Genomic DNA, 144,179 nt, shown 5'->3' on the forward strand with positions numbered 1-144,179 from the left:
TTTCTATTCCTACATTCCCTTTTGTCTTTTTTTTTCTTCCCTTTTGTCTTTATTTTAACAATAATGCACAATGTCGGCAACAATGCAACAAGACAGACACTATAGTGTAAATTTGCACACTCTCTAGAAGTCAAGTTTGCAATATGTGTCAACCATTTTATACCAATACGTTTATTTCTATGTATCTGACTTAAGAAATTAATCTGATATATGGTTAAAGATTGATTTAGAAAGATATTCGTCAAAATGTTATTGATAATAGTGACCAATTGAAACTAACACAAGGTCAATATTAGGAGAATGGTTAAGATAATTATGCTCAAATATAAAAGAGAATAATATACAACCGTTCAGTTTCAATTCACAAAGCCTTTTTTACTGTCATGGGGAAATGCTTATTTTTTATAAAAAGCAGAGTAGAAATCAGATCTCTGGTCCAGAAAGTTGGTTACAGAGTCTAGGAGGTGCGGTGAATGGATTCTAAGTGATAGTGCTCGGAGATCCTGATTAGGGACATGATGTGGGGACCAAAGATTAGAGTGAAGACTCAAATTAGGGGCACAAGTCCAGAACTCAAGCTTCAGTGGGAGAAGGGTGAGGACAAAATACAAGAAAAAAGGAAAAAGGGAGAGTCATCAGTGAGGACCAGGCAGAACAGAGGGAAGACAAACGATTACATTCCTTTAATATGGAAAGCAAAATGCTCTCTTTCTGTAAGTCCATCCATCCTCAGCACCATAGTAAAACCCTGAACTCCAGAGCAGGCTGTATTTGCAGAGGGAAAAAAAAAAAAAAAGGACGGGAAGGAAACATGCCAAACTGTTAACAGTGATTTTTGTCTGAGTGGCAGATTATGGGCGAATCTAATCTCCATCTTTATGCCTTTGTATGTTTTCAAATGTTTATAATGGCAGAGGAGTGCTTTTAAGGATTCGGGACTGTAGAAAAGCAGCGCTTTCATTCCATGTGCCAAGTTCAGAAACATACCATAATAGAACAAGATAACTCAAACATGGAAAAGACTTCAAGATCTATCCTTTTAATCTCTAGGCCAATTCCCAGTTGCTTTATAAATGAACTCCCCCTGCCCCAACCCCAATCCCAAGTGTTCTTTCTCAAGGCATTGAAATCACTTCCACGGAGTTGACAATGTCTCAAATATATGTTTTCTTAAACAGTTGATTCAGGTTTGGCAATTGGTGAGTGATTTTCTTTCTTTCTCTTTTTTTTGATAACTGCTCTTAACATATTCATTCATTCATTCATTCATTCATTCATTCATTCATTCATTCATTCATTGTGTTCCCATTAGGTGTTGAAAGTACTATCTCCACACGTCTTACGTTCACATTCTTTATCTGGTATATACTCTAGGAGCAGTGCAAATGAGGCAAAGCAGTAGTTTTAAGGATTAAGAGAATATCTCTGCCTGAAGAGATCAGGACAGACTTCACAGAGGAGAAATGATGTTTGGATTTGAAGCACATGGGGTCCTAACAGGTATAGAAGGGAGGATGCCAGAATCTCCCTGAGGGCAGGAGCCATGTTTACCTCATTCACTACCAATTCCCTAGCGATTAGCTAGGCTGAAATCAAGGTAGTGACAGGGCTGCATTCCTTCCTGGAGACTCTAGGCAGAGAGTCATTTCCCGGCCTTTTCCAGCTCCGAGAGGCCACCCACACTCCCTGGCTGTGGCCCCCTCCTCCATCTGCAAAGCCAGCATTGCAGCATTTCTCTGACCATGCTTTCATCCCATTTTGCGTCTTCCCTTCTGACAGAATGCTTGTTTGGCCAGGGTGGCTGGCCCTCATCCCTCAGACAGCCTCATGCCGCAGGGGAGCTGACCCCCAGCCCCAGCTCCAGCAGTGAGCCTGCCTTGCCAAGGGAAATCCCATATGTGGGGACAGAGCCCCAGAAAGTAGTTTACAGGCTCTCGGCCTCACGTGGAGGGGTGCTGGCTCGGGTGGTGGATGGCTGTTGGCTGTGGCTGATTGGCCGTCGGCTGTGGCCGGTTAGCCGATTGGCCGCTGGTATAACTGCTGCGGCTACGGAGGAGAGCCAAGGATTGCCGAGGAGCCGAGCAGAGCCGAGCAGAGCGGAAGAGAGGAGAGGAACAGAGTCGAGAGAGTGGAGGAGAGTCATTGGTCGGTCGGTTGGTGGAAAGGCGGACGGCAGGTCGCGCGTCCAGTGGGCCCAGCCTCCAGTGAGACCATAGTGGTATGACTCCCCTATCTATGGCTCCGTGGGTGTTCCTTTTTGGCTTCACCATATCCTGCGTTCTTATGTGGGGAGCAGGAGCAGAGACCCCGCAGGCTGCCCAGCCTGAAAAATGGCGCGGCAAGCAGGCCTCCGCGCACGATAAATGGCGCAGTGAGCAGGGTCTCCCACACTACACCATACCTATACTTTCACCAGTGATTTGTTCAGAAATTCACTTGTGTATGTTTTCTCCACTTAAATGTAAACTCCATCAGAATGTGGATGATCATCTGTTTGCCAAGAGCCTAAAACAGTGCCTGGCACATAGTTCTTACTTAGTAGATATTGAATGAATTCTGTTTTTCATTCCTCTTTAGCAAACTTTAATTGAACACCTACTACATGTGAGGGATGAAGATGCAAGAAGACACAAGAAGTCTGGCAGGGAAGACAGACATGTCAATAATTTCCTAACAATACACCGTGGTAAACACTGTCCTGGAGCTACACATAAAAGGTGCAGGGGGCACTGGCGGAGCCACCGATTTCCCCTGCAGGACTGGGGTCGGGCTCCCCAGCACTGACACTGAGCAGTTCGTGGAAGATGAGCAGATTGGCCAGGTACAGCCTTAGGGCAAATCTGATGTGACCACAGCTCATTGCTCAAACCAGGACACTCTGGAGAGTGAAAGGGAGGTTGTTAATACTCACACCGAACAACAGGTGTAAACAGAGACTGTTTGGGCAAAGCAGGCCACATGGTCACTCTTGTCAAAAGGAGCAGTGTGGGCGAGGGCAGAGGATGGTGGCAGCACCTGGGCAAAGGCCAGGACCTGTGTGTGTGGGAGTAAGGCGTGAGGCACAGCTGGAGGAGCTGCTGGGGTGGAGTGCGTGGGGGTCAGAGTGTGAGCAAGCAAAGAACTTCAACTTGGTCCCCCAGCATCGGGCACCTGTGGAGCTTTCTCAGCAGGCTTTGCATTGGGGGCAATAGCTTTGGCCTGGCACGTAGAGAAAGGACTGAAGGGGCAGAGACTAGAGGAGAGAGACCAGACAGGAGGCTGGTGCCGCAGCTCCTTAGGGGATGATGGGCCTTAAACAGTATGGAAGGGCGGGTTCAGAAGGCAATACATACACCAGGTAGCTTGATGTGGAATTTACTGGGCTGCAGAGGGGGGCAGGCAATGAGGGAAAACGAGAAATGGATGATGCTAAAGATTCCAGAAAATGGATGATGGTGGCTTCTGCTCTCTTTTCCCATACGGTGGCGACAAGCAGAGAATGACCTCAGCTGCTTGGCAGACTCTGAGAGCTGACAGGGAGCAGATACAAGAAGCTGACTCTTGTCAAGTGCCGAGCCAAGGGGCCAGTCCAAAAGCTGAGTCATTAAATCCAAAGGGGCTGAGGAAGATGGTAAAGAAGGAGTCGGGGTGTCTCTTGGGGATCAGGGACACCCATGAAGCAAAAGTATCGAAGCAGGGACCTGAAGCCTGGGTTTGGTTGTGCCACAGGCGTGCCCCATGCGTGTGTATCCTCTGCCCCTCCTGGTCACGGTTAGACTGCAGCAGGGACCCCTGGGCCGACCCATGGGAGCCCAAGTAGGACACGTACCCTAAGGATGGAGTAGACTGGATGACAGAAGAGGTGACTCTGTAGGAGTCAATGTAACGGAAGTGATTGGGGCTCTGGGACCCCAGAGGACGGAGAAGCTCAGCATCAATGAATAAACTGGCAGTCCGTTTTGCCTACAAGTCCATGGTAAGTTTTTTAAAACATTTTTTTCATTGTGGTAACATAGACATAACAAAATTGACCATTTGCACCACGTTTAAAGGTACAGTTCAATGGCATTAAGTACATTCACATTGTTGTACAACCATCATCTCCATGTGTACCCCAGACTTTTTGATGACCCTCAACAGAAACTCTGTCCCCGTTAAACTAACTCCCCCTTCCTCTCCCCCCAGCCCCTGGCAATCACTATTCTAGTTCATGTCTCTATGAATTTCACTGCTCTAAGTACCTCATATAAATGAAATCATACAGTATTTGCCCCTTTGTGACTATCTTGTGTCACTGAGCGTAATGTGTTCAAGGTTCATCCATGCTGTGGCCCGTGTCAGAATTTCCTTCCTTTTTCAGGCTGAATAATATTCCACGGTGTGTGTTTACCTTATTTTGTCTGTCCATTCATCTGTTGATGGACACTTGGGTTGCTTCCACATTTGACTACTGTGAACTCATTACTTTTTGAATCAGGCAAGCACACACTGTTTGGACTGGATTATCCTGTTGAGATGAAAGATTCCAGGTGAAAAACCCTGCATCCCTCTTTCTCATTCATCCTGTGGGCCCGCTGAGGTTCTGAGTACTTACGCACAGTCTCTTCTCATTTCATCCTCCCCACAACAGCCCGGGTGTTTGCCTTTGTATAATGAAGAAACTGAACCTTAGAGGGTTAAGAGCTGTTCAGGATCACACACTGGACATCTGGGGGGGGGGGGGGGGGTGTAGGAGGGGACATTCAACCAAGCTGTGGGGACAGAGTCCCAGAAAGCAGTTTCCAGGCTCCTGGCCTCCTGTGAAAAGGTGCTGACTAGGGTAATAGATGGCCATCAGCTGTGGCTAGTTGGCCATCAGCTGTCACCAGTGAGCCATTAGCCATAACTGTCATGGCTGAGCTAGCAAGCGCGGATTGCAGTTAGCAAGTAAGGTTGGTTGGCAGGCAGAAAAGTGGACGGCGGATTGCGGATCGTGTGGATCCTACTTTGTGCGTCTCGCCCGGCCACCAGAGAGACTGGGGTGCAGGAAGACCCCTTGTTGGGGTACTGGTGGATATTTGCTTCCTGTGTCCCCAACCCAGCCGCCAGTGAGAATATAGTGGTATGACTCCCCTATCTATGGCTCTGTGGGTGTTCCTTTTTGGCCTCACCATGTCGTGCATTCTTATGTGGAGAGCGGGACCAGAGACCCTGCATGACACCCTGCATGACACAAACCTTCTGATGCCCTAATTCTTCACTTGAGACCCTCAAATATTTCAGGGGCCAAACACTACTATAGAGCTTTATAAAATTTGACTTTCCCATATTAATTATTTTTGTTGTCTATTTTCTATTTGCCGTGTAATGATTAACAACTCCTTAAAATAAAATAAAACAACTCTGCTGCTTACAGGCAGTGAAGGAGAGGGGAAAGGGGCTTCGGGGACGTTGTGTGCCAGCTTGTCAGGGGAAGCAGCCCAGGGCTTGAGCTATGGAGAGACAGGTGTGCATTTCCCTGTTATTTGGAAGACCTTTAAAAGAAATTCTGGTATAATCTGTCATTTGTGTATCCTCAAGGTTTGTGCCAGAAAGCAGACATATCCACTCCTGTGCATAATTGTTAAAAAAAAAAAAAAAAAAAGTAAATTTCATTGCACACCATGCCTGGTAGAATTGACTAGAGGGAATTGGGACAGGCAAAGCAAAGACAAAAAACAAAAACCCCGTAAAACAAAACACAAACTCCACCAAAAACCCCAGAAAGGTTAAGATGCAGAAATGCCTAGGAAGATGAGGGCTCTTCTATGCTGGGGAAAAGCCAGCGACAGGGCAGCTCTGTGAACAGGTGTTGAGCATCTGATCATGTGATCATCTGACCACGTGACGGACTGTGAGCACCGCACCTCTTTTGTTTGGGCCTTGTGGATGGAGTGCCAGGGACAAGCCAGGAAGGTGAGGACAGACAGGAATTTCTTGTTCTTATTTCCCTTCTTATTTCTCACTTCCTCCACAGCTTCTTCCTTTTGACTAAGCAGGTAAAACAACCCATGGAGAGCCCTCTTGAAGCAGGCAAATAAAAGCTTGCCCTTTAATTCATGTGTAAAGAGACTGTTGGCTTTCTTTACCAGGAGAGCCTGAGCCAATGAAGGCAGAAGATAAGAGCTCTAATAGAGTCCTCAGGAAGTGTCAGAGTTCAAGTGCATGTTCTACTTAGGGAGAGAGACCAGAATTAAACTAGGCTCACACTGAGAAGTTACTTTTAAAAAGAAAACACTTTAGAATGTGCCTAGGAATTTAAAAGTATTGTCACATAAATGATTTTTACTTCAGGTTTAAAAATATTCAATTTACTTAATTTTTCAAATAGTTAAACATTTGCATGGTTCAAAACTCAAAAAGTATACAGTAAAAATTTCTCTTTCATCTTTTCCCCAATTTACTCATTCCCATTTCCTTAACCCCAGGAAATCACCATTCACACTTGTATATCTGACAGGAGTATATGCGAAATATAGTTTGGAATTTTTGCTTTTGTTTAACATCACTGTGCTTGGCTATTTTAATAGAGTATTGTTTTAAATGAAGAAGTGGAAGCCATGCCCTTTCCCCTTAACTGAAGACACACTTGAATGTTTCAGGAAAGCCCCAGGTGGTACGCTGCCCATCACTGTGTACCCAAGGTAGGCAAATTAAGGTCAAGTGGCCGGGAAGCCTGGTGGGTGCTAAGATGCAAATTTGACAGTAAAATCACAGGTGAGAGTCAAATTTAACACAAACATATGGTTCAATTCTTGTGACACATATAGAAAACCCATCCTGAAACATTTTAGGAGTAGGTAATAGGGAGAGGGAAGGATGAAGGAAGAAGTTATCTCTACAGGGGAAAAAACCTAAAAACACAATAAAGAAAATCGGAGTTATCTTTGGGGAAGTTAGGCATAGGTGCTGGAGACTTTCTGGACTCCAGAGGATGTTGTAATACTTTTTTTTTTTTTCCCCTGATGAACTTTCTCAAGAGCTGATCAAACGCTGAGGTGAAAATGGTCTGAGAAGCAACAGAGTATCTGTTAGTGCTTTAGGGACCTTCAAATGTATTGTGTTGATGTAGTCAAGGTAAAACACTTCTATGTATCAGAACTCTTTTTATTTGCTCTGGAGTTGGACATACTTAAAGTGTTGATGTTTATCAGTTTGACTTTATTCAGTAACAAGTATTTATTGAGCACTTACTATTCTCTCCCAGGTGTTGGGGATGGAGCTCTACAAACAGACAGGGTTCCAGTTCTCACAGAGCTTACACTGAGCAGAGGGGCTCGGAAGTCAGGGCAGGCCTCCCTGGGGCGGTGACGTGTACCCGAGGCTTACCATTTGTTCCAGGGAGAAGGAATGGCCAGTGCAAACGCTCAGAGGGGGTATGGAGCTTGTTGGTGTTTAAGAAACAAAGTGGAGGCAAGTGTGATAGGAACATAGTCGATGAAGGGGGAAGAGGATGTGATGAAGCTAGAAAGACAGGAAGGAGGAAGAGGAGGGAGAGGGGACAACAACAACAACAGATATATCTGTTCTTAAAAGATATAAGTCTGTTACTCTTTAAGATTTTCCAGCTTTCCCTTTGGGTCAGGTGACCTGATTCCATTATGTGGTAGCATATTTGAAACCCAACGAAGAAACAATCACTCTTTCCTCTGAACCCTTATAATAGTGTAAATCACACAATGGGCACTTGTCTAATTTAAAGTTGTCTGTGTACCCATCTTCTCAATCAGAGGGCAGACTTTCTGAAGGTGGGACTCTTGCTCCTTACACGTCTACCATAATCCTTCACAAGTAGGAGGTACTCAACAGGTATGTACTGACTCAAAACATGCAAGCCACATACACATTTCTGAATGACTGCGTGACCAGAATGGATCACGTTTGTATGCGAGGTTGTCAGCGTGTGTTCTACACTTTGTGGCTCTATCTCTCTGTCCTCTCTTCACAGAAAAAAGTGGTGGATCATGAAAGCATTGGGAACGGTGTCTCCTCGAATTAAGCTCAGCAACTTCTGAACTTTCTTTAAACAGCTGGAATGCTTGCATCATCCTTCCCAGCATCTGGTCTGCGTAGTCCTCCTCCCCCCCCCCCCCCCCCCCCAGTCAGGCCCTGCTTAATGAGGAGCTAAGTACACAAAGAAGATACTCTGGTTTACTTCTGTACTCACCAGAAGTCAAGGTTTTCTCCCCAGTTACAGACCTGTTAGTTTGATGTCTTCTTGAAATTCTCTGCCATGTTTAGTTGCAACAAATTTCAGGACTGGGAATCCAAACTGATATTATGAACCAGGAAGAGGTTTTAAAGTAGGCTGGTTCTACCAGTTATTGTCGATGGATATGACAGTACAGATCCCAGAGACCATGAGCTTTGCTGGTGGCACTGTGGGTTAGCTCGTCCCCTTAACATTCCACCCATGTCTACAAACCCCCTGCAACACGCCCCATACCGCAGCCTGAGACACATCCCACACTTTTTCAAGGTCCCTGCACACAACTTGTCCTCTGCTTGGAAGACCACTGCCTACCCCCCCCCCCCAGCCCTCACCCAACCCCCACGCACTGTTCATCCCATTCTTCTTGATTTGAAGTTGTCCTCAGTTTATCCCTCCTGTAGGCAGAGCTAATCCCACCCCCCTGGGAGCGGACAGCACTTGGTTCATTTTCTCAGTTCCTTTTCCATAAAAATCAACTGTTCACCCCAATGGACTGTGTGCTTCTTGAGGGTGAAAATTTCTCTTATTCATCAGTAGATGATCAACAGGTATTTGTTTTAATGAATGAATTCACATTTCAGTTTTAAATAGAGTTTAACAGGGCTGTGCCTTTGGCCCTCTTCTTTTAAACCTAGATTTCAGTAATGACAGTTCGGGGGTATATCCGCTATATGCCATCCTGCCCAGCAAATCGGTCACATATCCATTATGCAGATGACTCAGCTTTGCTCATCTGAATTAGAAGTCAGCTTTGAAAAGTAAGTGGCTGGTTTGTTGATTCAAACCAACAAAAGAACATCACTGTTTTGATTAATATCTACCTTTGGACAGCTGGATGATGTTCATTTATGTCACCAAGAAAGTTGATTCATTCAACTGTGAATGGAGGGTAGAACAGGGGGAGAGATCAGGGTTTTTCCAGAGTGTCTGGGTGTGGACCCCCATTCTGCCCTGGCTGGGCTGCACCGTGGTGACTGTGCTATAAGGAGCACGAAGTGATTGAGCTCAAGGGCATTGGAAGGGTTACATTAGAAAATGCATCTAAAGTACTAATTAGGTGCCTGGCACATAGCAGAGGCTCATTACATCTGAGGGAGTAAACTGGCAGCCTGAGGGGCTGTATTTGCCCCCCTTGACTTTTAAAATGTTGCCTCTGAATGGCTATTCAGAGCTCTCCAGTTTGTGCTGCAGGCCAGGCCCTATTCTAAACATGCTCCGTGTTTTATCCTGAGGTGGCCATAATCGTTACACTTATTTTCTAGATGAGGAAAGCAAGACAAAGAAATACCTATTTGAGTATATTTTGTAGCTAAAACCTTCAGGGTCCCAAAGGAGTCAGTATCTCTCACGTTCCTCCTACTAGAATCACATGAGCTGGTGCAGCAGAGTTGATACAAGTGTGGCCTCTGGAGCCAGGTTCAGATCCCAGTTCCCTCACTTACGAGTTGTGTAATCTTGTGCAGGAGAAGAAAACTTTTCCCTTCTTCCCTTCTAGGTTCTTTGGCTGGTCTAATAAATTGACATAAGCCAGATTAACAGGAGGAAAAACAATTTAATTTGTACGTACAGGAGCTCATAGAAATATGAGACTCAAAGAAGTGACCAAAGCAGGCAGTTTATACACCTTTTTTAGACAAAGAAAAATACGTGTGAAGAATTGACCAAAAAAAAAAAAAAGAATTGACAAAAACGGGTTTGGGCTTGGGGGACCTGTTGAGTGGAGAAGTAACAAGTTTTGTTTATCTAGCATTCTGTCCTTTAGTTCCCATGTCTGCTGATAAGGATGTCTCTCTACGTCCTGGTATGGGGAGACCTTGCACATGGGAGATTTATCTCCTGCTTTCAGGGAGGACTCAGGGGGCTCAGAGTATCTTTCTTGGAATGGCTGTAAGTAACTTTAATTCAAAATAATCAATATGCCAAAGTGGTATATTTGGGGATGGCATATTGTGCTCCCACTCACTTGGGAAAGGTATCTCTGTGCCTGTTTCCTTATCTAGAAAATGGGGATGATAATAATAGCATCTACTTCCCTGTGTTATGATTTGATAAAACGGTAGGTGTAAAGATAAGCACTACCTGTCATTATGGGTGCCTTACACACACTCTCTACCCTCTCCCACCACTTCCTTCCCCACTCCATCACAGGCAGCATTTCACTCATTTATGTTAGCTGGTGCAAACCCAAATGCCTTCAGGCAGAAGAGAGGTGGCAGAAATATATGAAGCGACATGTGGTTAGCGGGGAGACAGGATGAGTAACAGAAGTATTTGGTGGCTTGCAAGGAACTGGACAGCAGAGGATTGTGTAAAAGTATTCAAATGAAACAATTTTTAAAAATATGCTGACCAAATGGATTAAGCTTGTCTCTAGTTCTTTTACTTGCTTGATCCCTGAGGTTATCTGGGTCTATTTTGTAGCTTACACTCTCAGGAAGGACCAAAAGAAGTCATTTGTATACAAGCTCCTCTTTCTCTAGACACAATGAAGCTCTCTGTAAAACTTATATAGCTGCAGGTAAAACCTGTATGCTAAGCCCAGATGACCGTCTCTAAGCTCTGGGTGCCAAAGTGTGGCGTTTCAGCCAAATCTTACCTTCAGCTGCATTACATATGGTAATGTAATGGTAAGAACACCCAAGGAAAGCCCAGCACACAAAAGACTCTCTCTGTTTGTGCCTCTCCCATTAACATTAGGCTGGAGAGACAAGGCACTGTGAGGTCCTGCAGTTAGGTGTTATGGTATCTCCTGCAAATATAGACGGCTATAACATCAACTAAGCACCACTCCAGATAATTCTATCAGAAGTTCATTTTAAAAAGGCCTTGTTCTTATAGAAGCTTATGTATAAAGCTGGTGGCCTCTGTTCCTGTGACATTTCAGGATTCACGAACATGGAGGCATGGTGGTGGGCAGCGTAGAGGGAGGCTGGGGCTCAAATTCTGGCACTTTAGACCTGTTTGCTGGAACAAGTAGGGAGGACAGGATGACAATAGACATTTATCCAAATAGGTGAGACAGGGTCCCGGGGCATGGTGACACTGGGGGGAAGCCCAGGCAGGTCCTGGAGGTCTAAGCAGGATGGAACACAACAAGATAGACTTCCAAGTCTAGGCAGGAAACAGCTGCATACCTGAATGCCTGGAGTGACAAACAAGGTCCTCGCCCCTGGCTTTGGGTATCAGGCAAAGCGGGAGTGCCCCAGCTTCCATGGAGGCAGGTGCCTGGAGAACCAGGCCAGCTACTATGGGACTGAGCTATGTTCTATTTGCATTTTCCCCCCAAGCAAGCTTATAATGGAAATCACTATGGAAACACTATTCATGCATCAGAAATCTATTTTTCACCTAGATTTTTTTGTTCGAATGTTTTGTTTTGTTTTTTGAATGCTTTTTTGAATGAGGTAAAGCATATCTGATTTTAGAAGTTTGTCTTAATTCAGGTCCTCAGCTCCACTGAAATGGGGGAACCCAGAAAAGCACCCCATCACTGTATTTCACCAATCGAAAAATATCACAAGCTTTCTAATTTATAAAGTTATTCTACAAACTTGAACTACTTTCTCAAATAGGAAGAAATAAAGCTGAGTTGCTTAACACGAAGAAAAGGGTGCAATGATCAATTTTATAAAAGTAGAAAAGAGGAACTATACCACTAGCTAACGCTACTTAAATATTTCTCACCGGGCATTTTTCTCACTTGCGAGACTTCTTGTCATTATCACTGCTGGGTTGAGATCTTCCCTATTTTGCAACTCAATTTTCTGAACGAATATATTTAGAAACTGTATTTATAAACATACTCTAAATTTATGGCCAACAGGCAGGCAGGAAGGCAGCTTTGCCCTCCACCCCCCACCCCCGCTCCCATTACTTACCTTTCTTCTTCATTCAAAGAGCTAAACATAGTTTCTTCTTTGTTTGCCTCTTTCATTTTTTATTTAGTCTTTCGCTAAGTTAGGGAGTTTTGACCCAGGTGATTCACCTGCTATGTATTAATATAGAAAGAAACAAACCACTGGTAAGTGCTTGGGACGTTGGGTTACCTGGGTTATTGTAACTGTACAGAAGCAAGTTTCCTCCCATCCCACTCAGAATTACCAGATCACCGCCCCCGTTATGTGTTTCAGCAGTGCGGAATACTTGTCCGGTCGCCCTTGCTGCGGGTCCGCCCCTTCCAGGATTTACACAGGTTGCCTCCGAGGCGACCCGCACCTCCCCGGGTAGCAACTCGCAGCTAGGGTTAGGGCTGACGCGCAGGCTCTAGGACCGCGACGGACGCGGGCAGGAGGAGGGGCCTGGCCGAGAGCCGGGCGGGGCCGGCGCCAGAGTTCTCCCGCAGGCGCACCTCAGGCGGGAGAGTCGTGCGCGGAGAGTGGGCGGGGCCGCGCGCAGGGCGGTCCTGGCGCGCAGAGTGGGCGGGGCTCCGCGTGGGGCGGGCCCGGTACGCGGCGGGTGGGCGGGGCGCGCCGCTGGGCAGCGCAGCTGTGGGGCAGATCGGGCATTAGGGCCTCAGCGGAGCCCGCTCCTCAGAGCGCTGGGCGGGGTGTGCGGCGGGTGGCTTCGCTGGCAGGCGCGGGCCCGGAGGCAGCGGCTGCGCCCTGCGCCGGGGAGGAGCCGGGGGCGGGCGGCCGGCAGGCGGGGGCTGGGGCCCGAGGCGGGGAGTGCCGGAGCGCCCGCGGCGACGACGGCAGCGGCGGCAGAGCAGGCTCCGTGCGTGGGTCCGCGGCGGCTCGGGGTCCGCCCGCGGGCCGTAGTGTGAGCGGGCGGCCGGGCTCCCTTCCTCCCCCGCCCGCTGCCGCCGCCGCCGCTGTGATTGGGTGGAAGATGGCGCTGGGCGGATGGAAATCCTAATGACAGTCTCCAAATTCGCCTCCATCTGTACCATGGTAGGTGCGGCGGGAGGGCAGCCGGAGCGACCCGGGATCCCTGGGGCGGGCGGGCGGTGCGGCCCTGGTTCCCGCCACTCACCCCGGTGGTCCGCGGAGCCGGGTCGTGGGGCGGCAGGCGGGCGGGGGCGGTTGGACTCCGGCGGGCAGGGAGCGCGGGTATTAGCGGCCCCCCGGGAGGGGGAGGCGGCGGGCGAGCCTGGGCGGCTCGAGGGTGACCAGCGAGGGGACACCGGTGCTGGACGTGGCGGGTTGCGGGCACTGGTCTCCAGCGCCCCGGCGCTCAACTGCTGAAGTCTTCCCGCGGCGCCGGGGCCGAGAGGCGGGGAGCACCCGGGCTGTGGGCGCGCGAGCTGGAGCGCGGTCCCGGCCGGGGTCGGAGGTGGAAGGACGCGGAGCGGCGCGCGCGGTTTCCGTCTGGCGGTGCGCGGAGCGGGGAGGTGGCCCTGGGCGCGGGTGGGGGTCCGCCGGCAGGAAGGCAGGGTCTCGTTCCTGCGGGAGAGAGGACGGAAGTCAAGTGCAGATTTCCTTCCCGCGGCGCGGGCGAGGCCGAGTCCCCCACCCGGTGCTCTGGAGAAGGGGGTGTGTATGAAGGTGGAAACTTTAAATAAGTGCTGTGGAAAATTTCCCCATTTCTACTCTGAGAGCAACGAGCTCTCCTTTTTCCAACCGTGTGTCCAGGTGGCAGTCTTGTCTTTGGGAATCCACGTTAATACTGAAAACAGCTTAAGCTTTCCTGTCATTTGTTTACTTGATACACCAGGCACATCTGTGTGTGGCTTGAAGTAGTTCTGTGCAGGGACTGACTGCGAGCGTTATTGTATGTGTTTTATCGGAGTGTTTAAATAGACTCTGATGGCAAAGTGCTAATGCCAGTGGAAAAGTCCCAATGAAGCAAAACGTGGGTACGTGTAAATCTTGGTGTTTTTGTGCTTAGGCAGAACCACAATTTTCCACACGATGGGGCAAATTCGTTTCATTAGTTCTATGAGTCTACATCTAGGGATCATAATTAGGAGCCATCGCAGAAAAAGTTATTCTTTGCAACGTGGGCCTAGTGATCATGTTACTGAAGTCTTCTGAAATCTTTCCTTCTGTCTATAGGGGGTCCCCAAACTTCCATTTAAGGGGGAGGCATTTTTATGTATCTTTTTTTAAAGGAGTGGTGAGTCAGATCCAAAAGGTACTCTAGAAGCAGATTCTACACTGCTTCTGGATGTGATGAACAGTGTGAAAAATCGCCAAAATCAGGTGGGATTAAAATCTGCAGGATTAAAGAAATCACATTGAATGAATCATTGGAGAATGCGTTTTCTGAAATAGATTGTTTTCCCCCTCACAATTTATATTTTAGGAAGCATTGACATTAAAGGAACTGTAGTGAAAGCATTTCTGAGGGTCATTTGGATTATTTTTAGATATGCTGGTTATTATCTTATCCTATTTCAAAAGGAATGTGATAATTAAGTCTCTAAAAGTGATAATCTTGCCAGATTGCTGAGCTACAGGGATTGTCAGGTCATAGTTCATTGTCAAAGTCTAGTACTTCTGGAATGATGTGTTACTACTCTTTACTAACCATTCATTCACACAGTATATCAGGTACACATTTGGCACCTACTAAGTGATAGAGACTAAGTGCTGAGTGCTGGGGATGCAGCAGTGATCAAGACAGCCCCTGCTTTCATGGTGTTTACATTCCAGTTGAGGTGGACAGTATTCAAATGAACATAGTAATAATACGTGCTATAATCAGATTAGGAAAATGAGGCACAGAGATTTGTCAAGTCAAACATGAATAAGTGGGATTCTGATCTCAATGTCAGACTCCAAAGCTCTTTTTAGCGCTTCCGCTCTGGGGCATTGCATGTGGTGGGTGTGTATGGTTGCCAAATACAGAAACGCCAACCAGTGCCTGGCCAAATGAGATTGTTCCAAAAGTAGTGTTAAAATTGCACCTATATTTATATTTGAATAAATTCTGATGTGTTTCTAAAGTAATGCAAATATCTGAAAGTAACCTGCAATGTTATTCTTTAAAGAAAACTGTAACCCACCTCCTGAGAATTACAAAATTGACAATCAAGAAAAGCAAAGATTTTTGGCTCTCTGCCTTTGTAGATGCTATTTTGCTAGTCTTTGAACACTTCCCCCTTCACTTTGTCAGTGAGTTCATACCTGTCTGTCAAGCAGTTGACTTTACTTGAATAATCCTTCCCCTGGCAATCCCTGTCCTCTGTCTTCCTTCTGTAATTTCACTGCTTTTTGTAATCGCAGTAGCCTCATCTGTACTGTGTTGTAAATTTTTCTCTCGTTTGCTTTTTGGATTGTGAAAGCCTCAAGGGGAAGGACTACCATTTATTTCTGCTCTTCGGTGGAGCACTAACTTCTGTATACAATAAAACAGTTCCCCCGAGTCCCTCATTTCCTACCAGTATCTGGGGGAAGTGAGTTTGGTTAAGCGAGGATGAAATTGGGATGTGTGTGGAGTGGTGGAGGGGCTGCACCTAAAGATAGTTCTCAGAATCCGTAGCTGTGAAAACATTTATGAGGAATTGAGATTTTATTCCGTAAATAATAAAGTGTACATAATTTTTTCATTAGGCAACGTAAGGTACCTGGACAAATTGGCAACACCTGGGTTAGGTAACTTTTCCTGTTAACAGCAAATCTTCAGATATGTGGTATCCTAGATCACTTTTGTTCTGCTACATGTGAATATTAGTAAAGTTTGTTTTTCCTAAATTAGCCTGACCGAAATGAGTGATTGTTTAGATTGCAATGAATACATTTGCAAAGGTATCTCTAGAAATGCCTCTTATTTGTCTGTGAAAAAATACATTGTCAGTATTGCACAGTGTTTGTTTTGCCTCTGAAGTGGCTTCGGACTTCAGGGCCTAGCACAGAGTAGTTACCTAATATTTAATATTATGCTTAATAATTGTGAAATAATGGGAAAAGTGGCCGAAACCATACTTGTATAGCAAGGCCTATGTTTTGAAACTGAGGTGGAAGTTATGGAGCAGTTTTTGGTGGTCTGGGACTGGACAGTGACATGGGTCATGGCTGTTGCTTGGAGGCCGGTACTCCGGCAGGAGGGCTCCATAATTGTCAGCTAGCTCCCGCTGTGATGATTACACTCTCTTACTGTGTGGCTTGGGGAGGGGATAGGACAGAGGAGAGGTTGTTGCAGGGATAGGTGGCACTGGCCTGGCTGCTACTTGCCCATCCCCAGTCACAGGGTGAGATAGAACAAGGTGTCAGTGCGGCCAAGGCCACAAGTTAGCTGCCAGGGGGTCTGACAGGTTTGCCTGAACAAGCCTGTACCTAGCACAGCACCCTGCGCCTGGTAAACTTTCATCTACTTATGGGAGGAAAGTCACAGGCGAAGCTGGCTATTTGTCTTCTTTTTCACTGGCATCAATCACTCACTACCAGTTAGATGTGGGTCTGTTAAAGCACTCCAGAAAGATAAGGGAGCAAACACCTCAAAGCCCTGGCCTTGTTGAGGGGGGTGGTTTGATAGCCTCCTCTTCAAGTAGTCAGAATATTGTATTAAGTAATAAAATTCCTGGTTCTATCAAGAAATAGGGGGGATGAAATTTTTGTATAAGTAAAATATGTAATTGATTCTTACTGATATTTTATTAGTCAAATAGTGTCTCTGTGATAGGTGCATTCAAAGTGAGTTGCCATTGTTTTATTAATTTTTGCTGTTTTTACTGAGAGTGTTAATTTAAGAGGGATGAAAACTTCAGAAATGAGGAGTCTTCTCTCAGGGATAAATGTTGGCTAAATGCTGACAAGGAATGTGTAGCATGTATTTGAGGAGCTTAGTAGAGAACGTTCAGCGTAAGTGTTACAAAGTTTTGTTTAAGTCTGCTGATCTTTGGAATTTGGTTAGAATACGTTTTGGACATTAAAAATGACACGTTCTTATTGTAGAAAATTTGGAAAATACTGTATAAAACAGAGTTTGGAACCTCTTAAGAAAGCAAAAAGAAAATATTTTGACCTTCCAGAGCATATTTTGTCTTTTTAAAAAAAACTTAATTGAGCTTATACCCTAGATAAAATTTTACATTTAATTTGCCCCATGAATGATGGATTGTTTTGTTAGGTTTAAAATTTGTACAATTTCAGAGAAGCATGGAGAGTTGAATGCTTTAAAATGATGATAATAGCAAGACTTTAACCCAGCAAGGCACAGTGATAAGCTACTGCGTCCTTGACAGGTTATAATGATTATTAGAGGATAAAGGTAAACAGTTATAAGGGACGATGGATTTATTCTAATCGTAGGAACTTATTAGTTATTGCAAATAAAGGTAAAACCATTGGGATTTGAAACTTAAATGTGCTTAAAAAGCTTAGTTTTAAATACCATATTCACTTATGTGCTGCAATGTGTATAAGTACTCTGGTCTTATTTTATATCATATGGCTTTGCTTACCTTCTGGTGGTTTTCTCCTTCTACCTCTGGCTAATCGTTTTATAATAGATCTCAAAATAGGTTAATTATCTACCCTACCATGAACCGCCATGCGAGGCGGCCAGTGTCAGCCAGACTTGATCACGTTGTCTTGTCTTGTTCGATTCTAGGCTTTTGACCAAGCCCCACAGGCATTGAGTCCACCCCCTTTTTGTCACAAGTTCTTTCTTCCATAAAAGTCATATTTATTGTGGCTCTCCTGAAACTTTTACTATCTCAGACTATTTAAGCATTTGTTTACTTAGCATTAATTCCTTTCCAGAAACCTTCATTTTTCAGATTTAAATAATCCAATTTTGTTTTGGTTTCTCTTTCAGTAGCTCAATTTCAGAAATTTTATATAGTATGCTGTTATGTATTCTCCAGCATGATACACTAAAAAGGACAGTTGGATCAGAAAGTAAATTCTAGTGCAGATTTTGACATTTAGATCTATATGAGGAAGTTTCGTAACACTTTGAGTTGATTTTTTTCATATGTAAAAAAATAAAGAGATTGGATAATTATTCCTTATGTGTTTCCATCTAGATCTAAAACTCAATACTCTCTGATCCTCTGAGAGTTTATAAATGATTATTGATATCATTTTGGGAGCGCTAATCATGTTTTAGATAATATGAAGAGCACAGAATTAGACATAGTTAAATACGAATCATGCTCAATTTCCCAGTTTTTCTTTTTAGTGTTACTGAATTTATGGAAAGTTACAGTCCAAAGTGAATATATGTTTTTTCCTTTAAAAGCATTTAGTGAAGGTTAGTGATAGCACCGTTTTATTCATTAATAAGCTAATTCACATAGCTGTTGACTTATTGTTGACATTTTTTTTTGCTTTTCCAATGCCATTTAAAAAAGATTTGAATTTCTCTAGCTGTGAGTGTGCCCTTGGACAACTTCTCTGTGCCACGATTTCTTATCTGTAAAATGGGGATAAAATAATATCTCGTTCGTAGGGTTGTAGAGTGATCCCTGCCTGGCGCGTGGGAATCACTGTGTAACAGGGGCTGTTATGGTTATTATTACCCTTCTGAAGTGATTTGCTACCCGCGGTGTAAGAAGGACTCACCTGTTCTAATTAATGTTAGCTCAACAACCACTGTAGCAAAACTGAAGTTTGTTTTATGAAATGCAGTTATTTCAGTTCATTTTCATCATAAGAAACATTGGTTTTATTAGTATATGCCTCAGAGGAAACACACATTGATTTTGAAGTTAAGCGAATTAGATTGATATTACCAACTAAGAATGTAGATTGTCTTCTCTCTCTGTTTTGAATAGTTTGTAGGAAGAGATGTCATTCCTTTTGTCTAGGAATAAAAATGGTCTAATTTGTGACATTCTCAAACATGTTTTACAAGTTTAGATAACTTGGGAGTGCTACTTTTAGAAGAAAATCTTACCGTATTTTTTATACTAAGCAAAAAAACGCATGACAACTTTTTGTCGTTAGGACGAGGTGTGTGTGTTAAAGTGAGCTTTAAGCTTATTTCCTTTCAGAATTTCCTGTTGTTTATTGGGGCCCTATTAATGCACTTCATTGCCTTTTGCCTCTGTCCTGTTACTCTTGTTGGCCTGCAGGGCGGTTCCCTAACCGAGACATCATGTCTAAAACCTGTGCTCTCCCCATCTGAAGTACTTCAAGGTGTTGGAAGAAAAGGGTAAATGCTAGATATTATGAAGAGTTATGGATTGCTGAGTTGAAAACTCAGTTAGACCCAGTATTGTTGGAAATACCTATATATAATCTTGATCATTTAAAATCTTATGCACAAAATTTGTATCAGAAGGAGATGAGAGACAATTTGTATACATCATTTATTTATTTTGGAAAAAAAAACGATTGAGTCTTTGACTGCTTTCACAGAAGTACTCAATGAAGAATTCTGTGATAGTGTGAAGTACAAGATATTTAATGTAGAACGTGATTGAGTGAGTTCTGTGACGCTTCATAATCCTATGTGTTCACTGCTTATGCTTTTCTGTTGCTTCTCTGTAAGAAAGACCATTAGCTTTTTCTAAAAGTTGTGTAATGTCTACAGAGTGATGTATAAGCTTGCTTGGGATCTCCATCTGTAGTAACCACATGTCTAAAGCTTCATGGTGATAAAAATTTATTTCCAGCTTAAAACAAGAAGTTATGTTTATTTCAGTGATAACTGACAGACGTTCTTACAGAAATGTTTCATAGGTGCAGGAACCATCCATGCATTTCCTACCTGTGAATAGTGGTTTAAGTTACAGTGTTTTTTAGTGAAGTCTGTCTGAGTATTGTAGCCTTTGATTTTATTTTTTGTGCTTTTTATTTTAGTGACCTAGTGAACCTTCTGCCTGATAGTGAATAAGTGTTTTTTGTTGGAGGAGGGGAGGATTTTTTCTTGAGCTAATACTGATGCTTTTGGGGGTGGGGGGATGGGGACAGTAAAGAATGCCTTTTCTTCAGTTAAGTACTTTCAGGAAGTGTTAATGGAGCCCTGCTTTATATTAGGGTGTGTGTGGGTTCTGAGAATACAGAGGCCACTATGGTCAGCTCTGGTCTTATAGAGCTTCCTATGTAGTGTGTCCCCCGTGGGTTACAGTTGTGCTGAGAATGCAGCCTTTTGGCCCCTGGGCAGCCAGGAGCTGTCTGGATTGACCAGACACCCTTGACCGGTCACATCTAGGTGAGAAGAATCTTATCTGTATATTTTTGTGGGCTCTACACATACTGTTTTCTGTGTGTGCCATGATGAGAAAAAAGGTGGGGAAAGGATAGACATATAAAACAAGTGAGTATGATGAGATGCTTTTCCTATTAGTGTACGTAGTAAGTGTACGTGGAACAGAAAGTGGTTATTTCTCTCTGGGAGAGCGAAGAGGGCTTCCAGGGAAGAAACTTCGTAGATGAGATTTAAACTTTGTGAAATGAAGTCATCTATTGTATAGATAGGCAGAGGTGGAATTCCAGATGTGAGCGAAGGTGTAGTCATGGGAGAAGGTGCTACTTTTAGGTTCTGTAGGTTTGGCATGGAAGGGGGCTTGGGAGAAATAAGGCTGGAGAGGAAGAAGGGGCCAGATCAAGAAGTACCAAAAAAATTTACCAACTATTAACTGTCATAAAAATATCAATAAAATATGTATTTAGCTGTAGGAAATTTAAGTTCAGAGGAAAGTTGTGGGATAAAGAAATAATGGACTTGGTAAAAATATGTTGGTAAATTTCATTATATTGATTGTCAGAGTTACTTGTATTTGGTTTTTGAAGCTAAAATGATGACAATATGAGATGGGCTGGGGTAGGGGACTATTCATAGAGTGTTTGAAACCTGTTAAAGGTCTTGTTCCCAAGAAACCCCAGTTGAGAAAATTTAAAGTTATACATGCATGTTAAAAACTGAGGCTAAGTACACAACCACACAAGAAATGAATTTCCTTGCTGGCAAACCCGCAGAAACTTAAACGTTATCATTCAAACTCTGAGGGCAGGAAAATAGGAGAAACAAGATAAAAAAAAGAATGATAAATAGAAAACCAAAATAAAATGGAAGAAATAAACTCTGTTTCATTAATTGCAATAAATCTAAATAGATCAAACTTATCTGTGTTATATTTGTGGAACTATGAGATTGCATTAAAAAAATATTCCTTCATGAGACACCTGCCAAAAACAGAAGGACACAGTATGTAACAACAGCACAATACTGTTTTCACACCAAGAAAACGAACAGTACTGTACACATAGAGATTTTTGAGGTGTTTCAAACTCATGCAGTCCTGTTTTTGTTAGTCTCATACTCTTTTTTCTCCTTTCTGTTATCTTGAAGATCCATTTAGAGCTAGGAGAACTCAGGTGATGTTAGCCCCACTTCCACAGATCGGAAAAACAAACTCCAAGTCACCCCACATCCATTAGGGATGAGGTACAGATTGCCTGGCTCCCCAATCCATGACCGTATCTACAAGCCAATATGTAGCAGATTTTATGGTTGAGACAGAATTGTTTTCCCTTTGTTTTTAAACAAGAATTTTGGATGTTTTGTCCCTAACTTCTAAGCTTTCTCTCTGTGTGTGGCCTTGAGTCCCACTTTACTTACTGAATTATTTGTGCTTCGATAGGTCATGTCCCTGATTTCTACTGTGAAATGGAATAATAATTTCCCCATTCGATAAAATGAGAGGATACATGTGACGTCCTTTGTACTGTAAATATAAATTGTAATCATTCTTACATGGTCACTATTGGTAGGACTCCTGTCCTCATTGGGAAGGACAGACAGCGCCTTGAGACACCCCAGACTGTGGGGACTACAAACAGGGCTCACAAATCACTTTTGACAGAGTGGAATCATTTCAAAGTTTGAAAAGGAGTATTTTAATGATCCTGGTCTTAGGATGCTCAGGAAATTGACGAAGCCAAGGTTTGGCTTACTCGAATGTGTTAGGAATTTATGGTTCATCGAACTTGTTTCTTTTTTTCTAATGTATCTGTGGGTTTGGTTCTCTTACTGACATACAATTCTTGGCCAAATTATTTGGCCATGAGGCAGCAGTTGACTTCTGATGTCAGCAAACTTCCTGTAATTCCCTTTCAGTAATGTGTTTTTTAACGGTTTAAAATTATAGTGAATAAATTGTGTTCATTTCTACAGTATTGGTCTATCTGGTTTTCCAGGGATCCCTGAAAAGAGAACCTTTGCAATCTTTCAAAACAGGATCATAGAAAGAGCTCATCTGGCCACAAGTTCTCATTGAGTCAGTCCTAGGGGCAAGGAGAGAATAAATAAAAGGCATCTGTTCTTTGGAATGCAAAATATGTTTATAATGTGAAATCCTGTAGACAAAAACATTTATTCTGCTTTGTGATTATTTGTGTCTAAAAAATCTAGTCATTATATCTTTGAAGAAATTTTTTTTTCTCTAGAATTTTGTTCCATTTTTTTCCCCCTGATGTCAGAAAGATTTCCCTGGTGTTTAATTTGCTTTATAAAGATACTCATATACTGGATGATTAAGGTGGTACCTTGGGGGTAGCAATTGGTCCTTTGAAGATTGTGTGAGGAAGATGTGTTTTGAAATAACAGAGGAAGGGCGTTCTTTATACAAAACAGGATATAATGTTTAGAAGGTTTCAGACTTTGAATGAGGGAGCGTTGGTTCATCTAGGAATAGATGAGGAACGGAAATCAAGTGTTTTCATCATTCATTATTTATGGACTTAAGGGTGTAACACTGATGGTTTCCTCAGGCTGATGGGAATCAGAGTTACTTATTTAAAAGTGAACCAAAGTTGGAACAATTTTGAAATGTCTGAGCCTCAGAACTAGATATAATTGATCAAAAACAAACCCCCAAATATGCTGTGCTTTGATTCTGCTTGGCAGGTTTGTTAGTTACTTTTGTTGTCATTATTTGCATGTTTCTTTAAAAAGACAGTTCACTTTTTTTTATTAGTTTCTTTGGCAACTTGTTTCATTTGTTCATATTTTTAATTTGAGGAGGTTTACGTCTGCCTCCTAGTGAACCCAGCTTAACAAAGACCTGATGTGTTCCCGCGCCTGACTCAAGCAGGTGCTTTGACTTTGACAATCGGCTTTGTAAATAGAAAGCTGAGAGGAACTAACTTTCAACTTCTGATTGTTTTTTTTTTCTATGAAAATCAAGCCTTAGCCGATAACCACACTTGCATGTTTGCACCATTGTTTTCTTATTTGAAGACATCATGGATTGCTCTTTTTAATTAAAATGACACGAGTGTGATCTGTCACCTTTTTTGTTGGCTGTAGTTTATTGCTTTGCTTCTTTGAAGACTGCTGGTTGCCTTTGCTCAGGTTACGCTCCTTCCAAGCTCTGCGTGGCCCTGCCGTCTGAGTGCTGTTCACTTCCTTGCGTCCTTAAAGTCTTCTTGTGTTGTAGTTTTTCACCCCTGACGTTAGTTGCTTGAATTCCCCACCACTCCTGGAACTAGCTGGGTGGTAGGTTGTACCATTTCAGGGCTAAGAGCCTGGCTTTCTTGTCATGTTCTTGCCCTTTTCTGTTAAGGATGACTCCGGCCGTCTTAGCAGACTTTGCACAGTTGAATATGACTTCTGTAACTTTTCACCTTTCCCGAGGAACTTAGAGATCTGATGTTTATTGAGTGGCTGCTTTGTGGTGCTGTTGCTAGTAGGTATTTCACACATTGAAATCTCAAAGGTGGAGAAGGGTTTGGATTTAGGTAAATTTATAGGTGCTAAATCTGAAGTGGATTTTTAAAAAGAGTTAGGATATTCGAGTATATTTTTGGTTGACGTGGATGCTAACAAGGTGTTCTGTAGTGCGTTACATGGTTCTGTAACGGGGGAGGCGGGACTGAATAGGCGTGGCCCAGTGGAGAAATGGAATTTGATGATAGAACATTTGTAAAACCTCCAGACGTAGATGCCTGCTAGACATGAAATAGTCAGGAGTAAATGTTATCTTCTCTTCCTTCTGTCATTTTTGCAAACAATCTATGTTTAATACTGCCTCTGAAATATAATGACTTGGTCACTGTTAGAAATGGAGTGGTAGATATGCCTTTGTAGTCCAATTATTAATGAATTGTTTTGACCTATCAAAATGAGAAATTTAAAAGTGAATTGAATTACTCAAGTTTAACTGCATGGTTAAAGAACAATATGACCTTTTAGAAACAGTAGTTTCTTTTCTACATTGTAAAAAAGTTAAAAAAAAACATTTATTACTTTGAAAAGTACAAAATTGTGTGAAGTTTAAAAAAAAAATCCTCCTACAAAGAATTTTCAAGAATGAATTGCATGTAAGGTTTGTGTGTGTGCATTTGTGTGATTAGCCATCTTCTGTGCATATACAAACATGATATTGTGTTTTTGTGTCATTTCCCTCCCGCCAAACAAATCTGGAGATTTATTTGCAACTTACTCTTTTCGCCTAATGTGTAATGGACATTTTCCTTTGCCCTTATGTTTCTTCATTCTCGGTCAAAACTATGCTTGTTTTAATTCTCCATTATCTTCAATGTCCTGTTGTATTAGAAAGGTTTGGTTATATAATACTGTTTGCATGTTTTCATTTTCTTAAACATCAATTGTATTAGTTTTCTAGGGCTGCCAAAACAAAGCACCAAAAACTGTGGTTTAAAATAACAGAAGTTTATTGTCTCACAGTTTGAGAGGCTGAAAGTCCAAAATCAAGGAGTCCGCAGAGTTCGTCCCTTTGGAGGGTTGTGAGGAGAGTCTGTTCTCTGCCTTTCTCCTGGCTTCTGGCGGTTTGCTGGCCATCTGAGGCGTTTAGCTGTGTCACTCCAGCCTTTGCTTCTGTTCACACTGTCTTCCTCTGTGCATGTCTGTCTCCGTGCCCAATTTTCCCCTTATTATAGGGGCACCAGTCACATTGGTTTAGGGCCAACCATGGCCTTTTAACCTCTGCAATTATCTCTGTAAAGACTTTCCACATAGGTCACATTCTGAGGTTCTGGGGTTTAGGACTTCAGATGTCTTCATTAGGGGCCACAATTCATCCCATAACACCATTGGAGCAATCAAATCAGGTCCATGTTTACAATCAATCTCAATGGATGCTCAGTAAGTAGAGTTATGTACTAGGCACAAGGTACGCAAACGGTTTCAGTGTTTGTGCTCCAAGGACTTGGAGCCTCTGTAGTTGGGAAGGCCCGACACAGGGTGACTGACTAGTGGCCCGGACTTGATAGCCAAGTGGTAGTGATGCTTCAGTGGAAGGCCGCCTGGGCCCCTGGGGGAGGTTTGGGGAGCGGGGAGCGCTGGAGAGGGGAGCGCGTGAGATCTGAATGGGAATTTGAAGAAAAATGAGGAAGGGGAAAGGGCTTAGAGAGAAGATGAGAGTGTGAATGAAACAGCTAACAGAGTTTAGTGGTTAAAATTGCTTAAGTAGTTTAATGTTTCGGTAATCTTGTCCTCAAACTTGTTAAAGGGATTGTGGTTTGTACTGGGTTAGGCGAACATCTGTAAAGGTGGTCTGGTAGTTTGAAAAAAGGAGTGTGTGTTCATGATCACATTGTAGCCTATCGATCTCATTTGTGAGCTCCAGTTAATGAAAAGAAGTGCTTTGGATCCAGTAGGTGAAGGGGGTGAGGCAGATCAGAAATAGAACGCACTTCTTTTGTTCCCAGAGTAGTGACAGAGAAAAAGTCTGTAAAATCTTAGGCCCATTTCAACTGTGGCACTCTTACTGTTTTTTGGCTTATTGTGTGTGAAGTTATCAAATGACAAGGGATCAGAGGAAGAGGTTTCATAGACAATTTCTTGGAAAAAAGTCAACAAAACATGATTACTGTGGGTCAGTAGTAAAAATAAGTTATGCAGAACACATTTTTGTGGCAATTCCTGCTGTAAAGAAACCTCACCAATATTATTTACATTTCAGACCACTTTATTATTGATTTTTTCCTGAACAGCTGTAAAATCTATGAAATGGGCCACCAGGCAGTAGTATTGTTTCACAGATTAGGAAATGGACAAATGGATAGATTGCTTCCGTCTACAGTTGTGTAGTCAGTGATTTGAGGTGAGGATTCTGCCTAAGATCTCACTGTATTCCATCTAGCGCTTTGCCACCGGCTGGTACTGCCGCTGTATGTGTAGTGTCCTCGTCTCCCCAAAACCCCACCGCCTGCCATACAAGCACAATAGCCTTTACTCTGTGCACCACCCCCTACCCCCCGTTTCTTAATACCCTCAATCTAATCATTGTTGAGTTGCTCAATTGTCTCATGGTTTTATACAGTTGGGTTTATACAGTGCGTTTGGTTGTTCTGTCTTTGAAGTAAGGGTCTCGTACCCTGTGCGTGTCTTGTTGAAGTCATGTTACCCCTTAGCTTTTCCCTTTTTCTGCGTTTGCTGATTGCGCGCCTTCGTGGTGTTAGCACATATCCCTCCTGTGCACTTGTGCGCTGGTAATGCAGAGGCTCGATCCACATTCCTTCTTTTCTTTTGTTTTTGCAGGCCCAGAACGGTGGGCAGTGGGTGGTGGGGAAGGAAAGGTGCCCTAGGTGATGCGTGTTTCCTGTCTCCACACGTGAGGAGGCCCCGGGCCTTGTCTCTGTGACATAAGGTGCTGGTACCCAGTTGTCAGTGAGTCTTCCATGCTGCAGTTCCCCTGAAGCTTTTCACCTAATGATTTTGAGCAACTGTTGATAATCATTGCCTAGATCCAACATTGGGTTAGGGTTGCAGAATAGTTGTAACTGCTTCTATAAGTTTTTTATTTTATTTTAAAGAAATACTCCAAAAAACATTTAGAATGTAGATCTAGTCTTTAGAGCGTATTTAAGGCTATATAGATGGAATATGCAGAATATTTTCATAAGCGTACTCCAAAAATAAGAAATTTAGTCAGGCTAAGCTTTAACATAAAGTTTAACTTTTTCTGCCTACACGTAGTTCTGTGGCGTTACAAGTGAGGAAGCACGGGGCCCCAGGGAGCTCTCTGGCCTCTGCGGAGTGAGGCTTGGCTGGCGGTGAGTGCGCTGAGGCGCCACAAGGCAGCTGCGCTTTCCTTTTCCGCTTTGAAGTTACGTACTTACTACTCTTACCATTAAAGCGACTTCCAATTCTTAAGCATATGATTCGGAAAACGACATGAAGTTGTCAGAGTGACTTTAACTTGCAAAGTTTAGGACTGTTAGAGTGCATTTATTTCTATTTGTAGTGTTTAAAATCACCTGAAAATTTATGTGTGTGTATTAATTTCCTGTGGATGTTAATAACAAGTTACCACAAATGCAGTGGCTTTAAGCGACCTAAGTTTATTATCCTGGAGGTGAGAAGTTTGAAGTGGGCCAAGATCAAGGTGTCTGTAGAGCTGCGTTCCTTTCTGGAAGCTCTAGGAGCGAGTCTGTTTCCGAGCTGGTTCCTGCTCCTGGACGCTGCCGGTGGCCCCGCCTCTGTTTTACACCATGGGAGGGAGGGGAAGGGGGCTGTCAGTCTTCCTCCCGTCGATCCCTCTGACACTGCTTGTCCTGCCTCGTCTTTCACTTACAAACACCCTGTGATTACACCTTGCCCCTCCTGACAATCCAGGACAAGCTCCCTGCTCAAGGGCCGTTGATGAACAACCTTAACTCCCTGTCCGTCGTGGAACCTAACATTTTCTCAGGTTCCCAGGATTAGGATGTAGACATTTTTGGGTGAAAGGCTAGTAGTAGTCTGCTACCACAGTATGTAGACATTTTTAACAAAAAATCAGCCAGCATTCTATTAAATGCAGAAAATTGGTTCCTAATAGGCTTGTAATGAATTTTGGGCTGGGTGAAGTATTGGAAAGAAGTTTGAGTGGATTGGTAAGCACGCCTTTTGTGCTAAGTGGATGTTAAGAGGTGGTTATTGTCTTTTTTAAGCGTAGGAGTAGCAAAATGTGCTTTTTTTTTTTTTTCAAAGATTTTATTGGGAAAGGGGAACAGGACTTTATTGGGGAACAGTGTGTACTTCCAGGACTTTTTTCCAAGTCAAGTTGTTGTCCTTTCAGTCTTAGTTGTGGAGGGCGCTGCTCAGCTCCAGGGCCAGTTGCCGTTGCTAGTTGCCGGAGCGCAGCCCACCGTCCCTTGCAGGAGTCGAACCGGCAACCTTGTAGTTGAGAGGATGCACTCCAACCAACTGAGCCATCCGGGAGCTCAGCGGCAGCTCAGCTCAAGGTGCCGTGTTCAATCTCAGTTGCAGGGGGGCGCTGCCCACCATCCCTTGCGGGACTCTAGGAGTTGAACTGGCAACCTTGTGGTTGAGAGCCCACTGGCCCATGTGGGAATCGAACCGGCAGCCTTCGGAGTTAGGAACACGGAGCTCTAACCGCCCGAGCCACTGGGCTGGCCCAAAACGTGCTTTTTTTACTTCAAGAGCTGTTAGCACAGCACACCAGCAGTCTCTGCAGGAGACACTTAAAGACACAACAGGGCATCAAGGAAAATTAACTAGCAATACTTTTACAACTTTTGATGTTAGTAAATACAGCCTTGTAGCATGAGAGATCACGAAAATGGATACAGTGGATGAAACCTATGTACTGTGTGGCATTGCTCAACACGGGGTGTGTAGACTTTAAAAACAGATCAAAACCTTTTATATTTATAATAATTCAAATGATGGTCAGGTTTGATTAAAAGATAATCTTTGGGGTTTAGAGAGAAGACTTTTAGAACAGGCTGTGTGCCTCCTCAGGAAGAAAGGATGGGAAAGGGTATTTGGGAATTTTTCTCATGTAAACTGGAAAAATATGGAGATTCTTGTGATATGTGAGATAGATTTTTCACACTTAAAAATAACATTAGAATAAACTCTTAAGTTGAAAATTGCCAGATCTCAAAAGATTTTTGTTTTGCAGTTATTAAACAACTGTCATGATTAGATTCGATATCTCAGTAAACTTAAGAGAAATAGATTGAAACAGAAAACCTGAACATTTAGGGACTTTACTTTTCACGTTTTGCTCATGAGTCTAGAGGAAAATCAAGAGAGCGGGAAAGATTAAGAAGAGACGTGTTAAAGATGAGAAAAAAACGAAGAACCAGTAAATACGTCCAGTGCTGTGCTAGGTGAATGGGTGGGGACACGAGTAGTTTCTTGAGAGAGATATGGTCTTCTTGGGGAGATGAGACTTAAATTCACATAGTAGAGAAAAATACCAGAAAAGCGAGCATATGAAATCTACGAGTGGTCTGGAAGGGGATGTGTTGAACTTTGGATTCTCAAACATTAAGAAAATCTGTAAGTCTCATGTACCAATGAAAAGATTGTAGCACCCCTTTTTGTTGTTACAGAAGTGAGATATTCATTCTTGCCCTTTCCATTTTTGGAGTAGTTTATTGTTACTAGATTTTATAGAACTTACTATTTGAAACGAGAAGATATTTATATTTTATCACTTTATACATATTTACATGCATATATATCCATTTTAGCTAAACAACTGTACATTTATATTGGAGACTGTATAAGTGAATATGAGTTTCGAATGCTATAAGCGTTTTCTCCTTTTTGTGGCATTTTATACACATTACATCTGTTCATGTTATAAACTCAGCAATACATTATTATAATTAGTACTTGACCATCTGTTTTTTATAATAAGCCCCTTACAGCTTTGCTCCCACCCACCTCTTTTGTCCTGTTACTGGTAAATATATTACATGTATGTTACATTTGTATATAAAGCAATACTTTATATATACATCCCTATTATGTTATACAGTTGCCTTTTAAATCGGTTAAGAAAGGAGGGGAAAAAAAGTATTGATAGTGTTCTTTGTAGTGAAATAATAAGGTCCTCTTTTTGGTTCCTGTGGACTTGAATTACTGTCTGAGGTCACTTGCTTGCAGCCTGAACAACCTCCTTTAGTATTTCTTGTAAGGTATGTCTGCTAGCAAAAAATTGTGGGTTTTTTTTTCCTTTGCGGGGGTGGTGGTGGGGAGGGAGATTGGTGTGGAAAAGTGTTTCATACAGTTTGAAAGCTTTGACAGATTTAGGATTCTTGGTTGACAGTTTTTTCTTTGAGCACTTTGAATATGTTACTCCACTGCCTCTCACTGCCGTTGTCTCTGCTGAGAAGTCAATTGTCTTACTGTAAGTAAGTGTGACTCGTCCCTTTTCTCCTGTTACTTTCAAGGTTTTATCTATGTTTTTGACTTTCAACGTTTTTATTATCATGTGTCTCTTTGTGGGTCTCTTTGTTTTTCACATATACTTAAATTCTGGTTTATGTTAAATGCCTATACCTTTCAGTTGGAAGTACTGTTTATTTTATTTTATTTTGATACTGCAGTTATAGTATAATATATCAACTTTGTTAGAATGATTACATGAATTCAGATTTGTTTCAACTGAGAATATATTACTATAGTTAAATATTACAAACATTCTCATAGAAGACATTCCTAAGAAAATTGGAAGCAAACTAAAATGAAATAACAGCCTGAATTCCTTTCCTGAGTTGTGTACTATTGTGCCCGTAGATGAGTGTCACTGTACACGTCACCCTGAACAACGGGTTTGTGGTCCGACTGAGATGCAGATTTTTTTCAGTAAATAAACCGGCAACCCTCTGTATCCCTGGGTTTGGCATCTGCAAATTCAACCAACTGCGGATCAAAAACAGTCTTCTCAGTTCGTGATTGGGAATCTGCAGATGTGGACGGCCAACTGTATGCTTTCTGTATTTTATAGGGGACTTGAGTAGCCGTGTATGTTGGTATCCGAGGCGTATCCTGGAATCGATGCCCCGCAGACATTGAGCGATGACTGTAGGTTAAGTTTTTGGGGACTCAGAAGATATAGTGGATTTTTGACTGTGTGAGGGGGACATTCAGTGCCCCTAACCCCCACGTTATTCAGGGGTCAACTGTATATTTATTCTACAAACAGAATTGTTCACTGCTAGGTAGCTCTTGAAAACAGCAGTGGATGAGGGTGTTTAGCTGCATGGAGGTTATAGGCTAGTGTATTCATTTCCTAAGGCACCTGGAAGAAGTACTACAAACTATGTGGCTTCGAACAAGGGAAATTTATTGTCCTGCAGTTCTGGAGGCCAGAAGTCCTAATTCAAGGTGTTGGTAGGGTTATGCCTCCTCGGAAGGTGCTAGAGAAAGATCTGCCCCAGGCCTCTCCTAGCTCTGATAGCCTCAGGCATTCCTGGCTTGTAGATGGCTGGCTGTGTCTGTCTGTTCACATTTCCCTCTGGGTCTAAATAACCATGTTTCCCTGAAAATAAGACCTCGCCCGAACATCAGCTCTAATGTGTCTTTTGGAGCAGAAATTAATATAAGACCCGGTCTTACTTTACTAGGGACTTAAGGTACTACTGTACTTTTGGAGGGTTTTTTGGAAGGGAAGCACTGGTCCCCTCATAGGCGTGGATGCAGGGTCAGTCTGTTCTTGGGGGCACGCAGTGATACTTTCCTACTAAAACATACGGATTGCTATGTCTGTGTGACTCGTGGGTACTGTATTTTTTTAAGAGGAGTAGCAATTGGTTAGTTTAGGTATGTTTTAAACTAATGAGTTTAAATACCTCTAACCTCACTTATAGGCCAGCATTGGGGCTCCACAGTTGTGGAATTTATGCTTAATTTTGCATTGGTCTGCAAATGGCTGACATTTTCTGGAAGCTGATGTAGTTAACTAATTGCTCTTCCCCCCCACCCCCCACCCCGCCCCTTGTAACTGCTCTGTCCCCTCCTTTCCATCCTCCAGCCTTTCACAGCTGTGCAAAATTTTTCTTAGTACATGAATGCTTAAGAAATTTTGTTGGTTTACTGATTATAAAAGGAATAAATGTGATGGACAGAAATGTATACAGAAGAAGCTAAAAGTCACTTATAATGCAGCAATCAATTACATTATGCGTGTGTTATCCTGGTCTTTAAAATACATGCAAGCTTGATTTTTAAAACAAAATTTGGATTATTAAATATCTTTTTAACTGTCCTGTGAGTAATAGAAATAATTATTAGTGTTAGGGCTCTCATATCAGATTTTTTTCCCCTCTTATCTGCTATTCTGTAACCTCTTAGAGGCCAAGACATTTATTTTCATTGTTTCTCATTTTCTCTGTTGGCAACCACAGTGTGGTGTTACAGATGTACCGTTAGGGAGTTACAAGGGACCTTAAGATAACTGCCCTTTATAGTGACTCATGCCACAGGGGAACTCATCTGAAATTGTGATATTTCACAGTGATGGGCGGATTCTAAATGAACTCCTTCAACATAGTAATTTAGATTGAAGTTATGTGGGAGCTAGTTTACGTTATTATTAATTTGTCTTTCCTTCTGAAAACCTACCAAACTGGAATAACAAGCATTGGAAGAAAATGGTTGTGCAGGAAGACATCAACTGACAGATTAATTTCCAAAGATTTTTTTTTTTTAAGCCAGTTGATTGGAGCTCGTTGTTCATTTTCCCATAAATTCGTTCCTTAGCCAAGTGGACAAGGTGTATTTTAGCACTGATTGTAATTCAGCAACATTATGGCAAATAGTTCATTTAAAGGGGCTCCTGTTGCTACATGGAGAAAAGCAAGGCTCGGAATTTCATTCTTCAAGAAGGAAACTCACTGGGAATATCTTACCCTTTTACAGTTATTTGAGGAGAACTTGACATTTGGGGAGGAAGGGAGAAGTGAAGAGGGGAAGTTCTGCATGTGACACAGACCTGTGTTCAGGTTTCCCCACTTCCATTTATTAGTTACAACTGTAGGCAAATTACTTTAAACTCTTGAGTTCCTTCTGTCTATAATACAGGCCAAAAATAATACGTGTCACAATCGGTAATACTTAGCTGTGTGCCTGACATTGTAAGCTCTATACACTATTAACTCGATGACTTAGTTTCTGTAACAACTCTGTGAGGTTGGAGCTGTTGTTATCTTTTATGGATAAGAAAATTGAGGCACAAATATTAATAGCTGAAGGAATTTTCCTCATGTCTCATGGTAATTATATGGGTAGAGCTGGGATTCAGGTCCCTGAAATCTGGATTCTGAGTGTTTGTTCAGAGTGTGTCATACTCAACTGCTTGTCCAAAAATACTGCTTTAAGGGTTATTGGGAGGTGTAAAGAAAAGAGTCAGGTGTCCAGTTCAGTAAATGTTAGTTCCCCTCTTCAGCTCTTTAAGTGTCTGCTAGGAGCCCTGTGTTTTCCTGGAGTGGACTCATAATCACAAAGTGTGAATTCCCTGTGTCAGCAAAGTAAGTTTCAGTAACCTGGCTCCTCTCTGCCTTGTCTACTCCTTCCCTCCTTACTGCAGGTGAAAATCCCCAGTCACACTTGAGGGCTGTTTCAGGGTGAGTGGAGGGGGGGGGGGGAACACTCACTGGGAAAGGTCTGGGCAGCACAGTGGTGAGGTCACTCGGTGTCCGGGTAATCGGACGGGAAACCCCCACACGTCGGAGCGCTTCTCCCCCTGGGGACCGAGAGTCTTGTCTTTGTCCTGAATTATACTTATCTCTTTCTCGATTTAGGTTCTAATGAAAATTTAACCTTTAGGTTAAAAGTTGTAGACATACTTGAGGAAGGAATTGAATTTCAAGGAATGATTAAGTAGGCAGACCCTGATGGATCATTGAAAAATAAGGGCGTACTTCTACCTAACAACTCCATTTTCTCACCTGAGAAAAGTGTTGGTAATTTTCTAATATTTTCTAATGTTTAGACCATATTCCAGTTCCCCAGTTGTTTTAAAAACGTCTTCTCTGGTCTTTTGTTTTTTTTGAACAACAGTCCAATCAAGGTTCATGCTTTACGTTGATGTTATGTCTGTATAGTCTCTTAAAATCTAGAACAGTCTCCCAGGTTCTTTTTTTGTCTCTATGACACTGACGTTTTGAACAGACAAGACAGGTTGTCTCATATAATGACCCTTTCTGGATTTGCCTGACCATTTCTTTGTGGTATCTCTTAATTTGCTTCTCTATCCCTTGTGTTTCCTAAAAAGCAGAAATTAGGTCTTAAGGCTTGATTAGAGCGAGGTTCCACATTTTTTGACAAGAGTACTCATAAGTGATGTCATGTATTTCATACTGCAGTGTGTCCGTGAAACATGGTGGCAGTTGTGCCACTGTTGGTAACACTGAATTTGATGACCCAATAAAGTGGAGGCCACTTTATTTTAAGTGAAACGTTTTCCTGTGCAGTCACCAGGCAATCTGAGGTAAGGGTGCCTTGCCATATCCTCTTCCCCAGTCCACCCATCGGTGATGAGGGCGGTTTGAATTACTGCTTGGGGTTTTACAAAATAGTATTTTTCTAATTCTGTTATTCCTTCCATGTTTATTTATTAGCAGGCATTCCTCTATGAAGAGTTTCTCTCAGTAGGTGAAGAAAAGGGCAGAGTAAATACTAAAGTCTCCCATAATCCGTTTTTTGAATAGGGATTCAGCCTGACACGCTCCACCAATGCTGTGAATGAGTTTTCCCTCCTTTATCATTCCTTTCCTCTTTTTTGAATATCACGGTGGATTTTTATTTATTGAGTATTTTATAATCCGTTACAGTTGGCTTGATAATTATAGTCATTCTTTTTCCACTTGATCTTAGCCAAAAGGCCGAGAAGCGATAGTCATTCTTTTTAATGCTCAAATTATTCTAGATTTTGCCAGTGAGAGCCCCTCACTGGCTTCTATTATGACTCCTTGATATAATTTTGAATTTACAGAAAAGTTGCAAGGGTAGTACAAAGAACTCCCGAATATCCTTTACTCAAGTTCACTGATTATTTACATGTTGTTAAATTTGCTAGGAAAATGTTCAGTGTGTGTGTGTATGTACACACACACACACACACACACACACACACGATTTCATCTGAACCATCTGAGGATAAGTCAGAGAATTGGGCCACTTTACTCTGGAATACTTCAACTTTACTCTGGAATACTTCAACATGCATTTTCCAAGAACAACGATATTTTCTTTTATAAACACAGCATAATTTTAAAAAATCAGTGCTATTTCTAATCCATAGTCCATTTTTAAAATTTAGTCAACTGTCCCAATAATGTCCAAAATAAAATTAAAATTATCATGTGGTGTATTTGTCATTTTTCATTGTTTAATAATGGTTCCTCAGCCTTTCTTTGTCTTTATTGAAGTTGATATTTTTGAGGAGTACTAGCCAATTATTTTGTATACTGTCCCTCAGTTTGGGTTTGGCTGATATTTCTTCATGATTGGATTTAAGTTACACATTTTTTAGCAGGAATATCACAGAAGTGATGTGTCCTATTCAGGAGGCATATGATAATATTGCTTGTTCAGTCAAATATTGGTGATGTTAGCTTTGATTATTTGGTTATGGTTTTCCACCAAGTTTCTCCACTGTCAGCTTACTGTGCTTTACTTTGTAATTAATTTTGGGGAGGTACTTTTCGTACTGAGTAAATACAGTGCTCCGCACGAAATTGTATTAGTTTTAGGACTGTCGATCCTAGTATATGTATTTGATGGCATTCTGCTGCAACAAAGAGGTTTCCCTCCCTTCTGTTTGTTTATAGCAGTATGGACTTTAAGATTATGACCCATTATCATTGATTTTGATGCTCAAATTGTCCCTTACTTGGCCAGTGGATTTCAAGCTGGCTCCGCTTTCCCTTGTCATGGCTTCATCATTCTTTGAACACTTTCTAACTTTTTGGCATAAGATATTCTCGATTCATGTTGTACTTTCCTTTCCACAACCCTGCAACCAGCCATTTCTCTAAAGTGTTTTGGTTGCTTTTATTGAAGAATGGTATTTAAAAACCACCATCCGGGCTCTAGGTGTGCTCATTGCTACTGGGGTGTCAGGGTTGGAGGCCGTTCTAGTGAACATAGCAAGGAAATTGTTAAAAAATGGCTTCACATTGGTATTTTCAAATCAAATGTAACAGTTTTCTTTTCTTCTTTGAACCTTAAGTTCTTTTTTAATTCAAATAGCTATAGAAGGCTTTAGAGAAAATCTTGTGTGGTGTTTCTGAAGTTCTGTAGTAATCTGCAGTTTTAGTGCATTGTTTTGGCTGAATATTCACCATCAGCTGACTTGGAAATGATTGTGACATCTACTGGTACCTTGTTAGAACAAATGAACATTGTGCAATTAAAAAAATTTTAATTTCAAGTTAAGATCTTTTAAAATGACTTTATTAGATATAGATATTGCTTTATTTACATGTGAAGAAAGAATAGCATTAATCAAATTTCCAGTCTTTTAAGGATTCAAAGTGCTAATTTTGTTATCTGTAAAAGTAGGATAATATCTAAAAGGGTTGTTCTGAAGATAAAATAGATCATGTATGTAAAGTACCTAGTCTTGTCCTGGGCCTGTATTGGTACTGAATGTATCTATTCTAAATGGTACCTATTTATAAAATGGTATCTATTCTAAATGATACTAAGTGGTACCTATTATTATGATATCAATGTTATTGTGCCCTGTTTTACCTATAGGGACATAATAAGCATTAAAAATTATTTGATTAATAGTGCTTGTTTATGTAGATCTAAGATTTCATACTACAAAACTTTTTACTTTCTGTGTGTTTTTACAACTATACTGTCTTGCTGAACACGTAAGTGTAAACGTCAGTAAATTTTCAGACTAAATACGCCTACAAAACCAGCTTCAATTGAGAAACAAGACTGTCAGCGCTTCTGAAGCCACCATCGTGTTCCTTCTCAGTCACAACCCATCATCTTCTCTTAAGGGGCAGTTCGTGAATTTTGCTCTTTTTTCTTTGTTCTGCCCCACCCAAAACAATGTATGTATTAAAAGAACTCAGTTTTTGAGATTAGAATTGTATTAAATGAGAAACTTTAAGCGGGCTTTGTAAATAGCATTTTATATTGCATATTGCAATTTTTAATGCATGCACACTAGTAATTTGCAAGTAGGAAGTAAGCTTTTAATTTTTTTTTTACCTTATTACAGGGTAAGCAGTAGAACTTTTTTGAGGGACAGGAATGTTAGAATGTGTTTCTCACTATCACTTGTTTATTGATAGCCTGTGAACAACAAAGGGGGAGCCTCAGTTTCCTTTTCTGGAGAGGTAAGCTGACTTTGTACCCTCTATCCTAGCATGGTACCTAGTACACATAAGCCGCAGAAGAAAATGTCTTTAAAATAAACATATGAATTAATATAGGTTAGAACTTACATATGGCTTCCCCTATGTTTATTTGTATTCTGCCTACATAAAATACTTAAGGTGGGATTTACATGTATGAGATTGCTGTAGGAGAGCTCTCTTTCTAGAGAAATTTCAGGTATTGCCAGTTTATGTGAGTGACTTTTTGAAGTAATTTTATACACGGATGTAGCATAAGCTGTAGGAAAGTTACCATAGTTGTAGGAATATAGGGTATGTCTACATTGTAGGAACTACTAACGCTCCCTTCAGGTGTAGGGTGAAGCAAGCTCTAGGAAGTGTCTGCATCTTAAGTATTGTATTTTGATCTGTTTGCTGAATGTCTTTGCCATAGAAACCATCAATCCAGGAAAAGTCCAACAAAAATGTTCATTGTAATGATTAGAGATGAAATATATACAGTTGGAGCAAATTGAAAAGAATAAGCTATCTTGCCTGGAAACATAATGATTAATATATAGAAGGTGATTATAAGCTGAATGGTCGCTTATTGTCTAAAGTGGGGCACGTTGGACGTGAAAAGGTGTGCCGCTGTTAATTGTGTCATGACAGCTGGCACACTTACTAGGCAAATTGGGGCATTGGGTCTCCTGTTACAGGGTGAACATGGATTCTCTGTCGTACCCTACAGTTCTAGAATTAATATTTCTTTAAACTCAAAAAGAAGTAATAGCATAACTAAAGGGGCAAACACTATACAAAACGTGGCAAATGTGAAGCTTTCGAATTTTGAAAATGGGAGGGAAAAGTAGTAGTATTTTCTATGCCATACAGCAGATTGTCACATATTGAGCAGCTTAAGCCAACACACTTATTACATAATAACGTCTGTGTGTTAGCTGTGCCCTCTGCAAGCTGTAGCCCATGTGTTAGCCAGAGCTCAGCTCTCATCTGGAGGTTTGACTAGCCATGGAGCTGTTTCCAAGCTCCTTCAGCGCGTTGTAGAACTTGTCAGACTGAGTGAGGGTTGGAGGCCCCGCCCTCAGCTCGGAGGGACTGCTGCTTGTGGCCATGTGGCCCTCTCCATAAGCTGTATCTTCTATTTTAGGACCATAAAATAAATAAGTAGTTTATTATAAATTATTAGGAAATTATTATTATCTACTGCACAGAGGCCTGCCATGGTATTTATTCACACAGCAGTGTTTTGAATCTCCCCAGTGTTGAAAGCAGGCTCTTCACAGCACGGCAGTTTGCTTCCTCAAAGCCAGTCAGTCAGAGCCGCCTTGGAGCAGGACGGAGTCTTCTGTAATGTCACAATCACAGAAGTGAAGGCCCATCCCCTCTGTCATTTCCATTGGTTAGAAGCACGTCTCAGGTCCCTCCCACATGCAAGGAGAGCACTTTCATTTCCACCCCACTGATGTGTTCACAGTAGCTTGTCAGTGAGAAGTCCCAGTCTGACTGAGGTTTAATTCCCACCTTGGGTGGTAAATACCATACTTGTGATTATTTTATGTGAGGGAATGTCTTTCCGAACTCATGCAGGTACTCTCTGTGTCACTTATTAATCATGTATTGCATTTCACTTTAACCAAGCCTAATCTTTTTTATTATAGAAAAATGTAAATGCTTATTAAGATAGACAAAGTAGTATTATGTACCACCACTTACCTGTCCACCAGCTACAGCAAAAGCATCTCCTGACCAGCCTGCCTTGTGTCTTTTTTGTTCCCACCTACTTTAAACCTTCCCGAATTGTTTTGAAGCAAATCCCATTTTATTACGTAAATATTGTGTGATACAAGTTTTTATATGTTTGATCTAGGTTCTCCTTTTTTATATTTATGTTCCCTGAGGATATGGACCATATATTCCATATATTTTTGTCGTAGTAGTGCATAGTGGGTAGTCAGTACATATTTGAAAAGCTACGCATACACACACACACACACACACAGAGAGAGAGAGAGAGAGAGAGAGAGAGAGAGAGAGAGAGAGAAATCAGAAAGTTCTGTGTTCTCTAATTCATTTAAATATACTATGAAGTAACCTAGGATAAGTTACCTACTTTATTCTCTTCCTTGAAGAAGAATTTCACCTTATAAAACTACCCAAAGGGTCTTTATTAAGTCTGTTTTGTTCCAATTATTCCTAAGACTTGGACTTTGGAGCCTTGAACTTTTTGATGCTTCTCAAACAAATCATAGTTTCTTCAAATGAAGGCAGTAGGTCAGCTAGAACATGGAAAACAATTTGTTTTATTATAGCCACCCTAACTCTCCCACCCTCGGCAGTACAACAGAAAATTAAGGTTCTGCATGAATAATATTCTCATCTCAGGGCAGGAGTCATTTCAGAACCCTGCAGCAGTGGGGGCTTGACCCCTCTTCCTAGTTGCTTTTCACAGTTGACCTGTGTTGGGGAAGCAGTCCTTGGATAACCTAACTTGGCAGTAACTCAGGTGCTAGCGGGAAGAGTGGGCGGTGAAAGGGGCTGTTGCTGCCTAAATTCTAGACTAAATGAGCCTTACGAAAGCAAAGTTCATATGTGTTCAAATGGGATATTCTTACCCAGCTTGGGAAGTAGAGCAAAGCATGTTTTCCTTTGTCACACCCCATCCCTTCTCATGTTTGCTTCTGGCAGGAAATGTTTACATATGGTTATATGCCTGTATATAAAACAGCAGTATCTAATGATTTATATATTTCATAGACCTTAATATTTAAGTGTTTGAATTCTAAATGTTTAGGGATTCACATGATACAGAGATTGGAAATTTAAAAATTGAAAATGTTTTCATTCATTTTATGATACTATTTTATTCATATTCTGATTGTTTATAGATTTCATTAACATCAGCGTTCATCTCGAGTTGTTTTTTGTGACATCTGGCTAGTTTGTCAGAGCATACCATCTTTTATTTTCATGTATACAGCACGTGTACATTCAGTTTTGATGGCATCAGTGGATATTGTGGCTTGGAATAATAGCAGTTCTATTTATATAATATTGACAGTTGGATTTTTGTTCACTTGCTTGCTGATATCCCCACATAATATATCACTAATTGCTGACCTATTCTGTCCTTTGTAAAAGTGGTTTAAAAGGCCTTTTATTTCACATTCATAGTGTACAGATAATGAGATCATATCTCCAGGCAGAATTAATAAACGCGCTGAAGTTCTTTTCTACAGGCACCTACAACTACCATTATTGAGGTTGTTTCAGGTCTAGATACTTCCTCAGATAACCCTTTGTTGTGCAAAATGAGGTAATGGGGAGAGTATGTTTTTGTAATCTGAGAGCCTTTGGGGGACCTAGATAGAAAGTAACTCCCTCTTTTCTGAGAGCTGTGGAAGAGATTTCGCCCTATTTGTGCGTTATATGTATTCTCACCTTGAACTCATCGAACTCTTACTCCCCCCCCCCATTGACTGGGCGGGACTTAGCCTCCCCCCTTGTTTTTGTCAGTTTTCAGAATAGAACCGGATGAGCCTAGATGGCAAGCCAGATGTGATGCATTTTAGAAATGGATTTGCTTTTGCTGGAAGCACTTCCCTGAGTGCTGCTCTCCGCCGTGTCCCGTGGCCGTTAGTAATCCTGAAGAGAGTGCAGTGACACCTTTCAGTCTTAACGTATGACTAATACATGATTTTTATAATTAGAATAAAATTTGAAAAAGATATCTATTTTCCGAAATAGGTAATTGATCTATAAATTGTGTTCACATTTCTACATGTACTGTTGAAGAAAACATGGTTGGAGATTATTGCTGACCCTGTTTCCCCGAAAATAAGACCTAGCCAGACCATCAGCTCTAATGCGTCTTTTGGAGCAAAAATTAATGTAAGACCCGGTATTGTATTGTATTGTATTATATTATATTGTATTGTATTATATTATACCCAGTCAAGACTGGGTATTATATTAATTTTTGCTCCAAAAGACGCATTAGAGCTGATTGTCTGGCTAGGTCTTATTTTGGGGGAAACACGGTAGGACAATGGTCTGAATGAAGCCGGCTTTGGTTTGGGCTGAGAGTTGCTGATGAGAATGATTTAGCATCAGAGATAGTCCTTCCAATATTGTAGATGTTTATTAGCAAAGTTTTTTTGTGTGATTTAGACTTATATTCTGGGGAGAATAGACTACTTGGAAGCAATATACTTGTTAAAATAAAAACTCTTATTTTATAAGAAATATGTTGTAAAGGAACCTCAGGCCAGTCTGAATGCATGCCCATCTACTTCTAAAGTTTCTATGGAAATAATAGAAAGATGTGTCTGCGTGAGTGTGGTGAGTGTGTGGTGTTCAGTGTACATGGTGCTACCAACGGACCAGGTTGTTTTGAGGAATTCCTAGGGATTGGAAGGAGGTAGGATTAACGAGACAGCAGCGAGTAGGAAAAGTTGCCGCAGGAAGAAGAACCACTAAACAGAACAACTGGCCATGGAAGCTTGCGTTTGGATTCTGCCCTTGGTAGCTGGAGTGTGGCTGTGCGAGTTACCATGGTAATTAATTAGAGAAGTTCCTTTGGAGTAGCTGGCTCAGTGGAGCCTTCTTTCTTGTCCTGTTTAAACAGAGCCGCAGGCCTGCCTGGGTTTTACCTTCTGGAGAAAGCCAGAGACGGGTCTTTGCGGAAAGTGAATGAGCTTTTGCCCAAGGAAGGCTGGCAGGCCATTAGGGCTGGAGCGTTGAGCGGGCTGTGGTAGCTGGTTTCCCGCAGAGCTGGCACGGGCTGCAGCCCCACCCTGCAGCACTGCTCCCCTGATTGACCTGCCTGCCTGTTCCTCACACGCCCCTTCTGTGGAACTTGGGACCCTTTCGGGACAAACCAGGGGAAGCCCATGCTCATGGTCTTGCATCACAAATCTGAACAAGCAACCAGGAGTTTCCAGTCATGTGAGGAAAACCAAGAGCGGGAATGAGAACCAGAAACTTGGAAGTTTCTCCTTTGAGTGGCAGTAGTTTACTAGTGATGAAAGCCCCCATTTCTGTTCCTTTGCTTCTTTCTTTTTCTGCTTTCCTGTATTACTTTTTGTTGGAGTGATTTTTAAATTTTTTTATTTTTTACTAGTTGCCTATAAACTTTGTAGCAAATATAGCTAAAATTTTCTTACATCTGAGGTTACCATTTTCTCTGTCCTCCCCTCTCTCCTGCATAAGTCAAGCTCCTTCGGAATTAGCTACCCTTGATAACCTTTCCTTCCAGTTATTTTTTGACTAAAGCCTGGCAGATTTAGAAGCAAAAGTAAGTGTATGATTCCTAAATATATAAAGGAGGAATTGGGAGGTGGAGGAGAGGTGGAAGGAAAGGAAAATGCTGGTTTCCTTTTGTTTCATAGCAGATAATTTATTAAAGAGTAAACCTAGCGAGAGATTGAAGTGTAGAACCGTTAGAAGCCCTGAAACAATATTATATCCAACAATACATGATGAAAGCTAGGAGGTGACCTGGGGAAGGAGACTTGGGGGGTAGTGTGTGTGCCAGTTTCTCATCTTGCATAGCACAGATTTAAAAGCTGTTGACTGAGGCTTATAGTATTTAAAGGTATGATAATAATGACCCAAACCAAGCTGTTAGCAGTGGTTGCCTCCAGGGAAAGGCACCTAAAGGAAGGGAGTGCTAAATACTTTTACTGTTTGCATTATTTTTAGATTATGGATATTCGATATTAAAGTTTTATACAGAGGCATACAAAAGGATTTGATGCTTTCTCTAGTATTTCCAACAGCTGTACGTAAGGAGGTAACTTCAGACTTTTGAATAGATTAAAGATTGACATATTTTTCTTCTGCCTACACAGTATCTTTCAAAACAAAGTACACTTAAAGTACTTTGTCTTCTGGAATTTTCCATTGTCACTCAGTTTGGTAAAATGGTCACTTAGATATATTTAAGTGACTGATGCTTCTAATAGTGTTTTCAAGATTTATCAGTGTTGTAGCATGGATAAGCACTTCATTCCTTTTTATGGATGAATGTTACTCCACATTTTGCTTATCCATTCATCTCTTGATAGAAATTTGGACTTGTTTCCACCTTTTGGCTCTGATGAATAATGCTGCTATGAACATTGACATACAAGTATCTGATGGACTTCCTGTTCTTAAGTCTTTTGGATATATTCCTAGGAGTGAAATTGTTGAGCTATATGGTAACTCCATGTTTAACTTTTTGAGGAACCACTAAATTTCTTCGCGTCCTTACCAGCACTTGTTATCCTTACCCCCCTTTTTTTTGATTCAAGCCATCCTGATGGTTGTGAAGTGTTACCTTGCAATTTTGATCTGTATTTCCCTAATGAGTAAAGATACTGATTATTTTTTCATGTAATTTTCCATATGTATATCTTCTTTGGAGTAATGTCTATTCAAGTCATTTTTCCCAGTTTTTTTTTTTTTTTTAATTGGATTGTCTTTTTGTTCTTGAGTTGTAGAAGTTCTTTATATATTCTGGATGTTCATCCAGAATATTGGTCCTGGTCAATAATCCTTTTAATATGCTTCTGAATTTGGTTTGCTAGTATTTTGTTGGGAATTTTTGCATCTATAGTCATAGGAACATCAGTCAACAGCAGGGGTATCCAAACTTTTTTCAACGTTTTTTACCAAGGGCCGTATGCAGTAAAATACACAAGCAGCCGGGCCACTCACTCGAGGTGAAGTACGGATTGCATCACCTGGTTTATTTAAGTAAACTAAATATATTTTTGGAATTTGCTGCGGGCGAATTGAAAACGGATTGTGGGCTGCAGTTGGCCCGCGGGCCACAGTTTGGACACCCCTGGTCTACAGGTTTCTTATGGAGATGTCATAATCTGGCTTCAGTGTCAGGCTAACGCTGGCCTCATAAAATGGGTTAAGAAGTATTCAGGCCTCTCCAGTTTTTTGGAAGAGTTTGAGACAGATTGGTGTTAATTCTTTAAATGTTTGATAGAATTCACCAGTGAAGTCATCTGGTCCTAGGCTTTTTCTTTGGTGGGAGGTTTTCAATTATTAATTTAATCTCCTTACTTATTTCACGTCTACAGATTTTGTTTTTCTTCGTGAGTCAGTTTGTGGTTTGTGTTTATAAGAATTTGTCCATTTTATGTAGATTTCCAGCTTGTTGACATATAGTTGTTTATAGTATTCTCTTATAATCCTTTTTACTTCTGTAAAGTTGGTAGTAATGTCACCTCCTTTTCTGATTTTATTTGAATCTTTTTTCTCTCTCTTGTTTTTCATTAATCTAGCTAAAGAGTTGTCAAATTTGTTGTCTTTCCAAAGAAACATTTTGGGTTTTTTTTTTTTAATTTCCTCTATTTCCCTAACCTCTGTTACATTTACCTCCACTTGAATCTTTATTATTTTGTTTTTTCTGCTAGCTTTGGATTAGATTGTTCTTTTTCTGATTCCTTAAGGTGTACAGTTAGATTATTGATTTGAGATCTTCATTTTTAATGTAGGTGTCTGCAGTTATAAAGTTCCCTCTGACCATCGCCTTCACTGTGTCCCATATATTTTGATATGTTACGGTTTTGTTTGCATGTATCTTAAGGTACTGTATTTTCTAATTTTCCTTGTAGTTTTATTGGTTGTTAATGTTTTCCAGTTTTCCTTTTTTTAAAAAAAATTAGTTTGTAGTTTCATTACAGTGTGATCACAAAAGATAGCTTGTTTCATCCTTTTAACATTCATTCAGACTTGTTTTGTGGTCTAACGTGATCTACCCCGGAGAATGTTCCACTTGCATTTGGGAAGAATATGTATTCTGTTGTTGGGAAGAGTGTTCTGTTGGTCTGTTACATCTGTCTGGTTTACAGTGTTGTTCAGACCTCTCTTTCCTTTTTGAGCTTCTGTCTGGTTGATTTGCCCATTATTGAAAGTGGAGATTGTAGTTCCCAACTGTCGTAGAAGTGTCCCTTTGTCTCTTCAGTTTTGTCAGTTTTTGATTGATACATTTTGAGGTTCTGTTGGTTGGTGCATGTATGTTTATAATTGTTGTGTCATCTTGATGGAGTAAACCTTTTATTAGTATAAGATATTCTTCTTTGTCTCATAACTTATTGAGGTATTATTGACATATGACATATGCAAGTTTAGGGTATACAATGTCATGATTTAATACACGTATCCGTTGCAAAATGATTTCCACCATAAGGTTGTTAATACCTCCATCTCCTCACAATATTACGTGTGTGTGTTAACATTTAAAATCTACTCTCAACAACTTTCAAGTATGTAATACTGTATTGGTACAACTTTTTTGACTTAATAATATATCTTGTCTGATAGTATAGCTCCTTACTCTCCAGCTCTCTTTTAGTCACTCTTTGCTTGGAATATCTTTTTACATCCTTTTACTTTAAACCTCTTTGTGCCTCTCTATCGAAAATGAATCTATTGTAGACATTATGTAGTTGGGTCATGTTTTTTTACCCATTCTGCCAATCTCTACCTTTTAATTGGAGCGCTGAATCCATTTACTTTCAAGTAATTTCTAAGGAAAGACTTCTGTATCTAGCTGTTTTCTGTGTGTCTTATATATTTTTTGTTTCTTAATTCCTCCATTAGTACCGTTTTTGTATTTACTTGATTTTTTGTAATGTACCACTTTGATTGTCCTTTTTCCTTTTCTGTATATTTTTTAGTTTTCTTAGTGGTTTTCTTGGGGATTACAATTACCATCTTAAATTATAACCTATTTTGAATTAATTACCAACTCAGTTCTAGTAGTATACAAACACACTGCTCCTATACATCTGAATCCTTGCACTTTGTATATTGTCACTGATTATATACAGAGGGTGCCAAAAAATATATATATACACATTTTAGGAAAGGAAAACTATTAAAATTGTAATACTCAATATACAGCGATAACAAAAGATTAATACAAGTCACGTTTGACTTCTGCAATTACAAGAGGTGCCAAAGTGGTTCCCATCAGCGTCCAGACACTTCTGATTATGGAGAACTACTGCTTGAGCAACGTTGACCACAGTGTCCGCATGTATACATTTTTTGGCACCCCTGATATATACATTGTGTACCCATTAACACAGATTTATAATTATTGTTTAATGTGTTTTCCTCTTAAATCATATATGAAGAAAGGGGTGTTATAAAGCAGAAGTACAGTTATAAGATAAATAAGTACCAGGGATGCAATGAGAAGATGGATGTTAGGTGAACCTACTATGGTCATCATTTCACAATGTATGTAAATAAGGTCTTGCTGTACACCTTAAACTTATACAGTGATACTAGCAATTATTTCTGAAGAAAATGGGGGAAAAAATCCCCAAAAGTACAACCATACTGGCTGTTATATTTACCTGTGTTATTTCTTTACGTGGCTTTTAGTTACTGCCCAGTGTCTTTTCATTTTAGCTGGAAATACTCCCTTTAGTATTTCTTGTAGGGCAGATACAGTAATGAATCCCTTTAGGTTTAGCTTAGAATATCTTAATTTCTCTTTCACTCCTGAAGGATAGTTTTGCCATTTATAGAATTGGCTGACAATTTTTTTCTCCCAGCACTTTAAATATGTCATCCTTTGCCTTCTGGCATCTGTGGTTTCTGATGAAAAATCAGCCCTTAATCTTTCTGCAGATGCCTTACATGTGATGAGTTGCTTCTTTTAAGATTTCAATTCTCTCTTTGTCTTTGACAATATGACTGTAATGTGTGGATCACATTTAGGTTTTCCTGTTTGGTTGTTATTGAACTTCTTGAATGTGTAGGTTCAGGTCTTTCATCAAATTTGGGAAGCATTTTGTCTCAAGTTATACAAATAGTTACTAGCATGGCCAGGACTAGACGCAAGTCTGAGCTTTGCTAGGTCAGTGCTGTTTTTTAGTACACTGTGGTCTGTTTACAGCTTTAAACATTTCATGTTGGCCGAAAGGTGTGCAAACTTCCAGTTATAAAAATAGTAGGCCCAGGTGATATAATGTACAGCATACTGACAATAGTTAATCATACTGTACTGTATGGTTGGAAGTTGCTAAGAGAGTATATCTTAGAAGTTCTCATCTCAAGGAAAAAATGTGTAACTGTGTGGTAATGAATATTAACCAGATTTATTGTGGTGATCATTTTGCAATATACATATATCAAATCTTCATGTTGTACAGCTGAAACTAATGTAACGTTATACATGTATGTGAATTATATCTCAATAAAATTAGAAACCCACAACGTTTCCTATTTTTAATAAAACTTCAGTTTCAATTAGTAGCATTATACTGTCAGGAATATTGGCTAAAAGATATTACCCAATATTAACCTTGTTACTTAATCACAACCATTGTGTTTCTCTGTATCCTCCCTGATTTTATTTATTTTATCAAGGCTTTTCTATTTTTAGAGCAGTTTTAAGTTCACATCAAAATTGAGAGAAGGCACAGCCTCCCCCATTATCAACATCCCGAACCAGGGTGGTACATTTACGACAGTTGACGAACCTACATTAACATCATAATTATCAAAAAGTGCGTACGGACATTTGTCATTCCCCATAGATAGATGATGAGGTTGTATTTTGGATAATAGCACCTTGCCTTCTTTTTTTGTGGGGAAGAGGTTATACTCATTTGAAAACAAAAAACAAAAACAATTTCTGTTTGAATTTTTACAGTAGGTGGTAAACATCTGGGCTTAATGATAGTTTTTAACAGAGGTGAGGAAATTTTGTGACAAGATGACTTGAGCTGGCAGGGAAGGAGAGTGGGGCTTGCAGCATTCCCACCAAGACCATTTTTGTCATTGGGCCTTGATGTTGCTGTAATAATTGAATTTGATGTTGTTATAAACAGTTAATTGATAGTCAAATTCAGAAATAAGTGGTCTAAACAAGTGATTGTGTCACAATTTTATATGAAGCCTAAAAGTAACACACACACACCCTGGATGGCTGGAAGATACTAGAGGAAGTAGTAATCTTGTTTTGGGAGAACTAACCACTGACTCAGTAGGTCCCTGTAAGTTGTCCGTACTTACTTTCACGCGTGACCCATCAGGGAGTTGAGGACGTGTGGTTTCACAAAGGCCTGGGCTCCCCAGGTTCAGGAAACGACCTGTCCGGACAGGAGTGGTGGGCTTTGCTCACTGATGTGCTGGTAACCACGTGCCTTTGTCCTTGATGAGACAGTGTGTGTGCTGTTGTGTGGATATGTGTGTATCATGGAGTTGTGTGTTAATCTCTGTTTTGATTTTCTTTAACATTATGGTTTTGAGAAGTATTGTGTTTTTGTTACGTGTTCATCTCAGTTTTGCTGTGTGTTGTTTTTTTGTTTGTTTTTTTTAAATTTTATTGGGGAAGGGGAACAGGACTTTATTGGAGAACAGTGTGTACTTCCAGGATTTTTTCCAAGTCAAGTTGTTGTCCCATCTGTGTTAGTTGTGGAGGGCGCAGCTCAGCTCCAGGTCCAGTTGCCGTTGTTAGTTGCAGGGGTCGCAGCCCACCATCCCTTGTGGGAGTTGAACCGGCAACCATGTGGTTGAGAGCCCACTGGCCCATGTGGGAATTAAACCGGCAGCCTTTGGCGTAAGGAGCATGGAGCTCCAACCGCCTGAGCCACTGGCCGGCCCAGTTTTGCTGTTTTTTAAATTTAACATTATGGTTTTGAGAAGTATCGTGTTTTTGTTTGTAAATGTAGTTTATTCTGACTCTACTACATAATATGCTATCATATTTTATAGACCATCTAGATTGCTGTCTGCTGTGCAATCATCAGTGATGCTTTAGTAAACATTCTTGTCACCTTCAGTTCTGTGTGAGACCTGCTCAGGTGTACACACCTCTGAAGAATTGTTAGACCCCTGAAAAATGCATATTTAATTTCACAAAATTTCAGCTCTCTGATCTCAGTCAGTTGACTGCTGTCAGTTTACACTCCTGGTAGAATACATGATACTACGGGGGTTCATTATTTAGAAAAAAGGAACAAATGAGGAATATAATTCCTTAATCCAGTTGTTGGTTCCATGACAAAGTTTCTGCAAACTAGTTTTTAGTCATATTATTGAAAGCCTTTATTCTTCACTATCCTCCTTTATTTTCTTTCAATAATGTCAGGTAGTTATAGGGAACATAGTTTTTTAAAGGCTGTCTCCATAATGCCTAAATGATTGTGAGAATGTTATGAAATACTCTACTGAGATTTGTGTTTTCCATTTTTCAGGGCGCCAATGCCTCGGCATTAGAGAAAGAGATTGGTCCAGAACAGTTTCCAGTCAATGAGCACTATTTTGGATTAGTCAACGTAAGTATCCATTGGTACTTAGCCTGCACGCTTACGGCAGGAAGTAGTTTTACAAAGGATGAATGCATTTCATACTTTATTAAAGAAAACTTGTTCGTTTGTATGCGTATACTTAATGCCAAGAAACTTGATTTGGAATTTTAAAATTATCTTTAATGAAAGCAACAAAGTTGCTTGATGTCTTCATAGTCTCAGAGTAGAATAGTTTCTAACTGGTCAGCCTGATTTTTCCTATTTTGTGTCAAAATTTTTCTCATAACCAAAATTTCATGTGGCTTAGACCAAGTGATCTCTTGATTCTTTGAGAATTATTTAAATATCTACATATCAGTGGTTCAATTATACAGACATTAATATAGTTTTGTAAATGCATCCATGTATCTATAGGGTCTTGGGCAACGTGCTTCTGGCATTTTTCTAGTAATGTAGCTACAAAGGTATGCGGTATGGGAAAACATGCATCCCAGTCCTTGCACAGGTACTTCTAGTAATTATGCATTATTAAAACTTGGGAAGAACCTTCTTTAGAATTTTTAACTCTTTTCTGAATCATCAGAAAACACCACAAATCTGTGTTATGTAGTTGTTGTGGTAGTTTATGCTGTTTTATTATACTGCTGGGTGGATCCATGGTGAGTGCTAGTATATATACAGAGGTGCCAAAAAATGTATACACATTTTAAGAAAGCAAAAAACTGTCTTAAAATTGTAATACTCAATGTATACCGATAACAAAAGATAAATGCAAGTCACATTTGACTTCTACAATGACAAGAGGTACTCAAAGTGGTTCCCATCAGCATCCAGACACTTCTGATTACGGTGAACTTCTGCTTGAGCAACGTTGACCAAAGTGTCCATTTGTATACATTTTTTTGGCTCCCCCCCACCCCCACCCCAGGGGTATGTGTGTATGTATGATAATACAGGTAACAAAGTAAATTAAATCGAACAAATTGGTATGTCACTAAATACTAGTATGCAATTATGATGTATGAGATAGATTTCTTGTGTGATTTGTGGAAAGCAGTTGGTGACATGTGTTTCACCTGCTTTGGGAATCATCTCCGTAAGTGTAAAGCTTATAACAAAAAACCAGAAGTCCCCAGCCCCCTGCTCCTCCCCAGAGGAAGCTGCTTATTACTCCTACTGCTATTTCTGGAATTTATGCTTAGATTCTAAATAAAGGTCTTATCCTGCTATTTTTAAAATCCTATTTTAAAAAATCTATTGACTTCCTGTATGGTAGATAAGAAATTTAGCTCTCTACTTCTGTCACCATCCTTGCCCGTTGTCACTGTTGTCACTTTTTCCCAAGCTCCCAACATGCAATTAACCATTGCTTTATTTTTCCATGTCCTTAATTTCCATTTATTCTTCCAAAAGTCTTTATCGGAACTAAAAATAAACAAAAAGAACTTCTCAGTATGGGTTTCCACTGAGTCCTCCCCTTCAGGTAAACTCAGCCCGGTGAGGGCCCCCTGGAGCCGTCTGCCCTGCTGCTGGCCTTTGCCAGCCTTTCCTTTCCTTTCCCATCACCTTGTCACCTGGACGTTGCGTTCTTGGCTCGCCTTTTCTAGATCCTAGCTTCTTTCCTGGTTTTCTCCCTTGCTTTGTGGAACACATTCTGTCGTAGCTCTTTAGGAAGCATGCATGGGAGATAAACTTGGAGATCTTGAGTATTTTAAAAGGTTTGGTTGTTGTAATAGCTACATCCATCTCCTAGGTTATAACCTTCCTTCAGGATATTTAAGGGATTATTCTGTTGTAGCTTCTGTTGATGCTGTGAAGAGGGCTGATGCCATTCTGATTCTTGACCGCTTCTGTATGTGGCTTTTCTTTCATTTGAAAACAAATGAGGGGGTGGCTTTTAGGATGTTCTCTATCCACTGTCCACAGCGTTCTGTAGTTTCGTGTGTCTGATCTCCTCCCCCTTCACGGTGTCGGGTATTTCTGCACCTGTGCAGACTGCTGACTCATTTTCCTCAGTTCTAGAACATTCCATCAGTTTTGATACTGTTATTTGGATAATTCCTTTGCTATCAGTGTAATTCCTCTGTTCTGCCTTTTTTGATACACTGTTAGTTGCATATTGAAACTCTTAGACTGACTATATTTCTTTTTTTCTCCCATTTTTGATCATTTTTTATTCTACATTTTAGACTATTTCTTTTACTTTTTTTTGTCTAGTTCATTACACTTTTTATTTCTTAGAATGTTACTTTCATTTTTTGATCTTGTTTCATGGAGGCAATACTTTCTATTTTTCTCAGGATGGTATTTATAGTATTTGTTGTTGAGGTTTTCTTATGCTTACCAGGTTGTTTCTAAGACCTGAATTCATCGCCCACCCTCTCCCGTTTTAAACTCTGTTTTTCCTATTAAAAGCTTTCCTTAAATTTCATTAATATACAAAAGTGAAATTCCAAAAAGCTGTTTGGGGCTTTGTGTATCATGGGTGGAGCTTGTCTACCCTGGGTCTCACTGATGAGTGACCCCTGTCAAGCAGGCTTTTAAAAAACTAGCTCCCTGTCCTGCCTTCTGCTTCCCACCCCTACCCCATCAGTGGCTAGAGCCTTTTCTCTCAGGCCATTTATTTTCCGCTGGAGGACGCCAGTCTCTGCCCAGGAGTGGCTCAGTTCAGGCCTTTATTTAAAACGGTCTTCTGTTCAGTGCCTCACTGATATCCGTCAAGGTTCTCGAACCCCGAGTCTCCTGGCCTAGTTCTTTGGAGCCTAAACCTGCAGTTGAAAGAAAGGTTATGTACCTGGCAGTCAAAATGGCCCTTTTAACGGACTTATAACCAGACTTGTGTTTTTAGACACACACCCCCCCCCTCCAAAAAAATAAAAATAAAAATCCCTGAGCCTGGAAGTTTGAATCAGTTTGTTTTTCATTTCTCTGTCCCTTACAGGCACTTGGGCTCCGACTTTTTCTCCATCCGCCTTCTCTCTTCTATAAATTTGCTGACATCTCTACTCTATGGTTGTCTTCTTGGGCCTTTTGAGTTTTTCCCTAATCTATTTTATTGTCATTTTATTAGGGTTTCATGGGGAGTAGAGTTAAAGGAAAATATTTAATTTCCCTTGTTTCACGAGAATTCTGGCCTCCGCTTCTAGTACCCAAATCCTGCTTACCTACTGAGTTGTCTAGTAACCAAAAGCCTCAATATGTAAATCCGGGGATGGCAAAACCCCAGTTTCTTCAATCTCATTCCTACTTTCCTGTGACTATCACCCTTACTTGGTTCAGACTCCAATGCTTGTGTGTGTCTTGAATTGTAATGAAGTTGTCACATTGACAGTGTCCTAGAACAACCCATTTGCTTTAGAACACTAGTATTTTATATATTGTAAGTTGTTTTACCTTTAGCCTTCACCAGTGTATGTATTTCAACCTCTCCACCTTGTGTCTAACTTTTTTTTGCAGATAGCCTCTGAGCAAGTGAAACAATATTCTAGATAAAAATCACAAAATTAATTCTGAAGCTCTATAATACTATTTCTTCTGTTAGGTTGTTTTTAATTTAATATATCAGTATCAAAATTCCAGTTTTGATTGTGTAAAAAGGGGTCTCTAAGAGGGTGTCATTTTTATCACTCCCTGTGGATCAGTCTGAATTCAAAAGGTGCTTTTTCCTAAAGCTGAGTAACTGCGGTTCAATGAAATTGAGAGAAGCAGAGGGGAATGAAGTTAGTAAGAGACCATCAGAGAAGTTTTGTCTTACTCCCTCTAGAGATTCATTCATGAGGAGAAATACAGTTCCTGATCTCTGTGCCTGGTGACGCTGATGAAGAATTGAACTCTCTAGGTCGCTAGGGCTCCAAATATGAAAGATGGATGAGCACCTTGAATTAGACTCAGAAATAAATTGGTGGTCAGAGTAGACGCAGCAGAGCTAGTACAGGGATAACTTTTCCAGGCTCTTTGGCACTTGTATAAGTCCTGTTTTTCAGGCCTGAAATTATCATCACTTCTGTTTCTCTCTTGTTCCCCTGCCCCCTTTTTTATTTGTAGAGTTATCACATTATAGGAGTCCCTTAAAAATTAAGGTTAGGGTTTTGGGGGGTAGGGAAGGGTGGCTTAGTTAATTCAGAGTTCAGCATTTCAACTTTGTTTTTTCCTGCCCCTCAATTTGTCTGCCAAGTAGTTAGTGTTGCAAACAACAGTGGAATGTAGTTGCTTTCAGAAACTTTGTAGTTACTCTTTTCTAACAGTTGGATTTTGTTAAAAAGAGCCACACATAGAATTTCAGCAGTCTGTTCTCAGTTAAATGTGTATTTACAGGTTTGTTTTAATTGCTTTTACAAAAAGCATATACTGAAAAGAGTTCCTGTTTGATATGCCTGACTGGAGCCGTTTTTGCGGCCAGTGAATAGTAGAATCACCCATTAGGACGTACTTGCCTTTGGGAAATAGTATACATGTATTTGGGCAGTTAGAAAACTAGACTTTTTTTTTTTTTAATGGAGAGCAGAAAAATAACCATAGTTTAACCTAGCAGAAAATTGAACAGTGTGGTTACTTTAGCATAGTTCATGCCAACCTGTTTTTCCATTATTTTTAGTTACACATACTTTTATTTTGGAGAACTGTTTTTACAAATGATAGCTTTTATGTCTGTTTACTCTTAATGATAATTCTGATGTCTGTCACTATAATTTATTTGCGTGATTCATAGAATTGGGGTTTTCTATTGCTTTATCTCCTGTGGATACATTAATATTCCTGACTATTAGAAGTCAGAGAGGAGAATACTGGTGTGGCTTAGAGGTCAGAAACCATCCTGAGAAGGCAGAGCAGCCCTCGGAAGCTTTCTCTTGCTGTAAAATATCCCACTTATGTGTCAGCTCTTTATATAGCCAGCTAAATTCTTTGAAAACAAATTGTTTTACTCTGATAAACCAGATTGGCTTTTCTCCCCTTATATCTTATGGCTGATGAGTACTTGTTTTGGTAAAGTTGATAGCAGTAGAGAGTGATTTAAACTAGTAGTGTCTCTTTCCCACTTTTTGTGCAATTGATTCATTTTTTATTTTATTTTTTTAATATTTTTAAAATTTTACTGGTGCACAGTGTGTTTCTCCACGGCCCATCAGCTCCAAGTCGTTGTCCTTCAATCTAGTTGTGGAGGGTGCCGCTCACCCGTCCATGTGGGAATCCAACCGGCAACCCTGTTGTTCAGACTTCGCGCTCTAACCAACTGAGCCATCCAGCCAACTGAGCCATCCAGCCGCCCCTGATACATTTTTAATAGCCTGTTTTCATTGTTTTGTACGGTTCTATATTAATTTTCTAATACAGTAGGCCCTAACACACAAGTAGGTTGGGCTCAATAAATCTATTTGTGATGCTACCGTGGAATGTGCTTTTCCCCAGAATCTTTGTTATAAATTTATAAGTATGTTCCTAGACCATCTTATAAAAGGCTAATTGCTAGTAGTCATTAGGTGGAATTCTGGGTCCAAGGAACAGGGGCCATTATGGAGGAGAGAGAGAAATAAAATGAAACTTTCTTTCCATCTGTGGGTTATAAAGTTGATAAAGCAGATGTCTCTTTGTTCTGTTTTCTTTTACATCCGTTTCGTTCTCCTTTAGTTTTTGTCCACCTCTTGGCCATAGGCTGCTTGAGGTTTACGTGGAACGTCCATTTCAAACCTGACAAAAAACTGTGGGACTCTGGCTAGATTGGTCAACTGCCCACGCCTGCTAAGTGCCCACCTATGGAAGGACTTGTGATTGAGAACCCTACAGAAATCGCACAGAGCAGTCAGTCCTAGAAGGAAGGGTACTAAGAACGTGTGGGGTACGGAGCAGCTGTTCACACTTGGCTGTAGTGAGGGTGATGGGTTGGGGGAACGAGAGGTACAGTGTTTAGACAGGGCCACCTAAACGGAAACTGTAGCTGAGGGCAGAGGGCCTTTTCTTACAGGGGATGTTCGCAAGCCAGACACCATCGCCAACCTCCAGCATGAGGGACAGTGGAGCATTTAAACATTCGAAAACTTTTTTTAAAGGTAATACTCTTGACGTAATGGTGGTGAAAACCAGTAGTTTCCCAATGTAATATGTACGATGATCCATTGGGGTATGGGAAGGAAATATCAGGATTTCTAATGTTTATTTTTATCTAAAAATGAAAGGTAGATTAAGCTTTACTAATTCTTAGTAAATGGATGATACTAACAGCCATTCTCTATCCCTGTGTGAAATAGCCCTGTGTTACTTTAAGTCCCATAGTACCAAGGAGATGACAGTATCATCCTTTCTTACTCATTTATTCAGTTGCAATCTATTATAATTTAAATGTAGATTTAGCGATTATGTGATTTAATTTCAGTTCACCTAATTCTTTAGAATGGACAAATGGCTTTAAAAGGTTGTTTCAAAAATAACTATGTAGTGATGAGGTGCCAGGAATTGTTCTGAGTGCTTTGTGCAGACTGTTCATTGAATTCTTTACAAGATTCTAAGAGATAGATGCTGTCATAAGCCCCATTTTACAGATGAGGAAACCGAAGAACCGAGCGGTTCAGTAATTTCCCAAGGTCAGGTAGCAGAACCCGACTCAAATCTCTACAGTTTGGCTTCGGATCCTGTGTGCTTAGTTACCACCAGGCTGTGCTGCTCTCCAGGCAGATAGTTACTGAATGAACTCAAATAAATTTGGTAGATAAGGGTTGGAAATCTAATACCATAATTTAGAAAGTGAAGGCCATCAGGGAGACTCTTTTTCCACTGGGTCCTATCTTTATGAAGATACCTTTTTCAACTTTGATAGCCATTCAGACTGCATATACAAATAATGACACATAAGCCCAGACTACCAGTTCACTGTATTAAGATCTATAACCCACAGTTTACCAAAAAAAGCATGCTCAAGTCTCATTGAAATATTAGAATTTTTGGGGAAAACAAAAAAATTAGTATTTAAGACTTTTTTTTTTTTTTTTTTTTTTTGAGAAATGCCAAAAACGTTTATTAGGGATTCAGGAAGAATTTACCATGAACTAGATAAAAGTTAACTGTAAATCTTATTATAATAAATCACTAATTGATCAAATTGTTTTATTTCATACTGAGTTTACATATCTCTCAGGTTTCTGTCACCTTGGTTATTTAAGACAAATTTTAAACGTTTACTTTATCTTAGTCACATTTGTTGTATTTTTAATGTACATGATGTAATACATATAATTTTAAAATACGCATATATTAGGGATATATGCGTAAGCCTAAATGATCTTATTGATAGGGATATGATAAATATTTGTGGAGGGGACATTTTTTTAAGATACAGAGTAAAAGCCATTAGAGAAAGCAAGGATAGGTCATTGTGTTCAGTTAGCAGTTGAAAAATCAATGGTCCGGCTTCAGGAGCATGGCAGCTGTGAAAATTGGTTTCCCCTAATTTTAAACCTAGTTATACCTTTGATCTTAAGAACCAGCTGAAAAAACACAGGATAGGTTTCTATCCTAAAGAATGTCTTTTTAAGAAAATGAGCATACAAGAGTACGAAGGAAATCATCCCAGATACTTTTTTGCAGGAAAGCTATATGCTTGAAGGATATGATTTTAGGTTTTAGCAAAAAACCTAATGAAAGTTACTATTAAAAATCAATAAAAACGAAGGAAAAGTTTCAAACTTATGAATGAGATTGAAAATTAGCTTATTCTGGAGAAATAGTAATAGTTTCAACCTTCAGGGTTTCTTTAATGGGGTTAATGAACGTAAGTGAAAGAAGACTATAACAGAAGACCTCAAAGAATTGATTATGTGTTACCTGTTGCTTTATACTCGGAAGATGAGCAAGAGGCCGACTTCCAGCACTCTGTACAAAATGTAGATTCCCTCTAGTTCCTTGGCCTGTCCCATTTGCTACTTGTATTTTTTATAATTATCATAAATGTTTCTGATATACTGTGAGATGCTGCCTTTTGTTATTGTCTACCTACTGTGTGGAAGTTGTTCGAGTCCCCTGTTGCTTATTCTTTAATAAAAATGTCCAAATTGTGGAGCTCACACCTTCTCTTCAATTGACAGAGCCGTAGTTTGTTGGTCATTAGAGTCACTAGACTGGTACAAATACTAGTATTTTCAGACTAATTAATACTGAATAATTGGTAAGCTAATTTTAGTAACAGTGTAGAGTCTACTACAGGATCCCTTAGCCCCTGGATAGGCTTTATTGAAGTATATCCATAGTTGTATATTTATGGTCAATAATATTAATGCATCATTACAGTGTACTTCTTTCAGCATTTCTCTGGAAAGCCTTTAAAGCATCTTTCTTTATGAAATCAGTTCTTGGTCATACATCCTGGGCCTCCTGCCCACCCCTTTTTGTGGTATTGTTTAATTTATTCCTCTGTTTCCTGAATATCTTGTAAATTGGTAATTAGATCTAGACACTTGAGAAAAGCTTAGTGGTTTTGTTTTGTTTTTTCAGACAAGAATACTTCACAGGAAGTGCTGTGTATTTCTTGGTGCGTGACATCATGAGATATAAAAGTGTGGTGGTTCAATTTTAATGATGCTGGAATGCATTGGGGGTTCAGGGCTGAGCCCTCCACTGTAACGTTCCTTATCAACTTTTAACATCCATTGATAATTTGTGCCCAATCCAATATTTACAACCATTTCCTCTGAATTTATTAGCTGGAGTTACTCTGTAAACAGGAACTCCTTCATCAGCTGTTTGGTGTCCCATGAAATAAGGTTCTCATAAGAAAGGCAAGATAGAACTTGCTTTCCTTTTATAATAGTTTATAACCTCCACTGGAGACTAATGAAGGTGTTTTTTTAATGTTATTATTAATTCATAGCTTTTTATGTAGCTGATGTGCTTTTTATTCATTGTAGTAATTCTTTTCGATGAAAGTTGGCTTTGTATCCCCACTAAAAGATACTCAAGGCTAACCTTGTACATTGCACATTTCCTGTCCCAGACCTCGTATAGCCTGTCTGCAAGGTGTCTAGTTCCTCTGTGGGAAAAAGGTTTTTAGAGGGCACAGTCGGTGCCTGGGAAGCTTATTTGCTGCTAGACCTTTTCTGTAGACAGAACTTGAACACACACACATACATTTACAAAAAGGCCTAAGTTTATGCTGATATTTCTTATTCTAATTTAAGTTTACAGGGCTTTTACTCTTCAGTTTGTATTATTGTCTTTTTTCCTTTACATTAAAAAAATTGATTTCTTAGGATATTAACATAATTCCTTGCTTGCTTGTCCTATACTATATCTGTACTAGTTTCAAAATAACAATACCAAAATGCTGTTTAAGATTTTTTGTTGTTGTCCTTTTTATTCTTAGACTGTATTTCAGTAGGCATGTATAGTGAGAATTCTGTGTTTCAAAGTCGCTTGAAGTAATTCTTTTGTGTTTGTAGTTTTACCACCAACTGGATTTACGTTTAGGTTTCATTTATTTCTATTTGTTTTCAATTTTAGGAATTTCTTTTTATCTTTAGTTTTTAAAAATTGGGTACAAACTTTTTATAACAACGTACATTCACAGGAATCTCACTTTCATTTCTCTCCACTCTTCCATCTTTTTCTATAAATATTTTGATTAGCTTTTCATTTATCCCCCTTAGTTTTTAAATATAAGGAAACGTATGCGTCTGTGGACATACATTTGAAATTGTCTGTTCTGAAACACTCTTCTTTGCCTCGCCTTTTAAGTTAACATACGTGTGATGTCACCCCGAGCACTACTATGAGAATTGGCCTCATTCCTTTTTTGCAGACGGAGTACTCCCCAAATCCTCGTTCATTCACTTTTGGGTGTTTTATCAGCTGACTTCGGGAGCCAGTGTCTATTAGTGGGAAGGGAAAAGGAAGGCAATAAATATTTGTCAACTATGTCTCATTTTCTCTGTAGGGCAGGACTATGATTCCCCATTATTAAAGAGGAGGAAATTGGAGTTCACTGAGGTGTGGTGACGTGCTCCAGATCACGTGGCCAGGAAGAGAAGGGTCCATAGTTTAGGTTATAACTCTGGAGCTCAAGTTCATGTCTCTTTGATGAGCAAGAATAACTGACCTAGCATTTTAGTGGTTGTTAGGCTGTCACATTGGTGATTTTTAATCTAACATTTCAGAGGATCTTGTTTTTCCTTGTTTTTTGTTTCTTTTTGGATGGCACTGAAGAACCTGGTAGATAACCTCACTTTTGTGTTTTTTTTTAAAGAATTTTTGAGTTATATTTTTAAACGTACAATATATAAAATGCTTAGTATACAACCAATACTGTAATAACGAGGGGAATTTAAAAAGAAAAAAATTATCCAGCATCTGAAACCTTAACTAATCTTGCTATCAAACTGTATAGTTCTTTAAATCAGTTTTCAGAAAGGCCAAATTTATTGCATATGTTTTCCTTCAATTTTAACTTGAAACAGATTCCTAGAGCATCCATTTAATGTTAAAATAGCTAATTTGCAGTCAGAATAATTATTTCTACTCGCATGTACCATTCAATTATGACGATCATAAATTCCCTGTCTTTTCTTTCTGTTTTCTCAACTATACACATGGAAATTCTGTTTTGAAAATGTGTTGCCCTAAATTTAACCCCCAATTTTTTTTTTTTTTCTATTCTAGTTTGGGAATACCTGCTACTGCAATTCAGTTCTTCAAGCACTTTATTTTTGTCGTCCGTTTCGGGAAAAAGTTCTAGCATACAAGAGTCAACCTAGGAAGAAGGAGAACCTTCTTACATGCTTAGCAGATCTGTTCCATAGCATAGCCACTCAGAAGAAAAAGGTTGGAGTAATACCTCCCAAGAAGTTCATAACAAGATTACGGAAAGAAAATGGTAATCCTTCTGCTTTTTAATGTATTGCTTACCTATCAGGAAGGTTAAATATAGCATACTACAGTTCAGCAAGCATTGCCTGAGCGTCTTCCTTATGCCTGGTGATAGGTTCGCCATCGCCAAACCAAAGATGATGTTCCCATCGTGAAGGAAGGGCTAGTTGAGTGAGGAGGTAGTCACACAGTAATTAACATGAGCAGTGGTTGATGTTTGAAATGTGTCACACAAAATCAAATTCCATGCGAGGAAACGAGAAATCATAATTTCTTTTTTTTGCATGCTTAGCTGTTCTATCCAGAATGAAGTTTTTTTCATGATCGTTCATTTGTTGTTTTCATAATGTTTTTATGTATTTAACTCATTTGAGCCTTACAATAACCTGATGTTGAGAGCATGTTATTTTCCTATTTTAACCATGAAAGAAACAGGCTAAAAAGCCTTACCAGGAGTCACATGCCAGGGAAAAGAAAGAGCCAGAACAATAAATCAAACTTTCTGCCTTAGGGTAGGTAGTTTTAGTTTCCCCACCCCTTTTAAAAATGTTACTGATTAAAGCCTACTTCGCTTTTCTCTCTTAAAGTATTTTTAATTTTTTACAGCAAGCCCATAAGTTAGACATTATTTTATTTTTCGTGAGAGAACTGAACCTCAGCGAAATTAAGGTAACTTGTCCGGGTCCCACACTTCTCCCTGACATTGAAGCCCAGTGTTCTATGTAGTGTGGTATGCTGCCTCAAAGAATTCAACTGGGATTTAAATAGCATGTAGGATTCTAGGCATTTCCATCATTGTAGAAATAAAATTGAGTGGTATTTTTAGTTTGATTTGTTACCTATCTTTTGTGTTTCCCTGCTGAAAGCTAAACATGGTTACTTTCTTAGATTACAGATCAGTAGAGTGTCTTCTGTTTTTAAAAAGCCAAATATAACTGTTAGAATGTGGACTGAGAGAGTCCAGTCTTCGCAGGCTTTTGTCTGGATCAGGGTACAACTTGAAGAGTTTCGTCCTGGTAGAAAATTCATGCACATGATAATTGAACATGCCATCCAAAAATTTTGTTAGTATTTTAGAGAGGTTCAACATCAGAAACGTGAAACTCACACAGAGCACACATTATTTTCCCTTTCATTTAATAGTACATTTTTCTTGACCTTATTGTGTAATATATTGCATGTGCTCTGTCTTAGTTTGAGCTGCTGTAACAAAAATACTCTAGGTGGCTTAAACAAGAAAACAGTTACTTCTCACAGTTCTAGAGGCTGGGGAGTCCAGGATTAAGGTGCCGGCAGATTCAATGTCTGATGAGGGCCCTCTCTTCCTGGTTTGCAGACAACTAACTGGTCACCTTGCTGTATTGTCACATGGTAGAGAAAGAGAAGCAAGCTCTCGTGTCTCTCCTTCTAAAGGCTCTAATCTCAACTCTCAAGACCAAATGACCTCCCAGAAGCCCCATTTCCAAATAGTATCGTGCCGGGGATTAGGATTTCAGTATACGAATGGGGCGTGGCCCGTGCCTGCTCCAGTACAAGCCCTACCCATGGACAGTGACGTTTTTAAAATGTAGATGGACCCTCACTTGGGACACAGAGTTCAAGTTACTGTGTTTTGAAAGTTCTGTGTGGTTAAATACCTATGACTTTGTATGTTTGCTTGTCAAAAACGGATAAATAACAGTGTTTATAATTTTTAATTGTTTAGTATTTTCTCTGTGTGTGTGTGTGTGTGTGTGTGTGTAGGCAGAGCAAACTGATGCATAATAGACAAATATTTTGTTGAGTGAAACTGATTAACTGAGTCCAGAATGAATGTTCCAGATCCATCTTCGCCTAAGTTTTGTTTCATTTTTCTATACTTCAGAAACAGTATTTAATAGAAAGGCATTTTAATTATTTTGATGTTGTTGGCATTTTGAGTATGTTTTGAAATACATTTTTGGCTTTTGAATTTCTCCCCAATAATTAGAAAAGCATACAAATCAAGGAGGATTTATGAGGTTATCTATTGCATAACTCTCCTGAAATTTTGTTTGTTGGTTTCTTTTAAATCTCTGGAAAATATTTTGCCCGTTGCAGTATTTCACTAACTTGCGCTGTTGGACTGTTCTTAAATCATTTTCCTTCCATGTTATGTTAAAATCTTCATGTTTTATATTCTTAGTAGATATCAGCTCCATATTTTTAACTACTGTTGCTTTATATAACTAATCACTTTGGTATCCCTTGGAAAGAATCTATTTTAATTTCAGTAATGAGTTATTGTTCTTCAATTTTTAACTTGTGTTACCAGTCACAGTGTAAGAGGGCTGTGGTAAAGTGCCCCTACATGCAGTGATCACATGCTCCATACATGTTACCTGGGATGGTGGGCCACTAGCTGAATGTTTGAATGAGTTAATTAGTGTATATTTAGTTCCTCCTGTGTGCCAGGCACTGTGCAGAAATAGGGGTATAGAAATAAGACAAAGCCTCTGCCTTCAGGGAGCTGACATTCTAGGGAGGAAAACAAACAAACAATTATGTAATATAATGTGTCATAGCTATGATGAAAAGTAAATCAGGAAAAGGTGGCTAGAGAAGAAGGGAGCAGAAATTGCAGTTGCCCTGAGTGTTTGAAGGCAGCAAGAAAGTTAGTGTGGCGAGAGGAGTCCGAGGAAGATAAAAAGGAGAAAGGCAGGGTTTGGAGCTTGGATTTTATTGTGAAAGCTCTCGGAAGCCATTGCAGGGCTGTGAGCGGATAGGCCGGTGAGGTGTTCTGATCTGCAGTAAGGAAAGACCCCGTTGGCTGCTGGGTGGCGGGCCATGGGTGGGTAGGATGGGCAGCGAGAATAGAAGCAGGGAGGCCAGCCACGAGACTGTTGCAGCGATCTAGGTAAGAAGAAATGAAGTCATGTGCTTACAATGACTAACTTCCTCTAGGCTCTCTGTTCCTTTGGAAGAAGTGCACAGGTTGCTTGGTGATCTACTTATGTTAGCTAGAGTTCACTCAGCTGCAGAGCTTGGGATCATTGAAGGTGGGCTGGAGCATCAGATCAGCTGGCCTCCGAGCTCTGTGCTCCAACTCCTGGAATCTTAGCAATGGGTGATACATAATTCAAATTGTTGTTTTGGGCCATATTTACTCTTTTCATGTGATCTTCGCTGTTTCAACCTCTATTTTCCTGTTTGTTAGTTTGTTTGTTCATTCATTCAAAATATGTCAAGTCCATCTACTGTGTGGCAGGCACTGTTCTGAGTGCGGGGAAACAGCCGTGAATGACATAGAAAGGGTCCTTGTTCTGAAGGAGCCTGTATGTACATAGCAGTGTTTCAGGGGCAGTGGAGAGAAATAAATGTAAATATAAATATATATGTAGGTGTTGCTCTTCCTCAAGTGAGGAAATGTTAGTTGTTCACAAATAATATTTATTAAACAGATTTGAGTAATTTCCCATATTTATTTCAGTCTTTTTCCTCCAGAAGAGCCCTGAGAGATATTGTGTGTCCTGAAAGCTATAGCTGTTTCCAAATTATGAAGAAAATATAACCTATTTTTACACAGTGATTTGGTTTTCATATTTTTTTGCATTAATGTTGCATCTATGTCAGGACTATAATAGTTTCTACATTTCATATACATTTATTTAACAATGAAATTGTCTGTCTCTCCCATTAGACTGTTGGTTCCATGATGGAGGGAACCCATTTGTTTTTGCTCACCATTGTATTTCCAGCACATAATCCAGTTCCTGGCACATAGTAGGTGCTTACTAAATATTTGTTGAATGAGTGAATTTCTTTCTTTCTTTCTTTCTTTCTTTCTTTCTTTCTTTCTTTCTTTCTTTCTTTCTTTCTTTCTTTCTCTCTTTCTCTCTCTCTTTCTCTCTTTCTCTCTTTCTCTCTTTCTCTATTTCTTTATTTAATTTTCCAAAGCAAGTTTGAAGTCCACCTTTTCCATAATGCTACTTATAGCGGAGAAAGCAAACCATAAGAAAACAAAGATTTTAAAAACTAAATATAATACAGTTTACAGGGATTGTCCTAAGGCCATTTAGTTTATGTAGTTTTGGTGTTTATGCAGTCCTGGTTGCTGTTTTTAAAGCTGTAGTGGCTGTTCTCTGGCAGTGCAAGATTCTGGCACATTCAGTATACCATGTTTCCCCGAAAATAAGACCTAGCCGGACAGTCAGCTCTAGTGTGTCTTTTGGAGCAACAATTAATATAAGACCCAGTAAGACCGGGTATAATATAATACAGTACAACACAACTCAAACGCACCCCAAAATTAATAATTATATTAATTTTTGCTCCAAAAGATGCAGTAGAGCTGATTGTCCGGCTAGGTCTTATTTTCCAGGAAACATGGTACTATATTTATAGAAAATACACTATATATTATTTTAAATATTTCAACAAAATACTTAGAGTATTTTCTGGTTTCCTTTGCATCTCATTTCTGGTACTTTCAAGTCAGTTGAGGTATTTCTGTGAATATGAAGTCATTGTTCTCTATTAAGAGAACATCCAAAAAAAGATGATTCAAGTTTTTAAGAAACGAAAACATTTGCACAGTTTTGCTTTACATAAAAAAAGTAATTATTTTGAAAAACACACATCTATGCTAAAATATGATTTTACCAAGGTAAAATGAGACACTTTAGACTGTGGCATTGAGCCCTCATGTAGGTAGAGAAATATCCAGCATAGTGAATTAGTCATCTCCCACCTTAGCTAGGCAGTGTTTATAAACATCTTTTACTGGTCCGCTTCCATAATCCTTCTTTTTAGATTCTCTGTGACTTTTCTTTGGTTCCCACTTTTCTTGAACCCCCTAATCAGCTCTGCCATGACTTCCTTCCCGTCCTTGTCTTAATGGACCTCTTGAGGTGGGTGGTTCCAGATATGTGACCTGCGGTGGAAAAATGAGTGACAGAGGAAAGCTCTTGATTTTTAAGGGGTTCATGTTTACATAAGGAAGCTGCAGGAGTTGGGGTGGACAGAGGAACTACGAGTGGGTGAGTGGGGTAGGATGGCGGGTGACTGCAAAGATAGGAGGCTGAAGGGTAGCATGGCCAGATCTTCAGAGCAGTTTTGATTGAGGGCAAGTTTTTATATGTGAATGGAAGTGTAATGGTTTAGAAGTGGCAGGAGGGAGCTAGGAAATGGCAAAGGTTGAAGAGATAAGGCAGTTTTGAACAGAGGCGGTTCCTAGAAGGAAAACAGAAAGGGTGAGGCAAGAAGAAAGTCCCCAGGATGAGGAGAGAGGAGGTTCAGTGACCGAGCGAGAGGAGTAGAGGCCAGGAGACTGGGCTTGAGGGGTGGGGTAGGATGTCAGGGGTGGAGATTGAGAGGCAAGGTTACAGGTGACTGCATCTGTTATCTCAGCCTTGGCCTGGGCTGATCCAGTGGCGGAACCATTGGAGGGTTCCAGGCACGACTTGGCTGGGTCTCAGAGAGAGGGAGTGGGTGGCCAGGATGTTTGCAGAGGTGCAGGCTGTCTCCGTGTCGGGGGTAGTGCAGTGACTTCTGTGGTGAGCAGGGGGTGGGCATGGTGCCATAGTGCTTTTGGGTTACTGTGGTTCATGGGCAGAACCAGTGGACACATGTTATGCCGACTTAAAGGTCAGATAGGTGTTAAGTCCATGGAAGCTCAAGCAGTAACTCATACAACTCGGGGCTTTTATTGTTCTTAAAAATAACATAGGGAGTTTGTTTAAGGCTAATCAAATCCCTCAGGACAAATTTATAGCAGAGAAATCAAGTATGGCTGCAACTGCATTCTTGATATTACTGTGTTTGATTTGCAATCTAACAGAGAGTTTAATAAGTAAATTGCCTGTGATGTGTAGGATTAGAGGTAGACCCATAATACGAATCCAGACAGTCTTGCTCTAGCAGCTGCACCTTAAATGTGATACTTGTTAAAGGTCTTTTTGATACCAACTTAAATTAAACTCATGCTTTATTTTCTCTTAATATACTTCCTGAAGAAATATTTTCACTTGTTTCCATTTTTATTTTACAATAACCTTGTGAAAGGAAGATGGTATTTCATTTTACAGATAGGAAAATCAAGACTTTTGATTACTGTGGGATTCAACGTTTTCTCATGTTTTTAAATCCTTTGAATTTTGTTTCTATAAATTGTTGATTTCAAGTCCTTTGCCCACTTTGACTTTTCTTTTGTATAAGCTCTTTATATGTTGAAAATGTTAATAATTTTTAGGTTTCACTGGTTTTTTTTTTTTAACTTTTAAATGATTTCTAATGCATAGAACTTAATTTTATGCAGTCATATCTATGTGTAGCTGTTCTGAAATGTCATTTTTTATTCCTTTCATCTTAGACTTTCCATAAATTTTCTTCCAAATTTGTATTCTTTCACTTAAAAAATGTAAACTGTAATCTTTCTGGAATTTATTAAATGTGCATCGAGATCCAATGGAGGAATTTCCTAACTAGGAAACTTCTCGGTGCTTTGTGAAGCACCCGCGCCGTAGGTGGTGGCGTGTGCCGGCCACAGTGCCTGCCTGCTTGGTGGAGTCAGACCGCCTGGTCTGGGTCCTGGCTCTGCCATTTCCGGCAATGTCACTTTACCCCCTCTGATCCCATTTCCCTGTTTGTGAAATAACGTTAAAAAACAGTAGCAAAGCGTTGGTAGTACCAATGAGAGTCTGCCTCTGAAGTCCTTGTTCTTTAATTTTAGGGTTTATAATGCCAAGCACAGAATGCAATGCTTACTGTTAACAACTGTCAGTATTTCCATGTAATTATTCATTTGTATAATAACTACAGGGCTATTTCCTAATCTCACATTTGGAGGGGGCTTTAGAGATTATCTGGATTCAGCAGATAATTTCTGATAGTATTATTTCTTAGACCTGACTACACATCAGTCCCCTGGAGGAGCTTTGAAAAGCCCAAGGTTGCAGACCTCACCGCTGACTTACTAAATCAGAATCCCTGAGCTGTGTGGCCTCGTCATTTGTAATTTTGACAGACTTTCTGTGTGATTCTTAAGCATTTGGTTTCACAGGGGGTTGTCCAGCTTCTGCTTAAAAAGTAGCCATGTTGTAATATTTGTGGAATAATAGATTAGATGAGCTAATAAAAAGTAATTGCTTCTTGTCTTCCCAGTACAGTATATAGACATATATTGTATATGAGGATAGGTTTTGCCCATTCGTCATTGATCAGTTAGTATTATAATTTTTAGATGTGAAAGGTATTTATTTCTTGTATATTACTAACACCGCCAAACATTCGTACTTAGTTCTGATGGAATAGGAGATACTCTTTTTTTAATTAAGTTTTTAAATGAAGTTATTAATTCTGAAATCTCTTTTTATTTTTAGAGCTTTTTGACAACTACATGCAGCAAGATGCCCATGAATTCTTAAATTACCTACTAAATACAATTGCTGATATTTTACAAGAAGAGAGAAAGCAGGAAAAACAAAATGGCCGTTTACCTAATGGTAACATTGACAGTGAAAATAACAACAGCACACCAGACCCAACTTGGGTTCATGAGATTTTTCAGGGAACATTAACTAATGAAACCAGATGTCTTACTTGTGAAACTGTAAGTATATCATAACATTTTGTATGTAAAAAACTTAATTCATTATTGTAAAAGTTCTTTGAGGATAAGTATGAGATAAACTTGAAAGTTGTAATTCTTAGGTGTAGGATAAATGTTACAGATGTACTCGTCTGTTGAAAGTCTCTCTACACTTTCATGATGCTGATGTGACTGCCTGAGGTGACAGACATACTTACTGCAGTTTGACCTATTTGATTTTGTTCCAACCTAGGAGCCTATAGAGCCCTGTTCTAGAAAGTATGTCTTAGTTAAGCTCCTAAGAAACTTATAGGTCAGGGAGGTACATTAATTTGTTTTTACTTTCCTACAATTACGTTTATTGTTTATGGTTAGAATAAAAACTAAAGCATACTGTGTATACTCAAAGGGGGGAGATGCCCACTTACTGGATGCAGTGTCCTCCCTTCTCTGTGGGGCATACGGTCCCTGGTGCCCAGTAGATGCCCGAAACCTCAGATAGTAAGTACCAAACCCTATATATTCTATGTTTTTTCCTGTACAGACATATGATGAACTTCAATTTCTAAATTAAGCAAAGTAAGAGATTAACAACAACTAATAATCAACTAGAACAACTATAACTATACTGTAATAAGAATTATATCAGTGTGGTTTCTCAAATATCTTAATTCTACTGTACTCACCTTCTCACTTAAAGGAAGCACTTTACGGCTTCTATTGGATTGCCAGCATCACTACTCCTGTGCTCGGGCCCTTTACTAAGTAAAATAAGGGTCCCTTGAACACAAGCACTGTGATCCGTGACAGCCGAGCCGATAACTGAGACGGCCACTAAGTGACTGAGGGACAGGGAGTGTATGCAGTGGAAACGCCGGACAAAGGGAGGCTTCACGTCCTGAGCAGGACAGAGCAAGATTTCATCACACTACTCAGAATGGTGCACAATTTTAAAGTTATGAATTGTTTGTTTTGGGAATTTTCCATTTAATGTTTTTGGACCGTGACTGACTATGGGTAACTGAAACCATGGAAAGGAAAACCATGGATAAGGGGGGACTACTGTACTTTGTAAAGATGAGGGAAATAGGGAAGAAGCTTGGAAATTGGTTACACATAGGATCAGATAAACCAGCGCTCCTGGTTACAGTCTTACCTTGTTACCTAATGTCTCACGTGAATGAAAGCTCAGACTCTTACTTAAGCATCCGTTTTCCAATTTTGCCAGTTGAGCCAATAATGTCCTTTGTAGCATTTCCTCCCCTTCAGTGCAGAATCCATTTTAGAGTTGGGCATTGCATATACTTACAGTTTTTTCTTTAGCCTTCTTTAATTTGGAACATTTTTGTAGTCTTTTTGTCTTTTGTGACATTTACATTTTTAAAGAAAGTGTCCCCCCCACACCCATTTTAATCAAGTTTTCCTCATATTTAGTTTGTCTTGTGTTTCCTTCTAATTAGATGCAGGTTATGCATTTTAGTCTGGAATAATTCATAGGTAATGTGTCCTCAGGATGTCACATCTAGGCACGTGCATTCGCGTCCCCCTTACTGCTGATACTAATTTTCATCTACATTCAAGATGTTGTTCATTCTCACCACTTTATAATGATTGCTTTTTATGCCCTTGTAAATAGTAGACAGTCTAGGGTTACACAAATATCTTGTTCCTTATCAAAATCTCCCCAACATTTAGCATCCATTGGTGATTTTTGCCCGATCCAATCTTTACTATGATGGTTGTACTGCTAGTTTTTAATAGCGTAGGAAAGAAAGTACCATGGTTCATTGGGAAAGAGAATCCAGAAGCAAGAAAAGCAAAAGAAATGTTTTATGGCTGTTTGGAAGAATAACACTCCACTTGGTTGACTAAATCAGACAAACTTACACTGCCGGAGACTAATAAGCAACTGTCTTTACTTACTTTCTTTTTTTCTTAATAAATGGACATCAGAAAAATTGAGTGGAATGCACAGAAAGTTCCCAAACATCTCCCCCCCCTTTGCTTTCTCTTATTATTAATGTACTGCATTAGTGGGGTACATTTGTTGCAATTGATGAGCCAATATTGATATATTATTAACAAATCCATAGTTTACATTAAGGTTCACTCTTGGTGCTGTCTGTTCTATGGTTCTATTTGTTTTGACAAATGTATAATAGCATACAGAGTAGTTAACTGTCCTAAAAGTACTCATCCCTCCCTCCCTCTGGCAACCACTGACTGGCCTTTTTGCTGTCTCCATAGTTTTGCCTTTCCCAGAATGTCATGTAGGTGGAGTCATAGAATACTCAGCCTTGTCAGATTGGTGTCTTGCACTTAGCAATTTGCACTTAAGGTATTTAATGTCTTTTCATAGTGTGATAGCTCATTTTTTTTTGTGACTGAATTATATTCCATTGTATGGATACACCACAGTTTTTCCATTGACTTGTTGAATGACATCTAGGTTGCTTCCAAATTTTGATAATTATGAATAACGCTGCTATAAACATCCATGTGCAAGTTTTTGTGTAAACATAACCTTTCAACTCCTTTGGGTAATAAATACGCAAGAAAGCAATTGCTGGATCATATGGTAAGAGTATGTTTATTTTTGTAAGAAACCCGCCAAAGTGGCTGTATCACTTTGCATTCCCACCAGCCATGAATGCAAGTTCCTGTTGCTCCATGTCTTTGTCAGCATTTGCTTTTGTCAGTGTTTTGGATTTTCGCCATTCCGTCAGGGGTGTAGTATATTTCGTTGTTTTAACTCGCAGTTCCCCAGTCACATGTATGTGGAGCATCTTTTCATGTGCTTATTTGCCATCTGTGTATCTTTGGTGAGGTGTCTGTACAGGTTGTTTTCCTGTTGTTGAGTTTTATTAAGAGTTCTTTGTATATTTTGGATACTACTCCTTTATTAGACATGTCTTTTGCAAATATTTCCTCCCAGTCTGTGGTCTGACTTCTCATTTTCTTAATAGTGTCTTTGAAAGATCAGAAGTTTTTAACGTTTTCATTTTGAGATTTAATTTTAGTAAAGTCCAGTTTTGCTTCATGGAAATGCTGTTGGTGTTCTTTAAATACTTTTGGTGTTGTGTCTAAAAAGTCATCGCCAAACCCAAGGTCATCTAGATTTTCTCCTATGTTAATCATCTTGGAGTTTTATAGTTTGCATTTTATATTTAGGACTGTAATTCATTTTGAGTTAATTTTTTGAAAGGTGTAAGGTCTATGTCTAGATTCTTTTTCTTTTTTCCCTATGTGAATGTCCAGTTGTTCCAACACCGTTTGTTGAAAAGATTCCTTTCTTCACTGAATTGTCTTTGCTCCTTTGTCAAAGATAACTATAATTGTGTGGGTGTATTTCTAGGCTGTCTGTTCTATTCCATTGATCTATTTGTCTGTTCTTTCACCAATACCACACTGTTTTGATTGCCATAGTTTTATAGTAAGTCTTGAAGTTGGGTATCAGTCCTTTGACTTTGTTCTTCTTTAATATTGTGTTGGGTGTTCTGGGTTTTTGCCTCTCATGTAAACTTTAGAAACTGATTTATTATCCACAAAATAATGTGCTGAGATTTTGATAGGGATTGAATTGAATCTATAGATTAAGTTGGGAAGAACTGACATCTTGATAGTATTGAGTCTTTGTATCCACATAACATGGACTGTATATTTATTTACATCTTTTATTTCTTTTATTAGAGTTTTGTGGTTTTCCTCATATCAATGTTGTACATATTTTGTTAGATTTACACTTAAGTATTTCTTTTTTATGTGTGTGTTCATGTAAATAGCATTGTTCTTGGGTGTTTTTTTTTTAAAGCAAATGGTGATCCTTTTGGTTCATTCCCCCCTCCCCCCAAAAAAAGTAGGGTCTTTAAATAGAAACCATAACCCACAACAATGAATGATTTATTGACTATTGATTAGGGCTTGATCTTTTTAACTATTACCTGGTATTTGCAGAGCGGTCATTGTCAATAGTGTAATTTTAACTAATGGACACAATAGTAGTAAATAAATAAAATTCTCTTTTCTAAATAAATTTTTATTGGTGAGCCTCTTTCAGATCAAGTGAGAGGTGTAAGCTTAAGTATACTAACCGCCTGTGAAGATGTTTGGGGTTAGGTTAAGGAGGGTATCTTTGGTGTGGGCTTTGTTCACTGCTGCAACCGCCAGTTAATTGCCGTCATGGCTTTGACTGGTCAATGTTTGATATTGGGAATTGGGCTCACTACTCATCTTTATTCAGTCTAATCAGCTTCAGTCATTTTAACACGAGTTTTTTGATATGTCTTATAAAAAAACTTTTTTTTATCATAACTGAATTCTAAGCTTTAGGAAACGCTACCCAATTATTGAAGCAGTATTTCTATTGGAATAGTAGGTGTAAATCAGAGAATTTGGCAGTTGCTTATTGTTTAGGGTAATTAAATTTGGTCTGTGTTAGAAGATGTCTATAAGTCAGCTTTCAATGAAACAGAAAATAGTTGGATTTGCTTATGAGCATGGTGAGAAATGCAGTAATAGGTGAAGCTGGCAGGGTAGATTTGGGACCCTGTGTGGAGGTCTTTGGGGTGCTGTGCTGATGGAGTTTACTTTGTAGACTGGGGGTGTGAGCATTGGGGACTAAATGTTTTTGAAGGCGAGAGTTCTGTCAGCCATCCTTGTTAGTGTTCAAATATTTATTAATTTGATTTGTAGTAACCCTACCAATAGGGATCTGTCCCCCGTTCTTCACCAGGTCCTCCTGTGGCCTGCAGTGTATATTCGCAGGTCGTCTCCCTAGAAGTAAGGGTGTGAATTGAGGCTATTTTCTCAAAACCTAAGCTGCCATTTATTTAGGAGATGATTATTAGTACCAACCTAATGATCTAGCTTTATCAAACTAAGCTTGAGAGATGAAATTCAGAATTTCACAAGGGTAAGTAGGTATCATTTCTTCATTTAGTTTTGTACAAATATTTGTTTACCAGTTATGTCAGGCAGAAGATGAGTAGAGGTTGATAGATGAATAAGATATCATTTCTCATCTCAAGATGCTCACGGGGGTGGTAAAGACCCATCCACAACTAGTCGGGCAGTTCCAGTACAGTGTGTACGGCCCGGGCAAGCACGAGATGCCAGGGAGCCTGAGGACGGAGGACCAGCCCTGGTGGGATGGGCGTTTGCAAAGGTTCCGGATGGGCTTCCTGGAGGAGACAGTGCTTTTGTATGGCAGATTTAGTAATGCAGTTGTTAATACCCCTTTTGGTAGGAGGCTGGTGTCTGTAACAGCACCCCCTTCTGGTGTTCTTCTCTGCTCTGTGATGCTTCCTTCTTGGTCTCTTTCCTTGGCTTTTCTTCTTCCATTTGTCCTTTAAAGGTAGGTACCCTCTAGGGTTTCATTTTGGGCTGCCTCTCACTCTGCATTGCGGGAAGCGGGGGGTCATGTGCCATTTTCATTACCACCTGGGCTGCTGATTCCCCAGTCCAGCTCTCCAGCGTGAATTTTAGACCTGTTATCTCCCAGATGCTGGGTGTGACCTCACATTGGGACATAGCAGTCCAACAACAATCAGACATGTTTACAAATACTTCTAAAAGTTAAATATTGCCCCACTTGGTGATCACCTGGCACCAACACAGTTGTGAACATAAACATAGTAACTCAGATACATCCAGAAGATCCAGAACATCCTTACGTCAAGCTTTTTATGTTCCCGTAAAAAGGAAATTTGAAAACGCAGAGCTCCAAGGCAGTGTCTGAGAATCTCAAACCTCATGCCGAGGAACATCAGATCCTGTCTGATCTGATATGAAGACTGCCTGAGCTGGCTTTAGCCTACCTCTCCCACACTGCCTCTTGTCACACTCCCCACACTTCCTTAAAGCACCGGCCTAATTGTTTTTCCTTAAGCACATTGTGTTCCCTTCCCCTCTTCCTTGTCTTCTGCCCTTGTTTCTTACTGAATGTTCGGAGACCCAGAGGAGTTGTCTTGTAGTGTCACTATACCTTGTATGCATGTTCTCCTGTTTACCCAGATTTGCATAAGTATCTACTGTACATCTAGCCACATAATCTATCGTAGGCTGGTGAAACGGATGTATAACACTGATGCAGTATTGAAACAGGAAAGCACTCACTGTGTTGGGTGTGTTGTCACTGTGGGTGAGAGGGGAGCTGAGTCAGACTTGTGTTCTATTGCTTGCTCACCTTGGGAATACAGTCATTGAAGGGAATAGCAAGGAAAATTGGTGTCTAAAGTTCTGTTCTAATCCAATTCAAATGAATAAGTAATAACCATTTTTTATAAGGTGATTTGCCCGTAAGTCAAACAGAATTTCATATTAGATTTTTCTTGAGAAATAAAAGGTCATAAATAAAGGTTGTGATTTGGCATTTTGGTTTAAATTATTTTCTTAAAAGATAAAACAATACAGGTGTCATGTCCTTTGCCAAGCATTGTCATTTAATCTTGGCCTACGGTTTTTAAGAATTGGTATATATGGTACCATTTATTTCCTGCTTTTCAGTAACACCAAGATTTTGCAAAGTAATGGAGTTTCACATTGTACTGGCCTTTGCCAGTAAGAGAATCTGCCACAGGTGTACTTGGGGTTTTGCCTGTACGTATTATGAGAGTTACTTATTCAGTGTTCTTTTGAATAATCCACATCAAGTCATTTTCTTTTGAACTTGGGGAAAAAGAATTCTTCGTACACTTTGTACTAATATTAGAGTGTATTTAATTCTGTCATTTTTGTACAGTGGTTTTCTGATATTTGAAGATTTCAAAAGTAATTCCCTATTTTTACAGATAAGCAGCAAAGATGAAGATTTTTTAGACCTTTCTGTTGACGTGGAACAAAACACATCAATTACTCACTGCTTAAGGTAAGTGTAGAGTTATTTATTGTGAAAGTTAATGAATATCTTTGGTTTAGAATATTTCTAAATGAGGACATGATTTTCTGGTGTGGACAAAATTAATTTATTTTGAATTTTACACAGGGGTTTTAGCAACACAGAAACTCTGTGCAGTGAATACAAATACTACTGTGAAGAATGTCGCAGCAAACAGGAAGCACACAAACGGTAATTTAGTGTCTTGGGAATTTTTTAGTGATTCTTTGGCAATGGATGTTGTAGATGGGCTTTTCTAGCTGAAAGTGATCTGTGAAAATTTACACTGAGTAAAAATTCTTAATTTTATCACCAACAAGTTAAGGCTTATTAAGTAATTACTGGATAAACTATATTCAACTCTGCACCCGCGGGTGAGTTTCTGCATTTAGTGATTGTTTAATAATCATAAATCAGTACAGGTAAAATATTTGGTTTTGAAGCTTTCTTGATTATGTAAACTTTTCCCTTGGTGAGGGAAAAGGGACTTTTCTCAGTCCACCCGAGTTTCTTCTGTTCTTACACAGGATTTTGTACCTTCTCTTAGTAGATAAAGATGCGAGTTTGGTACCAAGGAATGCATTCGTTATCATCATCCTTGTTATCTTACTTTGTATTTTGAAATAATCTCAGACTCAGAGAAGAGTTGCAGGCACAGCACCAGTAATGCTGCTTTACCCTAAACCATTTGAAAGTGCGGTCCCAGTATGACGTCCCATGATCTGGGCACTTTAGTAGCTATGTCCTCCCCACAGGGGAGTTTTCCTACGTGCCATGTCCATCCCAGTCAGGAAAGTAACGCTGACGTGTGCTTGTTATCGCAGACCTGACTTTAGTGTCTGTCACCAGATGTCCCAATGATGTCCTTTTTAGAAAAGAGGGTCCCGTCCAAAATCACACATTATGTTTAGTCTTTTACATTTGGAACAGTTCCTCAGTCTTTTCTTGACTTTAATGATCTTGACACTTTCAAAATTACATTTGTTATTTTGTAGAATGTCCCTCTTTGGGTTCATCTCATGTTTTCTCATATTAGATTCAGGTTATATATTTTGGATGGGAATCTCACAGAAGTGGTGCAGTGATCTTATTGTAGCCTCTTCAGTGGCACGTGGTTGTGGTTTGTCTCGTGTCGGGGTTCCCCAAGGCAGCTGCTAGGTTTGGTGATTGGCTAGAAGGACTGGCAGGATTCAGTGAGCTAGTCATGTGCGCAGCTAAGACTCGTTACTGGGGACGGGGAGAAGGCACAGTCAGCAAAGGGAAAGCCAGGCAAGCTTCCAGGAGTGCTGGCCCAGTGGAGTCGCACAGGACACACTTCATTCCGCCCGCATCGAATGTGACAGCCTGGGGGAGAAATGTGGTCTGCCCCGGAAGCTCCCTGGAGACTCAGTTCCCAAGGGTTTTACTGGGGGCTGGTCACGTAGGCCCCCTCTCCCTGGCACGTACCCAGACCCCTGACTTCCAGAGGAAAGGTGTTCCGCATACCATACTGTGTGTCAAACAGTGAGGCACCTTGAGACACCCTTCTCATTCAGGGAATGGTGGCACTGCTCTCTAAATCCGATTCCCAGTAGTCATCCGGGGACCACCCTTGCAAGCAGGCCTTTCTAAGGATTGTGCGAGGCGCGCTACATTAACTGTTTTCTTCACATCCCATCACTGATGCTGTTCATCTTTGAACACTTGATTAAGGGGATGTCTCCAGAGTTCTCCACTGTAAGCTGTGCTTTTCTCCATTTGTAATTCATAAGGATTTTGTGTGGAGGTATTTTGAGATTCTAAATATCCCCATTCCTCATCAGACTTTTTTTCATTTTAAAAAATCTCAGTGTGGATTCAGAGATTCCTGTTTTCATTCAGTGGGTTATGATCCATTACCATTCTAATTTATTTTTGTGTTGAAATTATCCCCGGTTTGGCTAGCAGGAGCCGCTTGAGCTGGCTCCGGTGTCTTTTGGGCACGACCCATCATTCTTGAGCACTTCTTTACTTTCTGGCACCGTAAGATTTTCCAGGCTCATCGTACACTTTCCTTTCCCCGACCCTGACACCAGCCATTGCTCCAAGGAGCCCTGATTCCTTCTGGGGAGGGGAGTGGTGATGAGAAACCAGGACCTTGGACAGGTATTCTCGTTGCTATTAGGCTGTCACTGTTCATGAGTCCCCTTAGTGAACAGAGCTAGAGAACGGGTGTGGCTATGCGTACGTTTATACTTACATCTGCTCAAACACACATACACACCTGCACTGTACTTATCTATTGTCTGTCTGTCTATATGGAAAAACCATGAATTCACAATGATTACCTCCAATGTCCGCCAACGCCATAGGGTTCACCCTAGCTTTCTCCTTTTTAACGTGATTCCCTTCTCTGATGATAAAAGTTGGCTCCCATTATCCTGATGTATTTACTTACTTGGTCAGTGCCCTGGTAGGTGAGCAGTCGTATCCTCATGTATATACACACACACAATTCTCTCATATAGACGTGTTGCTTACTCTGCTTGGGCTTCCCCTCTCGCCTGCCTACACAGATGTCTACTTTGTATGGCCCCATGGTTGAACTGAAATGTGCATGAAGGGAAGGGAAAGAACGTAGATTTTTAAATGATTATGTTTTTTTGTTTTTGTTTTGGCCACATGCACATCTACTGGGAAGGGAGGTATTTTGGTAATGGACAAGGTAATCAAAACAGGTTACTCCAGGTTCCCTTCCATTAGTACATATGATTGGAGCACCTCTAATAAGTTTGATTAGAGGCATGGGGGCCGATGTACCAGATTAATCCTGAAAATGCTGTAGAAAGTGCCTAACGCTGTTGGTTAAGGAAGATAGAGTCAAGAACTAAATGTAGCCAAGAGGAATGTAACTCAGAAACTTTATTGGTTAGATGGAGGAAGGCCCATCTGTGAGCATAAGCTGGTCACATAGGATGACAGGTGACCATACATAAGTAATTAGGAATTATCTACAAAGTCAAGCTGTTTGTTTTGAAGATATACATGAGATTTTATATATTAATTAATATTAGACCTTTTATTAAATTACATGAGGAATGTATGTTCTCTGTACAGAAATTAGAAAATACATGTTAAGTATAAATCACTTAAGAAAGCACTGTTAACATTTTCGTATAAATCCTAGATGTTTTAAGTACATGTGTATATACACACATAATTCTTGAAATGGAATCAAACTTTATATACAGTTTTGTAACTTTTTCCACTTACTGAATTACAACCATGTCAATGAAAATACACTTTTACATCAGTCTTAAGAGGTGCTACATAGTGTTTTGTGTTTTGTTTTTTGTTTTTGTATGGACATACCAATCTAAATCTACCAATTCTATAAATCCAACAATTTAGATTGTTCCCATTTTTTCACTGTTAAGGTGCTTTGATGAACATATTTTGTATGTATGCACACCCCCCACCCACATATTTTCAGACTTTGCAGTATTATTGTAGGATGAACTATGTAAGTTCATGGAAAGACACCAATACAGAAATTACATATTTTCCACTAGGATGTAGCATCAACCCTCTTGTTAACTTGCAGTGTGATACTGGGCCATTTAATATGTTGGGGTCTCACTTGGACTAGTCGACTTCTAAGGTCCCTGTCATCGCTAAAAGTCTGTAGTTTCTGGTCTCAGAATAGGATTGTGTTGAATATACGGATCATAGTTTTTATTAAAGAAATAATAGTCAGTTTGACTTAAGGTTTCAATCTGGATGAAGGATCAAAACCATATAATCATGTTAGTGGATACAGAAAAAGCATTTGACAAAATTCAACACCCTTTCATGACAAAAACACTCTATAAACTAGGAGTAGAAGGAACATACCTCTACATCATGAAGGCCATATATGAAAAGCCTACAACCAACATCATACTCAACAATGAAAAACTGAAAGCTTTTCCTCCAAGATCAATAACGAGGTAGGGGTGCCTACTCTTGCCATCTTTATTCAGCATAGTATTGGAAGTCCTAGCCAGAGCAGTTAGGCAAGAAAAAGAAATTAAAGGCTTCCAAATCAGAAAAGAAGTAAAGTTATCTCTGTTTACCATGGCATGATCTTAAACACTAAGATTAAACCAAAAAAAAGAAAAACCTTATTAGAACTAATAAACAAATTCAGCAAAGATGCAGGATACAAAATCCACACACAAAAATCAGTTGCAGTTCTGTACATTAGCAGTGAACACTCTGAAGGGAAATCAAGAAAATAACCCCATTTACAAAAGCATCAAAAAAAAAAAAAATACTTAGGAATAAATTTAAACAGGCGAAAGACTTGTACACTAAGAACTATAAAATATTGTTGCAAGAAATTAAAGAAGATACATACAAATAAACGGAAAGGTATCCTGTATGCATGGATTGGAAGAGTGAATCATATAAAGACGTAATATTATTAAAATGGCCATACTGCCCAAAGCAAATCTAACAGATTCAGTGCCATCCCTATCAAAATCTCAATGGCGTTTTTCTGAGAGACAGAAAAAAAACCCCTCAGAATTCGTGTGAGGAATCTTAAAGGACTCTGAATAGCCAAACAATCTTAAGAAAGAAAAAAGGCTGGAGGCCTCATACCTCCTGATTTCAAAACATGTTACAAAGCTACAGTAATCAAAGCAGTGTGGTACTAACATCAAGACATACAGGCCAATGGAACAGAAGAGCCTCGAAATACATCCTCACTTATCTTGTCAGATGATCTTCAACAAATGTGCCAAAGCATCACAGTAGGGAGTGGATAGTCTCTTCAGCAAATGGTGCTGGGAAAACTGGATATCCACATGCAAAGAATGAAGTTGGACCCTTATCTAATACTATATACAAAAGTTAAGTCAAAATGAATTACAGACCTAAGCATAAGACCTGAAACTATAAAACTCCTAGGGGGAAAAATAAAAAAAAAAATGGGAAAAGCTTCATGATATTGAATTTGACAGTGATTTCTTGAATGTGATACCAAAAGCATAAGCAACAAAGCAAAAATAGGCAAAGGATGGACCTCAAGGGCATTATGCTAAATGAAATAAGCCAAGTCACAAAAAGACAAATTCTGTATAATTTCAGTTTTACGAGGAATCTAAAGTAGTCAAGTTCTTAGAAACAGAAAGTGAAATGGTGGTTGCCAGGGTCTGGGGGAGAGGAAAGGGGGAATTGTTCACTTAGTTTGCAAGAAGAAAAAGGTGTGGAGATGTGTTGTGCAGCGTGTATGGAGCTGACACTACGCTTACAAGGAGTAAGGTGGTCACGTTTGTTACGGGTTTTTTTTACCACAATAATAAAAAAACCACATGTGAAGTTTGACTTTCATTCATGATATATCTGTTTGAATTACTATAAGACAGTGTCTTTAAAAAGTTGCAGTCTGGAAAACTGATGAACGATTTCTGGAAATGTTATTAATATGCCATAAGATAAGGGGTCCGTGATGAAATGGGTTTGCTGTATAATAACATTTCCTCATTCATAGTTACTTATTTATGCTTCATATTGTAGACTCTGAGAGGAGCTACGGAATAAAAGAAATTGATCTTTTATCTAGCTTTTCCCAGTATTTGCACAGACTCCTTTTATACAGCATAGCTACTAAACTGTGTATAGCACAGTCCCGGCAAAATACCAGCCATAGACTTGTATGCAGCAGGAGGACAGAGCAAATGGGTGAAGTGGAGGGAGGTCCCTGGGGAACTGGAATGAGAAAGGACTTGGTAGCTTTCTTTCAGGCAGTGTTCCCCTGTCCTCTGGGCCTTCAGGTGGGAATGGTGCCGATATTTTAAGGAGCAATATTTCTGTCACTCCTCTCTCACTTAGAGTGGGATCTGATGCTGAGTGACCGTGGACTGGGAGCCAAGCCAGCCTGACTGGCTCCTCGCCTACATATCCTTCCTCTCTGTTTGCTGTACTCTCCCTGTGTTCCATATTCGGCTTGGCCCACTTCTAGGCCCAGACCTGTCCTTATGAGGCATTGAAGGAGACTCCTGTGGTGCCCAGGCTACTCAGCATCGACTTGTCATGGCCACACGTCCATTTGTCTGCTCTCGATCTCGCAGTTGAGATCCTTCGTCTTCCTGAGATCAAGTCCTTCCCTTTTGCTCCATTTTCATAACTGGGTCCATATCTTATTCCTCTGTACCCAGCTGCTGGTCATGGTTGCCTGTATGGTACATACCACGTCAGCATCTTTCCAGCAATAGGAATTTGCCTTACTGTAGCCAACGTGCCAACCACCCTGGCTCACACCCCCATCTCAGTCCGCTCAGGCTGCTATACCAAACCACCTGAGACTGGTGCATTATAAACAACAGACATGTTTCTCACAGTTCGGGAGGCTGGGAAGTCCAAGGCCAAGGGCCTGCATGGTCGTGTTCTGATGAGGACCCTCTTCCTGGCTCGTAGCCAGTGCCTTCTCACTATGTCCTCACGTGGTGGGAGGGCGCTTGCAAGCTCCAGTGTTTCTTTTAATATGAACCCCCTTCCTAAGGGCTCCACCATCATGACCTAGCACCTCCCAGAAGCCCCACTTACTAATACCATCACATTGGGCATTTGGATTTCGACATGAATTTGGGGGGCAGGTACAAACCATAGCAACCTCCCCCCGACACACACACACCTATTAGAATCCTCTGGAATCCACCTATGTTTCTGGTTTTCTGGGTCCTTCTGTCTTTTGACAGGTGGGTGCTACATACCTGGCAGCATCTCCTGATGGCGCTCGGTGCCCTGTTCCATCTGTGGTTGGGGCACTCCTGGCCTCACCCATCCACTGGCCTGGCCTGCGTTTGTAACACGTGCCAGAGTCAGGTTCTGTCATCTTGTGGAGCTGTCCTCAGTGCTCCGTCTCCGTCTCCTAGTGCCCTTCTCACGTCTAGTCATAGCATTCTGTTCCCTTCTCATCCCTCCGTGTGGTTTGCCTCAGTCCTCATTGACGTTACGATATATGAGAGTGTGGAATTTTATGTCTGTACAATTATTAAGCTTTTCTGTGTAGCCAAGACTTCTCACAGACTTTAGTAAGTTCGTATGTGCTTGTGCTCGGGTATTCAGTTTCTCTCGGTTTGCAAACTAGTGCCCCTGGACCAAATTCAATCTATAGACCTCTTTGCTTGGCTCACACAGTTTTTACAAATGGGAATTTTTCGTTTGAAAAATGATTTTTGGCCATTCTTGGGGGAAAAAACCAGCGACCAGCAGGAAGGCCTGCTCTCCATGGTGTCCTGCAGCGGAGTCATGGGTGCTCCCGTTAGGACGCAGGTGCAGACAGTTCAGCCTCCCCCCGCCCCCACTCCTGTGAAATGCTTTCACTTGGCCCTTCTTTGGAGGGCTCCCCTTGGACCACTGCAGAAGGACACTTCCAGGAATTTCTTTTGCCTCTGACTGACAGGTGGACAAGAGTCTGAAAGCCCAGCTGCCCTTGCTGGGGTCAAGAGCAGTCTGCAGTGACATTCACAGCCCAGGGGTTCCCTGGGGGACTCGGGGGGGGGCACTGGCCCCTGGGTTTTGGCCTCCGGTGGACCCCTTACCCGGCTTCCTTCCCTCCCTGCTTCCCTCACTCCACCCAGGAGCACCGCCTGGACAAATCTGGGCATATGACTTCTTGTCACAGGGTCTGCTTCTGGGGAACAGCGCCCCAAATAGGGAGGCCGTGCTCTCTCGTCACCACAGCCCCACCACCTCCTGTTACAGTGGCTGCTGCCGTTATTTGAGTTTGTTACCTGATAGTAATAAGTGCAGTAACTTTTTTGCTAAGAAAGTAATACTGTAGTCTACTCATTCCCAGTCTCACACAAAAGTACTTTGATTAGGTTGGAAGAGGACGTGCTTGTTTTTAGAATTCACATTATTGATCAGCACATGTTTTCTGTAGAGATATAAAATTTCTGGAAAATTTAGGCTGGGGTGAGGATGTTTCTCTTTTGGAGGAGAAATATGCTATGTTAATTTTTAAACACTCCTTACATATTTATTACTTTGTTAATTTAGGAATATAAAGGAGTCTCTGTATTTTATTTTTACAATTACTGATTTTTAGAAAGAACTTAAGGAAAAAATCATCAATTCAGTTAGTCTATTATATCATCACCAAGTGGGGTTTATGTGTTTGTTGCTAGATTCAGTTGGCAGTGTTTTGTTGATGACTTTCACATCTGTGAAATACTTCACATCTGTGTAATTCTATTTTCTTGTAATACCTTTGTGAGGGTTTGGCATTGGGTTTATGCTGGCCTCGGAAATGAGTTGGACATCATTCCCTCCTCCTCTTTTATGGAACAGTTTGTATAAGATAGGTTTTATTTCTTCCTTAAATGTTGGATAGAATTCACCAGTGCTGCTCATTGGTCCTATTGTTTCTTTTGAAGAAGGGGGAAAGTCTTTGATTCCAAACACAGGACCCTTTAGATTTCCTATTATTTCTTATTTTCAGTTTTAGTAAATTATGTTTTTTTAAGAAATGTGTCCTTTTCATTGAAGTTACCTAATATCATAATGTTATCCATAATATTATTCTCTTTTTTTTTAACTTCGTATTTTGAAATGATTATAGGTTCACAGGAAATTGTAAACACAGCACAGAGATAGTAAGGAGAGGCCCCACGCACCACCTCCATTCAGCATCCCGTAAGGGGAACCTGTTTCATAACTGTAGTACAGTCAGCATTGACCTTAGTGAGATTTGACTAGCTTTACACGTGCTCATTTGTTTGTGTGTGTGTGCAGTTCCGTGCACTTGTATCACGTGTGGATTCATGTAATCACAACAGTCAAGAAACAGAACTGCTCCATCTCTTCTGTGCTTGATCTCACCTGTGGTCACACACCACACCGCCACCCCATCCCCACTGGCCCCACTCCTAACTCCTGGGACCGCTAGTCTCTCCTCCATCTCTGTAATTTTGTCATTTTGAGAATGTTATATAAATAGAATCAGGCAGTATATGACCTTTTGAGATTGGCTTTCTTCACTCAGCATAATTCCCTGAGATTTACTCAAGTGGTTACATGTATCTGTGGTTCATTCCTTTTTATTGCTGAATAGTCTTCCATGGTACTTTCTTATGCTGTCAGTGTCTGTAGAATCTATAGTGATAGCCTGCCTGTGATTTCTGGTATTGGCCATTTTGTTTTCTTTTTTTCCCCTTGATTAACCTTGCTGGAATTTTACCACTTATTTGAATCTCTATTGTTTTTTTTCCTATTTCATTGATTTCTGTTCTTTTCTATTTGCGCTTGCTTTGGGTTTCATTCGCCATTTTTTCTAGCTCCTTTAGGTGGAAACTTAGATTTTCGGTTTTAAACCCTTTTTCTTTTCTAATGTAAATATTTAAAGCTATAAATTTCCCTCTAAATGCTGCTTCGGCTGTATTCTCACAAATTTTGACATGTTGTATTTGCATTATCATCCATTTCAAAAATCTATTCTAATTTCCCTTATAATTTTCTCTTTGTCCCATGGATATTTAGAAGTTTGTTGCTTAGTTTGCATACTCTGGGAATTTTCTAGGTATTTTTCTTTTTGTCAGAGAGCATATTTTATGATTTCAGTCTTTTGGAATTTATTGACACTTCTTCCATTGTCTAGTACGTTGGTGAATGTCCCAGTTGTACTTGGAAAGAATGTATATATATTCTGTAGTTTGAGATGGAGTGTTCCATAAATGTCATTTAGATCCATAATTTGGTTGTTCATATCCTCCTTATGCTTACTCATTTCTTGTTAGTGAGAGAAGACTGCAACTCTGATTATACATTCATCTGTTTATTTAATTCTGTCAAATTTTGAAGCTTTGATATTTGGAGCATATAGTTTTAAGATTATGTCCTCTTGATTAACACGTTGCATATGGATCACGAGAATCTTCATGAGGGATTTAAGCCCCGCCGCAATGTGTTAACTATCCCTCTTTATCTCTAGTAACATTCCTTATCTTGAAGTCTGTTTCATCTGAAATTAGTATCAGCCAAAGCCAGCTGACTTACTGTTTGTCTATTTCCATCCTCCTACTTTTTAAAATAGCTTTAAATTACAATAGATATTATCAAGAAAGGTAAACACTTCTTAAGTTAGAGTGCAAAATGAACACACCTTATTGTTTTAAAGATGTAAAAGCAAGAAAATGTATGTATAACAAATTCATCCAGATTTTGATCACTGTGTAGTGCCATTTAAAAATTTTAATAGAAAATTGATTTATAAGTTAGATTACAGAAGATAAAATCAGTGTTTAGATCAAACTTTATAAGGAAAAAATATTCTCTACTCTTTTTTTTTCCAACATAATTTGTTTTTGTAAAAACATTACATCTTAAGACAACTTTAAAAAAAACACGACAGACATCAAGAGCTCCCTAATGTAACCTCTCCACACAATTTTGAATGGAAGGAAAATCAGAATCCTACACATTCTTTGGTATATTGATGGAATTGGTGTTTTGAGTAGGAAATCAACTTTTTTTTTTTTTTTTGCTGCTGCTGTAAAATCTACACAATGAGTTTCTTACTCCTTACATGGGTGTCCAAGCAATTTTCTTCTTCCTGAACCATTTTAATATGAGGAAAATTTTGTAAGGTAGTCTCATCATCATCTTTAAAATACGGCTCCACAATGTTTTTGTTTGACTTTGTCATGTTTTTCCCCACAAGCATTTGGTTTCTTTGTGGTAGCTGACATTCCTCTGGGATTAAACTCTGCCAGTAGGACTGATTTTTCATGTGTTGTCTGATCGAACATATTTTATAAGCTAGCCTTTAGATGTTTTTTCTCCATTTGGACTTTTTTCCCCTCTGCTCTTGCTTCATTTCTAAAAGCACATTTTTCCTAACCACCAGGCCATGTCTATCTCCTCTTCCTAATCTGAACTGACGGCCATCTATTTCACTAATACTCATTTAATGCTGAGAGTATTCTTTTGGATCTATACTCCACTGAAAATTTTCAAAGGATACTTTGTTTTTGTTATTTTGAAAGAATTTGTTTTGGAAACTACCTGGGTTTAATCAACTATCTGGTGTATATAAAATTGGATTATTGGTTATATAATTTTATATCTTTACTTTTTTACTTTCCACAAGTATTTTCCCATGCCATTTAGAAACTTTCACCATCACCATTGTTTGAAGTTGTTTAATATACTGTTACATTTGCACTGTAATTTATTTCAGCATTTCCTATTGTTGAATAGTGGGGATTTTCCCAATTTTTCACGATATAAAATAACTTGAGAAGGAAATTTTTCTCGTAAGTCTTGTATTTGAGATATATTTAATTTCTAGAAATGAGATTACTGAGGTAAAGTCCATAAAGGCTCTTAATTCATATTGCTAGATTGCTTTTCAGGAATGATTGTTTATATTTATTTTCACAAATGTTTTCCAAAGGCCAGGTTAGTAGAATAGTAAATATTTCCAGAATATTCACACCACATTTAAGATCTGTAAAATGCAGATTTAGTATAATGCTATAAAATGATTTTCTTAACTTCATTAGAGGCAGTGGCATAATAAATTTCATTTTTTAATTATGAAAAGTGTTTTGCTTCACTGCACACACAGAGTTCAGTTCTGCAACATTTGTCAAATATCTATCGTGTGCCAAGCATTTTGCTAGCTAGAGGAGAAATATCACAAAATGGAAAAAATGATTACGACCTGCCAAGAGTTCAGATCCTAGAAGAAGAGAAAGACCCATAATTATCTGAATACTTTACAGTGTAATAAACTGTACATGTATAAGGGGAATCTGTAGAGTGCTGATGGAGAATTGAAGAGAGCAGTTATTTGTACCAGTGGGTGTAACATTTGAGCTGAGCCTTTAACAGAGTAGACAGTTGTTATGTGAAGTAGGAGAGCAGAGGTAACCTCAGGGAGAAATAGCATGTAAGGGCATAATAAATATTATTTAGAATGTTAAGCGTAGCCTGTGTTTCATTATTAAAAACTTAACTCCTAAATTTCCCAGTTATTTTGTTCGCCTTCTAGGATATATGTAGTTATTCATATGGAGTGATTTCTTCTCTGGCAAACACCATTAGTAGAAGAATGGTCTTCTATGCTCTTCTCATTGTCTCCTGTTCTCAATCTGTTATTAATTACATAGATTGATAGAACCAATGATTTCAGTCTCCACTCACATCCAAAGGAACTGGCATCTTTAAGGAACTGGTTTTTCCTCCACCAGTCATAGGCATCAGAGACATTTAGCCTTATCATATTTCAAAAATAAAGATTTCTTAACCAAGACTAATGCCATTCCGTTAGTCTTGGAGCCGTGTCTAATGCTGAGTCAAATTATGTGGTTTGGTAATGATGGGTGGGCTGGGGTAGTCTTAAGACATTCAGAATATTGCTTTGCCAGTATAAAAATAATTGGTAGAAATATGCAAAAGTGGGTAGTGCTGGGCTATTAAAACTGACCATTAACCACTTGGTAATTGAATCATAAAGTTTGATCATTTTTTTAAAGACTCGGTGAATGTCTTTTATGAAATTTTGTTTTCATGTTTGTTTTAATAGGATGAAAGTTAAAAAACTGCCCATGATTCTAGCTCTACATCTGAAGAGATTTAAATATATGGATCAACTTCATCGATACACAAAACTTTCTTACCGGGTAGTCTTTCCTTTAGAACTTCGTCTCTTTAACACTTCAGGCGATGCAACCAATCCTGATAGAATGTACGACCTTGTTGCTGTCGTGGTTCACTGTGGAAGGTACTGGCTGCCGGGGGCCGGGGGCCTGGTAGTGAGAGTCGGGTTAGTGATGAGTGTTCCTGCGCAATCTAATGTAGATCTCAGAGGGTGGAATCCAGTGCTTAAGTCCGTTTATTTCAAAATACGTGGTCTCTCCCCCTACCAAAAATGCTAGAAATTTTTATTTAAATCTTTCATAGAAGCAAATTTGAAAATTATTTTTTAAAATAATAATTAAAAATTATTACAAAGACAATTTTAATAGCTTACCTTTATATATAAATAGAATACTGGTTGTATCTCAAAGTAGAGTACTAATTGTTTGATTTTAAAATTGAATGCCAGTTGAAATCAATGCAGCTTGATTTTGGGGGGTAAAGAATAAGGAGTATTTTTATCTGTTTTGGTTTTTCTACTTTATAGCACATGAAATTTAGGGCATAGAAGAGTAATACCAATAAACAGTTTATAAAATTAACTTTTCTTTCTTTTTGTTTCAGTGGTCCCAATCGAGGCCATTATATTGCAATAGTTAAGAGTCATGATTTTTGGTTGTTGTTTGATGACGATATTGTAGAAGTAAGTAGTTTCTTCATTTCTTATTTTTCTTCAAAGTTGTGTGTGTGTGTTTTACTCTTCACTTTTTCCTCCCAGCTTCTCATTCATAGATGACAGGCGATGAATATTACACAAATGTCTAGGTCTTCAGATTGGAATCTAATTCCCACTTCATACTCCCTAACATCCAGCCCCAATGCTTGAATTGTCAACTAACATTTACAATGTATAGAATAAAACGAGAACGCTTCCAATGACAGCTAGTTTTTAAGTAATATTTCATTAATGAAGAAGTAATTTGTCAAGCTACAACATGCCTATAGTAAATTACACGAATCTTAAGCAGGCATTCGAACTTTACATGGGCACGCGCACAGGCACGCACGCGCACAGGCACGCACGCGCACCCACACTCAGATCCAGATACAGTACATTTTCAGCACCCCGGCAAGCTCCTTATTCCGCTCCTTGGTCAGGACCCACAGCTTTGCTCCCCTCTGCCCACCATCCCCTGGCCCCCACTCTGTTGACTTTTATTTATCCTTACGATTAATATTGCCTATGTTTGAGTATAAATGGACTCATCAAGTATGACTTCTTTTGTGTCTGCCTTTTTCACTCATCACTGTATCTGTGAGATTCGTTCCTGTGGCCTGTAGTAGTAGTAGTTTTTTCTTGTGGTGTAATTTTCCATTGCATGAATATATCAAGTTAGAAACTTGGCTCTTTCTTTGTCTCTTGTTGACTATTATGAATAAAGCTGTCTTGATAATCCTTGTACAAGTCTTGCTGGACATACGCACTCATTTTCTTGGGTGTATATTAGGTTGGACTATATGAAGTTGCCATTTTCATACTGGATTTCCCTGAAAATAAGACCTAGCCGGATAATCATTAGACGCAGCTGTAATGCATCTTTTGGAGCAAAAATTAACATAAGACCCGGTCTTATTTTACTATAATATAATACAAGACCGCGTCTTATATTAATTTTTGCTCCAAAAGACGCATTAGAGCTGATTGTCTGGCTAGGTCTTATTTTTGGGGAAACACCGTAGATCCCAAGTAGTTGCCAATTAGTGGTTTCATACATTTCAGCCGATACCTAGGAATAGAATTGCTGGATCAAAGGGTAGTTGTATGCTCAGCTTTAGAAGATAATGCTAAACGTTTTCCCAACGTGTCTGTACCCTTTTACATTCTCCCAGCTACGTATGAGAGCTCCATATTCTCAGCAGCACTTGGTACTATCAGTTTTTTAATTTAAATCATTCTGGTTGTGCCAGAGCTGTTTTATAAATGAGAAAATGAAGGGCATGTTTCTAAGAAATGTTGAAGATTTTACTGGATTTAAGCAGTTCAAGGAACTCATTTATGTACTAATGTTTACATTTTGCCTCACAGAAAATAGATGCACAAGCTATCGAAGAATTCTACGGGTTGACATCAGACATCTCAAAGAACTCTGAGTCTGGTTACATCCTTTTCTATCAGTCTCGGGACTGAGGGGAACCGTGATGAAGAGATTTCTGCCTCATTTCTTCTCTGGTTATTTTGGAAAGGATCAAGCACTGATTTTGCAAGAAAAGAGAAATGCAGGAAGCTCAGGGGGCAGTAGCACACTTTGCACACAATAAAGCAAAGACTGTGGATTAACAAGCTCTTCCTATCATGGTAGTTGATTTATTTGCTCAGGTATCATGCTGTCTGTGCAGTTCCATACAACAAGGAAGTGAAATCAGAGATAGCAGCTCCTCTTGTAAAACAGCCTTCCAGTAATTGACATGCATTTGCTCTTTATTAATGGCACCAATAATGATTTGAACTCCTGGGGGTGCAGCAGAAAGAAGAGGAATCTGTGCTGGGTGGTATTGATAATTTAAGGAGATGATAGTGAACACACTGCGTCAATTTGCCTGGGTTGAATTATGTATAGAAAGAATGTTTGGTGGTCTTTTCAAGCATAAACCAGAAATACTTTTGGGCCCAACACTTGCAGTTGCCTTCCTGATGAATAAAAACTAACAGATGCTAGAATCCAGTGCCAGGAAGACAAATATGTTTTGCTTCTCTGAAGAAGCTTATAATAATATACAGTATATGTATATGTAGGGAACAATTGGTCAAAGGTGGCTTTTTGTTTCCCCGAGGGGAAAGACTGGCTTTGTAATTATAATTTTTTTCCTTATTTATTTTACTTAAAACTTTTCGAGTCTAAGTATTGTATGAAGTGCCCATGATTCTGTCAGTAAATTGGAGCATATTTTTACTACTTTTTGTCAGTTTAACTAGTCCTTTTGTTTGTTTCTATTTTTAAGGTGAATTTTAAACTATTTTAAATCAGTAAGATACCTTAAGAAAAATTGCAATGAGAGGAGGTAAATATTCTTTTTCAGGAGGAACTGATATCTCTGGCTAAATATTTGTCCTTTTGTTATAGCTCATAAATCAGTTATTTCATTCAGCTTTAATTTCAGTAAAATAAACTATTAAAAATTCCCTATGGTTGTTGGAATGATCAAAGAAATTCTGGTGTGGTGCTGGTATACCAGTCTTTAGAATTCTTAAGTACTCTAATATTTCAAGTTGAGGCCATATTTGGAAAATTTATGTCATAGCGATTATGTTATTTTCAAGTGTCATTCTTTACCTTGGAAAGAAGTCATCGTTCATCGTAACCCCAGCAGCCTGGGTAGCTCGCTAACAAGCCCTTTGAAGATCAAATTTTAATGAAGCAGACCAGGAATGTACAAGCAGGTCCTTTTCCCTCCCTCCCCCACCTTTACAAATCTTGCTGGAAGAGTGTTTGGAAATTAAACTTTGTTTGTTAAGACTCCTGTTGGGAGTTTTAAGAAGTAATATATGTCATGTAATGTGTGTAAATTATCACAGTTGACACTTTTCCATGTATCAGTAAGTTCTCTGACAGTGGCCGAAAGTCACTTGCAGAAAATAATTGAATATATATTCAGAATAATAGCAATCAGGCTGTGGATATTCTTTATCAAAGTCTTTTCAGGCAGTAGTCTTTTTTTTAATTGCTGTAATTTTCTAAACTTATTTTACTAATACTGTTGAAGATGAAAAACAACAAAAAAGAATGTTTTTGTCTGCTGCTATTCTTAACATTTATTATTTGTATCTTTTAGCTCAGGAAATGACTTCACCTATTCGTTCCATGACCATATCTTTAACAGGGTCATTTAGCTAATTGGGGTGTTTAACTGATGTGCTGGAAGGAAATCATGATGTATTTTGACAAATTGCTTTTTGAGGTATAGTTTCTAAAATCAGGGTAACCTGGTTGGAATTGTTGTGTACAAATTACATGGCCTGCCTGATCTACCAACATTGCACAGAGAATCACAACCAAGAATGTGGGAAGGTCATAGCAGTGGACCTGGATACATTTTTTATTTTGAGGGCTTAAACCAAATTGTCTTGGAATTTAAAGCTGTATTTCTGTAGCTTTCAGTACAGAGGAGAGGAAAGTGAAGCTGAGTCAGTTTTTACATGAGTCAGGCCACAGCATGTATAAGAAAGATAGATGAAGTCATTTGCATAAAGGTACAGCGTTGGAATACTATGTTGTGTTTGTTATTACATTGTGCATTTTAAAACCACAGTAAAAGCCAAGGATACATTTCATAGTAGAACAAGCTATAGCATTTTTATTGAGTTCCATGGTAGTCACACACTGTTCACATCTACACCATATTTAGTAGTACGGTTGGTCAGGGGAGGGACTCTGGGGTGATAGTTCTCAATTTATATGTACTGAGTGCAGCTGCATCTAAGTAAAATGTTTGGAAGCTTATCAGCAACTCAGTCTACTTTAAAAACATGCTGGGTTAGGGTTGGCAGGAGAATGTGGACATAGTATGAAGAGGGACCCATGCAGAAAGCATTGTGAGGCTGTCTGTTGTTTGGCTGGGATTGAAATGAGGGGCGGGTTTAAGTTGTAAATGGTGGCTGATTGCTATCTATGTACATGTTTGTTGGGATGGCTGTCCCATATTTTGTATATTGGAATAAAAATTTCTATAAATTATCATTAACTAAAAGTAAATATTCTAAATTAAGTCTCACTTCTGAGTCATATGACTTCTGTCTTAGAAACTTTACCTTTAGAAGAATTCTTAAGACAGGAGCCGTGTGACTTCAAGAAAAGGGAAAAAAGGACATGTGTAATATATGGGTCTTGTTGCCTCTAACCATCAGTATAGGGTTTTTTCTTTCCTTGATGGCAGTAGAAAGACCTCATTTTCATAACATACTACTCTTGATACTTTCTTTAGAGATACTTTTCATTAAAGATTCTTTCATGAGGTATTTAACTGGGAGCTGGGAGGCTAAGGCGCTCAGGTCCTGGCTCTTCAGTGAATTTAACTGTGTGACCTTGGGCAAGTCACTTAACCTCTCTGTGCTTCAGTCTCCCTATCTTGTAAAATGGGAGTAATACCTACCTCACAGGGTTGTTGTGGGGATTAATTAGATATAATGTCTGTAAAGCATCTAAGATTCTTGAAGAAGGCGCTATCTAAATACAAAATAATATCTATTAAAGTTGGTTTATTTGTGCCTGTGGGTTTTAAGTGTGTTTTTTTCTGTTTTGCCTAAAATGTATTTGCCAATTAGGAGTACACACTTTGGAAATTGTCTAACTGCTTTTGCTCCAAAGTCACTACTTTTGTTATCCAGAGAGATCTCCCCAGAACAGCATTCCATGACTGTAAGACAGCACTTATATGTACTTGTATTTAATCAGGACATGCCTGGCATTTGTTTTTATGGAGTAGACTCGTCTGTCCAAAAATCCCAAGTTTAAACATTTAAATTTAGAATCATAGAAGTAGAAGATACCTTAAAAGTCACTATTCCTGGCACCCCTTCTTTCCAGTGTAGTAATTGCTCCTATAAAATCTGTAACATGATTATTTCAACCTGTGCTTGAGTACTTGTCGCCTGTCCCATTATCGAGGAACTTGAATGGTTGTCTGTGTCACCATTATATGTAATCCATCCTTCATCTCTTGGGAACCTCTTCTGGAAGCACTCGGTTATCCATGTTTGTAAGAGTGTTCTTAGAATCAACATAATAGCAGGTGAACTGGACTCGTCAGTGGGGACGTAAGATTGCATTTTCTTTTCTAAGCATCTGTATTACGCACTTCATACTGAACTTTTATGAACGGAATTTTATATGTTCAAGAGAGTTTTTCATGAACTGTTGAAAAGCTGGCCTCTTGTTTTTTCAAGTTCCCTTGTTATCTGATACCTGTGTATGTATTTTAAAATGTTTCCACCGCTCGTCATTTATGTTTGTTTGTTTTTAAGGTAACCTACTACCTTTATCTCAGAGCTGCTAAAATAACAACCCATCATTCTTGAGTTGACAGTGCAATAGGCCCTATACTTAGCATTTCACTTTTTTAAAAAATGTTAATTTTGACAGCAACCTCTATGAGGTAGTGATACCCTCATTTTACAAACGAGGAAACTAAAGCTCTTCAGAGGTTAAGTAATTTCCCCAAAGTCACTCAGCTGGAAAGTAGCAGATCAGGTTTCAAAATAGGTATGACCTCATTGCCAAGTTCCTAACCATGGCTGTCGTTATCAAAAGATTCTTTTTATTGTGAAAAATAACAACATAAAATGTACCATTTTAACCATTTTTAAACGTATAATTCAGTGATGCTGAATTATCTTCCCAAACTATACCCATTAAACAATAAATCCCATTCCTCCCTGTTCCCCCTCCCCCAGCCTCTAGTTCCCCCCTTTCTACTTGCTATCTTTTATTTTGTGTGGGGGGAAGGGGAACAGGACTTTATTGGGGAACAGTGTGTAGTTCCAGGTCTTTTTCCAAGTCTAGTTGTTGTCCTTTCAATCTTAGTTGTGGAGGGCGCAGCTCAGCTCCAGGTCCAGTTGCCATTCTTAGTTACAAGGGGTGCAGCCCACCATCCCTTGCGGGAGTCAAGGAGTCAAACCTGCAACCTTATGGTTGAGAGCCCACTGGCCAATGTGGAAATCGAACCGGCAGCCTTCGGAGTTAGGAGCACGGAGCTCTAACCACCTGAGCCACCAGGTTGGCCCCTCTACTTGCTATCTTTATGAATTTGACCTCATATACACGGAATTATACAATATGTGTCCTCTTGTGTCTGGCTTTTCACTTAATGTTTTCAAGGTGGATCTATGTTATAGCCTGTGTTAGAATTTCCTTTTTAAGACAGATAATGTCCCATTGTGTGTATAGACCACATTTTGTCCATTCCTCTCTTGATGGACACTTGGGTTGCTTTCACCTTTTGGCTATTGTGAGTAATGCTGCGGTGAACTTGGGTGTGCAAGTATGGGTTTGAGTCCCTGATTTCAATTCTTTTAGGTATATACTAGGAATTGCTAGATCATATGGTAATTCTGTTTAACTCTTTGAGGAACTGCCATACTGTTTTCCACTAAAGCTGCACCATTTTACATTTGCACCAGCCATGCACCAGGGTTCCAGTTTCTGCGTGTCCTTGTCAACACTTGTTATTTTCTGCGGGTTTTTTGTTGTTGGTGGGGGATTTTTGGTGGTGGGCAGGGGGAGGGGGTAGTGGCTATCCTAACTGGTAAGAGGGTATTTCACTGTGGTTCTGGTTTGCATTTCCTGATGATTAGTTTGTCGAGCATCCTTTCATGTGCTTATTGGCCATTTGTATATATTCTTTGAAGAACTGTCTTAAGTCCTTCGTCCATTTTTAAAAATTGGGTTATTTGTTGTTGAATTATGGGGGTTCTTTATACATCCCGTTTCAAAAGGTAAATGATTTGCACATACTTTCTCCCGTTCTGGGAGTTGTCTTTTTACTGTTTTATGGATATTATCCTTTGATGCACAAAAGTTTTTAATTTTGGTACAGTCCAGTTTACCTATTTTTCATTTTGTTGTCTATGCTTTTGGTGTCATATCCAAGAAATCATCAAATCCAATATCATGAAGCTTTCCTTCTATGTTCTAAATTTTATAGTTTTAGCTCTTACATTTAGGTCTTTGATCCATTTTGAGTTAATTTTTGTCTGTGGTGTAGGTAGGAGTCCAACATCATTATTTTGTATGTGGGTATCCAGTTTTCCCAGCATCGTTTGTAAGACTGTTCTTTCCTCATTCAATATTCTTGGCATCCTTATCAAAAATCAATTGGCCGTATGTACGAGGGTTTATTTCTGGGCTGTATTCTGTTCCATTGGTTTATATGTCTGTCCTTATGCTAGTACCACAGTGCTTTTATTACTGTATCTTTGTAATAAATTTTGAAATCAGGAAGTGTGAAGCCTCCAAATTTTTGTTCTATTTCAAGATTATTTTGGCTATTGATGGTCCCTTGAGATTTCATACGAATTTTAGAATTGGTTTTTTAGTTTATGCAAAAGTTACTGTTGGAATTATGATAGGGTTTGCATTGAATCTGTAGATGACTTTGGGTTATATTATCATTTTAACAATATTAAGTCTTCCGATCCATAACCACAGGATGTCTTTTCATATGTTTGTATTATCTTTCATTTCTTTCAGCAATGTTCTAATACTTTTCAGTACACAAATCTTTCTCCTTCTTGGTTTATTCCTAAATATTTTATTTTTTTTAATGCTATTGTAAATGGGATTGTTTTCTTCATTTTCTTTTTTGGCTTGTTCTTTGTTAGTGTATAGAAGCAGAACTGATTTTTGTATATTGATTTTGCATCCCGCATCTTTGCCGAAGTTGTTTATTCTAGCAGTTTTTGGTGGAATCCTTAGGATTTTTGTACACATAAGAGTATGTCATTTACAAAGAGAGCTAATTTTACTACTACCTTTTCCAAATTTGGATGATTTTTATTTCTTTTTCGTGCTTCATTGCTCTGGCTAGAACTTCCAATACCGCACTGAATAAAAGTGGTGAAATCAGGTATCCTTGCCTTGTTTCTTATCTGAGAGGGAAAGCTTTCAATTTTTCACCAGGGAGCTCTGGGGTTTTTGTGTTTGACCTTTATTATGTTGTAGAAGTTTCCCTCTAGTTAGAGTGTTTTTGTCAAGAAAAGGTGCTAGATTTTGTCAAATGTTTTTTCCGTATATTTGAAATAATCAGTTTTTTGCTTCATTTTATTAATGAGGTATATTATGATTGCTTTTCATATATTGAACCATCCTTGCATTTTGGCAATCCCATTTGGTTATGGTGTATAATCCTTTTAATATGCTGCTGAATTTGATTTGTTAGTATTTTGTTGATTTTTACATGAATATTAATAAGAGATACTGATTTGTAGTTTTCTTGTAGTGTCTTTGGCCTTATAGAATGAGTTAGGAGGTGTTCCCTCCTTTGCAACTTTTTGGAGGAGTTTGAGATTATCAAAAGATTTTTACAAATAATCAATACTTACATGCTCACTGTAAGTCATTATTAAGGAAGTTGAAGGCATAGTCTTTGTTCTGGAGGGATTTATCTTCTAAGAGGAGTTACAGGAAACAGGGTGCTAGGAAAAGCAGCTGTATACTTAAACACATACATACTCATAACTCTACAGATTAGGTAGAGAAACGTGTTGTTGACGTCCACAGATATGCAGTCAGATTACTAGGCCCAAAGAAGTCAAAAACAGTCAAAGGGACTGGGAATGCTAAGGAGAATAGGAATTTAAGAACATTCACTTACGATAGTGTTTGATAATAGAATTTCTAAATTGGCTTCAAAGTATTTATTTTTCCCCCTTGTGTCCCTAAGGAAAGGCTCTATATTACTTTCAGGAATTCTCACTGAAGCAGCCACTGTGAACCCCTGATTCCTGAGGAAATGAGCTCACTCCGTTCTGCATCAGATACGACTTATAATTCACCTTAATAATTGGTTCCTTTCTTAAATGTCCTCACCTGTTGCCAATACGTTGCCCTATAATTAAAGTCTGATGTAACAATTAAAACTTCATACCTCTTAATTGTTTTCAAAGAAGCAAAACTCTTACGATCAAGACATATAGTCCCACTGTAATAATTGGCTGAGTCATTCCCCAATCTGGATGATTAGCAGTATCACAGGGGAAATTCTACAAATGTTCAGATTCCTGAGATTCATCCCCAAAGATTTTGATTCACTGGAGATGAGAAATCGAGCTTTCAGTAGCTCCCAGGGGATGCTAATCGTCCAGGTTACAGACTTCCTGGGTTAAAGTTTACCTGAAGTTCTATAGTATTGTTTTTCTATAAGGTCCCTGCTAATGTGGCGTTGACCTGATGTGAGCGTGGTCCCAAAACCAAGTTATTTAAGGAATGGTCCTGGGAAACTTAGGGCGGGGAGTGGGGGATAGAAAACTTGTCTTTACATAGAGCATTGGAAGGGTTGCCATCTGGAGCATGTTTTGCTTCTAGGGTTGAATTGGGATGGAGATGGGGAAAGGGCACAGCGGCCATGGTAAGTGCAAGGAAAAGCCTTCTGGTTGTTCAGCAGTGAGAGAGGCTGACATGCTAAGGATGAACTGTCAAGCCGATGCCATTTGACCATTTGTAGGTGGAGTTCATAGACCAGCTAGGAGGGTGTGCTAGACAAGCCTAAGCTTTTTCCCAGATGAGGCAGTGAAGACTGTAGACGGCAAAACTGGTATCTGTCAAGCCATATTTTCTATTCTAGGACCCATATTTTCTATTCCAGGACCCATACTTCTACATCCCACTGCCCTTCGTCCTTTAAAATAGTTGAGCATAAAGTGTTGTCGTTTACTATGGGAAGGTTTGAAATTGTCATGAGGTCATCACCAGTCCCTGACTTTGGAGGTGAGTTGAACAAAACACACCAGTCTCAAGATCCCGAAAGTGGCAGAAATTGAGTTTCTATTGCCTTGAGTTTGAGTAGGCGAGATGGCCTTGGGTGAATATACCCTATGTAAATAAAGCACTTTCCACCATTGTTCAGAAACACTTTGCTTTGAAGAACATTCAGGTTCTTTCAACTTAGGAATCTCTGAACTGTGGCCAACTTAACAGGAAACATTAAAAAGTAAGTAGGAGATAACCCACTTAACCTGGCATGTTTGTGCTGTTTGTAACGCTCCCAGTGGGTCCTGGGAAGTGCATGTTGGGTCATTTATGAGTAAGATTGCGAAGATTAAAACAATTCTGATTTTACGGTGCTCAGCCATGCCATGTCATTACGAAGCCTGTCCATTCCCTGCAAGGCCCAGAGCAAGACAGTTGTGCCATACGGTCTGTCATTTTGGGGATGATAAAGGCAGTGATTCGTTTTGTTTTCAAAACTAATCTATTTGTTGAAACTTGTTTGCTAGTACCTTCAGGTAGAAACCATTTTACACATTTTAGGCTACAAAAACGAGTGTTTTCTTGGTTGTACTTACTGGCTAGTTTTTCATAACCTGCCAGAATTTTGCACTTATTTTAAGGGGAAAAAAAGTGATAGAATGATGAGGAAGGTGGACGTAGAAAATTGCATGTCAGTGGATTGGATTATTAGATGTAATAATGGAAGCTTTGGAAAATACAACTACAGGTAAGCATTTTACCCATCTCTCCAGTAGTACATATATTTGTCATTCCAAAAGTCATATCAATTGTTGCTCTCTGTTCAGCAGATGCATTTTAAAAATTTCTCGTGGACACAAAGTCAATGTAGTGTCAGGATTTCTGCACATGATATATAGTCTATTTTTTACTGTATATTAAACTATTGATTACAACTGGTTTGGAATTACATGAATTTATCCTACTGAATATAGTTACAAACTGAAATAAGCTTTATGATCCTGTGCCGAAGCAGGCAGGGCTGTGGAGATTTGTACTTTTAGAAGCTAATCCTGGGCTGTGGTGTGGAGTGGGTTTTAGAGGGGCCAGAGTGGGTGTGATGAGACCTCAGGATCACAAGACTTGGTAGTGGACTGTCTGCGTGGGACGAGGGAAGGGCTGTGCAGGAGGGTCCCTGGGTTTCTCTGGCTTGCACAGTTAGGGGCAGAGAAGCCTTTTGCTGAGAACCCAGGAAGAGATTCAGGTTTGGGGGTTTGATCATAGTCTTCCATGGTTTGATGTACCAGAGATGGTTTACAAGTGTTTGCATTTAAACAGACATTGCCTGGCCTTTTGGGGCGGTCTAGCCATGACGGCACGTGAATAATTGGAATTCACATGCTTGGGGTATAGCCATCAGCCTCCCCCACATGCCCCAAGTGCAAAACTTTGACATTAGTACTTGTGCTTGTGTAGAGTTGAAATGGCTATTGTGCTTCTGAGAGAATTACTGTGGCAAACTCACAGATGTGTTAAGAAGTCTGCAGTGGCTTGGAGGCATTTAATAGCTGAGGACAAACTGATAAAATCAGCAGCCTTATGTTGAAGAATGTTGGGTACCTTTTGGAAGTTTCTACTGGAAATGAATTGTATCAGCATCATTTGCTTTGAAGTAAAATGTCCTTTCATCTATGGAAAGGTGATGACTTTTAAGGACCCTGGGGAGGCTTTAGGATTTAAAAAAAATTGCAGTTGACTGGCAACTTGAAAGTTTTTGGAGAGAAGTTTTGTGAAGTAAATTTATTGCTAGAGAGATTAAAGCCCAGTCGGACGAAATCTGATGAAAATTCCCAAATCTGGAGGCTGCTCTTCTGTTAGATGCAGAAGTTACAGTCACAGAGGAGGTACGATCACTCCAGTGCAGCCTTTCAGTCCCAGCGGGTGGGTGATGGCTCATGGGTATCAGTTACTCTCCAGCGGGGTTGCCTTGTCGGAGATCTCTTCGGCAATGTCACATTTCTGATAGAGGTCTTTAGGCGGCTCTCCCAGCACTGTTCTAGATCAGGACGGGATCACTTGGTGACCATAATGCTTATTGCTTTCTCCTTTGTCAAGCTAATCATACACACTTTAAGTAGACAGTGAGCCGGCCCTTCACAGCCTTGGGACCTTGAGCAAGTTGCGTGGCCCCCGTAAGTCCCTGTAAGCCCACGTTCCTCATTTATAAAATGGCAAAAGTGGCACCATCTTGTAGGAATGTTGTGAAGCTGAATTGAGGTGCATGTAAGATACGCCTAGTACAGTCAGTTGATGGCAACAGTTCCTCAAATAGTGTCCAGAAACAGGCTTAAACCCAACGCTAATTTCTCAGATATTCATTGGATAGGTATTATTTGATACCTATTGGATAGCATTCCATTATAGTGAAAAGCATCATAGCAGTTGTTGCAGGGGATGTAAAGATGACTAAGAAGATTGCTGTTCTCATGGAGCTTACAATGTAGAAATGCTCATTTAAAAAAAAAACAAAAAAAACAAGGCAAAGTATGAATAATGTTCTTTGGGTTCGGAAGGAGTTCTTGGAGGAGCCCATGTTAGGAGTGCAGGCTCTAGAGGCAGACCACCTTCCCATCCCAGGTAATGTTAGCCATTGTATATTGAGTTCATAGGGAATGAGTGCCACCTGTGCACTAGTTACCAAGAACACAAGAATGAATAAGACCTCATATGTGCAGTTCAGTGAAGGAAGCAGACAAATCAATACTCAGTTGCAATGATACAGAATGTTGAGAGCCATGACGGGAACAAATAGGATAATGTGGGAACAGAGGAAGAGCATCTAAATCGTTGCTGTGTGGGGAAGGCCCCTCAGAGGAAATACCATTTGAGCAGAGCTTTCAAGGAGAGGTTAGGGTTGCTTAGATCAAGGAAAGGGATGAGATGGGGGTTCCAGGTATAAAAGGGGTATGTGAGAAGGCACAGTGACACAGAAGAGCATTACAAATTTGGAAGTGTACAGGTTTATGGCTAGAGCAAAGAGTACATTTGCAACATGAGGCAAGAAAGGTAGGTAAGGTGCTAATTCCAAGAGGCCTAATTGATCAAACTAAGGAGCTTGGATTTTCCTGGAATGAACATAGGGAATTTTTGATGGGTTTTAAGCAGATGACTAATTTCTCAGAATGATGCTTGGTAGCAGTATGGAAGTATATTCCTCCTGCCTGGAAGAGGAAGACCAATGAGAAGATTGCAGTAATCCAGTGGAGAAGGTGTAAGAGCCCAGACAAGGTGATGGAGGGAGGAGGGATTGGGATACAAGATGCTGAGGTTGATTCTACGGGACTTGATGTAAGAATTAGCTACCGAAGTCAGCAGGAGGAAGGACTCCACTCTGCCCCCAGATGTTGGTGTTCTTCAGGGTTGTCTTCCAGGCCACGTGCACTCTCCTCTCCACTCTTAGGGGACCACCACGTCCACACCCACAGCTTCAGTCTTCCAATGCCAGTGACTGCCAGGGCTTTACCTCTAGCCCAGAGGCCTCGAGTGCCTGTCCCTTATAGCCAGTGTGTCTCCTGCGCAGCTCCACCCAGAGGTTACACAGACACCTCAAACCAAATTGCTGACCCCTTTCCTGCTCCCACACCTACCCACCCTTCCTGCAGGGCTCCCTGACTCCGTCATGACGCCATCCTTGACCCCTGTGCACAGTGGGAAGCTGCCAGTGGTGCTCCATTCCTTTATCCTCATCCTGCACCTGCGTTCAGACGCCAGGTCCTAGGACTCACTTCTAACGTTCTCCTGAGCCTGTCTCCTTTTTGATATCTAGTCCATGGCCCTGGTCAGCTGCCATCACCTGGTACTTCCTGTCAGCCTTTCGGCCTCCAGTCTTAGCCTGCGGAAGTCCATTCTCCACAATGAAATCTGAGGACTCTTTCTAAAGTGCACACATTTATTGAATAAATGCCAAAGAACTCACCTGCTTAAAACACTTCAATGAGTCCGTGTTCCTCAGGATAAAATCGTGTTTTTAACAAGGTCTCTGATAATTTGGCTCTTACCACACCTTTATCTTATTCTTGCCACCACCTTCCATCCACACACACACACACACACACACACACACACACCCCTCCACAATTTAGGCTCCTCCCATCTAAATTACTCCCTAGAACATACCATTTGAGTCCCTTTCTACTCCAAACATTTGCACATGCTGTTTCTCCTGCCTGTAAGACTCCCACCCCGCTCCCCAACTTTATCTTGAAAACTCATAACCGTCCGTCAGGTCTCAATTTACGTCACCACCTCAAGGAAGTCGTTCCTGCCCTTCCAAAGTCAGGTTTCCTTCCCCTCCCGTGTTTCCATAGCCCCCGGAACTTCCTGCATTACAACATGTCCACACTAGAAGGTAACTGCTTGTTTACCTGTCTACCAGCCGACGGCCCCCCCCCGCACGCCACCACCCTCCTCGCCTGGGAGATGTGTCCCATCTTTTTCACAGGTGCCTAATGAATAGCGAATGAGTGACTAAGTGGATGAATGGCCTTCCTGAATGGCTTGGGTGGCTAGTTAGGTGGCTAATGGCACCCCCACTTAGAAGACGGAGGAGGAATTAATTTGGGGGAGTGATAATGTTTGATTTTGAACTTGTTGAGCTCAAGGTGCCGTCTCTCCCATGTGCTGATCCCCCACATGAACTTGTCGCTCTTGGGGGACCTCTGGTTTCATTGATCGGCCTGCCCAGGACCGTATCGTTTTAATCACTGTGGCCCATGCAGTAGCCTCACCTTAAGTGAAAAATAATACAACCATATAGGAGTGTTTACAGTTTTTCTTGTCTGACTGTTATAATGCACGTCAGAAAGGAGTGTATAGGCATTGATTTTTCCCTCTCAGAACAGTATTAGCATCCTGTGGAACCCTCGCGGCCCCAAGATTTCAGCTTGAGAAATAGTAAACTTGTACCATGTTGCTTCGAGCAGCACTAGAAGGTCTGTTGACCCTGGAGGAACTGAGACCCACATCTCGTTTACTGAGCACGTACCATGTGCCAGGCAGTGTGCCCATGCTTTTAGATACATCATCTCATCAATCCTTACCTCTACTCTTGGAGTAGGTATTATGATCTCTGTTTTCCTGGGTCCGAGAGGTTCAGGGACTGTTATAATGAGTATCTAAAATGTACCAAGTGACGTGCTCTGTGCCGAGGAGGAGAAGATACTTCTGCCCATAATCCTCTCCTCCACTCAAATTGGATTGCTTGACGTGTCCCAGATAATAAAAGCACAGCTAATATTTATGGAGCACTTCTTTGTGCAGTAGCCAGGCTTAGCACTTAGCACGCATGGTCTCATTCTACCCTCCTGTCACTGGGCAGTTCCTCCTATGGGAACTCTAGCTTGTTCCTCAGTGCTGTGGGAGAAAGTGCAGGAAGCTTGAAGTTGGACAGATCGCATCTCACTTTATAGGGGAGGAAATGGAGAGGGGGAGGGTTAGTTAACTCACTCGCTGGCAAAGTTGCACTGCTAACAATGTGGCGAGCCTGGAATTTGGACCCTGGAGAAGCTGGGCTGGAAGGTCATAGCTGGCACAGCAGACCACACCCTGGGTGTTGAGATTTTCTGCCTTTCCTCTGCCCTCATTTCTCGTGCCTCCTTCAAGGCCCACCTGAAACGCCGGCCATCTGAAATGCAGGAAGTCCTACAGATTGCTCAGTTGGTGTACTGTCGCTTGCTTTCATCTCCCCCGGCCTTCCGTGCTTGGTAGCTGTGCACTTGACCTAGCCAGGCTACCAGATTTCAACCTCCCTCAGGGCCGGGGCCACAGCTGGCACCTCCCTGGCAGCTCAGGGCCTATAGTGCGGGAGATCCTGCTCACAGTGCCATTTGTCGTGCAGGGAGTCCGGCGGGGTCTCTGCTCCTGCTCCCCACAAGAGAACGCAGGATATGGTGAGGCCAAAAAGGAACACCCGCAGAGCCATAGATAGGGGAGTCATACTAGTATATTCTCACTGGAGGCTGGATCCACACTGTCCGCAACCCGCCATCGTAACTGCAATCCGCGCTTGCCAGCCCAGCAACCATCTCTCTTGGCTCAGCCCCCATTTTTCTGCTAGCCTAGCCACAGCAGTTATATTAGTTGCCAATGGCTCACTGGTTATAGCTGACGGCCAACTAGCCACAGCTGACAGCCATGCAATCACAGTTGATGGCCATTTACTACCTGAGCCAGCACCTGTCTATGTGAGGCTGAGAGCCTGAAAACTACTTTCTGGGGCTCTGCCCCCACAGGGCCTGTGCCCTGCAGACAGCGGGGGTATTTATTGAATGTATTGAGCTGACTCTCTAGGGGCCAAACCCAAGACCTTATGCGGGGAGAACAGTCAGGCAAAGACAACAGCCCCCATTCTGGGCAGACAGGGGGACCTCTTTTGAGCGACCCTTAGTAAGTGGTACAGAGTATGAGGCTTCAGAACAAATAGAACGGGCATGAAAATTGGTTCCACCACTTGTTAGCTGTGTGCTCTCTGGAGCTCAGTGTCTTCCCTTGGGAACTGTTGTGAGATTGCTATAATGCAATAAATATATAAAAAGTCCTGAGGACATGCCACCCCTGTTCCCACCTCCCTCATTTACTCAGCAAATAGTTAGAACCTCCCACGAAACTTGAGGCACTGTGCTAAACATTGTATCAGTGGTTTCTATGGAATGGTATTTCAGGGTTCAGGCTGGGAGTACCCCAAGAGCACCAAGATGGAGAGGTTGTCACAAACGTGTCGAGCTGAATGAAATGTCTGTGATGTACGAGGATCCTCCCTGCACCCACACCGGATATCATCCCCCAGCGCAGGTTCAGTGTTGACCTTCATGCTCCAGTGTATAAAACGGCATTACCTTCACAGGCCGCATGTGAGTTCATCAGAGGCCCATGTAAGGTGGTGTCTGCATAACTCAGCCCAGCTCTGTGGTTTCCCAGCAGCTGTCATGGAGCTGGGGGATGGTGGGCCGACCCTCTGATGACTCAGTAAGAGGGTCATCCGTCTGGGGTGTGCGCTTTTAGGGTAATGCCATGGGGTCTTTATACTCCAGGACTGACTTCTACAATTAGAGGAAATGTCCACTTGGATATTTTATGCACCTAATTCCACCATGCCACGCATGAATCTTGTCAGATTCAGGTACTGCAGTCAGTCTCCAGAATCAGGGTCGGAGTGAGTTTAATGGGGGAAGTGATTGTTTTCTCAAGAATTAAAATAAACAGAAGACGGTTATTACATAATCAATAATGTTGGCCTCTTGATTAAGCACACAAATGTAGTTTAGCTCAAAATAACCCTCTAGTTTGTTGTTTTGCAAAATTAGATTATGGTAATAAATGAGTTGAGCCTCCTGAACACAGACAGTTACCCTCGTTTCAGCAGCGTCTGAAGGAGCAGTCTTCCCAGCCCGGATTTTCTATGGATGGAAATTTGGAAAAAAGCGTTATTAACTCGAACATTCGAATCCTAGTTCCTACATTCATTTATGGCTCAGAGACAACGCGGCGCCATGGGGAAAGCTTGCACTTTGGAACCAGATAGATGTGGAGCGAGATGTGGCTTCTTTACGTAACCAGTTGTGTGGGTTTGGGTCTAGTTACTGAAGCTTTCTGAGTCTTTTTCTTAGCTATGAAATAAAACATTTTAAAATGGGAATAGCAATATCTACGTTACAGGGGTTGTTTTTAGGTTTTCAGACTCTATGTAAAATTATATAATCTAGTGCTTGACGCATATTCGGCCCTCAGTATATGGTAACCAGTACTGTTACAAATGCTGAGTTCAGTACAAATCAGAAGACTATTCACATGGGTTCCAGAATCCGAGGGCTGCGTCTTCATCTTGGAAAGAGAGATACACAACGCCAGTGGTTCTCAGCCCCAGTGGCTCATTAGAATCTCCTGGCAAACTTTTTAGAACAACCACCGTCCCAGCCTCGCTTCCAAAGGTTCTGCTTTTAACTGACCTGGGCTTCAGCTGGTGTCCATGTTCTTTTGGACACAGATGCCATGCAGTGCTCAGGCTGGGAACCGCTGCTCTGTGTCCCCAGCTGCGACGGGAGAACAGATGTCGGGAAGCCTTGCAGACTGTTTACTCTGGAATCTGGCCTTTAGCCTCACAAGTTCAAAAACTATCTCGTCAGAAACCTCGACATGAATGATCTCAGAGAGATGGTCACATGCTGAGAGAGGAATGGAGAGGCCTGAGTGTCATCTCATTAATTTATAATGAAAAACGTACCTGATGAATCAACCGAGTATGGGCATTGGCCTGAATGGCACAGTCTCCTGTTAAGCAAAGTCCAAAGGAAGCCAAATAATGAGCGACGGCTCAGAACAGAGGACATGGTTACATGGTTTGAATGTCGCTTGAAATCTGGTCTGAGCTCATGAAGGACATGGGCCCTCAGGCAGCTGGGATGCACCCATCCTCCTACCTGAGTCCCTGGTCACCTGTGAACAGAGTCTCCATGGCACGTTTAGGGTTCTCACTAGAGCAACCCTTCCCGTGTGTATCAGGGTTTCCCTTGCATGTCACCATGATCAGATAATTCAGAAATGGACTCCATAATGTGAGTCAAAACAGTAGAACTAGCTCACATCTGCATCTAACAAAATGACTTGCCAGTGCATAGGACAGGGAGGGTCTGAACCTTAGCTCTGGTTGGATGAAAGCAAGTGTTACAAACATTCTTGTGGATGCCCAGAAGGAAAGGATCTCGGTCTTGACCTTCATCCTTCTCATTCTAAAGGAGGATTTGAAAGCTGCCTTGAAGTTGTAAGGCCATGAATACTTCCCTGCAAGACCATAAGCATTTAATTTTGCTTTTAGAGCTCATCACCCATCCCTCAGTTGCCTAGCCTGTCCAGACTGAGGTGCAGCATGGCAGACCAGAGCTCAGCAGAGAGAAGTGGCTGGGCTTCTGAAGCCCGTACGCCTGAGAAGGAGGGAGGATGATAATATACCGTGACCAGAGTGTGTGAGTCACCCCACATGCCAGGACCCAGCAGTGGGGCCATTCGGAAGAGGGTTTCAGCAAGTGACAGGATGGAGAGCATTGTTGGGACAAGACCCATAGCCGAGGCCAAACGTCTCCCTCCATCAGCACACAGGTGACAAATGAACAGAAGACAAGGGTGGTTGAGACATCTGGGTGGTATCAAATGTTACCAAGTGAGGAATGCAAGAGTTAAAAGTTTCGCTCCGGGTTCAGATATCTGTCTTTAAAAATATCTGAAGGAATTAATTTACTTAGGATGTAAAGGACCACGAAAGAATTGAGAATGACTGTTCAGTCATTCTTACTAGAGAATGAGAACTAAGTCCAGTTTACTAACTAACGACAGGATAATTCTGTTTACCGAAACCCAACATTTATTATGGCTCTTATACTAACTTCAGTCCCTTCTTATGGAGGATATTTCCTTGGCCAGGAGGAGCAGAAGCACATTTTTGGCCTAGATTCTGTTTGGATCCTTGTTGCATTTAGTTGACCTAATTGGGCCTTTTCTGTTATCTGCTGTGGGGTCCGTATGGTTGCCACCAGAAGGGGCGTGTGTTTGTGTCAGGGATGTGTATATCATAGTGGTCCCTGCTTATCTATGGGCGCACTTTCCACAGTGTCAGTTACTGGCAGTCGACACAGTTTGAAAATACTAAATGGAAAATTCCAGAAATAAACATTCCTAAGTTTTAATTTGTGCACCATTCTGAGTAGCCTGATGAAATTTTGTGCAGGCCGCTTCATCCTGCCTGGAATGTGAAACCTCCCTTTGTCCAACGTCTCCACACTGCAGCCGCTCTCTGCCCGTTTGTCACTTGGTAGCCCCCCGGCTTGTCAGAGCAGCTGTTGGGTATTGCAGTGCTTGTGTTCAGGTCACCCTTATTTTACTTAATGATGGCCCCAGGGACAAAAGTAGAGATGCTGGCAATTCGGATGTGACAAGAGAAGCCATAAAGTGCTTCGTATAAGTAAGGAGGTATGTGTGCATAGGAAAAAACATAGTATATAGAGCATTCGGTAATATCCACTGGAGATGTTAGCCCATATCCCTCTCAGATAAGGGGAATTACTGTACTGCAGAAGCTCTATTTTCTGCCTTCCTCTAAGCTGACTGACCAGAGCAAACTCGCTGGCAAGGGGCAGTGAATGTGGGTGGCTCTCCAGTCACCTTCACACCCTTGAGTTGGTTGGTGTTGGTTCCTAAACCAGTTTATACCCACAGTACCTGCCATTGTACATAAGTAATTTTATTGCATACTGTGTAGACCAATTAAATATTATGTAAACTAATAATGAATGTAAAAAGGAAGAGTTACTTCTTTGAAAACGAAGTTGAATGATTTGGAAAGACTCAAAACTGGCAAGGTGACTTAAAGATTTGCTTTAAATTAAGTGTAGGGGAGATGGGGAAAATAATAAAATTATGGAAGGATTCTGTAGTGAAACTGCTTTTCAAGCGTTTTTAAGATCTCATGCTGCTTTAAAGAAATTGAAATTTGAAATTGTGGATAATATAGATGCGATTTATGCAAGAAAGAAAGAAAGGAGAGAGAGAGAGAGAGAGAGAGAGAGAGAGAAGAAAAAGACAGCAAGGATCCCCAATGAGGGCACCATATTGATAAAGAAAAGGCTTTGGCCCTTTGTCAACATCTTGGCAAATGAGTGACCATGTATGTTTTAAGTTAAGCTAGAGTGTCTAAAGTATTTATATAATTTTTGATCATTGGTTCGTCCATTCGCACCTCTTTACTGAATGCCTACGGTGTGTCAGTCTGCTTGATTTGGGGAATGTAGATATGATAAGACAACAAAGTCCCTGCGCTTGGAATGGACATAGTGAAGGAGACCACAGTAAACAAGCGTGTAATTATACGTCATGCTCATATGTGAACTCTGTGGGGTGAGCAGATGGAGTGACGGGTGGAGAGGCAGAGGTGGGAAAGGCTAGAACAGACACGGAAATCACGTGGGGAGTGGGCAGCCACGTGAAGACCTGCGGGAGCAGGATCTGGGGCAGGGGGACCGAGGCAAGTCCCCACGCAGGGCCTGAGCTGGAGGTGCGTAAGGAGGGAGAAGGCTGGTCAGCCAGAGGAGCGAGTTGGAAGGCCAGAGCTCAGGGGTGAGGGGAGACACAGGGCCAGCTCATCAAGGACATGGCGACCCTGCGACGGACTTTGCATCTTACCCTCTAAGCGAGGGGTGGCCACTGGGGGGTTTTGAGGAGGACACTGGCCAGGTCTGATTTCTGTTTCTCTGGCTGCTGTGTGGAGAAGTGACTATAAGGGGGCAAGAGTGGAAGCAAAAAGTCACAAATGGGACAGGCAGGGAACAGGCAGAGATGTCTGAGGTGGACCAGCGAGAGGAGCTCCCAGAAAGCCAAGCAAGAAAAGCATCCAGTGCCATGGAGGGACGAAGGTACCTTGGAGGACTGGCCAGGCCCCTGGGACGATACCTCAGAGGAACAGGGTGGGAGAACATGGGAGCAGGGGAAGCAGAGACGGGTCTGCCCCCCTTTCAAATAGCTGGAATGGAATGGGCAGGAGAGACAAAGGCGCCCCATGGCCCACCGTGCCTTTTGCAGGGATGTGGAGTTTCCTGTGGCTTAGAGAGGAGGTGGCCTTGTGTATGAGAGAACAGGCAGAACTTGATTTCCTTGGCCAGTGGAGGCTCCCAACTTGGGAGCTATCCATATTGTCTTCTGCTCTCCTGCTTTCTTTCCTTCCAGCGAGGAGGAAAGAGCAAGGAGAGGATAGAAAGCCTGCGTTTTGTTTGTCTTTGCAGCAGACCTCCTGGGGGACCCTGGCGGCTGTGGTGGGGCCTGGCCTGCAGAGTGTCAGGGGAGGTGGCCCGGTGCCCGTTGGGGCGGTTCCTGCCTGTTTGGGGGCAGTTGCTGTGGGGAAATGCTGTTGGCAGGGTTCCCACATTGGAGGAAAACTGAGCTCAAGGCTTAAATGTCTCAGGCTTCAGGTCGACTCTTTGTGGTTAAAAGCTTTTGAAAAATGTCTGTTTATGGGAATCTATTTTATATATAGGTGTTAGCCATCTAACCAGAGAAAAAACTGGTTCCTGGAAGCCTAGGGACCTGGCTGGGACCCTAGCGTGGATAGGACGTGTCCTGGCATCGGGTCACTTGGGGGCATGAGGTATTTCTGGCTGAGGAATGGAAGGAGCATTATTCAGAGATTCTACCGCAAAGGTCCAGCTTTAAGTTTCCACGATTTCCTCCTCCATCCCTCACTAGTGACCTTTGGGAACAGACAATGCCAAAGGGTAGAAGACCCTAAATCTTTGAATTCTGTCCCAACGCAGTGCTCCCGCCTCTTGGATGTGCCCAAGACAGGAAGGTGAAGGAGGCGAACGTATGCTTTTCACGACAACAAAGCCCCATGCGATCCTAACAAACTAGTGAGGGCCCTGTGGAGAGGCCCTCCTTCCTGCAGGTCTGGGGGCAGGCCCGGGGCCCAGAACCCAAGCAGGCCGAGTGCATCTGTCCTCCGAACCCAACCGGGATCTTCCCCTTGAGGAAACAGGCCTTCCTGTGTAGGAGGCGCCTGACACTGCACTAGGGGGAGGCCAGAGCCAGGGGCCTTCACCCCAGGACCTGTAGCCTGTAGGCCAGCTGGGGGTAGGGGTGGGGGCGGGTGGAGAGGTGGGAGGAAGACAGGTGTGGAGGGAGCCAAGAGGGAAGACAGAGCTTCTCTGGGCAGGACAGCTCCTGGGGGGCGCTAGGCCAGCCTTTATTACGTTTTTGAAAATAATTCGTTTCATTGGTAAATACAACCAATATACATAAACTTGCATAAAACTATATGTACAGTTTTAAGTAAAACACGATACAGGGAATACCTGCGTCATCACTGTTTAGACAGAAAGTAGAATAGATCCTTCCTTACCTGTGTGTGCCTCCCTGGTGACCCCCACCCCGGGGACCACCAAGCTCACTTTTGTGATAATGATCTCTTTCCTTTAGAGTGTGATCACTTATACATGTGTCTTCAACAATCAACTTCAGCTTCGATTGTTTTTAAACTATAGGAGTGGAATCACAGTGCATGTGTTTTATGTCGCTCCTTTCCCTCAAGACTTGAGTCCCCACGCTGTTACGTTACGTGCAGACTTCGCTCTCTGACTTTCACTGCGCTGCGGGATTCTCTCCTATGAATGTACCACAGTCACTCACTCCTCTCACTGTAGCTGGGAAATTGGCCGTTGTTCAGTGCCGTTGGCAACGGCAGCGCTGTGACACATGGTTTTGAATCTGAGTCACGGCGCACACGTGCTGAAGCATCTTTGCTGTCTGTGCCCAGAATTGGAGGTTCTGGGTTTGCACAGCTATCATTTTACAGGTTATGCCAAACTGTTTTCCAAGGATATGAACTGTGGTGTCCAAATCTATATCCTTGCTGGTTTTCATCTCTTTGTTAATTACAGACAGAAGTATGTCAAAATCTCCTGTTATGTTTGTGGATTTCAGTTCTGTCATTTTTTTTCTTTATATATCTGAGGCTATGTTATAAAATATATAAAATTATTATATCTTATTGGGGAATTGGTCATATCCAAAACAATTTTGACTCATATTCAAAACTGTTTATGAGAGCAGGATGCACTGCCGACACCGCCGAACAGCAGCCCCAAGTGAGAAACTGTCCAAATGTTATCATTTTATCACTGTGAAGTGACCCTTCATTACTTCTGCTCATGCTTTTTGCTTTAGTCTATTTTGTATTTCTGACCTTGTTTCCTCCAGGATCCCTGGGGAAAGAGCCCAAGAGAGAGTGAAGTTGCTAAGAGTGGGCCAAAGAGGGTGGGAAAGGGAGAAGCTGGCCTGTCTGCACTCAAGGAAGTAGAGGGGTTTCCGTTCACACCCCCTGGGGGCCTGGGATGAGGTAGGGGAGGTGGAGCAGAGCCTGAGGGGCAGCCGCTTCCTCTCAGGACACCTGCTGGATCTGGGCTCAGGCGTGGGAGACTCAGCTGTGTGCACGCGTGTCTTCTCCACGTGCTCACCCCTGGCTGCAGGGGGACGGCAGCCGGTGACCCCCTGTCCTGCATTGCTGTCTGGAGAGTGGGAGGGCAGGGTTAATGTTCTCAGGTGCTATGTGAGGATGCTGCATTTTCTCTCAGCTCGGAGTAGAGCTCCGGGTATTTGTTCCTTTGTCCTTCCGTTCTTTGCATATGTGTTTAGTCCATCAACAAACACTGAGCTCAGTCAACAAACACTGAGCTCAGTCAACAAATACTCAGTGAGCACCCACCATGTGTAGGCACTGGGCCCATTCAGCCTCTTCTCTCTGAGCTTCCTGGTCACTGTTTTATGGGCACAGTCCTTGAAAGGCCTGAGCCACTCTCTGGGGGTCCTGTGACCGCCCGGAAGGCTTTGGCTGTCCTGTCCCTTGACTCCTGACCTCATCAGTCAGAAACCTCTTATAGGCACATTTCCCACTCTGGAGCAGTTCTCTGGTCCTGAGAACCGAAAGGCTGGGGACAGGGAAGTGCCCTTGAAACTGGCCGGGGTCTCCAGTTCAAGGGTGACATGCATGAGGAGTGTGCTGTCAAGTGTCCCATATTCTTTCTCCCCAAACTGACAAATATCTTCAGTAGGCTCCCCCCACACCCGGATGCCCCCAGCAGACAATCACCAGGGAAGATCTAGAAGCCAAAAGGTGTGGCCTCCATCATATGGGCCGAAGAGGACTGTGGCCGCTTTTTAGCATGAAGGGGGTGCTGCTAATACACAAGTAGGAACAACAGCCCTAAAGCAAGCCGGCCTGGGGCACCCCGAGAGGTATGGCCACCCTCTCTAGAGTGGAGCTTTCCAGAAATAATCTGCCATGAAAAATGGTCCCCTTCTGCCTTCTCGGGACGTGACCCAGAACTCACGCTGACCAACAGGAATATTTCCCAGACACGCCTGCCCCTCCTTCTAGAACATATAACGAGGAGAACATCCTGAAACACTGCTGGGTCAAGGCCACTTTATAAAGCACTCTGGACCTCGGGGCAAAGAAGGACATTGAAGAGGTGCGTGCAAAGCTCCCAGGAGGAACTAGCTCCCAGGGTGGAATCTTAACGATTGTTTGAAGACATACAGGAAGGAGGGAGGATGTTCCTTTTTAGTCAATGGGGTCAAAACAGAGACCTGTCCACACGGCCACTTTCCTAGAAGGTCAAGAATGTGTCTGCACTTCGTAGCTGTTTTGCCAAAATATGATTTAGGGGACGTTCCAAGCTCTGAGATTCAGTTTCTAAGGCTACTGTCTTGTTTCCATGCCGTTATGTGGTTATTGACAGTATTTTTAGACGATATTTGAAAATGAGAAGGCATTTATGACAGTGGAGTGACAGAGCTGTCACTGGCTGTGTGTGCTCTGGAGCTGAGCATGGGCTGGCATTCCTGTGTGGGACTTGGGGCGGGGGGGCACGACAGGTTACTGTGAGCCCTTCAGCCAAGGCTCCTAGGTAGACCAGAGTGGCAGCAGTGGACTCTGGCACTTGGACTGAATTGCAGGGCTGGAATGGAGCTGGCACAGCCCAGCATGTCACAGCTTCCGTGTGTGTGCGGGTGTCACAGTGGGCACCAAAGCCAAAGCAGGACTATGACCCCACCGCCCCCCTTGCTGATGTCTGCCTTGTGTTGCCTGAAAGCCATGAGATAGACCATGTGAGTACACTTCAACGTGAAAGCCTTCCGCTCTGCTCGGCTCTCCACTGAACTGATAAACCTGCCCGAAGCAGTCCAGATGTGAGATTCAGTGTTCTCTTTGGGAAGAGAAATGCCTGCAGGAAAGGGTGTGGCTATGGAGAAGAATGGGTGCCACCTGACCCGCCAGGCCTAGGGAATGGCAACAGGAAAAGATTTTACGTGCCTTTTTGTTTCTAAAAAAGAAAAAGGAAGTCCTCGGGAGTAGACTTCATAATTGATAGTGATAATTACAGGGCACAGCAGCAAATATTTACTGAACATGCTCACGTGCAGTGTTTCAGTGAAACCACAATAACCCTCTGTGCTTGGGGTCACTGGCCCACATTTCAGATGGGGAATCCGGCACAGGGAGGCTTGCCTGATGTCCCACTGCTGGAAGTGGCATCAGTGAGACCACAGCCTTCATGGCCTGCAGGACACAAGGACAGTGATGATTGGTCAGACAGGAAAGTCCTCGGGCTCCCACCACCAAAGCCCCCGACTTCCCCTCTGTTTCTCCCCTCTCTGATTAGTGAGAAAGGAAGAGGTGTCTCTGCCTATCCAGGGCTTGGTCGCCCTGAAGGACCAGTCTCCAAACTCTGTCTTCAGCTTTTACCTTCCACCCTGTTGGATCCTTCCCATCAGAACACAATGTGCCCAAGTCCCCCATTAAAAAGAAACAGAAACAAAACCCCCTTCCTTGAGCCCACTCCCTTCCACCTTCTCTCTGTTTCCTCCTCCCATCACTAACCATCCAGAAAGAGTTTGTCCTGGGTCTCTGTGCCCACTTCCGTCCCTTTCACTCCAGACCTGCTGCATTTGCCCCATCCCCTTTGCAAGCCCGCTAGGAACCTTGTAACTAGCCCGGTGTCCATCTCTGGCCATCTTGTTGAAATGCCCCCTCCCTGAGACGTCCCCCATACCACCCTGTCTGGATTTCCTCCTACTCCTCTGGCCACTCCTCTCAGTTTGCTCTATGGCCTCTGCTCTTTCTTCCCTTCTGTGATGGTTAATTTTATGTGTCAGCTTGACTGGGCCACACGGCGCCCAGATATTCAGTCAAACATTATTCTGGGTGTGTCTGTAGGGATATATCTGGACGAGGTAAGTATTTGAATCAGTAAGCTGAGTAAAGCAGATGGGCCTCCCCAGTGTGGGTGGGCCTTGTCTAACCCACTGAAGGCCTGAATAGACGAAGAAGCTGAGTAAGAGAGAATTTGCTCTCTCTGCCTGACTGTCTTCAAGCTGGGACGTCAGTCTTTTCCTGCCTTCAGACTTGGACTCAAATTGGAATTTACACCATCAGCTCTCCTGAGTCTTCAGCTTGCGGACTGCAGATTTTGATACTTCTCAGTCTCCATAATCACGTGAGCCCATTACTTATAATAAAAATATCCCTATCTATCCATCTACCCATCCACCCATCCACCCATCCACCCATCCACCCATCCATCCACCATCCATCTACCCACCCACCCACCCACCCACCTACCTACCCACCCACCTTTCTACATCTCCTATTGGTTCTATTTCTCTGGAGCACCCCAACAAAGGACTGGTGTCCCTGAGCACTCTGCACTTCTCCTTGCTCCAGTAACACTATGTCTGTACTAACAGAATGTGTTTCACATTGTCATAGCCCAATGAGCTCCTCAAGGACACAGGTTACATCTTACTCATCTACCTAACACATAGTAAGTGCTCAGAAAATGTTAGTTGAATGAATGAACAAACTGTGACGTCAGACACACATAAAACCAAGTACAATATGTGTAACCACAGGTGACGCTCATCTAATGGCCAGGCGCTCATGTTAGCAATGGGGACTGTCATCTAGGCCAGGAGGCTGCAGATACCTCGCCTTGTCCTCTGCACACATCCTCGGGGCTGCCCGCCACCGTGGGCGTGTGCCTGGGCTCCTCAGATGCCCTCTGACCCTAACAGTAAGGCTTTTCTTGAACTAACCACTAGGTTACTTTTTCAAACATGAATCTTCAATGCGTTGTTGTCTCTGCCTTATATTGCATGGCCGAAGGGGAGTCTCTGCTCCCCGCTCAGAAAGGCCAGCACCCAATCTTTCTTACCTGTTTGTTCCACGTTGCAGGAATCTGGGTCTGTGCTGGCCTCAGGCCCCCACGCTGTCCCAGCCAGGCTGCGCGAACTGGCATTCCTTTTCTTTCTTTGCGCTTTCTTCTCCTTTTGGCCAACGGGTCCCAGACCCCCAGGCTTGCAGAGATTCTCATGTGGCTTCGAGCCACAAAGCCCAGGGCTTCACCCTCAGAGCCTCAGGGCCTGAGTCCTCTGTTACCTGCCAGAGGCCTTCCGCGACCAGGCCACGTGAAGTCGCCCCTCCCTGCCTCCTGCCACGGTCCCTTGCCACCTCACCACCTGTTTATTTCCTTTATTAATTCATGTGCCTACTTGTCCGTCTGTCTCTGGGCTGCTCTGCTGCCTCCTCTCCAGAACGTGAACTCCTTCAGACCCACACTTCGTCCTACTCGTTGAGACCAAGGTCCCTAGGACATAGCTTGGCCCACAGTAGGCACTGGATACATATTTAGTGAATAAGTATTGTTGCATGAATATTTGCTTTTGTTGCTGTTACCGTTTTTGATGTTCTGCCCTGGATAAGAATGAGCTATCTAATTCTCCACGCTCCCTGACTGAGGTCTTGGTGACCCTGTGGTGTCAAAGCCCCTCTGTGCTCTCTTCTCAGAAGCCTAGGTGAGCAGGGCCTCATGGCAAGTCGACTGTAGGAAAACTGTCCTTTCGGGAACAGTGTATTCTCCTCTTTCCTGTCTCCCCTTCTTTGTCTTACAGAGGCGAGGCAAGGTGTCCCTAAAAACACTTTGAATGTAAAACCTCTTCCAGGCAGTTCAAAGATTTTCATGCCTTTCTGCCCCAAGTTATGTGGCCCTCACATACACATAGCAAACTTTCATTCATATGGCCCTGCCATTGCATCCACAGTTGAATCCTAGATCACATATGAATTTAAATTTAAGAAATCCAGATAATATAAAGTTATTCTAATTGGTAAAAAATAATGATCCCCATGGAATGGTCCCTATAGAATTATCCCCATGGTCTCCATGGATTGGTTCTTATAGAATGGTCCCTTATAGAATGGTACCTCCCATTTTTTAGTTATTTTTTGTATACGGTATGATTTTGTATAAGGTGTAAGGTATGTCAAGGTTCACTTATTTTGCATATGAATGTCCAATTTTTCCAGCACCATTTGCCGCAAAGACTGTCCTTTCTCCATTGAATTGCTTTTACATCTTTGTCAAAAGTCAGTGGGCCATATTTGTGGAGATCTTTTTCTGAACTCTCTGTTCTGTCATCGATCTATATGTCTGTCCTGTCAGCGGTATCACACTGTCGTACTTACTGCAGCTTTATAATAAGTCTTTATATCAGGCGGTATGATTCTTCCAACGGCATTCTTGTTCAAAATTGTATTAGCTATTTTAGTTCCTTTGATTTTCTATTAAATTTTAAGATTAACTTCTCTATTATCTACAAAAAAAATCCTGCTGGAATTTTTATTGGAATTATATGTCAATTTGGGGAGAACTGACAACTTCACTACGTTGTGTCTTTGTCCAGTTTGTGAGCACATCATGTCTGTCCTTTCTTTAGATCCTGTTTGATTTCATCATCAGTGATGTATAGTTTTTAGATTCTACATCCTGCATGTGTTTTGTTAGATATATTCCTAATTTCGCGTTGCCAGATAAAATGCAAGTTGTCTAGTTAATCTGAATTTCAGATAAAGAATGAATGACTTTTTAGTATAAGTATGTCCATGCAACACTTGGGACATGCTTATACTAAAAGTTCATTCTATAAATAACAAAAATCCATATTTTAAATTACTAAATCTGATAACCTTAACTTATTTATTTAATTTTGGGGGGAAACTATGACATGTGGTATTTTTTAAAAATTTGGTTTTCAATTGCTCATTGCTAGTATGTGGAAATATGCTTGATTTTTATGTGTTCACCATGTATCACGTGACCTTGCTAAACTTACTTATGGTGTTAGTTCCAGGAGTCTTGTTTTTGTTTTACTTGGGATTTTCATGTTGTTTGTGAGTAGGGTCAGTTTTTATTTCTTCCTTTTTTTTTGCATGTTATTGGACTAGGACTTCTAGCATGGTGTCGAATTGGAGTAGTGAGAAAAACATTCTTACCTTGTTTGCCAGCTTAGTGGGCAAGCACAGAGTTTTTCACCATTATAGAGGTTAATTGTAGGTTTTTCGTAGGTACCCTTTAACAGGTTGAGGCCGTTATCTTGTTTTCCTACTTTGCTGAGAGTTGTTATCATGAATAGATGTTAAATATTGTCAGATGTTTTTTCTGCATTTATGATCATGTATTTTTCTTATTTAGATGTTAATATGGTAGATTACATTAATTGAATTGTGGATATTGAGTGAGCCTTGCTTTCTCAAGATAAACTCTACATGGTGATAGTGTATTATTCCTATTATACCAGAGGTGCCAAAAAAATGTATACACATTTTAAGAGATGTTGTCTGTGCTGAAGCAGTAGTTTGCCATAATCAGAAGTGTCTGGATGCTGATGGTAACCACTTTGAGCACCTCTTGTAACTGCAGAAGTCAAATGTGACTTGTATTCATCTTTTGTTATTGGTATATATTGAGTATTACAATTAATACAATTTCTTCCTTTCTTAATATGTGTATAAATTTTTTTGGCACCCTCTGTATTTTGCTGAATTTGATTTGCTAATAACTTGGTGTGAATTTTTATGTCAGTGTTCATGTGGGATATTGGTCCAAGAGTTTTTTTGTTTTGTTGTACTGTTTTTGTCTAGTTTTATATCAGAATCCATGTTGGATTCATGGAATGAATTGGGAATTATTCCCTCCTCTTCTATTTTATGGAAGAGATTGTGTAGAATTGGTTTTATTTCTTCTTTCAATGTTAGATGGAATTCAGCAGTGAGACCATCTGATCCTAGAAATGTCTTTTAGGAAGGTTTTAAATCATTAATTCAATATCTTCTATAGTTGTAGAACTATTCAGATTATCTGTTTCATTCTGAGTGACTTATTTAATTTGTGATTTTTGAGTAATTTGTCCATTTTATCTAAATTTAAATTTTATTTGTGTAGCATTATATGCAGTATTCCCTTATTTTCCTTTAAATGTCTGTAGGGCCTGTAGTAATTGATATGCCCGCCTTTGTTCCTGAAATAGGTAATTGTGTCTTCTTACTTTTTTTCTTTGTCAGTCTAGATAGAAGTTTATCAATTTTATTTTCAAATAACTAGATTTTTATTTTCTCTGTTATTTTCCCATTTTCAATTTTATTGATTTCTGCTCTTATATTTATTATTTCTTCCCTATTGCTTGCTTTGGATTTATTTTGCTCTTTTTCTAGTTTCTTAAGGGTAAAGCATAGACTCTTTAGTTGAGAACTTTCTTTTATCCTAATATAAGCATGTAGTGATACAAAATTTCCCTCTTAGTACTACTTTAGCAACATCCCACAAATTTTCGATATACCGTATTTTCATGTTTGTTCAATTAAAAATATTTCCCAATTTCTTTGAGACGTCTTCTTTCACCCATTATTTAGAAATGTGCTGCTTCATTTCCAAGTGTTTATAGATTATCCTGTTAACTTTGTGTTATTTGTTTAGAGCTTAATTCCATTATAGTCCATACTTCATATGATTTCTTTTACTTTTGCTAAGATTTGTTTTATGACCCAGTATATACTCTATCTTGGAGAATGTTCCATGTGCACTTAAAAAGTATGTATAATCTGTTATTTTGTATACTGTTCTATAAATGTCAGTTGGGTACAGCTGGTATTGTTCAGTTCATCTATATTCTTGCTGATTTTCTACTAGTTCTATTTGTTAATGAGAGAGGAATTGAATACTACAAACTATATATGTGGACTTGTTTATTTCTCCTTTCAGTTCTGTCAGTTTTTGCTCCCTGTATTTTGAAGCTCTATTTTTAGGATCATTACATCTTCTTGGTTAATTGATCCTTTTGTCATTATATAATGTCCTTCTTTATCTCTGGTAATTTTCTTTGTTCTGAAGTCTAGTTTGTCTGACTAGTTTGTCTGACTTATTGTTGACACTCTAGCTTTCTTTGATCCATGTTTGTGAGGAGTGTGTCTTTCTATTCTTTTACTTTTATCTATATCATCATATTTTAAGTGACAGTATATAGTTGAGTCTTTTTAAATTCATTTTTCTAATTTCTGTCTTTTCATTAGTGTATTTAGACCATTGTTATTTAATGTAATTAGTGATATTTTTAGATTTAGACCTAACATTTTATTATTTGTTTTCTGTTTGTTTCATTTTTCATTCTTATGTTTTCCTTTTCCTGCCTTTTTTAGGTTATTTGACTATTTTTCAGCATTCTCTTTTAATTATTATTTGAATATATTTCTTTGTATAGTTTTTACTTATTGCTCCAGAGGTTATCATATAAATACTTAATTGTTAACAGTCTACTTAAAATCAATATTTTACCACTTAAACTGAATATAGATCCTTACCACAATATTGTTACCTTCTTATTATTCTTGTCTTGTATATGTACATTAAAAAACCCCATCAGACAATGTTATAATTTTGGCTTTCAACTGTCAAACATAACTTAAATAACTCAAAAGGAAAATAATAGTTTATTCTATTTACCCAGGTATTTACCATTTCTATTGCTCTTCCTTCATTCCTGACATTCTACGTTTCCTCCTGGTATCATTTCTCTCCTGTTGGATGAACTCCTGTTAGCAATTGTTTTAAAACATGTCTGCTGGCAATGAATACTCTTATTTTTTCTTCATCTGAGAATGTCTTAATTTCATCTTCACTGAAGATGAATTTTAGACTGACAGTTCTTTTCTTTAAGCACTTGGAAGATGTACACTTCTCTTCTTGATCCCGTTTTTTAGGAGAAATCCGCAGTCATTTGAATTGTTGTTCCCTTATAGGTAATACATTTGCTTAGCATGGGATCAGCCAACACTATCTTACTCTTACTGGGAAGTGCCAGGGTTTTTATCTTCATGGATCCGAAAGCTATTATGGAGCCTAAAACCCCCAAATGCACCACGTGAGTCAGGTCCTCTGTGCTTTGGTCTCCATGGCCAGGCATTCTGGTTGGAATTTTGATAAACAATCCTTGGGAAAGAAAGGAGTAAACACAGATTTTTCTTCCTGAGCTTACAGAAACAATGTGAAAACCACATCTCTACCCAGTAACCTAGAAACTCGTTCACTGTGTATGGTGTGTTATATTTCTCTCCCCCCGCCCCCAGTTCCCTCCCTCCCTCCTTATCACTCCCCTTCCTATCACAGGGGTACATGAGGGGTGGAATTATTGAAGCGAATAAGAATGCATGCCGCTTTTCTATGGTTAGAAATTTTTGGCAGGTTAACATTTAGCCCAGGGTCTTACTCTGTCTTGAATTTGTAGATGAAGCACCTGAACTCCTCTCGGCTGACAGAAAACAACAACCTGCTTTCGATTTGTCAGACGCGCCAAGACCAGTCTGCAGGAACCTGTACGAATAGAGCAGTATCCATGCTAGAAGGCATGTCCAGGCCTGAGGGCTGCTGGTGGTGACAGCAGGAGAAAGTTTTGACAGACGCTTGTGAAACAGAAGAGAGCAGAAAAACAGGTTGTGAGAGTGTGTAGGCCAATTAAGTAGAATGTTTCATCTCATTCTTTGTGTGTTTTTCCCAGTGATACGGAACCGTGTTCTCTTCCACAGGTTGTGTGCTTCACCTGGGACCCAATGTGGAGTGTGAGGGGACAGAGAGGACGTGCCAGTGCTTCAGGACGGTCACCCTGCAGCATAATCTGGGAAAGGGCTGCAGCAGCTCCTTCTTTTTAAAAGATGGAGGAGCACCAGCTTTAACGTCTATCTGTTTCCATAGTATAGCCTGTGAAAGATACCTTCCTTTCCTCCCAAACATTATTGAGGCACTGACCATGGCTGAATTTTCATATTGAAAATCACTGGTGAATATTGGTGTTAATCAGAGTGACATGACTCTGTGGAGCTTGTAGAAAACTGAAATTCTGCCTTACTTTTGAAGACACCTTTAGGGATAAAAGTGAAAATGCCCACGGTCCAGTGGTACGAAAGGACCCCACCAGTGTCCCTGGGATTTCTTCTATGTTCTCACCAACATGGCGGACCGTGTTCAGTGCGTCGTCGTTGGGGATAACTCCAAGCGGCATTGAAATCAGTTACTTTTAAGTTGGAAGTTGATGACCTCTTGGAGTGTTCACACCCATATTCAGCAGTGCTGAAGGTCTTTGTGATTCTGTAATAGTAACAGCTGCCTCTCAATGACTCTCCTCGGGTCAGGCCCTTCGCACATTACATTTATTCCTAGTCAAAGCCAGATCCTTTCATGGCTAAGAAAATCTGAGCCTGAAGAATTAATTCTGCCACAAGCCCTAGCTAGTTACCAACAGAGCTGAGAGTTAAACCCTCGTGTTTCTGGCCTTAAGGCTTGTGATCTGCCATCCCCCACCCAGCACCTTTTCCATGACTGCTTTTGTCTATTCCACTCGCTTGCTCTTTTCCTGCTCTCCAGAGGAGCTATTGAGAAGAGACTCTGCTTACTTAGAGGGACACTCAGACAGTCCTGGAAAGCCCGAACACCTGCCAAGTGCCCTGGCACTTGGAGAGTCCTTGGGGCTTCTGATGTTCTCGACTCCTTCTGCGCATAAGCTCGCGCCTCAGGCTGTGGACTGCTGGCCGGCAGCCTGTGTCCTGCATTCCAGGGCCGAGCCTCAACTGGAACACGGTGACTGTTCAGTGTGGACAGTGCCTCCCTCCTTCCTCGCCTCCCACTAGTCCTGCTAGCCCCTCTTCCCACGTCCCAGTGTCCTGACCGTCCCCCACTGCCACCTCCCTGGCCTTCTCCAACATGCCACACTCTCTCAGGCTGGCATGTATACTTTGATCTTTGAAGGTACCTTTTCTTCCCAGATGGAAAAGATGTGACGTATAGGAGGGAATGAAGTGACTATCTGTGTCTCCTGGGGCTGTTGGAACAAATTCTCGCAAACTCGGTGCCTTTAACAGCAGAACTGTATTCTTTCAGAGCTCTGAAGTCTGAAATCAAGGTGTCGGCAGGGCCTGCTCCCAACGACAGCTCTAGAAGGGAATCTGTTCTTTGCCTCTTCCAGCTCCTAGGAATTCCAGCTGTTCCTTGGCTTGTGGCTGCTTCTCTCCAAACTCTGCCTCTCTGGTCACATCACCTCCTCTTTTCTCTCTGTGAAATGTCCTTCATTCTCCCCCTTATAAGGGCACATACGACAACATTTAGGGTCCACCTGCTAATCCAGCATAATCTCCTCATCTCAAAATCCTTAATCACATCTGCTAAAACCTTTTTCCAAATAAGGTCACATTCACATGCTCCAGGGATTGGGACTTGCTATGTTATCCAGCGGACAGACCACTGTTGTTGCCGCATGGGAGGGGGTGAGGGGGTCCAGCCCGCAGGTGGGAGCACTGAGGTGGGAGCAGCAAGATGCTCCCCCACTGTCGGAGGAGGAAGAGGCAAGGATGGCTGCGTGCAGACAGTTCGTAGAGGAGGTGGGGGCCGGGGAATTTGGAGGGGGAAGTGGTGGGAAAGGCTCACAGGAAGATTAGACAGTATGAAATAACTTCTGAAAGAGTTAGAGGTGACTGGAGACAGAGAAGAGCTGCCAGGCAGATTTGTAGTGGCACCAAATTCATGCTAGAGGAACATGTTCTCTGACCTTCTGTGATCGTTTAAGCAGCCTGTGTGTGTGTGTGTGTGTGTGTGTGTGTGTGTGTGTGCGTGCGCGTGCGTGTGTGTGTGTGTGTGTGTGTGTGTGTGTGTGTACATAAGGCAGAGAGCTGACTTTATCCAGAGTTGGAATTTTGCAAGGTGGGTTTGCAAGGAGGACAGGGGGCTTGGGAGTTGAGAGTCTACCCAGGCAGGAAGGAACATGGGGAAAAGCAAAGATCTACTGCAGGTCTAGCCATCTCATTGTCAAAGGGCAAATGTGGTAGCTGCCCCTGGAATGACAGTGTTTAAAGTTTCAGACTTGCTGAGTAACCAGGGAGAGTGTCAAGGTGGGGATGACAATGCAGGGTCCTCGATGCCAGTGGCTGAGAGGCGCTGAGGCGCTCTGAGACCTGCCTCTTGAGTGGACGGTGGGTGCCCCCTGCCAGGATCGCAGCAGGACTTACGGGAGGAGGAAGAATGGGCTTAGGGAACCATGGCCTCCCATAAACACGTGAGCCTCACGGTGGCAGGGTTTCGTTTTTCTAAGCAAGGGTGGAGGATAGAGGCTTAGAAGTTCTTTTTAAAAGCAAAGGTGGGGAAAGGGTTGGAAGCTAAGATAACGCGTTAGTAAAGTCCAGGAAATCGATGAGGCCTTCTTTAATAACGAGGCTGAGGGTATAGGGGGCGTCCCATGGACGGAGAGTGTCAGAGGCACGATGGGCAGGCCCAGGTCAGGGACAGCCACGGGAGTTTGGGTCAGTGAATGGGAGCCCAGGCGGTGCAGGGAAGGCCTAAGGCAGATACACAAAGCATCGAGGAATGAATCCATCTCCAGGTTTCAAAATGTAACTGGTTTCCCCACGCAGACCTGTACCGAGGCCCCAGATGGTATGGGAAGTTAGCATTTGCCTTAGCTTCTGTTACATATCGGTCGACAGTTTATTCTGTGTTTGAAAGAGGTGGCTGAAGTGTACCATGAGCCAATGAGAGGCATTTTCAGAACAAAGGAGGAAGAAATGGCTTATTCATCAGTTAGGGCTTGATGTAGGCTTTGGTTGCATAGGGTAGCCATTTATCGGCATAGGCCAAGGGCTTTGCGCGGGAAGCCTGCACAGCTTAGTCTGGGCAGCTGATTCAGGCCCCTGCAATCAAGGTGAGAAGAAAGGTAAGCTAAGGGGCTGGCCATGGGCAGTGAGGAACAGCCCCTAAGGGACTGAGCCTCGGAGAACCATCCTGGTGACTGGGTGGCCAGGTTTGCTCTCCTTCAACAAACACTTCAGGTGGAGAAATGCAGCTCTGGGCGTCTCATGAAGAGTCCGGAGCTGCAAACAAGGGACCCTGTAGTGGCGGGTGGGGCACATTTTAGGCAAAGGGTGGCTTTGGACTGGAAGAATTCAAGAACTACTTTGCAACAGATACCAACACAAAGTAGCAGGACAGCGTCTTAAAGTGCCAGTCTCTATTATTATTTATTTTGCCTTAAAGTTGCTTTAAATTTTCTCAGGCTTGGCTCCAATCTTTTGCAGAATTCTTTCCTCTAAATTAACAGGATGGGGTGTGAGGGGCAGTCTGGGCTTCTTTACAGCATGTTTTGTTCCATTTAACGTCTTCTCCAAAGTTAATGAATCTCAGTCAAATTTTTCACCACGTGCACATGGTGAATACTTGGATGACTTTTTTGTTTTTGTCACCAAAGATAGTTTATAGTGGTAGCACATGATAAAATAATAGCACACTAGTCATCAAAATCACTCGTAGGATTTCCAGTGTTCAAGAACAGCCTGGCTCAGGGGGTACTGAATCCAGTTTCCAGCTAACATGGTGCCACCATTGTGATACTGTAGGTAATAAAAAGTATATATGTGTGGTCTTTGTCCCTGGTTCCTGGCACAGATCTCCTAGGGACTTGGAATTTCCTGAGTGACAGAGGTGATTGGAGCACTTTTGTTATTCACAGCCAGCACCTTTCCAGCAGGCCTGGTTTATGCTAATGGTGTAACTCTTGGAGGGTGGGGGCTGGTTGCCAGAGGAACCAACCCTGTGACTAAAGGGTTGGAACTTTCAGCTCCACCCATCGACCCCTGGGGAGGGGAGAGAGGCTGGAGGTTGTATTAATCACCAATGGCTGATGATTTACTCAGTCAGGCTCAGGTAATGAAGCCTCCATAGAAACCCTCACTGAAGGGGTTTGGAGAGCTTCCAGGTAGGTAAATGCTAGGAGGTGCCTAGAGGTGGCTCACCTGGAAGCCCCGGGTCCTTTGCCTGTGCGTCTCTAACGTTTGGTTCCTCCCCTGTCGAATCCTTCATAATAAACTGGTAATAGTAAGTAAACTGTTTTCCTGGATTCTCTGGGCTGTTCTAGCAAATTATTGAAGTTGAGGAGGGGCTCATGGGAACCTCCGACTTGTAGCCAAGTTTAACAGCAGTTGTTGATAACCTGGGACCCACTACTGGCGTTTGGTGTCTGAGGTTGGGGGGCAGTCTGTGGGACTGAGCCCGTGACCTGTGGCATTTGGGCTAACCCGGGCAGTTAGTGTCAGAACTAGTCGGAGTCCCCGAGAATTGCTTGGTGTGGAAAAACCCCACACATTTGGTCGGAAGTGTTAGTAGTACAGAAGCAGAGGCTTTTCTTTTAACCATGGTTAACAGCATAAACAATTTGTAATTTCCCTCTCCTAGCTCTGAAATTGTGTGAATCATGATGAAGTCTTAAAATTGGGAAACATTTGAATCACTTTAAATGCAGCAAACCAAGTGAGGCTTCATTAATATTTTGCATGGCACCATTTCAGCTTCGCATAATTTGAGTTAGCACGAAATACATTCACTCAACACATCCTTTTGGAGTATCTTCTGTGGACTAGAGTCTCCTTTATGTGTTGGAGACTAAGCACAGTGAACAGAACAAAGGGCTCGCCCCCAAAGACTTTATGGTCTAATGGAGAGACTGACAACAGATATAACAGATGTCAGGTAAGGGTAAGTTCTGTGAACAAAAAGTAAGCAGAGGACGCGATAGGAAAGGTGGAGAAAGAGGTGCCATCTCAGGGTAGCAGAGGGAGCTGTGGGGGCGTTCTGGGCAGAGGGAGCAGCCAGCAGTAGGAATGTCCTTGTGACTCTTCAGCTCCTAAGGGACTTGGTCTGGCATTGACCTAGAAGGTGGATTAGACTCACTAGTTATGGAATCAGACCCGAGTTAAAACCCAGCTCTATTACCTATTAACTGTGTGTCAAGTGATTTAATGTTTCTGAGTCCATGTTTACCCCTCTGTGGAATTGGGATAATAGTATATTGGCTCTTAGGGTTTTGGTAAGTATAAAATGCAATAATGTCCTTAAAACCTTTATCTCTGACCCTCACACATAGGATGTGCTCAAAACAAGGTGGCTGCCACTATTATTATTTTTATTATTATTATTATTATCACCAGGAATAGTCACCCTTCTGAAAGCAACATTGATGTAGGTACAGTCATTGTGTGGGATGCGGGCAGAGCACAGAGACTGGCTCTGCTGGGAAATGTCTAAAACGAAAACATGTCTGTGGATATGCAAACACACTAACTCCTCCTAAGGAGAGCTGGGGAGGGCCCATTCAGAACACCATGAGAGTGTAAACAGGACTTTAGAGGACACACCCATTGTCATGCACGTGTAGGCCCCTCCGCAGCTGGGTCTCTCGCTGCCAGAATAAATCCTGTCAGCACCCCGCCTTCCCAGTGGCGTGGGCAGAGCCGGCTGCCCACGCAGCAGCTGTGAGGAGATGCTGCTGGTTGACTCACCACTGCAGAGGCTGTTTGCAGCGCCAGCTGGGGGCTTCCTCTCAGCTCGCAGATGCCCGAATGTCCCAGGACCTTTGGCCTGGCCTGAGGTGACCAGAGTCAGACGTGAGCATTGGGCGGAACACCTATGAGTGCTAACTAGACAAGTGAGTTTGGCAAAAGGAAGCACTTATGTTTTCATAAATCTAAAATTTTAAGGCCTCATCCTTCTCCTGTTCCTGTCAGTGGTGTACCAGCTGTATTATAATGGCCTGTTTTCTTTCCGGTCTCTCCCATGAGAATGTGAGCTCCTTGAGTGCAGAAACTATTTTTCTTGTATCCCTGGTACCTAGTACCTAATAGATGCTCAATAATGAATGAATGAGTGAGTGAGTGAATGAATGATTCAAATGTCAAGGAAAGAAGTCACAGTCATAATTAGCCTTAATAGAACCATGTGTTTATTTTGCATTTTATAGGTTTATATAACACTGTTGCTTAAATTACCACACCTGGTCTTCACCGCAGGCCTGTGAGATAGGTGTTTTTGCTCTTCTTGCCGATGAAGGAAGTTCAGGAGGCCATAGTAAGTTTAGTTGGATAATAAGTGATGGGTTGGCTGGGTCCCTTCCACTAACCACACGGCCTCCTGATAGTGAACAAAGAACAGCTTTACAAAGATTCTTGTATATGCTTCATCCACCCACCTACCCATCCATTCGCTTATTTATTCACCAGCGTTTACTAAGAGCTTTTTAAAAAAATCTTTTGGTAGCAGCACAAACGAATGCCGTGAGCTCCAGTTCTGGAATCATAGCAAACCTGGGCTCTAATCCCACCCCAGTCGTTCCTAGCTGGGGGACCATAGGTATGTCAGTCACCCTCTCTGAGCCTCAGCTTCTTCACGGGGCAAGCACCTGTCACAGTCTGACCTGAGAAGAAGGATGTGGGATCGTCGGGAGGTAGCCATAAGTCGCTGGGGGAGGAAAACACAAAGCAAGTCATTGAGCAATTGTGGTCAGTGCTGGGATGGGGTATGGGGACGCCACTAGGGAGGGTCAGTGAGGTTCCCAGAGGAATCTTAAGCCAGAGTCACCAGGCAGACCCAGGAAAGGACGTGGTATTCCTGAGAGAGGAAGTGTATGTCCTCAATTTACTTTAAATGACAGTAAACGTTTTTTATCAAAGCCTTTGAGCTATTCAAGAGAGTACAAATAGCGCTTTTTCCCTGCTGCTACTGTATCCTCCTCCAAATTCTTCCAGACGGCCTGTTTGCCCTGCACAGAGGCCCGGCTGCCCTCCTTCCTCACTGGCCTGGCTTCATCTCCCTGCACCAGTGTCCCCCCTCCCACTGGCCCTTCTCAGCACTGTTAGCGTCCTGCTCTCTGCCACCCCTTCTGCCTCTCATTGCTTCCTCCCTGTCTTCTTGGCCACATCTGCCAGGCATCTCCCTTTCTCTGTCTCTCTCTGACATGGTTTGGTCATTGCTCTGTGCTCCTCTTTGCTCTCCACCTTCCTTTCCTATCACTTCTGTGCCAGAAGCCCTTGGCCGGGGCAGCCAGTAGCACCTCTGGTTTCCTGCTGGGCAAGGTCCTCACACCTCCTTGCCTTCGGGTGTGAACAGGTGTGCACAGGTATACCACGGCAGCTCATGGGGGGAGGGGCCTTTCTGTTTGTTCAGGTCTGTGAGCTACTGGGTGTGTGTGTCAGAAAAGTGGGTAGGAGTGGTACCTGGAGAATTTGGGGACTGGAAGAAAGGCTGCACCCCAGGCAGCCAGAAGGGCCATGAAGGGGATGAGTGGGGGAGGGGGAAATTTCCTGGATGTAGTCAAGCAGCCTTTTTTGGAATGGCCCGTGGAGTGCTAACCATTCCGGTCTCCTCAGTGTCTCGGATGAAGCCTGTTTCTGCCTGCTCTTTATGGCGGGGCTGGAGGGTATTTTCTCTAAAGGACCAAGAAGGAAACATTTCATAGGAAACATTGTGGCCATATGATCTGTCACCACTGCTGGATGCAGCTGGAGCAGATGCCCACACGAACGGGTGTGGTTGTGCTCTGGTCGGACTGTACTCAGAAAAACAAACCACAGACAGATTTGACCCAGGAGTTGGCCAACTCCTGCTCTGTGGGACCACAGCTCTACGGCATCATTTGCCACTGTGAGCATTACACTCCCTGAACCCCCGTTATGGTTGTACCTACCAGAAGTAATGGTGATAACAACCGTGCCACCAGTAACCCCCAATAGCCGCCATTCACTTTGGAACAGGCGCTGGGAGAAGAGCTTCCTGTATCTCCTTTGATCTCCGTAATCCGGGTGGGGGTGGTATCAGTGTTGTGATTTTACAGATGACAGAACAGTGTCAGGTTGGGTAACTTGCCCAAGGCCACCCATCCAATGTGTGTGGAGCAAAGCAGCCCAGTGGGCCCAGAGCTGGCGTCACATCGAAGGTCCAGCCCCTCACCCCCGTGGGAATGGGTTCAGCCCCTTACCCATCTGTGGGGCTGCCAAGTGACGTCATTTTTCTGGACCTCTGTTTCCTCAATTGTGGAATTAAGGGACACTAACTGTACATAACCTTTCCCAGAGACTGAGGTTAAAATGAGCTATTATATGTCAAGGGCTCAGCGCACAGAGTAAGTGTTCAGTAAGAAGTGGCCATTACTATTATTCTAGAACATTTGAAAAATTATAAAGAAGAAAATGAAAAATATCTTTCAGTCTACCAGCCAGAGGCAGCCGCTGTTTACATTTTGATATATTTCTTTCTAGTATATATTTTAATATAATTGATATGTATACCTAGAGACTAAAATTATTTATCATACTGATCACATGTTAATTATAGAACACACAAATTTTTTACAAAATCACCACACGAAGAAAACCACTTTTCCTATATTTATGTTGACTTATTTATGTGTAAATTTGTGTGACTCTAATAGTTTTCTTTTTTGACTTGCTTAATACTGTATCGTAAAATTCTTCCCTGATATATAGAAACTCTCAAAGTATCTTTTTTCAAACCACTGCGCAATATTTAAATGTGTGGCTGGGCCTCGGTTGGCTATTACCATTCCTCACTGTTGAACGCCCCCCTTCCCCATCCAGCCCCCAGGCACTTTGCCTCACCCATCGCCTCTCCCTGGCTCTCTCCCACCCACCCTGGAGCTCTCGGGCTGCCACACCACCCAGGACCTCTGTGGTGACCAACAAAATGATCCCCTGTGAGCTGGCAAGGAGCAGGCAGCTCTGGGAATTCCGGGTATTGAAAGACAGAGTTGCAGAGCAGCCAGGGAGAGGCCCACCTCGCCCCCACCTTCAAATCCTCTCAGAAGTCTCGCTGTGCGGGTGGCCAGGGCAGGAAGGGTGTTTTCACTCAGTTCTTGCTTGGCTGCTCTGACCTGAGGTACAGGAATCCCTTCCTCTCCTGTGTGTGCCTGGAGCCGGATGGGGCCAGGGTGCGGGTCCTGTGAGGGGCTGGTCCGTGCCCACCATCATGCCTGCATGCAGGAGGCACTCAGTGGATGTCCCTTTTCCCTCTGACTGCCCCTCGTGTCTCTGCCTCCCACACTGTCTCTGATACGCTTGTGATGTCAGGGCTACTCTTTGTCTCTCACACCCCGTCCTGCTGCTGTCCCTCCAGCTCCTGGATTCGTGACCATCATGGGGGTTCTGGAAACCAATTCATCTAAGCCGTGTTTTTTTCTCGGTCCTTGAATGGGCAGAGTGTAGAACTGGCCTAATTTGATGTACAGCTTGGAAGCAGCTTATGCATGGGGCTGGTTATAGAAACTGAGTCAGCAGGAGGAAAAATGATAAAGGTCCTCATGGGAAAACATCCACAATCTGGCAGCATCCACTGTCTGCTATATTCGGGAGTGTGATAAGTTTATGAAATAAAGTACATCAAAATCAATTAAGATATTTCAGAGAAACAGATGGGTGTTCAGTAGAAAGGACACACCTATGAAAACGACAATTTTACAGCCAGTTCTGCTCTAACTCTTGTGAATTTGTTCCAAAGCCATTGATATAAAGGAACACTTTGAGCAAGACGTGAACTGTGCGATCTCCACCATTGACAGTAATGCACAAGCTGCGACCCTTCCCATCCCCCTCCACAAGCAAGCTTCGTGTCATTTTCAACGTAAAGTGCCATATTCGTTGCAATATTTTAAAAGTTATTAACCATTATAGGGTCCTATCTTTTTTTCTGACTGTGTCACTGGTGACATTTAGAGTTGTTCCTCAACCCCGTTTACTCCCATTAAACCCTGTGCTGTTCATCGAGTGATTTTTCATAGTGCGGTGATTTTTTTAGGAGCACATGCGTCAACTTAAAGTGCAACAAAGTGTATTTGGAAATGGTTTGTTAGCTGCATTACTTAATTAAGCTTAGTAATCTTGCCACATGGCCTTGTGTGACTCATGAGGTATGAGGGAGGGCTGGGGGTGGGGTTTGAGCCTGTGTTAATATTCTGAGGAGCCTCACATTTATTTATTTACTCGTTATTCTATGGTTTTCCAAACATACACAAACGTTCCTTCTTTTTTAAATGTTAAAAAACGTCTACTTGGAGCTTCTCATGTCAGAGGGCCCTGGAACTGGCAGAGTTAGGAAGACACCAGAGCAAGCATCAAAAACCCATCTAGGAAAGTGGGACCTGCTGACCAAACCAACCACAGACAATCGAAAAAACACATGCAGAGTGTTTTGGGTGGACTCTCGGCTAAGGGCAGCAGGGTCAGAGATGTGAGCTAGATGTCTGAGCTGGCACCATCAGAGAAGGGGGAACTGGGGGGAGGTGAGAGGTGGGAGTTACGAGCCAGGCCTGGGTGTGAGAAGGAGGTGACCAAACATCACATCTGCATAAGACCAGTAACTCATCTGGGCTCCTGACATCCAGTGTTGGGCTGTGTCCGTGGTACCCTCATCGCTTGACAATCCGCCTCTGACAGTGAGCAGTATGCAGGCACACAGCTGCTCTCTCTTGGTCTGTTCAGCCATAGTGAATGCATTGACATTTATGAGAAATGCCCCAATGAAAGCCACCAAATCCGTAACTGGGGGGAGCAGAGAGAGTGTCACTCATTTCGTAGTGGCTTACTTGGTTGACACCAGCCTCCTGACTTCACTAGGGACCCAGGATTAAAAATTAGAGAGTGGCTGGGCGAGGCTGGGAGGACAGGAAGAGGTGGATGGGAGCCTGGTCACCTGACCCCCACCCAGGTTTATCCCAGAGGAGGCCACTGGAGAGGCCAGATGGGATCCTACCCAGCCTCTCAGGTCTCACATGGCTCACTGGCTGTTCAGCTGCTGGGGACTGGGGAGAAGCAAAGGCAATAATCCCTTCTCAGTCAGAGCCTCCTCCCATCCCTCAGTGTCTGACCTCAGCGTCTGGCATCGCTTCCTTCTCTGGTCTTGAGGCTGGAGTCCCATTGCTCGTTTGGAGGTGGTGGTGGGGAGCACCACCTCTCCTCCGTGAGCGTGACCCCACAGCCCTGGTAAGTCTCTGCTAAGAAGTTCTTCCTACTACTGACCTCCATCCATTCTCTTCCCAACCCCCCTTCTCTCTCAGATGGAGAATGTGTCTGGGGACACCTCCAAGCAATAGTGACATAGATGGTCCAACCTCTCTAGAATATGTGGGTACTTGTCACCTGTTAGTCTCAGTTACGGGGCCTCAGCTGGGACACCATGACAATAAAATAGGTCTTTGGTTATAATCCTACACACATGCTTTTTCTGGGAGTTTACGACTCTTGCTCCTTTTGTTCCTTTGTGTGTTCTGCGCCACAGCTAACTGGTTTTCATTACTGAGACCTTGTTGCCTGTCTGATTCTGTAGAAATGTGGCATATCTGCGACTGTGGGATATGTTCTGAGATAAAAAAGAACAGAGAAATCTTAAATTTCATTGTTCTATTATCTGTAGTCATGTTGCTATAGCAATTTTGAAACTAATGTATATTTTAGAATTAAATACTAGGTAAATTTGTTAATGTAATGAATCAAGATTTTCAAGGTGAGAAAAAAGAAATAGAAATATAAAATTAAAGTTAAGGAAAGAAACCTGTGTTAATTTTGAATTGGTAACACTGATAGGAATTCACGATTAAAAAAATAAAGTAGGTCGGCCTGGTGGCTCAGACGGTTGGAGCTCCATGCTCCTAACTCTGAAGGCTGCCGGTTCGATTCCCACATGGGCCAGTGGGCTCTCAACCACTAGGTTGCCAGTTCAACTCCCGCAAGGGATGGTGGGCAGCGCCCCCCGCAACTAAGATTGAACATAGCACCTTGAGCTGAGCTGCTGCTGAGCTCCCGGATGGCTCAGTTGGTTGGAGCACGTCCTCTTAACCACAAGGTTGTCGGTTCAACTCCCGCAAGGGATGGTGGGCTGAGGCCTCTGCAACTAGCAACAGCAACTGGACCTGGAGCTGAGCTGCGCCCTCCACAACTAAGACTGAAAGGACAACAACTTGACTTGCAAAAAAGTCCTGGAAGTACACACTGTTCCCCAATAAAGTCCTGTTCCCCTTCCCCAATAAAAAAATCTTAAAAAGAAAAAGGTATTTCATAGCTCTGCCCACTCACTGAAAGGCCTAGAAACAGTGACACCACAGTAGAAATGCACACAATTAAGGTCCTAATTAAGGTCCTGAACTTGGTTTCTTGGGATTAGGTTGGAACCTGTGAAATTGACATTTTTGTATAATTAATCATTAGTGCATGTGGAGAAATGGTGAATTCCAGATCTGGGCAAAAGAAGTATAAGGTGAGCCTGGTTGGTGTGTCATGTGCCAAAAAGTAAGGAAGCTGCCAAAGATGAGCGGGTTATCCCAAAAACGTACCTGAAGGGCCAAATTTGAGACAATTTGAGCATCAGGATAAAAAGGACTAAGATTGATTATAAATAAATAAATAAATCTTTTATTAGTAAGTGACCAAATAAGCACTCATGGCTCCAGAGTTTTACAGAGAAAGAGAGAGAGGGGAAATCATTTGGCACCATGGGTTATGATTATTGCACTGATTTTTCTCTCTGAAAATTTCTATTGAAAGGGAAAGAATCAAGCATTTATCCTGCCTTTTGAGGAGAAAGTGCATTTCATTCCTAATTGATGAGAAGCAGTTCTTTACAGAAGAATGTGAGCTAATATATGCGGGAAAAATGATTGAATTAGAACAGGGGTGTCCAAACTGCAGGCCGCAATCCATTTTTTATTGGCCTGCAGCAAATTCCAAAAATGTGTTTAGTTTACTTAAATAAACCAGGTGAGGCAATACGTACTTCACCTCGAGTGAGTGGCCCGGCTCTTTGTGTATTTTACCGGATATGGCCCGTGGTGAAAAATGTTGAAAAAAGTTTCGACACCCCTGAATTAGAAAATTATCATTTTGCAAACCTCAATGAGATAATTGATTCGGGCAGTAATGGATTCTAGAAACCAGGGTTGAGCACACTACAGTCCATCAGCCAGGTCCAGGCCACCGCCAGATTTTTAATATCCCACCAGCTAAGAACATTTTAGATATGTTTCGATAACAAAAAAAATCCAAAAGAGAACAATATTTCTTGACACGTGAAATTTATATAAATTCACATTTCAGTGTCCATCAATAAGGCTTCGTTGGAACACAGCCATTCAGCTACATGTTGTCTTTACTGTGTTTGTGCCATAATGGCAGATTTGAGTAATTGAGAGAGAGACAATATGATCCACAACCCCTAAATTATTTAGTATCTGGAAATTTACAAAAATACTTGCTGACTCCTGCTACTATGAACTATTTGGTGAAAGGGAGTTGGGGAAGAGGGTTATTTGCATGGTGCTAATGTATCACTCTATATATGACTCAATAATTGAAAAAAAAAAAAAAAGTACTTTATAATGGAGAGATTGAGCAGTCACCACTTAGGGACAATCTGATATTAGGTACTGCTGACCTGAGGCAATGTGAAGTCCACAGATCACCTTGGAAATATTCTTGCCAAACATGTTTAACTTGAAAATTGTTAAATGTCTTTGTTGAGGTCAAGTTGACAGACAATACAGTGCATATATTTAAAGCACACAATTTGATACATTTTGACATACGTGTATGTAATACACCCTGAAACCATCACCGCTATCAGGAGAATGAACAAAAGTTCCACTGTGCCCCGTTTTAGTCTCTCCCCCCACACCCCCACACCTCCGTCTCATTGATGTGCTTTCTGTCACTGTAAGGTAGTTTCATTTTATAGAACTTAAAATAAATATTTATGCTTTTTTGTCTAGCTGCTTTCACTCAGCAGAATTATTTTGAGATTCATTCATGTTGTTTCATGCGTCAAAAGTTTATTCCCTTTATATAAGATGTCAGAGGGGCAATAGATTGGGGGAGGGTTATCACTTTGTGAGGGTTGAAGTCGAACTATTGTATTGTTTTTGTACAACTGAAACTAAAAAAAATAAAAGGAAAAATGTTTACTCCCTTTAATTCCATGAAAAAATATGAATATATCACAATTTGTTTTTCCATTCAAATGTTGATGGGTGGGCATTTGGGTTTCCAGTTTGTAGCTATTACAAATAGAGTTACTATGGACATTCACATACATGCCTTTGTATGGTCATCTACTTTCATTTCTCTTGAGTAAAGACCTAGGAGTAGAATTGTTGAAGCAGATGGTGTTTATGTTTAACTTTATTATTATTTTTTTCAATTTTTCTATTACAGTTGATATTCAAAATTATTTCATAATAATTTCAGGTGTAATATGTTTAATTTTTTAAGAGACTCCAAAACTATTTTCCAAGTGAGAGTCCCAGTTGCTCCATATCTTTGCTGCACTTGGTATGGTCAGTTTTTTTAATTTTAGCCATTCTAATAGATGTATAATGGTACTGGAGGTTTTAATCTTGTTTTCCCATAATAACTAATGATGTTGAGCATTTTTTGTGTGTGTTTATTTGCTATCTGTGTATCTTTTGCCCATTTAAAAAATTAGTTTGTCTTCTTATTATTGAATTTTGAGGGTTTTACAAAACTACTGCAACATCATAGATGGACCTTTGAGGACATTGTGCTAAGTGAAATAAGTGACATCGCTTACATGTGGAATCTAAAAGAAAAGAAAAGAAAACAATACTTAGCAAAAGAGATCAGATTTGAGGTTACCACAGGCAGGGGTGAGGGATGGGGAAATTGGATGAAGGTGGTCAAAATGCACAAACTTCCAGTATTAAGATAAGCCCTGGGGATGTAATGTGCTACACGATGACTATAGTTAACACTGCTGTGTTGTATATTTGAAATTTGCTAAGATAGTAGATCCTAAAAGTTCTCAGCATAAGGAAAAAAATATTTTTTTCCCATACTCGTATATCTATATGAGATGATGGATGTTAACTTATTACAGTAATCATTACTCAATATATGTAAGTTGTATGTAGGTTGTATACCTTAAACTTATGCAGTGCTTATCTCAATGTTTTTTAATAATATTTTCAAATATCTCAATATTATATTTTCGGTTTTATTTATCTCAATAAAGCTGAAAGAAAAAACTGATTAAATATATATATTCTAGATACAAATTCTTTATCAGATATATGATTTTCAAATATTTTCTCCTAATTCGTGGCTTGTTTTTTTTTTTGGTTCTCTTAATAATGTTTCTCTAAGAGCAGAGGTTTTAGTTTTGATGAAGTTGAATGCATTTTTTAAAAAAATTTTATTAAAATATAGCTAACATACAATATTATATTAGTTTCAGGTGTACATCATAGTTATTCAATAGTACCCACCTAGCACTATACAGTGTTATTACCACATTATTGATTTTATTCCCTATGCTAAAGAAGTGATCACCATGATAAGTCCAGCAACCATCTGACGCTGTACCACGGCTAGCACAATATTATCGTTCTTCCCCCCGTTTTAAAATTTTTCAATTAGAGTTGACATTCAATATCATTTTATATTGGTTTCAAGTGTATAGCATAGTGGTTAGACGTTTATTTAATTTTGGAAGTGAGCCCCTTGACTAGTACCACCTGGCACTATATATAGTTGTTACCATATTATTGATTATATTACCTATACTTTACCTCCCCATGACTTTTGTAACTACCAATTTGTACTTCTTAATCCTTTCACCTTTTTCACCCAGCTCCCCAACCCACCTCCCATCTATCACCCCGATAGATCTAGTATGCATCTGACACCACACATAGTTATTATAATATTACTGACTATGTTCCTTATGCTGTACTCTACATCCCCATGACTACTGTGTAACTACCAATTTGTACTTCTTAATCCCTTCCCCATTCACCCACTCCCAACCCCACTCCCATCTGGCAACCATCAAAATATTCTCTGTATCTATGAATTTGTTTAGTTTGTTTATTTTGTTCTTTAGATTCCACTTATAAGTGAAATCATATGACATTTATCTTTTGTTGTGTGACTTATTACATTCAGCACGATACCCTCTAGGTCCATCCATGTTGTTGTAGATGGCAAGGTTTCCTTCTTTTTTATAGTTGAGTAATATTCCATTGTATATATATACCACCTCTTCTTTATCCATTCATCCACTCAGGGACACCCAAGTTGCCTTCATATCTTGGCTATTGTAAATAATGCTGCAACAAACATATGGATGAGCACGTCCCCTCGTAGTAGCATTTACGTTTGTTCTGATAAATACCCAAAAGTGAGATTACTAGGTCCTTCTTTGTCTCTTGTTACAGTCTTTGTTTTAAAGTCTATTTTGTCTGGTATAAGTATTGCTACCCTAGCTTTTTGTTTGTTTGTTTGTTTCCATTTTCATGAAATGTCTTTTTCCATTCCTTTTTGTCTGTGTGTGTCTTTCGATCTAAAGTGAGCCTCTTGTAAGCAGCATATGTAAGGGTCTTGTTTTCTTATCCGTTCAGCAGCCTACCCTATCTTTTGATTGGAGCATTTAATCCATTTCCATTGAAAGTAATTGTTGATAGGTATGTAGTTATTGCCATTTTATTATTCATATTTTTGATTTTTTTTTTATCTTAAAGAAGTTCCTCTAAGATTCCTTATAATGCTGGTTTGGTGGTGATGAACTCCTTCAGCTTTTTCTTGTCTGGGAAGCTTTTTATCTGGCTTTCAATTCTAAGTGATAGCTTTGCGGGGTAGAGTAATCTTGGTTGTAGGTCCTTACTTTTCATCACTTTGACTATTTCCTGCCACTCCCTTCTGGCCTGCAAAGTTTCTGTTGAGAAATCAGCTGACAGTCTTATGGAGGCTCACTTATAGGTAACTAACTGCTTTTCTCTTGCTGCTTTTAAGATTCTCTCTTTGTCTTTAACCTTTGGCATTTTAATTACGATGTGTCTTGGTGTGGGCCTCTTTGGTTCATCTTGTTTGGGACTCTCTGCACTTCCTGGGCTTGTGTATCTGTTTCCTTTGCCAGGTTAGTGAAGTTTTCCATCATTATTTCTTCAAATAAGTTTTTGATTCCTTACTCTCTCTTCTTCTTCTTCTGGTACCCCTGTGATGCAAATGTTGGTATGTTTGATGTTGTCCCAGAGGCCCCTTAAACTCTGGATTCTTTTTTCTTTTTTCTGCTACTTTATCTTCTACATCACTGGTTTGATCCTCTGCTTCATCTAATGTACTATTTTTTTAAATATATTTTTATTTTATTTTATTAGTTTCAGGTGCACAAGACAAAGCAAAACTTAGACGTTTATCATTTATATCCCTCCCACTGTGTGAACCCCCCTCCCCCCATCCACTATCCCTCTGTACGTTCCCCAAATTAATTTTCAAACCCCCATGACCATCTTGTGGTTACCGACTATTTTTCAAAACCTCTCACCTTCCCCTTATCCCCACTCCCCCGCCCCTCTAGCAACCCTCTGTTTTTCCTCCATGTTTCCAAAACTGTCTCTGATTAGTTCATTCACTTATTCTTTTCTTTAGATTCCACATATAAGTGAGATCATATGGTATTTGTCTTTCTCTTTCTGACTTATTTCACTTAACATAATGTTCTCTAGGTCCATCCATGTTGTTGCAAATGGTAAGATTTCTTTCTTCTTTATGGCTGCGTAATACTCCACTGTATAAATGTACCACAGTTTCTTAATCCAGTCATCTACTGACGGGCATTTCGGTTGTTTCCAGGACTTGGCTATTGTGTATAGTGCTGCAATACACACAGGAGTGCATAAAGATTTTTGAATTGGAGTTTTGGATTTCTCCGGATAGATACCTAGGAGTGGGATTGCTGGATCATAAGGTAGTTCCATTTTCAGATTTTTGAGATACCTCCAAACTGTTTTCCATAGTGGCTGCACCAATCTGCATTCCCACCAATAGTGCACCAGTGTTCCCTTTTCTCCACATCCACGCCAGCACTTGTTGTTTGTTGATTTATTGATGATAGCCATCTTGACTGGGGTGAGGTGGTATCTCATTGTGGTTTTTATTTGCATTTCTCTGATGGTTAGTGAGGTTGAACATTTCTTCATATGTCTGTTTGCCATCTGTATGTCCTTTTTAGAAAAATGTCTCTTCATGTCCTCTGCCCATTTTTTAATTGGGTTGTTTGTTTTTTTGGAGTTGAGATGAGTGAGTTTTTTATAAATTTGTGATATTAACCCCTTATCAGATATATCATTGGCAAATATCTTTTCCCATTCTGTAGGCATCTAATGTACTATTGATTCCCTGTAATGTATTCTTCATTTCCGTTATTGTGTTCATTATTTCTGACTGGTTCGTTTCATGTTTTCTATCTCCATTTATATGTTTCCTATTTCTTTGTTTAGTTCTCCCTGAGATTATTGATAATCCTTATAACCTTATAATCTACCAGTCAGAGTAGGTTGCTTGTCTCCATTTTGTTTAGTTCTTTTTCTTGAGCTTTGTTTTGTTCTTTTATTTGGGACACGTTTCTTTGTCTCCCCATTTTGGCTGCCTTCCTATGTTTATTTCTATGTAGTAGGTAGGGATGCTATGTCTCCTAGTCTTAGTAGATCAGTCTTATGTAGCAGGTGTGCTGTGGGGTTCAGTGGTGCAGCCTCCTAGGTTACTTGAGCCACTCACTCCAGGTGTGTCCCTTGTGTGGGTTGTGTGTGCCGTCCTATTGTAGTTGAGCCTTGGTTGCTATTTGCACATCAGTGGGAAGGATTGCTCCTCGGGCTCATTGGTTGTGAGGACTGGCCATGACTACAGTGGAGGAGTTGTGAGGCAGGGGTGGACCCTACAGAGCAGGATCTGCTTCAGCAGGACTCTGGTGTCTGCCCAATCTGACTCTTGAGTGTGTCGTTCTTGGAGGTGGCTGAGTGATGCTCCAGCTCGTTTCAAAGCAGGCCGCTGGGGCACCAGCCCCAGGACCACCTTGGAGGGGATCCACTGCAGGTCAAGTTCAGACACAGCTCATGCCCCACCCAGGGCCACCAGCAGAAGCCACAAAGAAATCCACAGTTGGCTGCCACCTATGCCCTGCTTGGAAGTGCCTCAAGAGGCCAAGCTGCGAACCAAGGCTGGCTGCAACTAGTGCCGGGTTTAGGGCTTTTCAGCCAGAGGTACAGGACATGCTCAAGCCAGATGCTGCTTGTCTGGGTTCCGTGAACCGTTGAGAGACCCTAGGAAAGTCTGCAGCATGAGCTAAGGCAGGCAGTTTATATGAAAAAGCCAGTGGAAGTGGCTTCGGTGTGCCCGAAAGTTGGGTTTGGCCCAACTAAGTGGAGACTAAGATATGGCAGCCGCCTGTGTCCGCACACTGGGAAGAGGGAAGGCTCAACAAAGAAACAGTGGCCTCCACCATCTCCTCTGTCCAGGAGAAAGCAGCCTCTCCAGGCATTCCCACTCAAGACAACTCAGTTCCCCACCACATGTCCCTGCCGCCTTTCCAGCTGCTGCCCCAGCACTGGAGCTCAGAGTAAGTCTGTGTGCAGTCCCTTTAAGAGAAGTGGCTGGGACTCCAGCTGCCCTCTGTCTCACTCAATCACAATCTCTGCTGGTTTTCACAACCAGAAATTATGGGGACTTCTCTCTCTGGTACTGGAACCCTGGGCTGGGGTGGAGCTGGGACCTCTCACTCCTCTGGGGGGTAGGGGAGGACCTTCACAGCCGAGATATCCCTCCTGAATTTTAATCGTCACACGTGAGTACAGAACCAAACCACTCTGCGTCTCTGCCCCTCCTACCAGTCTCTAGGTGGCTTCTTCTGCAAGTCCTTAGTTGCAGGGCTTCAGTTCAACAAGATTTTCGGTGACTCAATGACAGTTATTTTGTAGTTTAGTTGTAATTTTGAGGTGGTCGTGAGAGGAGGTAAGTGCAGCGTTTACCTACTGCGCCATCTTGACCAGAACTCTCTTTTTCTTTTTTGGATCATTTTGCCACAGAGTTGCCTTTTCATGATTTTTTCAGATAGTTTCTCTGTCTTTTCTCTTCTCTTTTTCTGAGACTCCCATTGCATATATGTTGGTATACTTGGTCCTTTCTTGGTTTCTGAGCCTCTGTTCATTTTTCTTCAACCATTTTTTTCTCTCTGTTTCTCAAATTAGACAATTTCTATTGATCTCTCTTCAATTTCACTGATTGTTCTGCCACCTCTAATCTTCCACTGAGCCTTCCAGTGGAATCAAATTTTAAATTTCAGTGATTGTATTTTTAAGTATAAAATTCCCACTTGAACACCAGAGACTAGGTGGCTTAAACAGCAAATTGTTTTCAAAGTTCCCAAGGCTACATGTCCCAGATCAAGGTTGATTCCTGGTGAGAACTCTCTTCCTGGCTTGCAAACGGCTGTTTTCTTGCTATGCCGTTATCAGGGCACCGGCCTATGGATTTAGAGCCCCACGCTTATGACCTCATTTAACCTTTAGCACCTTCTCACAGCACTGTTAGGGCTTCAAACATGTGAATTTATGGGGAGCACAAACATTCAGTCCATCATAGTCATTGACATAATATTTTCTGTTAATTATTTGACATAATTTCCTTGACATCTTTGAACATATCTGTAATAGCCACTTTGAAATTTTTGTTTACTGAATCCAACATCTGGTTCCACTCAGATTCAATTCCTATTGCCTGAATTTTTTCTTTGAGTACAGGCTGCATTTCCTGTTTCTTTGCATGTAATTATTTTTGGTTGAAAACCAAATGTTTTAGATAATATGGGGATTGTTGTTGGTGTTTTAGAAACTGCCCCCGTTCATGTGCTTCTGGTGATAAACCTCCTGGCTTATGGTGGTAATGTGTGCCTTAGGACAGAGACCTCATGGGACCACGCTCAGTTCTTGAGGACACCCATTTAGTGCCCCTCACAAGATGGCCTGGTCTCAAAGGGATTCTTCTCTAAGCATCTCCCCTGGCCTTATGAGCAGTTATCTTTCTTGTTGTAGTCACCAGTCTTTGAGGTATAGTTGGTGGCAGTCAAGGGCAGAGGAGGAGGGAAAGGTCAAGGACTAATCAGTTTTCCCTGGGTCGCATCTATTCACCTTCTCATCACACTGGCCTCTGTTATTGCCACAAATTTACTGTGGTGTTTTCCCATCACAAGTGCTGTGAGGCAGACAACAACCACCCAGGTCCTCTGGAGGAGACACGAGCACCGATTGGCCTCTTCCCCAATGGTGGTGCTATGGCCACACCCTGGCCCCCCTAACCCTCCTCCACCGCACTCCACACCAGGTCAACACCCCCTGCCTTTCCCTAGGGGTTTGTCATGCTTTACTTTAGTTCTTTAAATCCATACATTTCCTCATAGATCGTAGGCCTCTCCAAGGTTACACTTGGAGAAGGGGCCAGCAGCCCCACTTTCCTGGTTAATGCCTGCCTTCTCCTCTGGACGGCCAGCTTCCTGAAGGCGCACTCCATGTCGGCCTCGTCCGTCACTGCCAGGGCCTGCCCCATCATAGATACACAGAAAAAATGTGCTGAATGAACTGCCTACTTCCTTCTTGATATGCTTATGGTCTCTTGATTTTCTATGCCCTCCCAGACTCCTTCCTCTCTACCTGCCCTGAAATAACCACATCTCAGTTTCTGTCCTCAAAGTACATTGTTTCTCTGCCCCTGGGAATCTCATCCCTCAAATAAGTTAAACTATCTGATGATAACTCCTGATGCTGTAGTTTGTCCAGCCTAAATTTCTTTCTGGACTGTAAGACTGTAATATAATAATGGATGGGCCTCGCTAAATATCCCATACATGATCTAAATTCAGTGTGATCAAAACCAAGTGTGACAGGTATTTCCTGGAAACTGGTATCTCTCCTGCCATTCCTATCTTGAGGGGTCTCCATTGACTCTCCCTTCTCCTTCACCACTCCCATGTCAAATCATTCATGAAATCAGGAAATCCTGTAGACTCTGCCTCCTGTATTATGTTTTCTACTTATCCCCTCCCCCCACTACATGACTGCTTCTGTGGCTCAGACCTTGATCACTTCTCACCTAAATTTCTGCTTCGTCCTCCACATGCATCCTAGAGGGAACTTTTAAAGATGCAAGTCATATTATGCCACTTCCCAGACTAAATCCTCTATCACTTAGTTCTCTGTGATCTTGCGGGTAACTCCAAATTCCTTAGTCGTATTTAGGAGAACTTTGATCTATGTTGTGAACTTCCTGAGAGTCGGGGTTATGGCTGTCTCACTGTAGTCCCAGTGTCCAGCAAAGTACCTGGGATATAGTTGGTGCTCAATAAATATTTGTTGAATGACTGAGTGAGTGAATAATCTGGCCCCTGCAAACCATGCCAACTTCATTTCTTAATGTAGCCCCATTCCAGCTTTTACCTCACTAAAAATTACTTCATTTTAACAAGATCCCTGGCTGATTTGTATGCAGCCTGAAGTTTGGAAAGGGCTGGCTTGAGGACTTCTGGCTGGGTGTTATTTCTCTTGTATCTGAGCACACCCTAACATAACTGGTGTGCCCTCATTTAGTTCTACAGACAGGTTTGCGAATATTTGGCTTATGTGATTTTCTGACCATGCAGTGCCCCTTCTCTCTGGCTTATTCCTTTCTACAGTCTTGTCCCTCTCCCTACCTCCCACTTTTTCATGTGGCTAACACTTCCTAGATTCAGCTAAGGCATCACCTCCACCAGAAAGCCCACCTGACTCCCTCCAGCTTGAATTAGGAACCCTTCTGATAGCAGTTATTGTGTCACCTTTTATTTGATTCTTTACTAAGTTGACTCTTCAGCTGGAACCCAAGTGCCTTGAGAGAAACCTGT

The 144,179-nt window shown here is 41.3% G+C and overlaps 1 protein-coding gene across 1 annotated transcript; it reads left to right on the forward strand.

Moving 5' to 3' along the window:
* Positions 1 to 12,834: 12,834 nt before the first annotated feature.
* On the forward strand, positions 12,835 to 92,495 carry USP12 (ubiquitin specific peptidase 12). The gene is made up of 9 exons (XM_019736579.3): positions 12,835 to 13,098; positions 49,326 to 49,406; positions 60,018 to 60,231; positions 67,562 to 67,791; positions 74,559 to 74,635; positions 74,753 to 74,836; positions 87,180 to 87,377; positions 87,857 to 87,935; positions 89,319 to 92,495. Exons 1-9 carry the CDS (start codon positions 13,051 to 13,053, stop codon positions 89,418 to 89,420), a joined length of 1,113 nt encoding a protein of 370 aa, XP_019592138.1. The 5' UTR covers positions 12,835 to 13,050; the 3' UTR covers positions 89,421 to 92,495.
* The last annotated feature ends 51,684 nt before the right edge of the window (positions 92,496 to 144,179 follow it).

Source organism: Rhinolophus sinicus, chromosome 16, assembly GCF_057876585.1.
Source record: "Rhinolophus sinicus isolate RSI-liver-muscle chromosome 16, RSI-T2T, whole genome shotgun sequence".
NCBI classification, from domain to species: domain Eukaryota; kingdom Metazoa; phylum Chordata; class Mammalia; order Chiroptera; family Rhinolophidae; genus Rhinolophus; species Rhinolophus sinicus.

Bases quoted from the DNA above. Each gene is read 5' to 3' on its own strand.
- USP12 (XM_019736579.3), top strand. From the start codon at position 13,051: ATGGAAATCCTAATGACAGTCTCCAAATTCGCCTCCATCTGTACCATG. The intron at 13,099-49,325 runs GTAGGTGCGGCG...TCCATTTTTCAG, and splicing joins TCGCCTCCATCTGTACCATG to GGCGCCAATGCCTCGGCATT. The intron at 49,407-60,017 runs GTAAGTATCCAT...TTTCTATTCTAG, and splicing joins ACTATTTTGGATTAGTCAAC to TTTGGGAATACCTGCTACTG.